The sequence below is a fragment of the Eretmochelys imbricata genome, chromosome 6 (genome assembly GCF_965152235.1).
Source record: "Eretmochelys imbricata isolate rEreImb1 chromosome 6, rEreImb1.hap1, whole genome shotgun sequence".
Classification (NCBI taxonomy): domain Eukaryota; kingdom Metazoa; phylum Chordata; order Testudines; family Cheloniidae; genus Eretmochelys; species Eretmochelys imbricata.
In genome coordinates this window covers 89,238,078-89,382,256 of record NC_135577.1, presented here as the reverse complement: position 1 = coordinate 89,382,256, position 144,179 = coordinate 89,238,078, and the positions used below count along the sequence as shown (strand labels likewise).

The following is a 144,179-nucleotide window of genomic DNA, read 5'->3' as shown; positions in this document are numbered from 1 at the left end:
TTCTGATAAGCCCAGAGCCCAGACAAGCTGTAGTGAACCCCATTGTTCAAGCTCTGTCTCTCAGTCTGACCTCCAGTCCTTGGTCAGACTCCAGGTGAAAGCCTGGACTCCTTTCCCCAACCAACTCTTCTCCCACACCTCACACCACTCCAGTTCTTTGTTATCAGGCTGGGGATTGTTGCTCCGCTTCCCGGGACCTTGAGGCGAAGCAGGGAAATCCATATCCTTCTGGGTCGTTGGTTGCTAGGTGTCAATGTCTTGGTGATTGTATTTGCCATTATCTTCTCAGCTACTCCATTGATATGTGAAACTAAGACTGATGTCTACACTATGAAATTAGGTCAAATTTATAGGTCAGTTTTTTATAAATTGTTTTTATATAGTTGATTGTGTGTGTCCCCACACAAAATGCTCTAAGTGCATTAAGTGCATTAACTCAGTAGAGTGCTTCCACAGTACCGAGGCGAGCATCGACTCCTAGTGTAGACCAGGGCTGAGACAGCTAGGTGACATCCACACCTACTCTGAGAGCAGACTGTCCTTTTCCCCCACTAGGTAACAATGCAGCATGTAGGGGAAACTGAGGCACACATAGACTTCATACAAATATTACAGAAAATTCCCACATTGTCACAAATGCACACTAAGCCAAGGCTCTGACTCAGTTCTGAGCCCAAGCCTGCCCTCCATCCACACACAAATCAGTCTGACTCAGGTCAGCAAGCACTCAGGACCCAGGTCCTAACCTGAGTCCCACTGAGACTCAGGTCCAAGCCCTGTCATTTTGCAATGTGGCTGCAGCTCAAGACACAGACCCGAGGCAGAAGATCTGCATTGTGCAGTGTAGAAGTTTAGTATGGCTGCAAGGCCCAGGTCCAGTGCTTGTAAGCCCAGGTTTACAATGCAATTTGGATGTTCAAATGCAGTCTTAGAAACACTAATTCCAAATGTCTAAGTCCCACAGAGCTGGGTTTACAATATAGTGTCGACGTATCCTGAGAGGGTAAAATATAAACCCGGAAGACTAAAAACCTACATTCTCTGGCTCACATGTTACATACTGATATATAGTATTAAAGTGACCTCCTGTCCTGTGTTTTAAGGGAGATCCCTTGTATGGTGCCTAACAACCGAAATCCAGCAAGCCAGAGGCTGCTTTCAAGCAATAATCATACAAAGGCTCACACCCTGTGTTACAAATGTATGATTTTGTACCATCAATACCTCATGAGTACCTTCCCCATAGTGGTTCCCATGAAAAATAAACTGTCTCGCATTTTTATATAGCTCTCCTGTATTTCCTTAGCCATTAGTGCATATTCCATCACAATGACACCACATGGCAAGAGTATCTAACAGTTTGCAAACCACAATCATCAACACTGGAAAAACACACATAAAAACAGTGACAGGAAAACTCCAAGGATTCAGGATTTAGGACTAGTTCTGACAAGCCTTCTATGGATGTCATTCAGCAACTATTGAGGCCCCCAACAGGTTTCAGACCCTCCCTCATGCCTCCCCTAAACAAATCCTATTTCCCCACAACCTGTTTGTTATCTTCTTAGGATGCTGCTATCCCAATGTGTTGTGTCTGGGAGCCAGGGCAGTTAGCAGGTGTGCTTCCCCTCTACTGTGTCCTGGAGCATCTTTGTAAGGCCTCTCTACCATTTTTCAACCTCACTGCTGTCAAGGTCTGCCCCAGTCTCCCTTCTGTGGTGTCACCCTTCCTTTCCACCTGCACCTTGTTTGGTAACCCCAGTCTCTCTCCCCTCTCCATACTGTCCCCAGTCCATAGTGTTCCTCCCTAGCCTGACAGTGTCCACATCCATTTCCCTCCCTAGTGCCCCTACCTTCCTCTCAACAGTCCCCCAAGGTGTGCCCCCCTCTTTGCTCTCCACCACAAGGTATGCATACTACTTTCCCCTTGCCTTGCTATCTCTTATCTCTCACCAGTACCTGCCATTGTTTTGAGGGTGACAGAGTTAAGGTGAGCGACACAGACAATGCTAATGGCTGCTGCCTTCTGCCCTCCCTAGCTTCCCCAGTTTTGTTGCAGGCAGAAGCACAGAGCAGTGAATGGGGGGGCATCTGGCAGTTAGAGCAGTGAGACTAGATCTAGAACAGACAGATGCAGACTCTAGTGACAGGAGGAGAAAACTGCAGCCAGTTTTTGTTTTCACTCCCCACAGGCAACGCAACGGGTCAAAGGAAGAGACCTTAGAACATATCTGTTTACAACAGGAAACTCAAAATCTCTCAGCTGATCCCCCCTCCTTCACTAAATTCTCTCCCCTCCCTAGTGCAACAGTTTCTCTCTGCCATTTAGGAAATGGGGAATGGCATATAAAGCATTTCAATTTAAAAAAATCAGGAAGATAATATTCCTGACTTTAATTATTATTATTTGTATTGTGGATCAAAATGCCTAGGCCCACATGCAAAAGAAGACAGAATATCTGTCCCAAAGAGATTTAAATCTGGATAACAGTGGGACTCTTGAACTGTCCACTTTCCAGCTTCTCTTTTCCTCTATTCTGTGGTATGCCTAAGTCCTAACATGGAACAGAGGGTAGAAACTAATTACTGGCCTGGGAAAATTGGAGTTTTATTCCCAAGTACAGTATGCAATTGCTATGCTTAAAAATGGTAAATCCAAGCACCTTAGCCTCAAATTAGCTCAACTGTGTAGTTGTATGAAGAAGCCAAATAATGAAATCCAAGCTTAGATCTCTAGACCATGTTACTTTAAAAATTTGTTAAACTTTATCTGAAAATGGTTGATTTATGCTTCATACCAATAGGAAGCTATTGAGTCCAAAGCATGTCTAAACCAGTTCCAGAGTCAGTGTGTGACTCTTCTAATGGATGTGTTAAAAGGGTTTAACTAAACATGGCTATTCAAATTATGCTATCTGCAGTTTTCTAAAGTTTTCTGTTTGGCGTTTACTGTGGACTTTGATAGACTGCAAAAATATCTAGTGAGTCTCCACAGGTAAAACATGGGCTTTCTTTTGTGACTCTAGGTGATATATATGGGATTTTACAGTAGCTATTGTTTAAAAAAAAGACCAGGTGCATAATTTTCAAGCCTTCTGGGTGGAACAAGAATGTCGCGACCAGAGACATACATGACAAGAGTTTATGATCCTATTATCCACTTTTTAGATTTGAAGCTGTTAAAGGCTGTTTGGAAGCACCCTGATCCCCCTTCTGTATGGATTATTTTTTGTTGTGTGATTTCAATAATGAATCAAATTTAGATTAATTATTCTCTTTTCCTGTTTATAATTTTAAGTCCCAGACCCGTAGTCTTTATGAAGACATAATTCTCAGTTATCTTTGAACTAAGCTCAAAGGTAATTGTTAATGGAGTTTATCATAACAGGCTTCCAAAGGACAAAGTTGAAAACTTTTAGCAGATATAAAATGTGCTGTATATTTTACTTCCACTTTGCAAGTTAAAGACCAGACACATTCTTGCAGTAATTAAGCATGGACTGTGTTAGTGTACATGCAAAGATACAGGAATATTAATGAAAACATAGGAAATGTAGATTGACCGACCTATTTATAGAAATGTTCAATATGCAAACCTGAGAAGCATGCTCACAAATCTCAAAACTTTATAAGATTTGTGCATCTTTCTGCCATGTGACATACAGAAATATATATACTTATGGCTTAATTTTAACAAGACGTTAAACAATAAAGATTTCTTGTACATAGGTTGACATTTTGAGTGCTATTAGCTGCACATATTAAATACATTATATAGAAAACAAAAAAGTTACTGAATTTTGTTATTTTTCATAGTTGCCCATTACGTGGTGGACAATGTTGTTGTATCTGTGTCTGTCCCAGGATATTATCGAGACAAGGTGGATGAGGTAATATCTCTTATTGGAACAACTTCTGTTGGTGATACAGACAAGCTATCAAGCCACACAGAGCTCGTCTTCCTCAAACCCCTGGGTTATGCTAGTAGCATTAAGCATTTATGTTGAAGAATTTAAAGATTATCAAGCATAAAACAACTAATATTTAAATATAAGACCAGAAATAAAATTAGAGAAAAATAATTTTAATTAAGCACAATTATTTGCCAAACTACCAACACAACCTGACAAGGGACAAGAAACTGCTGGTTATTAACTGTCACTCATTTTACTTCAATTATTTTTGCTTTACATAGTACATGGTTTCAGAGTGGTAGCCGTGTTAGTCTGTATCAGCAAAAACAACAAGGAGTCCTTGTGGCACCTTAGAGACTAACAAATTTATTTGGGCATAAGCTTTCGTGGGCTAAAACCCACTTCATCAGTTGCTGATAGTTGACCATAGGGCCCTGTGGGAAAACATATTACAGAAAATTTGAACAGCCCACCAACACATCCTGCCAAGCAGTCATTTTGGTCTGTGCACCCCCGGCTACCAGAGCCAGCAATATGAAGGAGGCAACTTTTGAAGAACTTCTCTTGCTTGCGCTTTCACTCCTGGGTCAAGAGAGAGGCAGAGCTTTTGTGAGATGCTGGTGGATATTTTGGCAGCATTTTCTGATCCACCAAAGGCACCTGATGGAGCTTATGATGGAGCAGGACGACAAGGACACAGACAGGGCAGACTGGAACTTGCTGATGCTCCTCATGACACTTGGTATACCCTCTGATGCCCCCTTGTGGACTGGTGCTTCTGAAGCAGGGCCCAAGCACTGACCTGGTGGGACCACATCATCATGCAGACCTGGGCTTACCAGCAGTGGGTCCAGAACTTTTGCATGACGAAAGCTGCATTGCTGGAGCTTTGTGAGCAGTTTGCCCCAGCCCTCCATCATAAAGACATTTGCATGAGAGCAGCCTCACCAGTACAGAAGTGGGTTGCTATACCCCAGACTGCTACAGATCCGTTGCCAACCAGTCTGGTGTTGGAAAGTTGACTATGGATAAAGTGGTGGTGGAGTTTCTGAGGCAATCAGGCATGTGGCTTATCCCAAGGTGGTGAGCACAAACAATATTGCTGAAGTAATTGCTGGCTTTGAGAGAATGGGGTTTCCAAACTGCACCAGGGTCATTGATCGAACTCATGGTCCCCGTAGTTTGCCCTCCTCAAGGAGCACGAGTACATAAACCACAAAGGATACTACTCCATTGTTATGCAGGCTCGCAGACACAAAAGTCGATTTATGAATGTCAACGTGGGATGCACAGGAAAAGTTCATGATGTCTGGATTTTTTGCCAATTGGAAGTCTACATTCATGGGCAGGCTGGGATACTATTCCCACCAAATGACATTGTCATAAATGGAGTTACTGTCTCCACCGTTATTCTGGGAGACACTATGTATCCCCTTTGTCTTGCCTTATGAATCCATACCCTGATTTTAGAGGCCCTTCAAAAGATGGTTTAATTACACTCTCAGCAGGTATAGAATGGTTGTTGAATGTCAGTGGACATGCTACAAAAAGCTTTTTCTATCATTTCAGGCCTTCCATATTTTGGAGGACATAACACTTCTTTTGGTCCCTCAATGGGAAAGGGAGGTGTTATTCCAAGCTGCCAGGGGGAAACCTGCAGTGTATGCAACCAAAGTATTCTACTGTACAGTGACTGACAAGCACATCTCGGAGTGCAGTGGGCTGGTCAGCTACCCAGGTAGCCCTGGAAAATACGACCTTCCCCGACATATGACCTTCCCTGCTGGCCTATTATGACTGCATGTAAACACATCACAGCCATTCTCCTAGCCTCTCCCACCCCACAGCACTTAACTGGACAAAATTTCAAACGCTAGTCAACTGAAATGGACTAGATTTGTGAATGGAACACATTTTCCCCTCCCCACCACAGTTCACTGTTTCCAGCAGGTTTATTATGATATTGAGCAGTTACAGAGCAGCGTACTTACAGACATGGCAATACAAGGTTATTATTTGTAAGAAACAGGAATGCACTAGCAAAAATCTGCACCTTTCTAGTAAAAATTCACTTTCAAGGAGTTTTTACTGTTTGCATTTCCAGGTTGCCATTTTGAACTCCATGTATGGGGGGGAAAGAGGGAGGGAGCCAAGCTGTTGGCATACAATTCACCATTAGTGGCTACACACAACTAGCTGGGGCTTTTAATAACTTTTGCATTGGTTCATAGAATGGAAATGCCTTCCACTCCTACATTAATAAACATTAAAATGGAGCCAGAAACTTACCAGGCTCTGGGGCAGCTTCTGTCCTTTCTAGATCTCCTGCAGGCTCTGTAGTGGGCTGTTCCTCAAGAGGGGCATCGAAAGGCTCCTCCAAGAAAGGCCCCAGGACATGCTGCTGCTGCTCCTACAGTAAAGTCTCCTCTGGGACTGGTTTCAGAAACACAGTCACTGCGCTGGCCTTACTTGGCACCTTCTGCTGGCTCCGATCAGTTTCCATTCTAGACTCTGGGGCCAGCCAGTCACCATCCTGGTTGACAAGGGACCATCATGCACCACAGTTAGCTCCGTGTTTGATGCAGTATTCAGCACCCAGTCAAACTCCTCATAAAACAGGCATGATGTCAACAAGTAGTCCAAAGTGTGGTTCTGGTCCCTGATTTTCTGGTACTCATTCTTGAGAAATGTAATCTGGTCCCTGTGTTGGTCACTAGTCCGGTAAATTTGCAACACTGCCAGTTTCTTCATTATTTGTTGGTATGCATGGTCATTCCTGGTACTCTTACTAAAGTCCACTGTTTTGCTGGCTTGCACCAGAGATCTACCCAAATCTGGCTGTGCTCCCGTGACCATGAAGCAGCATGCTCTGTAAAAGACTTCTTCTGTTCAGTCTCCATTGGAAACACAGAAAGCTTTGTGATAGTGTGTTTGCAGCTTGGTGGTCAGAAGACAATGGAAAGGTTAAACACTGACTCACTAAGCTCCTGCACTACACCAAGGTGGGTTGCTTCTGTGTCCCTTGAGTCAACTGGTGATTCTTGGACTAGAGAAGACAAAGGAAGTTGGCCCATGGGATTGTGGGATACTTTTGGTGGACTCCCAGGATCCAAGTCTAGGGGACTGCATCAACACTGCAAAACAATAGGGCTCTAACCCTGGGTCCTGGCTAGACTCAAGCTCGAACCCTCCACCCCTGCAGGGTACTAGGAGCCTAGGTCTGAGCCTGAGACATGTGTGTGTAGACGGAAGGGAGGTTTGGACTGTAGACTGAGTATGAGCCTAGGCTTACACTGCAGTGTAAACATGCCCTAAGTAATTTGCCCACAGTCACACATGACAGTTGTAGTAGAATCAAGAATTGGGCCCAGATCTCTGAATTCTAACCCAATGCTTTAACCCTAACACTATCCTTTTTCCTCTTTACATGTGTAGAAATCACTTGATGGCCAGTTGAAAATCTGAAGAAGTGGGGTTTTTTACCCATGAAAGCTTATGCCCAAATAAAACTGTTAGTCTTTAAGGGGTCACCAGACTCCTCGTTGTTTTAATTGAAAATACGTTAGTCTGAGAATGGAATTTTGCTCTGTGTGGTTTTCTACAGTTCAATGATTTTTATTTTGTAAACATTTACTTCCAATTTCCTTTAAAGATATGCAGTTTTAAGAGTTAATGGCAAAGACGTTAGCTTATGTAAATAACAGGGATTTTTCTGAGTGATGTAGCATTAGTGCACATTTGCTGCATTTCATCTATGTAGCTCTATACATCATTCGTGAACAATCTACCTGCAGACTTTTGGTTTTAGCACAAAAGGACTCAGCTACTTTGGATCATCAGATTAGAAGATGGAGGGTGTTAGACACCAGATTTAAAAAAAAAGTTTAGTTCAGTTTATATTTCCTGTTACTATTTGATTAATGGGTGCTGATCAATATGCAGGGCCAATGGATAATTATATCCTGGGATGGTTGTGGGGCTTCACTTTATGACAAAATACAGAAAAAACAACCCATCCTGTCATCTATTAATCTTAGGCCATGTCTACACTAGCAACTATGTCAGCAAAACTGTTGTTGCTCAGGGATATGAAAAAAACACCCTTCTGGGTGACGTAAATTTAGCCAGCATAAGTGGTAGTCTGCACAGCACTATGTCCACTGGTCATTGGGGGTAATTTAATTATGTTGACACGAGAGCTTTCTCCCATCGGCATAGAGCGCCTACGTGAGAGATCTTACAGTGGTGCAGTTGCGCAGCTGTAAGCTCTCTAGTGTAGACACGGCCTTAGTCATAACATTATTACCCTGGTGAAATATCCAACGCCATGACACTATGTATGGAGTAAACTGCATGGTAAGCATTGTTTACTTTTTAGAGAACAGGAATGTAAGCAAGTAGCAGCTAGACCTACTTTGATGGAAATAGAAAATTATGTACATTCTCTAGGTAATAAATGACATCCTGAGCCTGTACAGCTGACATGGCAATGAAGAAAGACTCTCAAATTCATTCCTCTAATTGCTGAATAAAAACTTGGCAAAGTTTAGAGGGAAGTCAGGTCCCAGAGACTGTATTCAGCTTTTCTGTCTGCCAAGCCTTGCTTTGATTTGCCACACCCAATAAGGCACAAATTTTTAACAGTGAGACTAATTCTCTATTGGAACAATTTACAAGGGGTCATCGTAGAGTCATCACATGCAATTTTTAAATCAAAATTGGATTTTTTCCCCTAAAAGATATGCTCTCTTTCAAACAGGAATTACTTCAGGGAAGTCTTATGGCCTATGTTATGCAGATCAGACTAGCGGATCACAATGGTCTCTTCTAACTTTATAATCTATGAATGCCAACACAACGTAAATACCATTTTTTGTTTAAATAAAACCTTAACTTCTGTCAGACTGTTTGTATACCTTGGCAGCAGTCTCTCGTAGACTGATCATGAATGTCAGGTACCTCAGATTTCCCTAAAAGAGGATTTTCTAGTCATAATTTTAAGGCCAGAATGGACCATCATAATCATCTAGTCTGATCACCTGGAAAACACAAACAATATACTTACTACGGTGATCAGTACTTAAAAGGTTAAGTGTTTTAGTCTCATTGCCAAATTATTCAAACAGCTGTTGAGACTGGAAAGAGAATGGGACCTTTCCCTGTCTCTAATCCTCATCTCCAGACAGGAAATTGGACTCTTCCTATGCCTGCTGAGAGCAGCTGCCTAATGACTCCATGCACTCTATTTCTGGAGACCTAGCAATCACTATGGAAATATTCAATTTAAGATGCTATTTTCAATACCGGTTGAAGCAAGTGATTGCTTTTCCCTATCTTTAAAAAATAAATAAATAAATAAATCCTGAATAGACATCTCACAGCTACATGGTCCAGAATATGTTATGCAGGGAGGACGGGACTTCAACATTTAGAGAAGTTACTGAAAAGACTACAAAACAACTTACTACTGCTGACAAACGTGGCTCTGTTTTAGTTTTGTTTGCAAGCATCTTGCTTTTGGGAAATTTAGTTTTTCTGACCATATCATACATAAATGTCTGGGTCCAAATAGACAGGACGATTTTAGTAAGGCTGGCTGTGAACAGTGCAGCAACGTGAGCTTACTGTATTTATATAGTGGCCATTAATATCATGACAAAATCTCTTGCATCTGAAGTATTAAGCTATCACATACACCATCTACACTATTACTCTGCAAAACTAGAACCAATTAACCAAGCACCTCTCTAATTTACATTCAAACCAGGTCAGAAATAAACTTTTTTTTCCCTTTTGTCAAAATTTACTGCTGCCTGAAATAGGACCTAAACCTAAAATAAGAATTAAATTTAATCAATCCACTGTCTAATTGACTAACTAGGATCCACTGCATTGCTACTGTAGGTTGAACTAGTGCATTCCTTCAGACCTATGTACTGTGGTGTCTGGTTAGCACAGCTCACTTCTTGTCCAGGACTCTACTATTACTCAACACTTCCTGGACAATTAAGCAAACCGCTCAACTGTGTTGACAGAATAAAGGGCAGCTTTTTAAGAAGCTGGACACTATTTTGCAACTTATGGTTAAAATGGCAAAAAAGTTAAAATGGCTTCTAAAAATGGAATCTGAAATAGGCAGTTAACTAAATTATGGAAGCTAAGGACATGCTTGCTAATAGCTTCCCTGTAAACAACAGAATTGCTGATAAATTTAAAATGTAGCATTTTCCAACTGAGACAGGGACAGCTGAATTTGTCTCCCCTACATCTAATTATAATCTGCAAGACAGAGTCCCCAATGCAGATTATGTACAAATTCTTCTGCAGGTATTAGATTAATCCACCTCAGCTCTGACCCATTGTTTAAAAAAAAAAACAGAAGGGGAAATGAGTTTGCACTGACAGGCAAGAAGAAAAAGCAGCAATTCCAGAGAAGCAAAGCAAAAGCAGCAAGCACACAGAAGGGAAGTATGATGGAAGATCCCGATTGAAAGGAATGCTAGCTGATTAGTGCAAGGCAGAAACTTCAGCAGCATCACCCTTGCATAACATCCACTCTCAGCACTTAATTTCGTTCTTGGGTAGTCAAGTATTCTTTAAGCAAAAGAGTCCACTGTTCTACACTACTATGAAATGATGGGTCAGGCTGAATGATTTGAAGTGGATCTGCAGAATTAAACTGAAAGATGAATTAAGCACAAGGGGAATTTGGCACAAGCACGGCAGTTGATTGTATCTCCCTTCTGAAATGGTTCTAGGATTTCCTGAAGATATGAGTGAATCATTCTCAGATTCATTTTACCAAGCCCATTCCACCCTCACTTCCTGGGACACGCAGCACAAATGTGTTTTGTTCAGTTTTTAACTTGTACAGTAGTTTTGCCATTCACCTTGTTTTGGATAGAACTTTACAGGTTGTAAAGGGAACAGGCACCTTCAAATACCATGTATACTGCACGCAGATGTTAGCTCTTTTGTTTGCGGTATTGTTGTAGCCATGGTACTTCCAGCATATAAAAGACAACACTGATGATGTAATATCTTTCAACTAGACCAACTTCTGTTGGTAGAGGACAAGCTATGGAGCCCAAGACAGGTGCTCTTCAAGTCTAGAGAAGGTAACCAGAGTGCCCAAGCTAAACACAAGGTAGAACAGATTGTTAAACATAAGGGGTTCACACATGCTGGAAGAAACCACTTATAACGAAGTGACCAATTAACACTTCAGCAGTGGTAGGAGAATGAGGGGCTAATAGGCAGCAGAATGTTTTATAAATTGTTGTAACGGCCATAAAACCATAGTATCTGTTAAGTCAATGGTTTTTAGTGTTCTGCAGTTATGAATTTAAGTTCCCAGGCTTGTCTTCTGAAGATGGTGTACCAGTTTCTTTTGAGGGTGAGGACAGAGGTCAGATATGAAGTGAACGCTTTGTAAAAAGTGTTCACCCACAGGTGTGAGTCTTATTTTTCAGTGCAATTTTGATGCATAGTGATTACGTGGGTGAAACGAGACAGGAGTAAGGGCATATAATGCAGTGGATGAGGTATACCACATTGTGATATGCCTGTATAGGACTCATGGAAACCTGCACAACACCTTCAAAAGGCAAGCCTGGGAATTTAAATTAATAATTCTGCTGGACAGTAAAAACCATTAACTTAACAGAGACTCTGATTTTATGGTCCATTACAACAATCTGTATTACACCTGGCTCCCTCCATTTTCCTGGAACTGCCGAGGTGTTAATTGCCCACTTCATTTTAAGAGGTCTCCTACACCATGTGAAGACCTTATGCTTCATCTTTCCCACCTTGTACTTAATTTGGACACTCTGGTTACCTTCTCCAGACCTGAAGTGAAGCTCTGTGAAGCCAGAAAGCTTGTTCTCTTCACCAAACAGAAGTTGGTCTAATACAAGATACTACTTCTCTCACCTTGTGTCTCTCAATGTTAGCCTTCACAGATTAGTATGAGCAGAAACAGAAACAGTCTTAAGCATCCATTCAGTAGTCTAATAAGCCACATTTATTTGCACATTTACAGAACAGGCCAACAGGTATGTCATTGTTTCAATCAAAATTATAAAAACAAAGTCACCTTGATACACCATACTGCTTTATTTGGAACTTACACACTTCCCTATCAAATACATTCAAAAAGTATCCTTGAACACAAAACATTGGTATTAGTCCCAGATAACTCCAACATAATATTCATAGTGGCATACAGGGATCAACGTTTCATCAGTGGTGAACAAATATAAGATCCTAGTTAAAAATGACCAGAGGTCTTGGCCTTTCCCACCACTGGCCAACAAAGCAGGGAGCATCACTAAACAGACATTGTTTTCAGAACATAGTTGTAAACATAACCTGAGCACCTGCAGAGGACAGAGTAGCATTCCAGACTCTGTCTTGGTCTACATTAGCATTTTTATTTAACTACTGCTCATATGTGGGTTGGAGAAACATTTGTAAAATGGGGAAATAAATCAAGCTAGAATTGGTTAGGGTGGGGAAGAAAGTAAAGGAGTGAAAACAGATTGTTCACTTCCCCCTCTCTGTCCTGCTTTGGGAAGTTGAGGCTATCTTTAGGGGGACTATGAATTCCAATTCTTGCCAGGGATGGAGGAGAGAAGGTAGAATGGTAATTATTCTAGGCAACAATGTTATAAAAGCTCCTAAAATATGTAGATGGAAAGTTAAGTGTCAACAGGACATCTCAAACCATTTATTTAAAATGCACATTTATTTCTACAAAAAAGATGTATGATACAGAAGTAGAAGTGATCACACCAATTTAAAGATTTACCTATTAAAATATACAGAGATTCTTAATGAGTACAGGATATTTAAAAAAGATGCAAAGGGGGGGGGTTAATTCTTTTATTTTTACAGTTTTCTGGAACTTCACATAATTTTGATAAGTAACCTTTTACAAAATTATGTAAAAAGTACAAGATGCCTGGTAAACTGTCTGCATTTTTCCAAAAGACTTTTTACAGCATGCATTTGTTAAGGCAGCCTTCTCCTCCTCATAAGGAATCCTTTTACTCATCAAGTAATCTTCTGCTGCAAAGATTAGGCTAAGGAAGTTTAGTCTCTTCTGTTAACGCCTTTTGTCTTTCCTGTCTGATTTACGGTCTCTTTCACTCCGTGAAGTTCTTTTGCCTGACCGACTATTTTCTGACACAGACCTCTTTCTGTCAGACCTTGAGCTTTTATCCTTTGATCCTTTTGTATCTCTGCTACTACCTTTCGAAGACTTGTGACTTCTGTCTACTCCTGAAGCATCCCTTCGCTTCCTATCCAAGCTCCTCCTGTGCTTTCTATCCCTATTATGACCCCGTCCTCTGCTTCGACTTCTGCTCTCACTGCTGCTAGTGCTACTGCTGCTACTGTCTCTGCTACTACTTCCACTCGTGCTACTGCTGCTGCTGGAACTACTCCGACTACTGCTGCTGCCACTGCTGGAACTGCTGCCGCTGCTACTGCTGGTTGAGCTACTACTACTAGTACTAGTGCTGCTGCTACGACTTCGACTCTTGCTAGTCTTGTTCCTTGTCCTACCCCTGCTTCTACTCCTAGTTTTACTCTTAATTTCTACGCTCGTCGCCTGGATCTGATCAGATTGCAACTCACCCAGCTTTACAGACACCGCAGCGATTTCCTCCTGGTCTGCCCGAGGCTCTTGATCTTGAATGGACTGAGACAATGGTGGAGGCTGTGGCAGTGGCACAGACTCTGGCTGGGGCTGTATCTCTGCCTCAGGCTCTGGCTGGGCTTGAGGCTCCTTTTCCTGTTTCTCTTCAGGTTCAGCTTCAATTTCTGGTTTGTTAGCTGTCTCCTTTTTAGGAGAATCAGCGTTAAGCTCTTTGGCTGGCTGAGCTTCACACTCAGCTTCTGGTGCCACTTCCTTGCTATTTTCACTTTCTAATGGTTCTACACTATCAGCCTCATTCATCTCCATCATATCCTGCTCGTTATCCACTGGCTGAGAACTCTCACCTTCCTCTCTTACAGCCATGACCTCTTCATGCTGACTATCCTGCTGCCTGTCATTCTCCTTCACCTCACCTCTCTCTTCTACCTTATCCTCAATTTCATGTTTCTGCTCCTCCTCCTCCTCCTGTTCTCTCTCTGCATCACTATGACCTGCCCCTATTTTCACCTTTTCCTCCCCTGCCTCCTCCATTTCTATATCATTGTTCTGGTTACCTGTCTCCATCTCTTCCACCTGCTGAGCCACCTTACCCTCTTCCTGCTCCTTGTTCTGCTCTTCTTTCTTTTCTTCATTATGCACCTCCTGCTGTTCTTTTTCCTTTACAGACTGTCTTCTGGGCCTGGCCTCCATTTTGTTAATTTGTTCTGCAAACTCATTGCGTCTATTTTCAAATATTGCTGGAGAACAAGAGGCAAACATGAAAGAGTAAATTTCAGAATAACTTGTCAAAGTTAAGACTGAAATCTTACTTTATTCCCAAATATGTGTTTATGAATTGTAAAATACTATGGTCCTGTTATCTTTTCAAAGTGTTGTGCCATTCAAGTGTAATGCAAAAGATGACAATAGTTTACCAAGAAAGTGAAAGGGGACAGAGGTAGGTAAATTTAAGCCCAAATTTTAGATTTTATGAAAAGCTATCCAAAAAGATTGGTCAACAGATGTTCAACATTTCTAGAATTCCAGTGAAGAATTCTGACTGATTTAAACATTAATAGATTTAAAAACTAAACATCAGAATATAGGTTTCCTTGGGCGTAATTTTAAAGCCTGATCCAAACCGAACTAGACCATAGCCAATCCAAAGCCAACCTGAGCATGTTGGGTTGTTTTCAAACAAGATAAAAACCACTTGTATTCCGGTCAGATTGCAAGGGTCTAGCCACTGACCTGGACTCCATTTTCTTTACTTTGTTTCCTCCATGGAGCCACCCGGGCTAATTACCACTGACCCCTCATGCCACCTCAACCTAGTGCCCCACAAATGAAGAGTGTCTGCTTCTCCCTGGGTTGCTGTTCTGAACCTGTGCTCAGTGCTGACACCCATCCTTGGGGCCCAGCTCCTGCTGGGCTCCTCACTGCACAGTGCAGCGAGGTGAAGGTGGCCGACAGGAAAAGGGCATGCAACTGCTGTCGTGCCGACCCAATGAGCAAGAAGAGGTGATCAGAGACTACCTGACCTGACCTAAGCCCAGGAGTGTCAGGCTGTTTTCAACTCAACCCTAATGCTTGTAGATGGATCTGGTCAAGCTTGGACTGGTTTACGAGACTAACACCAGAGCATTTTCACTTAGGTACTCATACTATTGGCACTGACTAGGTTCCAGTGTCTAAACTGGATGAAATGAAAGTAGTAAGAGCCTAAATGGCAAAAAGTAAATTAGATGTTTAAAAAACTCAATTTTATTAATAAGGTATTTGTACACGTGAACTAGTTTTAAACGAGAATGTAACTTGACAGCATTCCTTTCAGCTAGGAAGGTCAGTCAGAATGATATAATCCCAATATAGAAAAAAGGCTTTGAGGGAGCGAGATCTCATGTTTAAGAAGATTCAAGGAAAATACTACAATTGATAAATTCTCAACTGAATTATCCCCTTTCAAAAAACCCATAAGATGCTCAGTATCACACATACTGATCTATTCCTGAAAGAAAACTTAGATAGTTATTCTGAGGAAAAGGGTGCACACACACACACATATATATATTTTTAAGATCAATACTTTTAAAAAATTGTTTAAGCTATCACAGAAGAGCTAATTTGTTCTGTTCCTCAGAACACACAAGTTGCTGACTCCTTGGTAACACTTACATTTTCACACATGCTTGCTCCATGGAATGTGCCTCCTTACCTTCTTGCCTCATTAGCATTTACAGGTGAGACATGGCTACGGGCGATAACATGAAGCAAAGAATACAACACACACACCTTTAAAAGACTATATGCATACACCACTTCTCAATTAATTTTGCACTAGATAATGACTTCTTTAAAAAAAGGCGTTAAGTGACAAACACTTCTCCCACTTCTCCATCAACCACTGTTTAGAAATGTAAAATTTGTTCTGGTAAAGGAATTAAGATATTGAAATTCAAAAAGTTAAAGAAAATACATATCTTGCTTGAGGGAGGGGAGTACGCTCACACTCCCTTTTCCTCCATATACCACCTACCATTCATTTTTTTTTGCGAATCATCTATTAGCTTTTGCGTAGCGGGACACATCCTGCCAGGTATGTAGAAGAGATGGGGCCTTGTCCTGGTTCTTATATATTTAATTATTTTGGCATTATGTTCATTCCATTCTTCTTGCTGAGAAACAAAGGAAAAAAATGTAAGATACACAAGAGTATCCTTTACATAAAAGAAGTACTGAGAGTAAAAACGTGAGAATACTCACCAGTTGAGCAAGTTCAACCTTTTGTTCCAATAGACGCAGTTCTGTCTGTTTAGCACGCCTTTCTTCAAACAATTCCCGCCTCTCATTTTCAACCTGCTTTCTCTCCTCCTCTGCCTGCACTTCAAGCTTTTGTTCAATTTCTTGACGTCTCTTTTGCTGAAGGTAAATAAGGTATTGTTTTAGCATTTTCTTCTAGTGTTGAAAAGGTACTCTTGATCAGTTTTGTAAGTATAAAGAGTTACATAAATGTTACACGCAGTTATACTATGGAGTGAAATATATATATTCTTCCTTTAAACACAAGTTAAGATAGAATTCAGAAGCTAGCTAGCAACCTGTAGAAAAATTCTGACCTCGGTTTAAGACCAAACAGTTGTCTCAATAGGAAAGAATTCAGAACTGCAACTTATCAATAATTGTTAAATAGCGAATTTTACCTAAGCAATTATTCTTTTTTTTAAAAAAAATCCTATCATCCATTTGGGATCAGGCTGACCAATCACCAAAAATGCTTTTCTAGTTTAAATGCTTATCTAGTAATAAGTTACAGCTCTACTAACAATGGCTTTATCAATACCACAGGAGACTCACACATCTATTTACTGAAAATGGGAAGGCTTACAATACATGTTATAGAAAAATCATTGACTTGTGCACATAAGTGGCACAGCACAATTACATTCTTATGCACTTTTGGCACAGTTGCCTATGGTTTACAAAATCAGAACACAGAAATAGAATCACTGCATCTTAAGTCAATGATTATCTTTAACAACTGTTTCATTTTGTATTAACAGTAATAGACCACTTGTTTGAGGGTTAGATATCACAGACAGCCTTTTAGTTGGCTACAAGTGCCATTCACTTTGAAATTACTCCACGTACTCAATACCAAGAGAAAAATGTTATCCTTTTCCGGCTCTGCATGTTTTAGAACATGATGCTTTCTTAAAATTTCCTATGAGCATATACTATTTATCACTTGTGTCATGACAACTGGGGACAAAGCTCAGAGTTTCGCAGCACTTTGAAATCCTAAAAGAAAGAAAAGTCCCTACCTAGTTTTTATAGCTTTTCAGTTCAAAGCAGCTTTAAAAGCTTCTTAAAGACTCTTGGGCCCCTGGGGTCAGGATGTCTCACTATAAGCAATGCATGCATCATGGGAATTTTTCACTCCATGCACTGAAGTAGTAACTGCCTAATTTTGCCTCACTTGCTTTAGTTGTGTCAGATTATAGCATATAATATTAAGAGAAACAAGTACCCTCTCAGTAGCAACTGTGGATTCTTGTTTAAATTTCTGAAGAGTGCCCATCAACAAGCCAAATATACGTCGATTCCTGAATAAAAGATAAAACACTTTTTGAGTCTCAGTTTAAAACAGAGGGTTTTTGCTTGCATGAACACTGACGGAAATTATTGTACATTCGTGACACCTATTTCTATAGGGTCACTAACATTCCAAGGCCACAAGAAAGAGGTATGGACTGTGCCAACAGTGTAGAACATAATTAATAATGTATACTTTGACGTAAGTGTACACTTTGCTTTACCAAATAGGCTAAGACATGATCTATGCCCACAAAACCTCACGCTTACAGTTCAGGTAACAGTGTGGAAAAATAACTACTAAAGAATTCATTGTAAAATACATACATGGAAAAAGTGGATTTTAAGGAAGGATTTAGAAAAGGGCACAAAAAAATTAAAAGCAAAAGACTGTTCCAAGTGCAGGGAATAAGAGAAAGACGAAAGCTGAACTGACTGTTTAGTCTAGTAGGGGGATCCATGGACTGGAAGAGTCTGGGTTCTGTCATTGGACTATTGTGTGAACTTAGGAAAGTCATTTCACTTCTCTGTGCCTCCATTTCCCCAGCCATCTTATGTCTATCAGTCGAGGAAAGGACCACCTATCACTATGTGTTTCCGCAAAACCTTATACAATGGAGTGTCACACATTCAGTGGTAGGGGCTGACTCTCTCTCTCTCTCACTTGACTCTAGAGGCTGGGAATAAAAGTTCACTGACAACAGCCTAGTTGCGATCTTGTCCAATTGCAGAATGTGCTTGACAATTATAAGGCTTGTTTAAAGTAAATACATTTACTTCCTTCCCCTATCCATAAACTCACTCCTCCATGCCTCCCATTATTGCCTTTTTCTGAATATTCTTCTTCCCTACCCAATTCCTGTTTTCCCTGCCTTTAGGATTTTCCCCCTTGTCCCTTACTTTTAGGAACTATGCCCCTCCCCTTTAAGGGATACTGCCTCTCCCAACAAAAAATTTCTCCCCCTCACTCTTTTTGGGTGAGGAGATAGGATACCAGAAGCAATTACTCCTCTTAGCATGGAGCCACAGGGCTCACCCTGAGCAGCAAAAGCCAGGCAGGAAGAAAGAAGACAACACGAACAGAGTCCCGAAGTCTTTCTAGGGAGGGGAGAGGCATGTGAGAACTGAGGACAAAGCATTCTCTATCACGTAATCCATTTTAAGAAGTGTACCTAGGCTACGTTTACTTTCAAGGTAGTCCTTCAAAGTCACCTGTCATGTATAAATATTGCCTTCAGGAACCATATGAAAAATTTTTAAAAAGTCATACCATGTTCCATGTTAGGAGACAGAACATATGAAGGTGCCACATAAGCATAAGGAAAATAGATTTGTACCTTTGTTTTCCCTTCTCATCCATAGTTTGATCCTGAATTAGGTCTCGACGTGTTCGCTCTTTGGAGGTAGCAACAACAGAAGATTGCAACGCCGGCTACAAGAACAACAAAACAATTAGTTTGTGTTCCATCTACGCACTTGTGTGCCAAATGCCCACTCTCTCTACTGTTACCTTTTTAACATCTTCATCCTCTGCGTCGCTTTCATGGCGTGATTCTCTCCTTGTCCGACGTTCCCCACCCAGCCTGAGGAGAAAATACAAGAGTCAAACATCATTATTTGAGATTGAAACAAGAATAAAGGAAAGTTTACATCCCAATAGAAACGGCACTTTTCAAGACTGCTGCAGCCACGTGCACCAAGATTTCCAATAAATTCTCATCGTCCAGAAGTTTAGAAGATAGCCAATAAATAGTGCTCAGGCTACAGATTTGCATATGGGACTCCCGTGTCAGAGAACACAAGTATTACAGTTTACAAACAGTACCTTAAATTGCTTTAAACTGTATCTAGTAAAGTAAAAGACAGGACTGCCTGTTTAGGTATTTATTGTACACATAATACATTACTATCCTCGGTTTTATTCCCAGTTTATAACCTCTCTGTGCTTAAGTTTAGTAAGTATTTACATACTGCACTTCAGGGTGGAGTTCAAAGGCTTCAGAATTTGTAAATGGTTTTGAAATTTCAGGAGAAAATGTTCCTTAAGTTATCTAAAATGGATGAAATCCTCACAATAAATTAATCCGTGAAACACTGCAATTTTCCAGATAATGTGATCAATATTTCAGAGTAAGCATTTTTTGCAGAATTAAGTGTTAACTTTATAACAGATTTTAACCCAGAACAATTATTCTCCAAAGTTAAAACCCTAAAAGGTGGTCTTAGAAGAAGCAGACTAGTACAGTACCGCAATATGATTTTTTTTAGTGAAAATGATTGATGATCAAGCAGTAAAATGCTTTAAAACGAAGTAATTTCTAACTACTTTTGAGAGACATATGGCACCAATTCAGAAAAGCACTTACCGGTAAGTACATGTGTAAGTGCTTTGCTGAATCCAGGTCTTAATAAAGAACAACAAACCTACAAATTAACAACAGAGCTATTCCCAATTTTTATCTTCTGGTATTTCTGTATCACAAGGCCAACCTAAAGTATGAACTCTTCATACTTCAAGACAGACTGCATACATATGTGCGATGTTTTAAGATACTTTTGAAACAAATACAGATCTTGTTTTTCTAAAAGAGTACACAATGAACACAACTACGGAACTCCTTTAAAATTCCACGAACAAAACCAAATGATGAGACCTTATTGCTGAACTGCAGCCAAACAGAAAGTGTTTCTGATTAAAGAGAATCAGTTACACAAGAATAAACTTGAGCAAAGCAAAACAAAATTTTATGAGATTCTATTCCTGTGTGTTGGTTGTGTTTATTTAAGATATCTCCTTCACAACCCGGTTTCTTTGAGCCTTCTATAAAGTCAAACCTAGGTAAAATTGTTGCTACAGAATGTTGCAGTGTTGCAAGTTCTACACCATATCTGCACTGTATGATCACGCAGAAAAGATTTCAAGAGGAGAAAGTCCTTATCAACAGCCATGAATTCAGCAGCAAGCTCCTCAAACATACTCACACACATTGAATTTGGCAGTGATACATACTAAATCCTGGGGCAAGAAAGTCTGTTGAATTGACTAAGAAATAAGATCACTGCTGTGTTCCTTATGTTATTAAAGGTGACCTACAAAGAAAAAAATAGAGGACATGCTCACCTATAACTGAAGTGTTTTGAAATGGACTCTACACATTCACTCTCTTGGGTTGCACTATGGTGCAGTTCCAGTGGTTGAATGGTTCATTGCAGTGTCACCCAAGTGTCCTAATATCCCCTCCTTCTCTGTTCCTGAATGTTCTGAGGGTAAAGCTATAAAAGTGGGCGTGGTGTTCTGGCCAGCTCAGTTCCTTTCACCACCTTCTCAGGTCTGTGACTGTAATGAAGACTTCACAGACAATGGGTAGGGAGTGTGAATGTGTAAAGTCCATCTTGAAGAACTCCAGTGACAGGCAAGTAACCTCTATTTCTTCTTCGAGTGGCATCTATACACGCCCACTCTTGGGACAGTCTGATGAGTGGTACAGTGAAATGAGGAAAGTGGGACACTTAACACTGACTGAAGTACAGCTCTGCTGAACTGTGCAGCACACCCAGATGATGAATTAAGGGAGTAATGTTTAGAGAATGTGTGTACAGAGCTCCAAGTTCCAGCTCTGCAGTTTTCAACAAGCACACAGTCAAAGAGGCTGCCTTAGTCTAATTAAATGTGTCTTTTAATGTTGCAGGAAGAGGGACAGAAGGTAGTTTGTAGTTCTCTAATACAGAGCCTAACCCAGGGGTCTCAAACACGTGGCCCGCGGGGTTATTTCCTGCAGCCCGCCAAGCTCCCTCCCTGAGTTATTTTGTGCGGCCCACCAAGCTCCCCGCCCTCCCACACCGCATCCCCGCTCCTCTGCCTACCTCCAGGCACTTAGCGCTTACCAGGAGGGAGGGGAGAGGAGCCACAAGCTCGGGGAGGAGGCGGAGATTTGGGGAAGGGATTGGAATAGGGTCAGGGAGGGGGCGGAGTTGGGGTGGGGACTTTGAAGAAGGGGTTGGAATGGGAGCGAGGAATGGGTGGGAAGAGGCAGGGCAGGGGTGGGGCCTGTCAGTGATGCGGCCCTTGGGCCAATGTACTAGTTCTCATGTGGCACGCCTGGTGATTAGAGTTTGAGATCCCTGGCCTAACCCATTTAGACAAGCATTTAAAATAATCTGACCTTTACTATTCACTTTCAAGGCTATGGACAGATTAGGTGATTTAAATCCGGGGTCTTAAAGAAGCATGCAGCCCATGGGGTTATTTTCTGTGGCCCGCCAGCTCCCCACAGCGTTTACCTAGAGTGGCTCCGGCCCGGCGCGCACTGGGGGCAGGGAAGGCTCCCTGCCTGCCTGCCCTGCCCCCGCGCTGCTCCGGGAAGCGGCCGCAACCTGGGGGGGGAGGGGTCACAGGGGCTGGGAACGGGGAACCGCGGCCAATAGGAGCTTCGGTGGAGATACCTGGAGGCGCGGCCAGGGCAACACACAGACCCCTGTGCCCCTGCCCCAGGTCTTGGCCGCTTCCTGGAGTGGCGTGGGGGCAGGGCAGGCAGGCAGGGAGCCTGTCCTGTCCCCGGTGCGCACCGGGCCGGACCCAAACCCCACACCCCTCCTGCACCCTGACCCCTGCCGCACCCTGGACCCCAACCCCCTGCCCTGAGCCCCCTGCTGCACCCTGACCCCCTGCCGCACCCCAACCCCCTGCCCTGAGCCCCCTGCACCCCTCCTGTACCCCCTGGGGGCAGGGAGGGGCAGAGTTGGGATGGGGGCATGGAAGGGGTGGGAAGAGGTGGGGCCTCACGGAAGGGGTGGAGTGAGGCAGGGGCAGGGCAGTGGTCAGTGGTGCAGCCCTCCGGCAAATGTACTAGTCCTCATGTGGACCTTGTCATTTGAGTTTGAAACCCCTGATTTAAATAAAATGTCAGTGCTCTTTTATCAACTGTGTGGAGTTTTGATTCTCCCAGGTGTGCATGAGATGTGGAAAAGAACACTAGTAGAATAAGTGACTGGTCAAAATGTAAGTCAATGAGGGGAGGAGCAGCAGGCAGCACAAGAGCACTCCAACTGCTATGAAGTTTCACTGTCAGAGTTGCAATCAAGAATGGTACACGTAAAGGCCACTCAAAGACATAGTAACAGGTCTGTGACCCTATGCTGTGTCTATATATAGGCTTGAATTGGTTTAACTTAATTAGTTTAAAATCAATTTGGTTAAAGCAGGGGTGGCCAACCTGTGGCTCCGGAGCCACATGCAGCTCTTGAGAAGTGAATATGCGGCTCCTTGTATAAGCACCGACTCCGGGGCTGGAGCTACAGGCGCCAACTTTCTTATGTACTGGAGGGTGCTCACTAGTCAACCCCTGGCTCTGCCACAGGCCCTGTCCCCACTCCACCCCTTCCCGTCCCCTCCCCTGAGCCCTTCCGTGCCCTCACTCCTCCCCACCACCCCTGAGCCTCCTGCACGCCACAAAACAGCTGATTGGGAGGTGCGGGGAGGGAGAGGCTGATTGGCGGGGCTGCCAGTGGGTGGGAGGCGCTGGGAGCTGATGTATTACTGTAGCTCTTTGGCAATGTACATTGGTAAATTCTGGCTCCTTCTCAGGCTGGCCACCCCAGGTTAAACCATTACAATTTTGATGTGTAAAAGAAGCCGTAGTTCTCTGCCCCAGCAAACAGATACTCAAACTGCCTGCACTGTCAAACTTCTACCACTGTATTCAATGAGAAAAATATTAGCAAAAACATTCAGTTAGTATGTTCAGCAGTTAATGTTGACAATTAAGCATCTTAGATTTCAGTGTTCACACCCCATTGAGCTGGGGGGAGGGGGAGGCAGTTTACACCCATATATTACTTCAGAACCATTAAAGGATGCGTATATAAGTTACCACTCAAATTCTACATCTGATTGCACTCCTTCACAATTATAGAACATACCTGTAGTAGAACCAGAGGCTTAAAATGGAAAGCAAATACTAACCTTATAGTCCATTGTATTGCATTTTATAGTGAGGAAAATGAGACAAGATTTCGTCAAAGGTGAGACGGACATGTTAATACACAGACAGGAAATCATACCCTTACTGGTGCAACAGTGTTCTTCCAAAAACATTAGTGACGACAGTGTCTTAATTTTGGAATGGTTAATCTTTAAACAGGTAATTGTAAAGCCACCAAGCTAACAATTTCCAGTTCTGAGAATTTAAATTTGCTAAATCATAATGACCATTTACCCGAGTAAAGTTTTTATGTCGACCTCTGTACCTACCTACTGGTTGCCCCTTCAAGATCCCTCTGTTTGGCTGGGGGTCCTCCACTATCCGAGAATCCACGCCTAAAAAAAATACAAGACTTAAGACAGGAAGTAGTAGTCTGAGCAGAGACCTGGAAGCTGGAGCTCCGGAGTTCCCAATGCATGTCTGTCACTGATTCAATTGCGACCCTAGGTAAGTCAAACCTCCTGTCTGTGTGGTTAATGCTTGCCTACCTCGCAGGAAATAACAAGCATAATAATTCACTATATTTTGGTAACAGCCAAATTATATAGCACTCTCCAAACACTAAGTAAATGCCCTATATTAGTGGCATTAAGTACACAATAACCCTGTAATTTTGACCCTCCAACACCTGATATTCTACTATGGGAAAGTATCATTTAGCCAGGGCTGACAGTTGGCCACAAAATAAATAAGCGTCTCATGTAGTCACAGCTAAAGCTAACATGTACACAAACATGTAGTAACTTTTATTTTACCTAATTCTGAAGTTTCTTACCTTAGCAATATGCTACCACGCCCTCTACCTCCACCAGGGCCTGTGATGGTCAATAATCTACCTTGAGCGGGCCTGGAAGAAATGTACTATGTGTTAAAACTTGACCAAGGTAAATAAATACATGCTCTCTCTGGCCACCTGCACAGCCTCACACACCAGACAAGGTCTGTGACAGAACCTTGCTTGGAAAAACCTTGCCCGGGGGGAGCAGCAGCACAAACCTTGGGGAGATGCACAGGGACGTGACTGCCACTTGGCGTCGCCAGCATTGTATTTAAAATAAAAAAGGGGGACTGTTTTCGCACCTTACCCCTCCTCTCAATATCATTAATTAATAATAATAATAATAAGCAGCAGCGCTCACCTACATTCATGAAAAAAATAAGGAACTTTTGTGTGTCCCTTAGACACGTTACCGACCCTGCGGGCAAATCACACGCACCGGGTCCCTACAATCACGAGGTGGTGAGAGTCGATCCAACGCCCTGCCCAGCAAGCCCACAGGAGCAGCAAGGAAAGCGGCGGGGAGCCCCCGTCTGCACGCTAGAGGGAGGCCGCAGCGCAGGCCAGGGCGCTCCGTGTGTGTGTGTGAGGGGGGGGGGTCGTCTCCCGCGCTCACGGGTCGGAACCTGGCGCCCGAAGCAAGAAGGGGCGTCGGGCTGTGGCCTGGGGAACCCCCAAACGCGCGAACAGTCGGCGGGGTTTGCTGCCAGGGTCGGACATGCGCGGCCCCATCGCTCCCCAAGAAAAGGAGCCGGCAAAGCTCGCGCTGACCGCTAGGGCCCGGCCCAGCCGCCGCCCCCGCCCGCAGCCTCGGGGCGCGCGCCCACCCAGCCCCGGCCTCGCCTCACCTCACATCGTTGGGGTCCCGGCCCGTGAGTTTACGGATATTCTCATCCACGTGCTTGAGGCTCTCCTTGGCCTTCTCCAGCTGCTCCTGCAGCGCGCGCACCGCCACCGCCATCCCGCCAGCAGCGCGGCCTAGCCAGGGGCCTAGCGCAAAGCACCGCTGGGTAACGGGGAGAGACGCTCCGCCTACAGGCAACTCGTCCCGCTCTGTAACTCGCCAATCACAGAGCTCAAAGCCAGAGTGACACCAAGAGCCAACCACCGACCATCCGCGCCCGCCAATCACCAAACCCTGACGAAGAACGACACCTCCCAGCGCCAAGAATCGCCCGACTCATCTGCCAATTAAAGAGCCCCATGACGGAGTGACACCCCCACAGCCCATCACCAGTCGCCTTTGCCTACCATATCTGCGAATCACCAAACGGACGAACAAAATGACACCGCTAGAAGCCAACCAGCACAGTTTCCTTCCTTCAGGTCAACCAATCAGAAGCGGAGTAATACTGTCCATCTCCACCCACTCCGAACTAATCCCAACTTTCCCACCGAGGCGCCCCAAAGGCAAGAGGCAGAACTAACAGGTCTGGGCAGTAGCCAATCAGCTCCTACTTTGTTATAAGTGAACCAATAACAAGGCATTTTATTTGGAAACAAGAAAAGAAGAGCGATCGTCTGCCCCCTTGGCCTGGGGTGTAGCCAGTCAGCGCGCGCGCTGTTTGCTTCTTTCCCTTGGAGTCGCCCCCTCGTGAGCTGCCTCGCCCATGGGGCGAACTGGCTGCGGAGGAGCCGAGAGCCGCCCGGGCTGCTAGTCTCGCGGAGCAAGGCGAGCCGCCTGCTTGGCGCTGTTGTCCTGTCCTTCCCAGCCACTTCAGAGACTTCAGAGCGCCGCCTGCCCTGCTCCGGTGTGCGCCCGCCACCCTGCACCGCCACGGCCCCTCGCCCGGTGGTTGCAACGTGATTGGCAGGGGGCAGGTCGTCCCCGGCACAGTTCTGCAGGCCGTGCAGAGAGCTCCCTACTCAAGCCTCCTGCTCATTGCCCAGGGTTTTGTAGCGCGCAATGAGCTGGGTAGCCAAGTGTCTCTGATCTGGCTGTAAAATTCCTTATTTGCTAATCTAGGTTCCCGCTGTTTAGGTTCTTTTACTGCATCCAGCTCTGCGGCATGCTCACAGAATTAGCATGAAATGAAAATCTCTCTCTCTTGCTCCGTATCCCGTAGGGACTTGATGGATTTGGCTTTGTGGTGGTGTGCGAAGTTTAGGTGAACGAAATGGGCCAATTTCCCATCTGAAGTCAACAAGCAAGGGACCATGAATGAAAGATGGGTCATTGTGCTGGTGCTGGGTGGTGCTGATGGCCTGGTCTAGATGATCTGGTCTGGCCTTAAATCTATGACTAAAATAGTGTGGATGAGGTGATAAGATAAATGTGAAGAAAGAGAAGTAAAAAGAACAGGAGGACTTGTGGCACCTTAGAGACTAACATTTATTAGAGCACAAGCTTTCGTGGGCTACAGCCCACTTCATCGGAAAAGTAAGTTTCTACTGCGCCTCTAACATCATCCTTAGTTTAATCCCAGCTGTATCTGCAGAGGTAGAGGGTGCCATTATAAATTTACATCCAGCTTGTATCATTCCCCAACCCACACACACCCTAGAGCTGCCAAGATTTTTCTCCTGTAGACTGCGATTTGTCCCCTTTATAATGAGTATCTGCCACAAAGAGAACTCTGTTACTGGCATTAGTTTGAAAAAAAAGGTAAAATGCCATTGACCAAACGATATGGGCAGAATGTCTATAACAGCTTTCAGAGCCGGTAGAGCTACTCATGTGCCAGTTTAAAACATGAGTGAGACCACGGGCTGGGCATGGGTGTAAAGGGGAGCCATTATACCTAGGCTATAGGGAGAAAAGGGACCTCAATATTTTAGAATATCTGACGTTAAAGTAGTCCACAAGTTTCACACCCAGCATCCTCTCCCTCCTGGGACTACATCCCCCCATTTTAACTTTGCAACCCGGGGTCTGGCCTGGCCTGGCCTGGCCTGGCCCCGCCCCGCCCCGCCTCGCCTCGCCCTCGCCCTCGCCCTCCCCCTCCCCCTCCTTTGCCCCGCCTTGCGCAGCGTGCTCCCCCTGCCCTCTTACGCTTTTCTCCCGGGGGGCGGGGCCCTTGGAGTCTGACAGCGGGAAGCCCCGCCCCTGCCCGGAAGCCGCCCGTTGCCTTGGCAGTGAGGCCGCGCTGCTTCCCGGAGCGGCCGGGGCCCGGTCTGGGAAGGAAGGAGCCGGGGAGGCAGCGCGAGGCCGGGCCCTGTCCTCCAGCCCCCGTCATGACTAGGCCGGAGATGGCGGACGAGACGCTGTTCCTGCTGCTGCACAACGAGATGGTGTCTGGGCTGTACCGGGCCGCGGAGCACGGCGAGGGGGTGAGGCGGGGACTGCCGGCGGGGCGGAGACCGCGATTCACGGGCACTCGCACGCCTTGGCCTGCGGGCGGTCTCCCGCGGGTTCCTTATCCAGCTGGTCCCTACGCTCCTGCTTGGCACGATGCCTGTGCCCGGAGCAAACCCCACTCCCACCAGGGCCTCTGGGTGCCGGGAGTACCATGGGGCAAAGCCCAGCCTGGCGCTGTCCTGGCCGAAGCCAGAGAAAGAAAGACATGAACAAGTTTATTTCCTGAACTCAAAATATCTGATTCTTTTGTAAAATCTTTCAGGAGAGCCGGCTGGCCAGATTTTACTGTTAGCATGTGTTTGCAGGGGAGGAGCATGAGCTGAAATAGCATATCGTAGTCTATAGCTTGAAGCCATTTGGGATGGATGTGTTCTTATTTTCCCTATACACCCGTGCTACAAAACTGGCTTTAACAGAATATGAAAATTTAACTTTTGTATCTTCTAGGAAAATGGACGATGCATCACTAAACTGGAAAATATGGGGTTTAGAGTAGGACAAGGATTAATTGAAAGGTAAGAATGTCTCACTTTGCTGTCCCCCCCCCCGTCCCGTCCCCCCCGCAACTCTTTCCCCAGATATACTGTGTGGACTGGAGCCCTCCATGAATTTTTGGTATTGAAGTAAGGTTTACAGGATTGTACTTTATAGCATCACTTCTAGTGCTTTTTTAAAAAGAGAGACAATGTCTGCTCACCTTCAGGCCTTTGGTACAGTATCTTCAGGCCTTTGGCACCTTCAGACCTTTGGTACCTTCAGACCTTTGGTTAGAGTAGCTGACTTTAATGGATGATTGAATACTTTTGTTAGCAGTCCATCTACTTCAACTTAAAATCATCCATAATTCTTGGATGAATGCAATGTAGTACAGGTGATTTATAGTTCTTTAATTGTCACTTGTTCTAGCACCTTCTCTTTCGACGCCTCATTCTCTTATGGGTCATATTTATTACCTGAAGATAGGATGCGGTGGAGATAAGTATATGGTAAAGACTGAGGCAAACACATTACATAGTTACTCTAATGTCGTTTTCCTCATGAATTGTGCCTTTTAGGCTTTGTCTACACTACAGAGTTTTGTCGACGCAAGTTACGCTGACATACAGCCATTGCTGTAGTTAAACTGCTGTGGCATGTCCACACTACACTCTTTGTGTCAGTTGAGAGCATCCACAATAGCAGCTTTTGCATCTGCATCGATACAGAGAGCAGGGCACTGTGGGTAGCTATTCCACTGTGCAGCTGGCTGCAGGGTGCTTTGGGAAGGGTTTGCAATGCCTCATGGGGACAAATACAGCATCACATGATGAAAGTTTGTCAATCCCATTGTTTAGTGGGCATCCTACTAGATTGCTAACCGCTTTTCAACTTCCTTGGTAACGTGGAACCTAGTCATCTCTGTCAGAAAGCATGGCTCCTGCATTGCTGTTCACTATTGTGCTGTGTGTTCTGAACACAAGGCTATTTGGAGGAGCCCAGTGGGGGGCTATTTGGCTGGGGGATGCCTTGAAGGAGCATATTAACACGGATCCACAGTAATGTGTGTTGCTGTAGTGTGCTGAGCCTGGCATTGTTTGTTTGCACCTTTCTATGAACCATCTAATGATTGCAGTGTGTGCCCAAAGAATAACACATTTTAAATCACTTTTTAAAGTAGCACTCGGCAATATGACCAAACTGATATTGCTAAACACTAACACAAACCCACAGAAGTGTATATGTGTGTGTGGCAGGGAGTGTGTGTATGAGAGAGAGACAGAGTATGTGTTGGGGGTGTGTGCATGTGAGAGAGAGACCGAGTGTGTGTTGCGGGAGAGTGAGTGTTGGCATGCTGTCTCCTTAAGTTCAGACAGCAGCCGGAAGCATCCAATCCTGAGGCAGAAGCTGGTGGTGCACAGATAGCTGGTGTCTCCTTATACCCCCAGCTCAGCAGAGACCAGTACACTAACAAGGGGAAAGGGACACCCTGACATCAGCCCCCCGTCTCACTCCCTGGCTCAGTACAGCACAAGTCTCTTCCCCCACACCCCCAGTAGCAGCAGCCCGCCCTGCCTGCCTGCTGCTGTGGTCCTAGTGCCAGGGAGAGCAGGATTCCGCATTAAAGTTTTGATTCAGTGATTCCCTCTGAATTCTCTCACAGCCTCCTCTCCCCACAGACCAAGGAGATCCACCTCCTTCCCTGTAGTCCAGGCAGGTGTGCATTTGCTGCCAGAAACTAGCATGTTCAGCTGGGCAGTAGCTATGGGAGTTCTCTAGCTGAGCAGTTTCAAAACTTCCTGGGGTTTTAAAGGGGAGGGGTGCATACCTGTGTAGCTGGATGCAGGGCAGCAGAGTTCAAAACAGTGAGCAGAGTGGTCATGGTGGCCATTGTGGGATACTTCTTGGAGGACAGTTACGGTGACATCTACACTGATGCTTTTTTGATCTAACTTTGCCGCAAAAAACTCTACACCTCTCATTGAGGTGGTTTTATTTTGTCAGCAAAGCAGGAGAGTTTTGTCGGCAGGAGGAACATTTTAGTGTGTATACCTCCACTATTTTTGTCGACAAAAGCTGCCTTTTGCTGACAAAACTGTGTAGTGTAGACAAGGCCTTACTCCCTTATAGCCCACCAGACTTACTGCGTCTCTGACAGGCTTACCACTTTTGATATACTTCATTAATTTCTTGTTTTTTCTGGTATTTGTTTTTCAAAATCCCTTTTAGCCTCCTAATTTACATCATACATTTTATCTGCCACAGGTTATGCTCCTTGCTCTTGGTTGCAGTAGGGTCAAATTTCCCATTTCTTAAGGATGCCTCTTTGACCCTCCTGAACCTTGCCATTTAACCATTCTGTATTGTTTTTCTTGTCTTCCTGTTTTTTTTTTTCTTTTAGGAATGTGATTCACTTATAGTTTACTCAAGTGAACTCCATGCTGAATCTAAAGATTTTAGTTTCCTCACTTTTTGGGTTTCATTGATGGTTTGGTTTTTTTTTTGTTTGTTTTTTTTTATAAATCCCCTTTCCTAAACATATAGGGGTGTGTGTGTGTGTATGTGTGTGTGTATATATATATATATGTATATGTATATGAACAAATAATGCTAGTGAGGGGCAGCTGGAGGTAAACTATATAGAGGGATGGAAAAACAATGATTAAAAATAAGTGCCCTCAGAATCACTCTTTTTAGGAAGGTGCGGCAAGTGAAAGGGTATGTATTTGTCTCTAGGGACTAGTTCTTTTGCCATATTTGATGGAATTTTTGTTTTGAAAATAATAGTGAGCATCCAATAGTATACCATGTGTGAGCAGTATGTTGTCTTCTGACAATTATTTTAACACAGTTGCTGGTGCATACATCTGAAGCATCACGTGCAAACAACATTAACTTTGCTTGTCTGCTCTACCTTAATACTCAGTGCTTTGAATCCTTCCTGCATCCCGGTCAGCCATTCTTTCCCCAGGATTAAAGTTAGTGAATTCAAAGATATTGGTCCCACCATAATTTTGCCACATCATGCATAGGTATTAAGATAACATAAAAGCAATACACAATACTATGCGTATATGAGTGACAGTGGTCAAGGGAGTCTAATATTTGAATTTTCTGACTGTGTTATATACTTAAATCTCAACCAATGTTGCATATAGCTTTTTTTGGTCATTTACTTGACGTGGTCAATTGAGAAAGTCACTGAACACCTGCGTTTACTTGAACAAAATCAACCTAACCATTTCTGCTCTCTTCTTAGGTTTACCAAAGACACTGCCAGATTCAAGGATGAGTTAGATATTATGAAGTTCATCTGCAAAGATTTTTGGACTACTGTATTCAAAAAGCAAATTGATAATTTAAGGACCAATCATCAGGTATTGATACTGTAGCATAAGAGTTAATTTGTGAAGCTTGTTATAAACATTTTATTATTTTGAAGGAATAATAATATTGCTTTAGTTTGTCTTGGTCTGAAATTAATCATACACATTTTCCATCAGGGATAACCTTTTTCTTTATATGGTCTTAGTTTAAAAAGTAGCTGTCCTTAGTTAAAAATAAATGTTTTAGATACTACTTTCAATGCAGACTTGACTATAATAAATATTGGAGTGGTGTTATAATGCAGACTTGGCTGTAATAAAAGCTTAGAGTGATGTTATAGTCTTTTGCCATTTTAAAAGACTAATGCCCAGATCATCAAAGGAATTTAGGCTTCTAACTTTCATTAAAATCAATAGCTGCTTAAATACCTTTGAGGATCTGAGCCTAAATGCCTGCAGTCCCCTAAACATTCTTTGTAGTACCGCTGCACCAACAGACCCAATGCAAGTACACAGTCCAAAAATGGAGCTGGCAATTGTGATTGAATTTTGTTGTTGTACAACACATTTTTACATACCTGATGAATCATTTAATAGAAATCAATTGTCAGACATGCTATCTCAAATTGCCTGCATAATATTTCTCTAGAATGAGTTCCTTGAACCATTTTTACTTTGAAGTCATTATTGTATGCTTTTGAATGTTGCCATTTGAAATACTTCCACCCGGCTAAACACATTTTGTATGAAACAGTTGACAAACTTTCACTGCAAATTGGCATCCCACTGATATGGCTCTGTATCCATGTCCCTTCCTCTGTGGAGCTAGCCAGTTCTCAGAGCTATAGCAGAATCATGTAAACAGCTGCTTTCATCGTTAGAGCCTCAAATCTCTGTTTTTTCTTTCCAATAATCCATGATATGGCACATTTCTCATGATAAAATTAGGGATGGGAGACTTGTATGAGGAAGAAATGGCTGCAAAAGGTAAACTCTGTAAAGTATTTAACTTCCAGTGGGTATTTTATCACCAATACAATTTAACAAGGAATGCTTGCAGATTAGAAACTGTATACTCAAATTTAATAATTTGTTCTTTGTTCTAATAGTTATTATATTCCAAAAATATTTGAGATCTGTAATAGCAGAGCCTTAAACAATGTCAGTTTTATATATACCTTTAAATTCATTTTAAGTAATGTTAGGTTATAAATTGATAGAATCGTCCTTATCTCTTACAGCCAGAAATTAAACTTGGAGACATTTTCATTGCATGCTTAGATCAGCCTGTGCTCTTTTTTCATACTTTCTGTTACATAAAGTTATGTGGGCACCTTTTTAATATGTGCAGAGATGAATTATTAGAATCCTCTTTTATGCTGTTCATATCAGGGAGTAACTCATGTCCATATCCTCTCCAATGACTTTTTATTCTTAAATTATTTTGGGGGAAAGTAGTGGAGAAAAAATTTACAGTTTCTTAAGTATTAAAATGAACAAATATTAAAATATTAACAACAAACAAAATTTAATACATCAGAGCTGCTGTTAAAATTATTCTACAGCACTGGAAAGACTTCTCCCAGTTACATGCAAGTCATCAGGCAAATCCCAGCTTCACAACTTTAACCCTTGAAAGATTTGTGCCAAAACTAAGTTAGGTATGCAGATACCACAACAATGAATGTGCTTTGCGAACCTGGGTACATTACAGGATTCTAAATACAAAGAAAGTATCTTAAGAAAACATTATACACTTCTTATCAGCAAATTGATAATATGTATTAATGTAATATTGTGGTTTTGTATAAACTTGCAATTTGAAGTATCTTTTCTATGGCTCGTTTTTAAATTTTATTTTATAAAACTTAAAGAAACAATTCAGTTTAAACTTTCTGCTCTTTATTCTTTATATATAGTGTAGATCCAGTTTTCTGTTTCAATCTGAAAACATTTCTCTGTATTTGTAAATATGTCTTACAAAAAGATGAACTGATACTCTCCAAAAACCTTGATTACAATATGTTGCTAAATATCCTGCTAAAGGAAAAATTTCTTTTCCAATAGGGTATTTATGTACTTCAGGACAACAAATTTCGTCTCTTGACTCAGATGTCTACAGGAAAACAGTATTTAGAATATGCACCTAAGGTATTCTTCAGCTGTAGCCTAGAAAATTAGCAGTTTGAGATCTGTATTATCTTGATTCAATTGTACAAATTCTTATGACTGGAGTTGTGTGGCTAGAAAAGGTACAAAAATGTGTTTGAAGTATTTTCTTTGTAAGTGTTAAGTGTTAGACTAGATATCAGTAATGTTTTCTATTATATTTAGGTACAGTGAATGTGACTGGTGGGTCAGGAAATAATCATGGTCATTTTGAAGTTTAGCTGTGTTAGATTTGAGTGGCTTGTCTGACAGAACTAGGTCTACACAGGGGTCTCTTCTGCTCTGCCTGTGAGTGGAACATCAACAAACAACACACCTTGCTCTATGGGGAATACTGAAATGGGAGTGACCATTAGCCTCTCAAAACTTTTTTCTTTTCCTTTAGTAGAAAGCATGTATTATCAGGAACCTTCCTGTCTTTCTCTTCCATTCCTTTTCTCCTAATTCCCAAGAGATGGTGAGATTATACTAAAGTGATGCTCAAAACAAGCTTTCAAAGATATTACATTTTTATAAGAAATATCTTCCATCAGATTTTTATAAATAGCTCTTAGTTGTATTAATTTAAATACTGTATCTAACATAATAGGTTAGATAAGTTACATCAGTGCCTCAGCAGAGACTCTGCTGCTCTGAAATGGTTTTGGTCAGAGTGGATGTCAGAAATAGTATGCTCTATTCAATTATAATATACTATAAATAGCTCTTAGATGATAGCTTTTGATCTCTTAACCTAAGCCATGACTATGGATCTTTATAATACTGGTTAGAGTCTTGGGAGATTAGCCTCTTTCTGTCTAGTCTGCTTGAGATACTGTTTTCTATTTTATACATTTTTCTGTAAAAATATTTGGAGATATCTTTAAGTTCATAACATTTACCCATTTTCTCAGGATAAGCTAAGCTCTGATTTGCCAGCAGGTGTCTCGAGTTTAAAATCACTCCCTGCGTATTCTGGTATGAAGTTTATATACCCTCTGGCCAAATATCTTGCAAAATGTTAGCATGTGCTCAAATGTTGGAACAAAACTAGAACTACCACATAGGCTGTTTTTATGCATTTGTAGTTAGATTGTGATACAATGCTAGTATACTTTTATTGTAAACTTCATTTTCAATGATGCTGACATAAAATAAAATGTAATTTTATGTTTAGTATCTGGCATTCACTTGTGGACTAATCAGAGGTGGCTTATCAAATCTGGGAATAAAGAGTATTGTGACAGCTGAAGTTTCAGCAATGCCTGCATGTGAGTACATCTCAGATTAGACAACTGTTGTAAGATCATTTAATAGGTTTCTTTATCTACTTCATCACTGTTCAAGTGTTCAGTGTAGGACTAGAATTTAAAGCTGTACTAAGTGTGGATGTCAGGAAATGGCTTATTTTGAGTATTATTGAAGGTTGTTCTATTGAAAGAGCAGAGAAGGCTAGCACAAAGAAAAAACATAATTATAAAATGAAAAGCAAAACCAAGAAAAATACATAGAAAAGAAAGACTGGGGAAAATGAGAAGCAGCAATCAAGCCACAATGTGGCAGTAGGGGAAAGAAGGGGAAGATTCCAACCAAATGAGGTTGAGAATTGCTGTTTGAATATCTTCTACCTCTAGAAAATGACTACTAATTTTGTAGAATTCCAGGTGCCAATGGGATTTAACTTTTTTAGTTTTCAGAGTAACAGCCGTGTTAGTCTGTATTCGCAAAAAGTTAAGCGAAAAAGTTAAGCACCTTAGAGACTAACCAATTTATTTGAGCATAAGCTTTCGTGAGCTACATAAGCTTTCGTGAGCTGTAGCTCACGAAAGCTTATGCTCAAATAAATTGGTTAGTCTCTAAGGTGCCACAAGTACTCCTTAACTTTTTTAGTGGTTCTCAAACTTTTTTTTACTGGTGACCCCCTCACATAGCTAGTCTCTGAGTGTGACCCCCCTTATTAATTAAAAACAAGTTTTTATATATTTAACACCATTATAAATGCTGGAGGCAAAGCGGGGTTTGGGGTAGAGGCTGACCGCTTGTGACCCCCCCCCATGTAATAGCCTTGTGACCCCCTGAGAGGTCCCGACCCCCAGTTTGAGAACCTGTTTTAGTACAACTTGGATTATTGCTTGCAAAATGAACATGGTATAAGTAGTTACTGACAAACTACCCAGTCTCCACTCCTCTTCAATATCTACATGAAACCACTAGAAGGGGTGGTGACATAATAGGCTTTAAGTGTGTTCCCACAGGGCTTTGCACTAGTTTAAATTGTTTTTGTTTTTAACAGATTTAAAATGAAATGGATGCACCTTTGAACACAGACAAACTTGTAAAAATACTTTTAACTGGGTTTAACAAATGTAGTAGAATGGCTAAATTTGTTTTACTGGGAAGAAGAGGACTGCACTGTCTCCTTCTAGCTCTTTTGAACAAAGCAAGTATGAGAAGTTGCTGCCATTGGAAGGATTTACAGATAATACTGATATTTTGTAACTTGATTCTGCTTTTCTTTGCAGGTAAATTTCAGGTGATGATACAGAAGATGTAGAACATGTTCAGATCTGTGTATCTGCCCTTTTTAAAAAACCCTGTGTACACTAAAGATGTCTTGATTCATTTAGCTTCACCTGTATACCTTATAAATTATAGTAGCATGCAGCAAAATTCCTGCATTATGTAAAGTAAATATTAACTTAATAAAAATAGCTTAACACGATATTAGTATCTTGGTATGTACTAAGACATTGGGGGAGGGATAGCTCAGTGGTTTGAGCATTGGCCTGCTAAACCCAGGGTTGTGAGTTCAGTCCTTGAGGGGGCCATTTAGGGATGTCGGCCAAAAAAAAAAAATTGGGGATTAGTCCTGCTTTGAGCAGGGGGTTGGACTAGATGACCTCCTGAGGTCCCTTCCAACCCTGATATTCTATGATTCTATATCCACTACAATACACATTCAATTGATTAAATAACTTTAACAGAAATACATGCATTTCAGTTACTAGATTGCTGTATGATGAAGATTGCAGGCAGATGTTGTTAAGGTTCCTTCCCCACTCTGAACTCTAGGGTAAAGATGTGGGGACCTGCATGAAAGACCCCCTAAGCTTATTCTTACCAGTTTAGGTTAAAAACTTCCCCAAGGTACAAGCTTTGCCTTGTCCTTGAACAGTATGCTGCCACCACCAAGCGTTTTAAATAAAGAACAGGAAAAGAGCCCACTTGGAGACGTCTTCCCCCAAAATATCCCCCCCAAGCCCTTCACACTCTCTCCTGGGGAAGGCTTGATAATAATTCTTACCAATTGGTACAGGTGAACACAGACCTAAACCCTTGGATCTTAAGAACAATGAAAAATTAATCAGGTTCTTAAAAGAAGAATTTTAACTAAAGAAAAGGTAAAAGAATCACCTTTGTAAAATCAGGGTGGTAAATACCTTACAGGGTAATCAGATTCAAAACATAGAGGATCCCTCTACGCAAAACCTTAAGTTACAAAAAGACACAAAAACAGCACAGCTTATTTTACAAGCCATTAAACAAAAGAAAATCTAACGCATTTTCTAGCTAGATTATTTACTAACTTTATAGAAGTTGTAAGGCTTGCATTCCTGATCTGTTCCTGGCAAAAGCATCACACAGACAGACCAAACCCTTCCCCCCCCGTCCAGATTTGAAAGAATCTTGTCCCCTCGTTGGCCATTTTGGGTCAGGTGTCAGTGGGGTTACCTTAGCTTCTTAATCCTTTACAGGTGAAAGAGTTTTGCCTGTGGCCAGGAGGGATTTTATAGCACTGTATACAGAAAGGTGGTTACCCTTTCCTTTATATTTACGACACGCCCCCCCAAATCACAGATAGGGGGAAACACTGGCTGTGATTTCTTCCTGGAGCTTGAGGAGAAAACAAGAGTTAATAAGACACATGCATCTCTAAATATACTACTAACTGTATAAAGACTAACAATATTTTCCACATCTTAAGGACAATTTGAACCAGTTGATTCTGGGAAACTTTCACAGGAGAGTACATCAGCCACTTTGTTAGAAGCTCCTGAAATGTGTTGTATGTTGAAATCAAAATTTGGAGAGCTAAACGCCACCGAACAAGTTTTTTATTTCCCTTGGTGATATGAAGCCACTGTAGCGCAGCATGGTTGGTTTGCAGGTGGAAACGCTGTCCCCAAACGTATGGGTGTAGCTTTTCCAGAGCGTAGACAATGGCGTAACATTCCTTTTCACTGATTGACCAGTGGCTTTTCCTCTCAGACAGCTTTTTGCTGAGAAACACGACAGGATGGAACTCTTGATTCAGTCCTTCCTGCATTAAGATTGCTCCCACACCACGCTCGGACGCATCTGTGGTTACTGGGAACGGTTTGTCAAAGTCTGGGGCCCTTAGCACAGGGTCAGACATGAGTGTCACTTTAAGCTGGTTAAAGGCCTTCCGACACTCTTCAGTCCCTTGAACTGCATTTGGCTGTTTCTTTTTGGTTAGGTCTGTTAGTGGAGCGGCAATTTGGCTGTAGTACGGTACAAATCGCCTGTAATATCCGGCCAAGCCTAAGAAGGATTGAACCTGTTTTTTTTACTTTGGGACAGGCCACTTTTGGATAACATCCACTTTGGCCTGTAGGGGGTTGATAGTTCCTTGACCCACCTGGTTTCCAAGGTAAGTCACTCTGTTTAGGCCTATTTGACACTTCTTAGCCTTAACAGTTAGTCCTGCCTCCCTTATGCGCTCAAAGACTTTTTGTAGATGTAACAGGTGTTCTGCCCAGGAATCTGAAAATATGGCCACATGGTCAAGGTAGGCGACTGCATATTTTCCCAATCCCGCTAGGAGACCATCTACAAGTTTTTGGAAGGTGGCGGGTGCATTTCGCAGCCCGAAAGGCAGCACATTAAATTCATACAGCCCGACATGTGTGAGGAAGGCTGACCTTTCCTTGGCGGATTGATCTAGTGGTACCTGCCAGTACCCCTTGGTTAACTCCAAGGTAGAGATGAACTGGGCCCATCCCAGTTTTTTTAATAGTTCATTTGTGCATGGCATTGGATAGTTGTCTGGGCGAGATACAGCATTTAGCTTACGGTAGTCCATGCAAAATCATATCTTCCCCATCTGGTTTGGGAACTAGAACCACTGGAGATGCCCATGCACTGCCAGAAGGGCGGATTACATCCATCTGTAGCGTAACCTGGATCTCCCGTTTTATAGCAGTTTTGTAAAATCAGGATGGTAAATACCTTACAGGGTAATCAGATTCAAAACATAGAGAATCCCTCTAGGCAAAACCTTAAGTTACAAAAAGACACAAAAACAGGAATACACATTCCCTCCAGCACAGCTTATTTTACAAGCCATTAAACAAAGAAAATCTAACGCATTTTCTAGCTAGATTACTTACTAACTTTACAGGAGTTGTAAGGCTGCATTCCTGATCTGTTCCTGGCAAAAGCATCACACAGACAGACCAAACCCTTTGTCGTCCCCCCCCCCACTCCAGATTTGAAAGACTCTTGTCCCCTCATTGGCCATTTTGGGTCAGGTGCCAGCGGGGTTACTTTAGCTTCTCAACCCTTTACAGGTGAAAGGATTTTGCCTCTGGCCAGGAGGGATTTTATAGCACTGTACACAGAAAGGTGGTTACCCTTTCCTTTATATTTATGACAGATGTATTTTAAAAATCTTTAAAGTTGGAGTTGAAAACCTGAAGTATGGTAGAGTGGGCAACTTTTCCCCTCCCTTTTTGTTCTTTAATAGTGTTAGCTAGAATCCTGTGGGTGAGAGTGAATGGATTGTAAAAGGAGGTGAAGAGCTTGTACATTTCAGCAACTGCAGAGGTTGACAGAATAATGGTATGTTTGTTTATGGGATGCATGAGTTTTGCTCAATTCAGCATTTTGAAAGGTGATGACGTACTACCAAGCAACCTTAACTCTGTATTAACATAGGAATTGTTTGCCATTAAATTTCCTAGTTTTTTGAATGGGAAAAGTTATGTTGTTAGTAGCCATTTAGGCTGTTGTAGATCTGTCTCACAATTTGCATACTGAGACATTCAAAACTCCCCCCAATCAGCTGGGCTTCACCAGCCATGAACCTGACTCCTCCTCTGGTGGCAGGCCCCCCATCACTGCAGCTGAGAACAGATGTCCCCGAAGCCTTCACTACTTGCTATACAAACTCTTCTGTTGCTGTTACTTCCCCCCCCGTCATACAATCCACCTTGAGTGAAGGACAATTATGTTACAGTGGAATGTTGTTTCTCATTATGTTTTGGAATGCTTGGAGAGTGGAGTTTGTGGCAGGGTCAGTGAGAGAAATCAGACAGTGTCTGTTCTAATACTACCAGTTTTTATGTTTGGGCTAGAGAGGGAATGATTCTGTTCTGGTGGTTATGGCAGCCATGTGGGAAATCTCAGATCCAGTCCTGCCTTTCTCATCACTTTTTCATTATTTATCCACAATAGAACAGCTTCAGCAGAAGGTGAGGACATCTCTCATCAGAATATTGGATAGATCAGTGGTTGAAACACTCAGAGGTGGAAGACCCCTGTTCAAATCCTTTCTCCCCCTCAGGCACAGTGGGGGGAATTGAATTTGAATCTCTCACATTCCAGGCAAATGCTCTAACCACTCAGCTAAAAGTTGTAAGGCGGGAACTATCATTGCTGGCACCACATATTTTGTGTGGCTGAAGCACCTAACTCATCCCCTCAAGGAATAGCATAGGCACCTAAGCCACCTGCCTCCAGGTGTTGAGTGATACCTTTCATGAATTGCTAAACAGAGATAGGCACAGCCTGGATTTAGGCACCTATTTCAGAGAGAGGCAGAGTTTAGCACACATCCGTGTCATCAACATCTCCCATTGGCTATCTTAGGTGGCTCCCGATCTATTATGCTGGCTTCTGTGAATCACACTCTTAGCTGCTTAATCTCTCTCCCCATTCATTGTATAAGGAACCTAAGCACCTAACTCAGGCTGTGTGGATCAATGGTGTCCCTGTGATTGTCTAGGTACCTAAAAATTAGGCACTGTGACACTCAGCATTGAAATGTTTAAGTCCGTTTGTAGATCTCACCTTTTGTTCATCAAAAGGAGAGTGTTTAGAAGCAGTTAATGGCTGTATTACAGAAGCTATGTTCAGTCTGCTATGGTGTAGTAAGAACCGGACACAATGGAAATTTTGTTCCTACATTTAAATATTGTGAAAATGACATAGTATAGTAACCTGCCATTTATTTGAAAAGTAAGTATTTTTTCTTGTATATACCCAGACTTGACTACAAGTGCCAATACTGATAGCAGTTAAAGCAAGAGAGAAACTAAGAGCATAGAGAAACTAATTTCATTTTGAAGTGGTTAAATGTACAAAAAGCATACCCGATCAGTGTATGAGACTAGTCTTATACATCCAGTAAAGTTAACAGGATTAAGGTTACAATATTTCTGTCTAGATTACATTAAAGCCAGGTCAAATAGTTGTACAAGCTTGTTCACACTAATAAATATTCATTATGCTCTTGTGAGTAAATGTGTAATTATTTTACTGCTAAAATTAGTATAAACTAGTTTTATTGCACTAGCATCCAACATTTTCAGATCCTTTGTTTTATCTCATGAATACGGAGCTAATTGTTAAATATATTAGAGTCCCTAACTAATAAGGAATATAGTTTTGTAGTACTATTTAAATTCAGTACCTGAATTGAGACCATAAAAAAACCCCTCACTCCATGTATATCTAACATGACCACCAATTCTGAAAAGTGCAGTTTATAAATAGCAAAAATAGATGCCAAGAAGCAATTTTTAGAAACATTCTAGCAAGACACACACACTGAGCAGTTTTGAAAATTTTATTGTAAAGTTTTACAAAACCCTTTAATATCTGACTCTTTATCCTGGTTCAGGAAAGAGCTTTCTCACTGCCTCAAACTTTCATTTGTAAAAAGCTTGGGGCGCAGTCTTGCAAATCTTTATTCACATGAGTAATTCAATTTCAACAAAAGGGCTTACTCTCCAGAAGTAATTTTTCAGGATAAACTACCCTTGGGTGCTTACAACAGCTCAAGTTGCATACTGCTTTAAAGACCACTTGTTTTTGCAGAGAAACAGGTTTATAGAGAGTGGGTAGACACTTCGCTGCTGACCCTTTTCAGGTCATGGATTATTCAGTGAAACCAGCAGTCTTTTGCTCAACACCATTCAAGCTCACTACTAAGAAGGTACATTTTGAGCTGCATTGCACCTGGCTGTTTAACACTGATGCTGGTGTTGGTTTTATAGCGACGCGAGACATTTAAATATCCCCAATCTGGAATCAGGAGGGCTCATCAGCCAGATCACGTTGATCAAAATACCTATCAGAGAAACGTAATTTGAATATATGGAGAACAAAGTTAGTCTGAGAAAGTGTTAAGACATTGTCTCCCCCCCATTAAGTAATTGACAGTGTATTTGCTGTATATTTTACCACTAGTTTTTATTCCCAGAATGTTTTTGGCTTCATATAAGTAATTTTAGATTTGTTCAAAAGGTTCATTGTTTATCACCTGCTTCAGATTAGTTTTTATTTTATTTTACTTACCTCTCCTTGAGGAAATCAGTATATGCTTAGTTTTCTCCTGGTTTTAAAAGTAAGTCATTTTAACTGAGCAAATGTGTACCACAGTATATAAGGTCTTTACAAAAACATTGTCATAGCCAAAATTCCTTAAAAGCTGATCCTAAAGCCAAGATTTCTGTGCTTGCTGTGTACATAAATTACTCCAAATTCTACTTAATAAAAATGAAGCTTGCAATACCTGCTAACTAAACAGATTAACAAATTCAGAGCAGACACTTTCTCTTCATTCTTGTTCTCCTGCAACAAAGGAATATGAAGTCTTAGGTCATATGTCTAATATTACTTGGCTGCAGAAAAGAACTGCCATTCTTAAGCAATTTGTTGGGTTCCCATAAAAATCCAGTAGTTCATTCTCCATACTTTGCTTTTTCATTCACTTGAGTCTACTATATACATATACATACACACACACTATTAAATCGAATAACTTGGATAAAAGCAAACTAAGAATTTTATTTCTCAACAATACTGTCAAGTCATCCCCCACACTACGCTGAATTGTAAGAGTTTTCCCATATTAAATTGTTACTTACCTCTAATACTCTGACTTCAGAGCATCGTCTTGCCAATTGCCGAATCAGGGAGTGAGCTTCAGGCAACAAAGGCTTTTCAAGACATGCCAACAAAGCATAAAGCCATCTGCCCTAAGTGGATTTAAATAGAAGTAGTACAGCTTGGTATTTTCCAAATCAATTTTTACCGTAATTAATTGGTAACACACCAACTGTACTGAATGCTAGTAGAGACCAATATCTAGTTCAAGAAAATACATGCATTAATAAATATTGTCATGATAGAGGGGAGATAGGGAAAAAGGTTTCAAAGTTTGTTTTAACACCAAGTGTGTGCTCCCTAGGGCAGACCTACAGGCAAGGGAGACAAGTTATCATTGCTATGAAAATAAATTTGAGTTTCTTGATATTTGAAATATACAACTCTTCACTGAGTTAGTTTATAGGTAGATAGAATAAATTAAAATTACCAGTTCTGGAGTAAACGCTTTCTCTCCAAACCAGTTTATCAGATATTCCAGGACGCTAGTTACTGTTGCCTTTTAAAAGAGGAAAAGAAAAAAACACCTGAAAAGAAGAATGACTACATATAACGGTCATTGCACCAATTTTTGATTATAGTTTATAAAGAACTATATCAAAAGCAAACAGAAGCGTGACTTCACTTTTCATAGTGAAATGACACTTGTTTATATATCCACTCTATGGTGCATCTAGACAGGCATTTATTTCAGTCTGAAACTAGATATAAAGGAGAAAGGAAATTTCAGGACAGATGCTGCTGAAATTGAAAAGGACTTGAATATATAGTAAGAAGAGAAATGATGCCCAAAGTGGACCACAATACTTGAAAGTCTTTCTGTACCTCTGATTTTAGTTTTATGGCAGACACAGAAAAAATTCAGACTGTTTAGAGATGACTAACAGGACATAATAGTACGAGGGGTAGTATTAGTATGAGGGGCTTCCACGATGTTCAGAATGCCACAAGACATTCCACATGCTGTTCTCCGGGTGGCTTGCAACATCCGGGATAAAATTCCATCAACTGAGGTGTGGAGGCAGCCTACAGGCAGACACCCTATTACATGGGTTCATGAAGTCTGTTCCAACGTCGGACTTTCTGCTAGGGTGATCAGACAGCAAATGTGAAAAATTGGGATGGGCGTGGGGGGGTTAATAGGAGCCTATATAAGAAAAAGACCAAAAAATCAGTACTGTCCCTATAAAATCGGGACATCTGGTCATCCTACTTTTTGCCCATCAAGGCTTTGCAGCCACACAGGAATGGACCGAATGGTGAACAGTCACTACAGCCGACCGTTTGGTTAAGCGCTGAAGTAGCAGTAGCAGTGGTGCAGTAAGCAATGTGAATAAACATCACATCTGTCCTGTGTTTGTTCTCTCCTCCTCTCCTCAGGAGGAGAAGCATGTGCAGTGGAGTGTATTGTTCTGGTAGGGTTTTTATTATTATTATTTAAGCCACAAGCATGTGAATGTGTCCTCAGTACCAGCAACAATAATCAAAAGTAATTCACATGAACAAAAAAATATTTCTATTTAAACACTAAGTATCAATCAGAAAAGGGTAGAGGTTTGATGTGTTAGTTTTACCAAGTAAGACTCTAGTGGCAGATTGCGATAATGCCTCAAACAAGTTTTATGGTATAAATTATTGTTTCCTTTAATACAATGACACTCAATAGATGGGATATCCATGGAATTAATAGGAAAACTATAGAAAAAGTAAATATTTTTGGTGAGAAATATTTTATTCTCATAAGTAGAAACATAGACTTACCTGATTCATTCTGCTAACAATACTTAAAAAAGGGGGAAAACCAATCTGAAAAGAAAAATCATGGTGGAACTGTAATATATGAAGTAAACTTCCCAAGAAATGCCCTTGTATTTTAAGATTTAAATTAGAACAGAGTTTGAACGTGAGGACATAAATCCACTTCATATTTTTCATTGTAATGGGTTTTCAAAGCATACGAAATTCTAATTTTGAAAATGCCAGTTACAATTAATAAAGTGAAGAGCAATAAATACTCCTGGGGGAATTCTGTACCAAAATATTAACAATTCTGTGCACATTATAAAATTCTGCATATTTTGTGAAAACAACACTATATAATCACGCCAATTTCCATTATTTTGGTAATTATTTCAAAATATCTGTCAGTAATTATGTCTGTAACAATACAGACAAAAAATTCTCCCAAGCGCAGAGAGTTAAAGAAACCTCTATGACAACCCAGTTCCTGTTTCTCTTCCCCCTATTCCCCAGAGCCCAGCTGGGGGGCCAGATACCCATAACCTCTTCCCCTCCCAGAGCCCAGCTGCGGGGCACCCCCCAGCCCAGTCACTTGCATGCACCCCTACCCTCCCAGACCCCAGGGATCCAGAGGGAGAAACAGCATGATGCTGGATCCTGGGCTTGTTTGGAGTTTCCTGCACGCCAAGTCCTTCCTTCAGGACGTGCTGGGAAATGTAGCTGCCAGAAACCCTCCAGCTCCTCCTCCCCCTCCCTTCAGCAGTGTCTTCTATTTGTGAGCTGGGCTCTGCCAGGTCCAGTGCCACGTAGTGGCGGCAGGCAGCTCTGTAGCCCATTTCTGTTTGTGGGGGTGGGGGGGAATTCTGAGCAGAACATTAATTTCTGCACCAATTTTGCATTGTTCAGTGGCACAGAATTCCCCCAGGAGTAAACAAAGCAAACATAAGCAGTAAAAAATAGCTATTCATCTAAATGTTACCAAATACTGGGAGAGGCAACAGATTTTAAAAGGATACAACTTGAATTTCTTTGGACTTCAATTTTTTTTAAAAAGTTATTGTTTGGGTCATAGGCTCTTTAAATAGGTCCTGAATTTTTATAAGTGTTTTCTGGCTCTCTGATGTTTACTAAGGGCCTTTCCGGCACGTCTAAGAGGAACAACGAACATGCCTGAGTCCACGTCTCCACCTACCTCTCTGTATACACACATGCTCACCCAAACTCCTTCCTCTCTGTACACATCCATGCCTGATGCCTTTGTGGCTTCAGCTTTGCTGCTACCACTACTAGTAAGCCCACTCTTAAAAGGCTTAGGGAATAGCATATATGAGAGTTCCCTGGAGAGTGGTCTGCACAGGAGACAAACTGCAACTGACCATCAACAAAAAATGGAGACTATGCAGAAAATGCTGTTAAACATACAGAATAAAACATTGTCTCTAACATGTTTCAGTTAATAGTAATCCTAAGACTAGCTTATAGTAGTAGATATATTTCCATCTGAAAATTAAGTAAGATCAGATTCTCTGCTTCACCAAGATTCCACTTAACATAGCAGGCAGGTGTGCAGCATGTTCATCAGAGCCTGTTTTGCATTCAGATTGGATCTGCACTGAGCCCAACACATCAGGACAATTTCTAGAAGCTGCTAACGAGACATAACTGCCAAGAACCAAGAAGGAGCTTGAGTACTCTTATTAAAAGTGATACCTACCTTTATGTAATCAATTCCTAGGTTTTCATTACCAGACACTGCAATAGCTGTTTCCGAATATAACTTTTCACCCAGACAAAACAGTTTCCAGCCTTCTTCATCCTCAGATTTTGGCTGAAAAAGGTAAATAAGAGTGGGCTACTTTTCATATGATGTTATGATTTGTATTTTCATTACATAAATTATATATTTTCAAATAATATATAACTCTGGTAATCCTGATTTGCAGTTAAACACAATTACTAATGCACCACCATTATAAGCATAACACAATTTAACAGTAAAATAAAGAGGTTCACAAAATTTGTTATAAAATTCACTCACCATTGTAACATTGCTGTCCAAATGTTGTGCCTTCCAATGATTTCTGTGTTTGTTCAAACTCTGTAGGATTAAAATAATTAAGCTTGATTATGGTTCATAATGTAATGATTTTATTCTAGCCAAAATAGCTTTTCATCTCCAAATTGCTTTAATTGGGCCTTCATAACCATAAACAAACCAATTCAATACCATTATAATGGTTATTTCTTTTAGAAAAAGTAGATTGCATGTTGCTGTAAAACTATGGTAAATAACTGATCAAATTATTCATGTATTTCTTTTAATATAACAACGTGTTGCAAGTTGTAAGACAGAATTTACTATTTTATAACCTGTAAAGAGAGATGAAATATGAAGAAAATGTGTTGCTTGGTTAGTCTACTCCTTAAAATGTTACTTTAAATGCTTCTTCATTTATATAGCTTTGACAATCTCTAGAACCATAATTTTAGCACTATTAATCCTTTAAAATGTTTACTTAAGGTAAGCAATCTTAAGAAAAACAGTTTTCAATTCTTGAAACACTGCCCTTGCTTCTGTTTTGAGATGTATGTTTAAATGGGGAGCTTTCACCTTCATAAGCCAGCTTTCTCCTTCTTCTGGATCTGGCAGAGTTAGCATGTGTTTGATAATCTTGCCCTAGAAATAAGCCTCAACAAGTACTGCAGTATCCTAAATGAGAGGAAAACTGGCTGAAAGGAACCAAAACCTTGTTTCAACACGAACGCTAAAAGAGATTAGATGTATTCAGATTCTCAGTCCAGTATGGGTCAAGGACCTTCATACCATAAAAATACCTTTTTGAAAGGAGATATGTAGAGTTTGTCCAAACCCAAAATGGCCTGCTTTGACAGTATTCTGGAGATTGAAGTTTAAACCTTTGGAATTCAAGGTATGTTTTCCAACCAGTGACGGTTATTGCAGCAAAGTTTTTGTTGTTGTTTTTTAAGCAGGCACCATGAGACCAGAAATCTGTGCTAAAAATCAGAAGAGCTGACAGATTTTATACAAACATAATGTTAGCACAGAGGGCTAGCCTTCTGATTCTTCTTCACTGCTACTCTTGCATGTTTTCATGGATACTAACACCAATGCTTTTCCTTCCCCTCCACGCTAATTCTGTCAGAGGTAAAAGAGGTCGGCATTTAACATGTTGCAATAGGAATGCTATATGTTTTAAGTCACTTAAGATCTTAGAGTATTAAAACTTCGTGGTAAAAGTCCAGTTTACTATTTGTTTACCTTTTGCAATTTACTCAGCTTGGATTGGGGGTGGGGGGGGGTGGGAAGGGGGAGAGGCTATTCAGTTTCCCTTTCTAGTTCTCATACAATGGGGCAACTTGCAAGCACTGTATGGAAAATTTAAGATACGGCCATCAGATCTGTGCAGATGGACCTTTCTACCTAGATGGAATCCTGCTGAACTCAATGGGTTCCTGTATGGGTGCAAGGTACTGTCCATGAGCCCCATTACTGGACTGGGACCCAAATGTTTTTATTTCGATCTTAGTAGTTCATTAAAACATTCCTATTAATACTACATTTTGTAATATTTTTTGTTAGCTACAAAAAACCCCTAAGCTTTGTCCTCAACTACTTGACAGAGACTCTTAATACACAGATATCATCATTTACAAGACTGTTCTCAGCCAGCTAAATGTATGATTGCCTGTTTTCTCCAAGAACCTCTTTGGTGCTGGAGTGTCATGATAAATTAGGTTTACCAAAAAACCCATACAAAAAAAAACAAAACAAGTTTTCCAAAGACAGAGCAGTCATCTACTTTATTTACTATTTTCTACCATAAAATGTTACGTCCTATATCTTTCCCCAGAATGCAGTAAAGTTCACCCTTCCACCCCAAAAAACACCACCACACTAGATGCCATCATATCCACACTGCACTAGTTTGTGAACACTCTGTTCTTTACCTGACGAACTGCTGAAAAGTGAGACACTTGCTGCTGCTGCCATTTGAGAGTTGGAGAATATCCCTCAGGGGCAGGATGGCATCCTGTGAGCTAAGAAAGCATAGGTAGGATTTTTTTTTATAACAACAAGTAATCAACAAACAGAACCCTAAACTAATTAAGTCTAAAACTAAGAATTTCAACTTAAAGTACATGTGAAACTAGGAAGACAAGACAAGAGATAATTCTACTTTGAGAAAGAAAATAAAACCAGCCCCAATTCTCACATTTTACAAAAGAAATGTCATGTTTTGACTGGTGATATGCTGAAGATATCCAAATGACAGATGTACCCCACTCTCTTACTATTAATGGGGAAGTATTGTTTTCTCATAATGATAGGGGAAATTCTCTAAAATAGAACAAATGGTCATTATTTTTCTTTTTCTGAGTGTAGATTTAAATAGTTTATTTTGCACAAAGTACAAATGCAAGTTTTACAGAAATCTCAATCAGATATATTGACTGTCTTACTTCATATCACAAGCAAGTGGATAGCCTGTTTTGCACAGAATAAAAGACTGATCTATAAAAATACATTGTTTTAGGGCCCTAAACAGATCTACCACTTCAATTAAGATGGGGCAACTGCCAGCCATATAAGACATCAGTGCAGAATCAGAAGAATTACCGTTCCAGATCTCCACATTAAACCCATGAATTGGTAATAAAAATCTAGGAGGTAGAGATAAAAATTTTTAAATGCTTGTAGTTAAGTGCCTTTTAGAAGAAGGGATAATGAAAAACCTCTAATGACTTCTTGCAGGTGGGATGCTGAAAATTTAGCAAGAATATAGGATATATCTCTAGATTAAAAGTGAACCCCAAAACTCACACTAATCCACTACTTTTACAGTTCAGTATTGAGCCAAGTCCCTATTTTATTGCATTGAACAAGCTCTGAATGATTAACTGGAAGAGACACACAAGCAGGAAATTCCACTATTATTTCTACAAGATACAATGAGTTAAAGAAAAGTTAATCTGAACTGTAATGTATATTAAAAAAATTTAATTAAAATAGTTTCAAGTACCACATTTTGCCTGACCACATCCCAATTTGATTTTACAAACACTTAGGCTTGGTCTGCACTACAAAGTTAGGTCCACGCAAAACAGCTTATGTTGACCAAGTTTGTGCATATGTCTATGCTTAAATTGGTCTCCCTCTGATGTAAGTGCCTCATTATGCTGACACACTAATACCATCTCTCCAAGCGGCGCAGAGCCACAGTCCATGTACTTAGGTCAACACAGGGCAAATGTAGACACTGCATTACTATAGCAATCCTAACTGTCGTCCAGCAGCTGTCCTATAATGCCCCATACTGATCACTCTGGTCACCATTGTGAACTTCACTTCCCAGGGGTCACATAAACCAGAAACCCCTCCTCCCATTTAAAGCCCTGAAAATTTTTGAAATTCCATTTCCTGATTGCCTGATACAGTGTTCACACCTAGCAGCTTTCCATTGTTGAGTGCAATTGCCCAGCGGACCACGCTGGCTATATACTCCAGATGCGCACTCCTGCCTGGAGCAGACAGGAGATATTGGATCTCCTGGGCCTGTGCGGAGAAGAGGATGTGCAGGCCCAGTTTCAAACCAGCTGTAAATGTCGATATCTACCAGCACATTGCTCAGGGGATGCAAGAGAAGGGGCCAGCAGCAGTGCCGCACAAAAGCCAGGAAGCTGTGGCAGGCATACCACAATGCCAGGAAGACCAACAATCAATCTGATACCAAGCCGCAGACCTGTCCCCTTTACAAAGAGATGCACGCCATACCTGGCAGAGATACCCCTCCCGACGCCAGCACAGTGGATACCTCTGAGAAGCCAAAGACATAAACCCCTGGTGTGAACAGTGAGGAGGAAGAAGAGTTGGTGGTGGAGGATGAGGAAGAGGAGTATGGGACAGGTAAACAGGGGATCCAGCTGCCCAGCAAGCCAGGACCTGTTTCTGACTCCACTGCAGTCCAGCCAATCAAGCACAGGTGAGTCTGATGCAGGGGAAGGAACCCTGGGTAAGTGTTTAGATAAATTTTCAATTACAGGGATGGCACTCCCAAAGTGTCAAAAGATGTGTTCTGCTTTTTCATTAATTTACTCACGATAGAAGAGCTAGTGGTATAACCAAGAGATGTAGAATTGCTATCCGTTTTTCATTCCACTCTAAAATGGGAGGGGGGGGGGGGAGGAGAAGAGAAGGAGAATATGATCATGTGGAGCAGTTTATGTATGTACACAGGGATGTTCCTTGAATCCTCCTGAGAGATCTGTATGAAATTTTCATGGAGGTACTCTGCAATCCTCTGCCAAAAGTTTCTAGGGAGGGCTGCCTCATTCCTCTGCCATAGGACACTATTCCACAACACTCAGCAACAACTTCAGCAGGCACCATTGCAATACACAGGCTAGTATCATAAAGGCCCAGACAGCTTCAGGACACCAGTAGCAACTGTCCTCTCTCTACCTTTGTTACCCTCAGGATTGAGATATCAACTAAAATCACCCCAGTCCCCAGTGGGCCACTCTCACCATGGCTGGCGCTGTGACTGACACTGTCCACAAGCAATCCCAAGCAGAAGTGAGAACGTAGTGCTTAAAACTTTAGGAAAGCAAGGAGAGTGAGTTCAGCATCCAGGTCCGCTTTCTTAGTGAATATGCTGATAATGTTACCCCATGTGTTTTGTCTTAAAACAACTGCCATTACAGCCTTCAGGATCTCCCCTTGCACACCTGCAGAATGCCTGAACCAGATGAGGAGAAAGAGGACTCGGGATGACATGTTCAATGGAATCCTGCAAGCCAGAGCTGCATTGTATCATGAGCACAAGGCATGGAGGATGAATACTATGGACATCCCACAGAAGGAAAGAGTGGAGAGGGGAAAGGCCCAAGAGTTCCAGCAGGAAAAAGGAGAGAGAGATGCATTAGGACATAATACGGATTTTCAGGCAGCAAACACAGATGTTGCAGGCTCTGGTGGACCTGCAGGTTCAACTATCCCGAGCTCACCTCCCTCTACAATCCATTGAGAGCTCAGTATCAGGAACATCCTATATCCCCCACATAACATTCCATGTGTCATCATTCCCCATACCACTCCACCCCAAGGGACATTAAAGACAATCACAGTTTCTCATACACTGACTTGTAAAAAAGCCATGGTTGGTGTATGTGTAGCTGAAATCAATATGAACATTTTTTCCCCTTCATAATAAATTAAGAGATCAGAACTTATGTTTTTATTGTATTTGTTTTAAATTGCACAAGTTGTTTTTTTAAACTACTTTTGTTACAGAATAAAATTATATTATTTGGAAAATAATTCATCTTTATTAGGTCACAACATATGCTGCCAAGTGCTCAGCAGTTCTGAAAGCAACCAATTACCTGTTACTGCATGACGACACACAAATCATAGGCTCATTCACAAACAAAATTAACAGGTGAAATGACAATGTTATATTCCTACACGTAATTGCCACAAAAGAGCAGAACCTGGACAACACCACACACTACTCTGGCTCGCTGTTAAACTGGTCTTTGAAAGTCTCCCTGAGCTGTATACCTCCTTGTTAAGCTCTTCTAATACCCCTTGCATCTGGCTGTTCAAATTCAGCAGACATCTGCTCCACTTCCACCCTTGTGGAAACTTTTCTCCCTTTGCTTCACATATATTATGCAGGACACAGCAAGGAGCTATAACCATTGGGATATTTTTCTCACTGAGGTCCAACCTTGTGAGTAAACAACGCCAGTGACCCTTCAAATGACCAAACGCACATTCAACTGTCATTTGGCACTTGCTGAGCCAGTAGCTGAATCATTCCTTGCTGCTGTCGATGTGGCCGGTGTACGGCTTCATGAGTTGGGGGAGTAAAAGGAAGATTGGGTCACCCAAGATCACTATTGGCATTTCAACATTCCCACTGGTAATCGACTGGTCGGGAAAGGAAGTCCCTCCTTGTAGCTTCCTGAATAGTCCTGTGCTCTTACAGACGTGAGTGCCATGTACCTTCCCTGACCAGTCCACACTGATGTTGGTGAAGAACCCCTGGTGATCCACCAATGCTTGCATAACCATAGAAAAGTAGCCCTTTCCGCAGATATTCTCAGTGGCAAGGTGGTCTGGAGCCAAAATAGGGATATGCATGCCATCTAGCACTCCACCACAATTGGGAACCCCATTGCTGCAAATCCATCCACTGTGTCCTGCACATTGCCAGGAGTCACAGTCCTGCTTAGCAGAAGGCGATGAATGGCTCTGCATGCTTGCATGAGAACGGCCCCCGCTGTGGATTTCCCAAATCCAAATTGATTCCAGACTGACCGGTAGCAATCTGGCGTTGCAAGTTTCCACAGTTCCACTCACTTCTCCCTGTCAGTGCTGTTCTCATTTTGGTGTCCCTGGGCTGAAGGGCTGGGGCGAGCTCAGTGCACAAATCCAGGAATGTGGCTTTGTGGATCTGAAAGTTATGCAGCCAGTTTGTCACCCCAAACTTGCAACATGATGCAACCCACCAGGTCAGTGCTAGTTTCTTGGGCCCAGAAGTGGCAATCCACCATCTGGAGCTGCTCTGTGAATGCCACCAACAACCGTGAATCTGTTCTCCAAGGAATCATCATGGTCCCCACTCATTCGGTTCTTCTTGAGGCTCTGCAAATACTCCAGGATTGTGCGCTCTGTGCTTGCAACGTTCATGACAATAGTGCAGAGCTGTGCAAGCTCCATGGTTCTGTCAGAGATAGCAGACAGCGAGGAGAGCCATGTGGGTTTGTGGAATTTTGAAAAAGAGGTGCAAAAGTTATGGATACATATAACATTATCGGATGGAAACAGTAGCAAACTGGGAAGTTGACCCCATGCTCCCAGCTACCCCTGCATGACTCATTTCAGTCCCATCATGCACTGCCAAAGCTTCCCAAAAGACAGTGAACATGAGAGTGGCGAGTTGCACAGTGGGATACCTATACATTGTGCACAGCACTCTGCATTGATACAAGCACTCCTGATGAGTATGTTTCTCACCGAACCAAGGAGCCAAGTATGCAGGCGCACAAGCGACATACTAACTTTGGCAGCTGTATGCCAACGTAACTTGAGTAAACATAAGTTTGTAGTGTAGACGTGCCCTTAAACAAAAATATTTATCTCCCCCTGTTGTGTGATCAATAGAAACAAAAGGGAAACCTGTCAAAGCAAATAAACTAAGATGACACACTTTCTCCTCTACCATCTCTTAAAGATCGTAGTCTGATCTGCCTCAGTTCTCCATCTACAAAATGGGGATAATATCTCACTGGGGTGTTACGAAGATAAAAATCTATTAATGATTGTGACGTGGTCAAATAATAAGGTGAGTAAGTCTATATAAGCATCTAAATAGATTTTAGTAATATTAGATTTTAAAAATAATTTATGTTAGAATATTAAATAGATGGTGTCCCCTCTAGAAAGTAAAACAAAATACTATCATTCTAAGGGCCTGATCTATCTCCTATCATCAAAGTTAACTGAAGGATTAGTAACTTCATTGGGAGGTAGTCAATTTTATGGCTTATCATAAGAAGAGAATACAATATCTTTCTATATGTACTTGAAAACCCCTCCTTCAAATATTCTCTCCTTTCTTGATAGAGTTGAAGTGAAAGAGGAAAGTGTCCCAGGTTGTTCAACTGGGAATCATGAAGTAAAATTGAGCAAATGAAAATTTTATGCCAATCTCACGGAATGTTTTCCAACCGTGAAATATCAGAATAGAGTTTCCAAAAGAGAAATTGTAGAAGCTCCATTATTTGAACCATTTCAAAGGGGACAGGGCAAAGCCCTAGGACACATACAGTAGGGAATAATCCTGTTTGGCTGACCAGAATGGATGGACTAGGGTGATTTAAAAAAAAAAAAAAAAAATCTGAGAAACTAGCAACAGTAAAAGAATAAGAACATACTCTGTATTGATATCCTTGTATCTTTCAACTGTAGGAAAGTTTTATGACAAACTTTGTTATAAATCTTTAAATACAAAATTCTTTCAGTTGCTTCTGCAGTGAGAAAATATGATCAATTATTTTTGCTGTAGATACAAGACAATATTTTGTGTGAATGTTATAAGTTAGATTAGTTGAGTTTTAATGAGACTTCAGTTATCCAGTAATTCACAGTCTGAATCTGCAAGACTAGATTCCATTTACTTCTGCAGATTACTTAAAATTCAGGTACTCCACGACATGTTTGATGCTTATACCATGCATCCAAAAATTTTAGTATGAAACCAAAACCTTTTATTCTCATTTAACTGTCTAGTCTGTTTTTCTAAAAAAATATTTTAAAAATATATACACAAATATATACACAATACTTACTGAAATATTCACTGTCTGCTTCTTTCTCAACTTTCTGGGGTCTATCTGTGCCACAACAACATCTGGGCATCGTGCTGCTTCAATCCTTCAAACAGAAATAAAAGGCTATGTTTTAAATCCCTCAGCTGCGTCCCTTAGAACCAGAAACGGTCACAGGTTTGGGTTTGCATGAGGAGGTACCTGATCAAATACAAAATACTTGCACAATTCTTAAGTTATGGATTAGAATCTATTAAAGAAAAAAAAGTTAAAAAAAATATTTCTTACGGAAGGGTATGGGCTGAGAGTTTTAAAAAGATTTATGAGTTTACAATATAAGCTATGAATGGTAGATAAGTGCCCCCATGTGAGCCAGTCTGTGGCACAGCCAGGAACAGAATTCAGGACTTGTGATTTCTCGTTCTGTGCTTCAGCCACAAGACATCTTTCCATCATAAATATCAGTAAAGATCATTGCTATTAACAGCTGTAGCAAGTAAAATACCATTGTATTCCTTCTGTGAAAAACAGACTACAGTCAAGAGTAAGAACTTTCTCCTATTATTTGATTATGCCATAATCTGCCTGTCAAAAACATGTGATGATGGATCAGAGAGTGCAGTGGAATTTTAGAAAGTGTTAAAGACAATATGCTTGCTGTCTGAAATGAGAAACTTATGAATATCAAAACCTGAACAACCTAGAGCGACAGAGTCAGGTAATTTTAGGCTTACATTTTTAGTATTGTTAAAAATAGCCTTGTTATGAATATTGACATTAATTTAAATTCTCAGTAAGTTATGTAATTAAGTAACATTTGCACCTTGAACACTGTGTTACCTTGTAAGATTTACAAAGTTTAATTAACAATAGTATTATTCAGACATCAAACTTTGTAATTACTTGTATTATGGTAGCACCTAGAGGAACCAAATGAATTCATAGCACTTTTGTGATGGGTGCTTTCCAAACACATAAGAGATAGTTCATGTTCCAGAGAGTTTATAGTTGAAGGCCCCAATCTTGCAACCATGTACAGCATAAACAGGGCAGTTTGTCTCTGCACTTAGAAATTGCTGGACCAGGACCTAAGAGACAAGACAGCTAAAGGGTTTGGTAAATGGGTTAGGTATAGCGTCAGGGACAGGACCTGGATCTCTTAATTTCCAGTGCAGTGCCTAAACAACACTTATTTCTTAAGAGTATTGTTGGAGACCCCAGGGTATGGCCACTAGTTCAGTTGAGGGGATGGGAGGCCATAAGGGTCGAGGAAGTCTCCCTGCTGAAGGCCTAAGGGCTTCTTCTCAACCCCCCTTAATAGAATTCAGGCCTGGCTAGTTTGAGTAAGCTCTTTTGCTCTTAGAACAATGTTGCAGCCGCATATAATGCCTCATAGTGTAAGGTTTGCTGATGCCAAGTTAAAATAGTAGGAGATAGTTACAAGGCCAGACAGAATGTGCTGGTTGTTTAAGTTGCTAGGAATGCTTGTTAGAGGTTGCAGGAAATAAACATTGTTGTAACCCATATAAGGAAGGCAGAGTATTTGTGTAAAGTTTTGATTGGCTAATGTGTAGTGCAGTAGCATTAAGGAATATAAAAGTGTGTGTAATGACCTGCTCTGATGTGCAGGATTTGAGATTCTATTCTCCCTGTACCTTGTTTGCAGCTGCAAATAAACTTTTCTGCTTCTCTACCCCGTTGTGATTATTGAGTGAAACACACCGGGTAATGAACCTCTGCTGTTGTTTTGCCTCTGGGCACTGGGAGCCCGGCAACAGCATGCTTAGGGAGGTTGTGAAATCTCCACCATTAGAGATGTTTAAGAGCAGGTTAGACAAACACCCGTCAGGAACGGTCTAGAGATAATATAGTCCTGCCACGAGCGCAGGGAACTGGACTTCATTAGATGACCTCTGGAGGTCCCTTCCAGTCCTGTGATTCTACACTGCACTGTAAACCTGGGCTCAGACTCAGGGTGAACTTAGTGAACTCACAGGACCCAGGTTCTCGGACCCAGTGGTCCGAGCGTGAGTCCTGCTGTGATTCAGGTCCAAGCCCTGTCATTTTACAGCGTGGATACAGCTCAACCCTGGATCTCCAGAGGTCTGACCTGAGGCTGCACCCAGGCCCAGCAAATACAAGCCCAGGTTCAGACCGCAGCGCGGAGTCGCGGACCCACAAGCGGAAGCTTGGAAACAGGGGTCGGCAGACGGGGAGACCCGGGTTGACAATGCAATGTAGGGGGTGGGGCGGCCCCCACGCAGGCTGAGCACTGGGTCCAAGGGGGGCTGGAACCAGCCCCGCAACTCGCAGGGCGCGCGAGAGCGACACGGGTCAGGGCACAACTCCCTGCGCCCCCGGCCCCTTCACAGACGGGAGGGGGGGGAGGCGCCCAACGCCCCCCCCCCAACGGGCTCCCAGGCCAGGCGTGCTCTGGAGAGGCGACCCGGCAGCCGCCGCCCCTCACCAAGGGGAAGCGAGGCCCGGCCCAGCCCCCGCTCGGCTCCCTCACGGGGCCAGAAGGCAGCGGCGCAGCCCCCCCAGCCAACCCCTCCCCCACTTACTGGACCCGCTTTAAATACTCCGAGGGCGTCCGCGGGGGCATGGTGGGGTCGAAATCCTCCGCGAGGTCACAGTCCCCTACAGGCAGGAGCCGGGGCATCAGCTCCTCCACCGCGGACTCCATCACCGCGCCACGGCCGCTGCCACCGGGGCGGAGGGAGAGAATCGTAGGGCGCAGGCGCATTGAGCGACGCCGCTTACTCCAGGGACCGCCTCGGCTGTGGGTCGAGGACACAACGCGTGCGCACTGCGTGACCTTCCGTACTGGGGAGACCGCCCCGTCCGACGCCTGCCGGAGAGCGGTGCAAGCGGCGCAGCGCGCTGCCTTTCCCAGGGCTCAGTGGAGGTTGGGACCCCCTCTAGTGGTGCGGCCAAGCTCCCGATCTCATCTCCTTCGACCGCGTCCCGATGCTTCTGGGACCACCGGTCTGGGAGCTTCTACCCCACTGGTCTGGACTGAAGCCTTCCTGGACCCAGTGCCTTTTGAGCCTGCAAACACCAACCCATTGCACCGTGTGGTTCTTGTTCCAGGCAGTATAAGACACACTGTCTCCTATTGTAATAATAATTGTGCACAGGACCATCTGCTGCCAATACAGACAGTGTATAATTTAGTACCGTAAACAAAACACTACAGGGTGTATTCCCTTTTAAATAACACTATGCCTTATTTTCCATACAGTTCCATACCCTCGTGTGACAAAAGGAGGGCATTGTTATGCAATAGGTGCCCAACAAACCACTGCCATGTTGGAATGTGACCTGCCAAAATAACATTGCAATGTGACCATTGTTATGCACAAACTCAGAAACACTGAAACCTTAGCACAAGCTTGGTACGTAGCTCTCAGCTAGGAAACAGAATGGGAGTAATATTGTGCACAGACAGACAGGTCTACAGAGAACTGCCATGTACTAAGTTTATAATTCAGGGGCACACTTGCCCACTTCTTTACTGACCACAGGTCATCTCTTGACATAATTTCTGGACCCAGAAACACACTAAGCCAACTTTGCCACTGCACTTCAACCTAGGACCAGGTGTACCACAGCTTTCCCTTCATTTTAACAGCCCTGAATCAGACACCTTTTCACACTTTAGTACACTTGTGTACAGATCTACAGAATGGGTTTACTGTCACTATGGCCACAAATTAATGGCAGAATGAAATGTAACAGTTGGCCAAGAGATTTATGTCTCATCATTGCCTTTTGGGGGCTGATGTATCACAGTGGAATGATGGATTGGGATTGAAGATAGAGAGGAGGAAGTTTCTACACGATCCCTATGAGAAAACCTCTTGAAGGGCTAACCTTTGGCTTAACACACAGAAATACCAAGCAATCCTGTATATACCAAGCACACATGTGCCCAAATAGTTCTCTGATGTTAATCCACAAATTATAAAGCAATTAAATCTCCAAAATGCCATTGAATCTATTTAGCTCTTTAATAACCATTTTTAAAGGACCAAAGCAGCGTTCTAACGTAAATTTCAGCATTAGCAAGTGTTTCTTTCAGCACCAGTGCTTAAGATTCAATCTTTCTCCATTTAAGTCAATGGAAGTTTTGCCATTAGTAAATTATTTCTTAATTTCAAAATTTGTCTCATCTGGCAGCTCCCCTTGCTTTCTGTAAAAACAGAAGAAAAGATCAGTGTAATTAGGACGTTGACGGAACTGGACTTTTATATACAGGGATCCATTGCTTGTCTTTTGCCCCATGTCTCAGAGAAATAAACTAACCTTCTTTGGTAAATCTTAAGACCAGCTCTTTCATTTCAGGCTGACACCTCCATCAAGTGAGTACACATTTCAGCCAAAAGATGACACATACACACACACAAGTCATCTTAAATGAAGGCAAAGGGACATTTAAAACACAAACAACAATGTACATTATAGAGAACATAAAACTTTCTCAATTCTCTGTGTCAAATGAGAATAATGATACTTCCCTTCTCTGTAAAACAATTTGAGATCTATGGATAAAAAGCACTATAAGATATAGATATTAATTAATAATAATAATATAATTAATAATAACATACAGTGCCTGCTCTAGGCAATGATACAAATATTTTATCAGTGAAAGGATTTTTAAATTTTACTGCATACACTGCATTTATTGTATTTTTTTAAAAAAAACTATTTGAAAGGCACTTTTGGTTGTTTCTTCTATATTTGAGCAGTTCTGAACAAGCAACGACGTTCAACTTCCCTCTCCATTTTTATTTGCTTTTAAGGTGTGTCTCATAACCATTTACGTGTAACAGGCAGCTTTACTCTGAAATCAGGATGTAACTTCCTGTTAGTGCAAGTGACAAGTGTGAACATCACTTGAAATAAGACCTGCTTAATCAAAACTACGTTGGCATTTCAGGAGAGTTTGACACAGTGCTAAAGGTAAAATCTTAACTTTGTCAATATATAAATGGATTTCTTGAAAATATTCAGATTTTAGGATCTATGATTTTATCTGGTGTGAAGAGAAGAATTATAAAAAGAGAGAATCAGGGATTTTGATGCAGCAAGTTTAAATGTACATTACTTTTTAATTATCTAGATGATTTTTTTCCTGAACATTTCTAATGCTGCTTTTTGAAGCTGAATAACATACTTTGAACTAATTACTTACTTTTAAATTGACTGTTACAGGAAAAACTGATGGTTTTCCTAGGGCTATCAAGAACCAAGACTTAACAATGGAATTCCTGCAATATCTGGCAGAGCTAAATATGATTCAGAGGATGAAGAAGAGAAAACAGTCAGAGCTGAATATTCTTTCTCCTTATCAACTGCCTAGGAGTTACAAAGGAGTAATTTCTTGAAGAAGAGGTGAGTTGCCACCTGTTGATCTGAACTGATGATTCAAAATCTAACACACTAATCTGTAACATATTGCAATAAGGTAAAAAAATAAAGTAGAATTACCATATATTGTAACACCAGGGGATAACAGAAAAGAGATTTTCTGATTACGGTGATTGCTTGTTTTTTGACCTGTTTATCCATTCCATATATGTATCTATGTGTCCATCCAGGTACTTTTGCTTCCCATTGAGGTCCCCGCCACCACAAAATTTGTGCACCTTCCTGAAGGGCTCTTTGGGGCACAAGAAATGTGGGACTGGGCCTTTATAAAATTAAATATTTATTCTTACAATGATTGGTAACAAAAATATTTTATACCTCTTATCCTCACTGGGCTTTCACTATATTGTACGCTCCTGATTTTCTTTCTTTCTTTCTTTCTTTCTTTCTTTCTTTCTTTCTTTCTTTCTTTCTTTCTTTCTTTCTTTCTTTCTTTCTTTCTTCACAGTTAGCTCTCTGCTGCTGTCTACAGGGGTACTCCAGGGCTCTGTCCTTGACCCTCATTTCTTTTCCCTTTAAATCCTTTCTTTGGGCACCATAATATTGAGGGAGTTTTTCCATCTGCTTTAACAGCACCTGCTAAGGGACTATTTGGGGCTCCAGCCTTTTTTTTGGAGGATAGAGAGTCTGGATACCCTCAACTCACAGTTCAATATTTTCTCCAACTGACAGTGTGATCAGAGTGTGTGTAGTGTAACTCAGAATCTCTCCATTCAAGCAGTGTGGGACCCTGCTTTTGTCTGCAAGCCCCTTAAGTCATGAAGCCAGCCTGGTCATTCAGAACATAAGATGACTGGTGAATAGCAGTGAAGATAGTAATTGTGTAGAATTCACCATAACCACAGTTAAAATACAAATAATGGATGTAATGATGTTATAGTCACTCATAATTGATTCACTGATACTAGTTGGTTATTACCATGTGACATATATTTTCAGATTCTGTGAGAAAAAGTGCAAGAGAGATGATAAGTGTTTAGCTCCCCACAATCAATAAGATTCCTCAGAAAAGACTACAGTTACTGCTTTGTCCAGGACATTTTAATCCTCTTTCTCGGAGTTGTTGGTTAAAATCGTTCTGGCATGGTAACATTGCTTTGCAAACTGAATTACCGTAAGAATTTTGTTTTCGAAGAAAACAAAAACTGATACAGTAGCTTGTAGCCTAAACAAAAACTCTGATACATTGAGGGCTAAATGTTATTGTTACTTGCGAAAGTATTTTGGAAAATTTGCATTTAAACAAATTCATTTGGGAACATAATCAGGGACAGTCATATGAAGAAATGAAAAGTGTAATAATATCCTGCTTTATTAGGTATCTCCTTGAATATAATGGTTACTCCTTAAATACTTAGGTGACCACTTCTGATGTCCCCTCCATAGGCGCTGACTCCATGGGTGCTCCGGGGCCCAGCCAATCAGCTCCTCCTCCCCAGCACCTCCTGCCCGTCAAGGATCAGATGTTCAGTGGAGGGCAGGAGGTGCTGGGGGCGGGAGGGGGAGGACTGGGAGCAGAAAGAAGCAGAGCGAGAGTGGGGTGCGTTCAGGGGAGGGGGCAGAAAGGGCCAGAAGAGGCAGAGTGGGGGTAGAGTGGGGGTGGGAAGAAGCGGGGCAGGGATGGGGCCTTAGGGGAAGGGGTGGAGTGGGAGTGGGGCCTGGGGTGGAGTTGGGGGTTGAGCATCCCCCAGGAAATCAGAAAGTCAGCACCTTTGGTCCCCTCTACTATTTCATTATTATTCTATAGGGTTACCAGATAGCAACTATGAAAAAACGGGACAGGGGGTGAGGGATAATAGGCGCCTATATAAGAAAAAGTCCCAAAAAAGTGACTGTCCCTTTAAAATGGGACATCTGGTCACCCTATTATTATATATGATTATTAACATACACTTCCATTCCTATATACAAATATTTTAAATTGTTAAACATTGTATGTTTCAAATAAACTAAAGTAATTCATAGGGTAAAATTAACAAATGCACAACACAGAAGTTTCATTAAAATATATATACAAGCTATCTGGTATAATTACTCTGAAATAAGTAAGAGATTTGAAGTGTTTGCTTGTCTCTTCCACCAAAAGAAGTTGGTCCAATAAAAGATATTACCTCACCCATCTTGTTCCTCTCATAACTAAGGGGTGACAGTTAGATTTATGAAATAAAATAATCTATTGAACTATAGCACATACAAGCTTATGCAAAGTTTAGTTATGAAAACTAAAATAATACAGTCTTGCCAATTTAAAATAACAACTAGGTATTCTGTTTTAAATTTATTTTGGTAAACTGTAACAAGAAAAAATAATTGTGCCTGGAAGAAATAAAGCAGATTATTTTTGGGAACTAAGCACTGATATTTGGAACATGGATTAATTATTGATCTAAATGGGGAAACTCTGTATTCTTTCTTTACATAATTTATTATACTTTTAGACATAACAAAAGGAATATTGCTTTTACACAACAGACAAGCAGCCTAAACAAATCATAAAGAGAGTAATTTTGAAATCAGTGACAAAAAGCAATTCTGAGAAAACATTCATACTACCTTACAGAATAAAAAGCACCCAAAACACCTATTAAGTACAAATCCTAAAAGATAGGCAACATGAAAAGTGAATTTGTGGAACCTGGGAATGTTCTAGCTGTCTTCTCTGTACAAAGAGTTTACTTGAAATGGACCATAGAGTAGAAAAAACAGGACTGAGAACAAAAATGTATACAAATACATATATGTACACACACACCATGTGTGTATGTATATAAAAATAAATAAAGGGTGATGTAATGGTTTCACAATACCATCTAACCATATAAATATAATCAAATCTGTGGTAGAAATATTACAATAGAACATCATAGTTAGCTAAGTTGAAAAAGTAAAGAAAGGTAAAAGCTCCCTCTGGTGGTTGTTGATCAAAAAATAATTTTCAACTATTCTGAGAGTGATACCAACATTGTACACAAAGATTTAGAATTAGAAATTCTAAAACAATAAGAAAACCCCAAAAACATACAACAAATAAAGTTGGGAAAATAATTAGAAATGACTAATTATGAAGAGCTTCCAGATATTACAAGCGATAAAAGTCTACAAAAGGTGGATTCCAGCCAAGCAATTGACAAACTTCCTCCTCCCTGAAAAAAAAAAATAAAAAAAATCTAACATTAATAGTGTATTCAGCACAATTAAGAGATTTAATTTCTTAAATATATATATTTTTCTCACAGAAACTCTGCCTCATGCAGTGTGCAACAAAGCCCTTCCTGAACCAGCGAAGCCTTTAAGCATATATTTGGGTATGTGAGACTACTCACATGCTCAGCTAGGCTTGTGCTAAAGTGTTTTCATGGACTGGGGCCTGAATGAGTCAGCAGTATGTCCTGAATGGGACAAGGGTCCTGAGAATCTGTCCTTAATTTCTGGCCAAATTCTATTTGTAATTACAGGGTAAATCTTCAGTAAACCCAAATTTACACAAGTGCAAATGACAGCACATTTGGGCCCTTCCTAGACAGAATGGACATTGTGTAATGAATAATACAGCAGGGGTTCAGAGGATTTGTGACTCACTTAGGTCCTGATCCAAAGCTCATTTAAATCAATGGCAGTGCCACATCAGAACCTTGGTGTGTAGCAGAAGGATGGCAGATGCCATGTACGTGGGAGAAACACTAGAGAACCTTTGTATATAGCAGAATGATGGCAGAGAGTCCCTGCACCCTAGTTGTCTGTAGGTTGGAGTGTGGTGCAAGGGGTCCCCCTCACCCAGTTGTCTGTGAGGTATGGGTGAGGGGAGTCCCCCTTGCCCAGTTGTCTGTGGGTCAGGGGTGTGGGTGCAGGGACTCCCCCATGCACTCCTGTCTGTGGGTTGGGGATTTTGGTGTAGGGAGTCCCCCACACCCAGTTGTTTTTGGGTTGGGGGTGTGGATGCAGGGAGTCCCCCATGCCCAGTTGTGTGGGGGTTAGGGGTGTGGATGCAGGGAGTCCCTCATGCCCGGTTGTGGCAAAACCCCAGAGCAGGATGTCAGAAGCCCTGTGCTAGGCGGCAGCACCCGCGGCAGGACAGGGTGGTTCGGCTGCTGCCTCGGGGCTCCCCTGAGGTTTAGCCAGACACATTCGCACACCACGGAAGTCAATTTTGCCCCAGCTGCCCCGGGCCGCTCTGCCTGCAGCGCGGGGGCGGATCGGCAGGGGGAGCCATGGGCGGGGGTGCCTGCTCTCCTCCCCCCGGAGACCCCACGGCGGGGCGGGCGCAGCCCCGGCCCCGACCGCGCTCTCTGCCCCTTGACGTGGCACGGACTCTCCCATCAGCCATGTTGTCGCGTCGGCAGCGCGGAGCTGCTGGGTTCAGTGAGTGAGTGAGTCAGGCTGGGGCTGGGACGCTGGCAGGTGAGTGGGGCTGGGGCTGAGGCCCGGCAGCTGAATAACAACTCTGCGCGGAGGGGGGGGAGCTGGGCAGCAAGGTGACGTGGGAGCCCAGCACCCCAGTTTGGGGGTGCAGGGCGCTAGAATCCCCCAGCGCCCCTGCCCTGGGGCTGTGTGTGTTGCAGGGAGCCCTCCCCTGCTGCCTGTGGATGGGGCGGGGGGTCTTCAGGGAGAACCCCGGTGCCCGCGGCTTGTGTGTGGTGCAGGGAGTCCCCAGTCCCAGTTGTCTGTACGTCCCCCACCCCAGTTGTCTGTGGGTTGAGGAGTGTCTGTGGGGTGGTGGTGTAGAGAGCCCCCCACCCTAGTTGTCTGTGGGTTGAGGAGTGTCTGTGGGGTGGTGGTGCAGGGAGCCCCCCACCTCAGTTGTCTGTGGGTTGGAGGGTGGGTACAGTTGTCTCTGGGTTGAGGGGAGTGGTGCAGGGAGCTCTCCCCAACTTGTTAGTGGATGGGGGGGGGATGTGAGGAGTCCACCCCCAGTGCCTGAGGTTTGGGAGGTGTAGGGAGTTAAAGTCCTGTCACCCCTATCCTATGGGCTGGGGTATGCGTGTAGGGAGCCCATCGCAAGATCCCCTCCCCCCAAGTGCCTGTGCTTCAGGCTCAGCGGTGTCAGAGCCCCCTCCTGTGGCTGTGAGGCTGGAATTTGGGATACTAGCCAGTCAAGAACAGCAGTCTGCCAGTTTGCTAATATGTTATACTCTGGCCTGCTCTGCAGGACTGGGTGGGATCAGCGGTATAAGAGGAGATGCTCAGTTATATTGAGGAGGAGAGCTGTCTTACTGACACAGCAAAGAATAGTTAAAGTGGTACAAACCTCTAGTGTAGATGTGATAATATTAACTAGTATAAAGGTGCTTATATTGGTATAAGAGTAACAGCCATGTTAGTCTGTATTCGCAATAAGAAAAGGAGTACTTGTGGCACCTTAGAGACTAACCAATTTATTTGAGCATGAGCTTTCGTGAGCTACAGCTCACTTCATCGGATGCATACCGTGGAAACTGCAGCAGACATTATATACACACAGAGATCATGAAACAATACCTCCTCCCACCCCACTGTCCTGCTGGTAATAGCTTATCTAAAGTGATCAACCTAGATTTGTGCTGGAAATGGCCCACCTTGATTATCATGCACATTGTGAAGAGAGTTGTCACTTTAGATGGGCTATTACCAGCAGGAGAGTGAGTTTGTGTGGGGGGGGATGGAGGTTGAGAAAACCTGGATTTGTGCTGGAAATGGCCCAACTTGATGATCACTTTAGATAAGCTATTACCAGCAGGACAGTGTGGTGGGAGGAGGTATTGTTTCATGATCTCTGTGTGTATATAATGTCTGCTGCAGTTTCCACGGTATGTATCCGATGAAGTGAGCTGTAGCTCACGAAAGCTCATGCTCAAATAAATTGGTTAGTCTCTAAGGTGCCACAAGTACTCCTTTTCTATATTGGTATAGCTCGGTGGTTCTCAACCTATTTACTATTGTGGGCCACATTCAGCACTACCTGTATGGCCCTGAAGATATCACATGGGCCGCAAGCAGCCTATGAGCCGTAGATTGAGAACCACTGGTATAGCTTATATCCGTAATTTTTCAGAAATCAGATATAAGCACCCTTTATTGGTATTACTGTGCCCACACTAGGGGATTGGAGGGACCATAGCAGCTCCTAAATAGCTAGAGTCACAGCAGTACAAAAACTGCTTGTAGGTAAGCCCATATGCAGCAAAAGTCTTCCCCTCCTGAGATGGCATATAACTTACTCTGCTCTTAAAATCAGTCCTTAATGGAGGGGACTTGGGAAGCAGGTCTGGAGTACAGCTGTGTTCAAGAAGAAAGTCACAGAAAAGTGAGGAATTAATGAAGCTGCTGCTGATCATTTATTACTGTCTGGTTAAATTCTGTCATTTTGACAATTTACAGTTAATTCTGATCTGTGCCAACTGTTTCCCCTAATTTAAACATTTTGGAATTGGAACACATTTGTCTGATTTTTTTCTTTTGGTGTAAAAATTAGAAAGAAAATAACCAAATCAGAAATAAAGTTAATAATGACCTAATAAGCTGATTAAAGCGTGATTACTACAGTTTCATGCTTACCAGTTTAATTTTATTTTAGAATGAGTATGTACTACATTATATTGTTTTTATGGTATTGAAATATGACTGCTGCCCCACTGGGACCCTTAGAAAAACAAGATGTTTATCTCTAGGGTATCGGTGGTGTTCAGATGTTCTACATCAGCTGAGTAGGTTTTATTTTGAAATAAATTAAAGAGGTTTAGAAATATTTAAAGGTATTTGTAAGTGCTGTAATAAAGGAGGGGATATTAAAAGAATGAATCTGTGTTGAAAAAAACATATCATTGCTTGTTTTGCATCAATCAGCAAACTAACAGCTGTTTCCAGAATGATTACTTAACAGCATATATTTTAAAACTGTACAATTATGGGATATCTTTGTAAAGTATAACAAACATATTTGGTACATACTAAGGGCAAGATCCTAGAAAGTGCTAAGTGTCCTCAAATCCCAATGAGATTACTTACATGGGCAAGGGTAATTCACATGAGCAAAGGTTTACCGAATTAAGCCCTCCAAGTCTAGCAGAATGTCTTTGTTTTAGTGAGAAAGTTGTATGTATAACTGCAAAACCCATATCTTAACAAGCTGTATCCTATTTTGGTAACTTAAACTGTGATACATAAACCAAGTCAGGTCTTGGAAGAAAAGGATGGAAAGAAAGGGGGGAAAATTTAGCATGAAAATGTTTCCTAAATCTAAACAAGAAGCATATGTTATCTTAGAAATGCAACTGCATTTAACTCGTTGCACATTATGGGGCTTTGTATGCATGCATGCTCTTCATTTTTATGAGTCACCATACAGAGTTTGCATACCTTGCCCTCTGTAGAGCACATAACCAAGTAATAAGGGGATAAAAATAAGACTATATGGAGCTACTGTACTTCAAAGTAGGGGAAAAATGAAGGGGAAATAAGACTTTAAAAGATACCATACAGAAAAAGGGAGTTAGCTTTGAAATACTTTCTCTTAATTTCTGATTTTTACTTGTGTCTTGAGTAGAGTTGGAGTTGGTGGGCTATTTTTACATTAGAACACACGAATGGCCATACTGGTCAGACCAGTGGTCCTTCTAGCCCAGTATCCTGCCTTCCGACAATGGCCAATGTCAAATGTTTCAGAGGGAATGAACAGAACAGGGCAATTATTGAGTGATCCACCTCTGTTGTCAAGTCCAAGCATCTGGCAGTAAGAGGCTCAGGGACATCCAGAGTATGTGGTTGTGTCCCTGACCATCTTGGCTAATAGCCATTGATGAACATATTCTCCATTAACTTATCTAATTCTTTTCTGAACCCCAGTTATAGTTTTGGCCTTCACAACATCCCCTAGCAATGAGTGCCACAGGTTGTGCATTGTCTGAAGAAGTACTTCCTTTTGTTTTGAACCTACTGCCTATTAACTTCATCAGGTGACCTCTGGGTCTTATGTAACATGAAAGGGTAAATACCACTTCTCTATTCACTTTCTCCACCCCATTCATGATTAAGGCTACATTTTAGTCACAGGTATTTTAGTAAAAGTCATGGACATGTCATGGGCAATAAACAAAAAGTCAGGGCCCAGAGATCTGTCTGTGATTTTTACTAAAAATACCTGTGACTAAATCTTACGTGCTGGGAGGAGGGCGCTCCTGAAGACTGCTGCTGGGGTGGGGGCAGCACGGGGTGACGCTTCTGCTGGGGTGGGGGCAGCATGAGGTGACGCTTTTGCTGAGGTGGCAGCCTGGGGCACCCCTGCAGCTGGGGGTGGCCCAGGGCCTCCTGTCTTTGGGGTGGGGAGGGAGCAGCCTGGGTCTCCCTGCTGTTGGAGAGGGTGGGGGCAGCCTGGGGCCCCCTGTAACTTCTGGGCGAGGGAGCGGCCCGTGGCCCTACTGCCGCTCTGGGTGGGGGGCGGCCAGGGCCCCCCTGCTGCTGCCGCTGGTCTGGGTGTGTGAGGGGGGCGGTGCGGGGCCCCACTGCTGCTCCGGGTGGGGAGCGGCCAGGGCCCTACCGCCACCACCACGGGTCCCAGACTGCTGCTCCAGGGCAGCGCCGGGACCAGCAGCCTGGGCCTGCCAGAGTAGTGGCCGGTGTGGCTGGCCCCTGGGCTTGCCCAGCTGTTGGGGTGGTCCTGGGGTCAGCTGTACCAGTGCTGCAAAATTCACGGAGGTTGCGGAAAGTCACGGAAGCTGTGACCTCTGTGAATGATTCGCAGCCTTATTCATGATTTTACAGACCTCTATCATATCCCCCCCCCAGTCATCTCTTTTCCAAACTGAACAATCCCAGTCTTTTAAATCTCTCCTCAGATGGAAGCTGTTCCATACCTCTAATTTTTGTTGCCCTTTTCTGTACCTTTTCCAGTTCTAATGTATCTTTTTTGAGATGGGACTGCACACAACCAGAACTGCACACACTATTCAAGGTTTCAGAGTAACAGCCGTGTTAGTCTGTATTCGCAAAAAGAAATGGAGTACTTGTGGCACCTTAGAGACTAACCAATTTATTTGAGCATGAGCTTTCGTGAGGTGAGCTGTAGCTCACGAAAGCTCATGCTCAAATAAATTCGTTAGTCTCTAAGGTGCCACAAGTACTCCATTTCTTTTTACTATTCAAGGTGTGGGTGTCCCATGGATTTATATAGTGTATTATGATCTATTCCTTTCCTAATGGTTCTTAACATTTTGTTATCTTTTTGACTGTTGCTACACAATGAACGTATGTTTTCAGAGAATTATCCACAATGACTCCAAAGTCTCTTTCTTGAGTGGAAACAGCTACTTTAGACCCCATCATTTTACATGTATAGTTGGGATTACATTTTCCATTGTGCATTATTTTGCATTTATCAGCATTGAATTCCATCTGCCGTTTTGTTGTTCAGTCTCCAGTTTTGTGAGGTCCCTTTGGACTTAACTGTCTTGAGTAATTTTGTATCATCTGCAAACTTTGCCATCTCGCTATTTACCCCTTTTTTTGTTTAAAACTTCATGTATAGTGTCTGAAATAGTGCTCCTCTCGTAATGAGTTGCCATTTCCTATCTCTGTTCAGTAAATCATTTTAACAAAAGAAACTGTTCCCTTCAAATTTGATTCCGCTATGCCAGATATCGTTGTTTCTTCATGCACATTGCCTATTATTTTATTTTTCATTGGGGTAACATTCTCTCTCTCTCACTCTCACCTATGCCCACCTATCTATTTCCCAACATTACAGTGCTGGATCCTGAAATATTAGGGGAGAAGTCTTTTAATTTTAGTTTCTTTTAAGTACCAGCCTATCCCTCACTCCTTAACTGACTAAATATTTCTCCTCTCTCTGTTCTTTCCTCCACGTACATCCCAGTTTTTGTGTGTTCTCCCCTACCCCCCCCAGTCTACACTTTCCCTCTCTACCAAATGGCCATGTCTACATTAGGCTACTTTTCTTAAATTTTCCCACCCTGACTACTGCTGATGTACCTCTACTATTAGCAATGAAGGGAGTGCTAGTGTGGACAGAGTTCCTGGCAGCTCCCTGCATTTTAATTATCATGTTCTGTAGACCTGCTCATAGTAGGATTATATGATATGGTTGTTAAAACACTGGCAGCTAGTCTGTACTAGTGCTCCCACCATTGAACTAGAACAGTGTTTGGGGGTAGCAACTGTGGAAGAGTTTAAGGAAAAGGATCCAGTCTGTAGACATTGACAATTAGTCTATACCAATCCTATTCAACTTATTCATAAATATCTGGAGAAAGGGGTAAACAGTGAGGTTGCAAAGTTTGCAGACGATACTAAACTGCTCAAGATAGTTAAGACCAAAGCAGACTCTGAAGAACTTCAAAAAGATCTCACAAAACGAAGTCATTGGGCAACAAAATGGCAAATGAAATTTAATGTGGATAAATGTAAAGTAATGCACATTGGAAAAAATAACCCCAACCATACATGCAATATGATGGGGGCAAATTTAGCTAGAACTAATCAGGAGAAAGATCTTGGAGTCGTCATGGATAGTTCTCTGAAGACGTCCACACAGTGCGCAGCGGCGGTCAAAACGAACAGGAAGTTAGGAATCATTAAAAAGGGATAGAGAATAATACGGAGAATATCTTATTGCCCTTATATAAATCCACAGTACACCCACATCTTGAATACTGCATACAGATGTGGTCTCCTCATCTCAAAAAAGATATACTGGTATTAGAAAAGGTTCAGATAGGGGCAACTAAAATGATTAGGGGTTTGGATTGGGTCCCATATGAGGAGAGATTAAAGAGGCTAGGACTTTTCAGCTTGGAAAAAAGGAGACTAAAGGAGGATATGATAGAGGTATATAAAATCACGAGTGGTGTGGAGAAAGTGAATAAGGAAAAGTTATTTACTTGTTCCCGTAATATAAGAACTAGGGGCCACCAAATGAAATTAATGGGCAGCAGTTTTAAAACAAATAAAAGGAAGTTCTTCTTCACACAGTGCACAGTCAACCAGTGGAACTCCTTCCTGAGGAGGTTGTGAAGGCTAGGACTATAACAGGGTTTAAAAGAGAACTAGATAAATTCATGGAGGTTAAGTCCATTAATGGCTATTAGCCAGGATGGGTAAGGAATGGTGTCCCTAGCCTCTGTTTGTCAGAGGGTGGAGATGAATGGCAGGAGAGAGATCACTTGATCATTACCTGTTAGGTTCACTCCCTCTGGGGCATCTGGCATTGGCCACTGTCGGCAGACAGGATACTGGGCTGGATGGACCTTTGGTCTGACCCATTCTGGTCATTCTTATGTTATTATCTCCATTTTATTGTGCTGTACACAGTCAGTTTTGGGAATGGTTACTGTGGGCCATTTTCAAATTGTCCATTTGCATTGGCAGTTGTTTATTAAGTTTCCCAATAATGGAATAATAGCACTTTACAAAGAAACAAAAATCTAGATACTACATTTACCTTCTGGATAATTTTCACCGCTGATATTTTAGAACTAAAAAACTTGATGTCCATTTAAGGATTATCTGAACTCCTACATCAACACTGTAAACTAGTGGTATATGCCATATCTGAAATATTAAAACTTTTCTAAATGAGAGCCAGATCCCTGGCAATGGGAAGTTTGCCAGGAGACATACTCAGAGTTGCACACTGCTTTCAAGCACCCACTAAAGCATAGGTATGAAATGTGCTGATTTAAGCCCCAGTTCAGCAAGGTACCTAAGTAAGTGCATAGCTTTAATCACGTGGGTAGTCCCACTGAAATCTATGGGACAACTTGTGTTCTTAAAACTGCAGATTTACTTAAGCATCTTGCTGAATTGGATTCTTATAGTATCTTCCGAGGCAACCTCTGCTTAGATGGTTGGTATTGATCGTATTTTAAAGTTTCACCCTGTTTCAGAACCCCTACTCCTTCTGTGTACCATTGCCTGCCCTCTATCAAGGCAAATCTTTCCTGTGCAGCTGTGCTCATGGGGATGATTCTGACCCTTAGTATTTTTATAACTTAGAAAGTAAGCAATTGCTTAGCCACTCGAGTGATAAGTAAAGTATATGAAACTATGGGCCTATCCACACTATGGCTCCAGTCCTGCATTTGGATCCATGTGGACTGATCCTGGACTTTGTTTGTTTGTTTTCTTTTTGCATATATTCAGTTCTAACTGTATTAGGCTTGTCTACGTTGAGACCTTCTGCTGTTGAGTCTAACATTGTGCAGCCTCACTGCTATCAGTGGTGGCAGTGCTAGAGTAGACTGGTCCACTGGCATTTTAACCACAATAGGGAATGTGATCAAGTGGTTGCTGACCTTTTGCCTGTGTCCCTTCAACTGCTCCCTGGCCCCTCCCCTGCTGCTGTTCCTGGACCTCTGCCCATTCCATCCCCACTGGCTAACTTCTGCTCTGTTGCCCACTGCGCCTTCCCCCCCACCCCCCATTCATTCCCATGGTTCCCTGCCCCTGCTTCTGTCCTCATCAATTTTTTGGCTACTGCCCGTCATCCTTCCTTCTGAATGCTATCCTTTGTCTCCCTGAGCTCCTTTTCCTATCCTCCCAACCCCCTCTTGTATCCTCTCCTCCTATTCCTTACCATTCTGCATTAGAATCAGGTTGTGTCCTTTTCATTGCCTAGGTGCAAGCAAGGGGAGCATTGAGAACACAGAAGAGAGTGTCCTTGCTCTCAGTTCTGGTGTGTGGTGCCACAGTGGTGCCCACCCAGCAGTAGCAATTGCAGGGAATTTCAGTGCTGGGTCAGCATGCAGGTGCTCTGTTGGGATGGAGAAGACTCAGTGCAGAAGAGCTCTCCGAGAATTTAGCTGCTGTACTCTAACAAGTCTTTACTGAGCATATGTGAACTGAGATTTTGTGGAGGCTCATAACTTGGCCAAATTTGGACAGATATTCACAGGAACAGCTAACTGCACATCCCTAGTACTGGGGTGATCATCCTGTGCCAAATTTCAAGTTCTTGATGCTAAGCTTGGAGGCACCAAAGTTTCTGGTGAATGAAACAGTTGTAAGAATATTTTAACATGCATAAAACAACATATTTTCCCCAAGCCTTGTTTTCTGAAACAAACCATTTTAGCTGAAACAAAAAATTCAACCTGAAGCAAACACCTGACAGGAGAAACGGTTCGGGTTGAATTTAAGTTTGGCAAAGTTACAAGCAACCGAAAACCAGGTCTGGTAATGGAAAGATTTGGGCAACCTTAAGTATAAGGTGGTACTAAATGTACCACCTGTAATGCTGTTCCCCAACAAGCGTATAGAACCCTTATTGTCCCAGAACGTGCACTTCCCTAACCATGGTAGAACACTGCATTGCCACACATTTATATTTGTGGATGGGCCCAGTAGTGTGCTTTATTTAAAAAAAAAAATGTTGGTGTGTTATGTCTCTAAATATTGCTTGTGCTCTTAGCACATTCCTATAAACTTTTCTATCAAAACAGAAAATGTAAACCACGAGTTTAAAATGATCTCTCTTGAATTAGCTAATGGAAAGTGACAGATTAAATAATTACAGTAAAAGTGGAATGAATAATTAAATCACAGGGAGTGTCATTAGGGGAGATGCCTAGAGTGGTCTACAAAACAGAGATGATATTTTTTTTAAACAAGCCTCACATCTTTTAAAATATGTTTAAAATACTTACTTTACATTGCTCTGCCTCCCACTTTCCCCTCATGAATCTTTGCTTTAATTGTAACACTGCTGGATTGAATTTATGTTCCTCAACCAAGACGAATTTGCAACATGGCATGTTTCAGTGCGGTACGTTTATTTTAACTTTGCAAACATTTAGCACTTTTCATGATGTTGCTGCATTCCGAGAGTTTTATTTTCTTCATTTTTTCTTGGAATTCTGTACAATGCATTTGGAATTAGATGTTTTAGAGAATTTCTGAAAGCTCCTTTTTAACTGAATACATAACATTTTAGTATGTGGCATTTTGTCATGTGTTTAACCAGACAGTATTGGTTGTAATTAAAGCTTTTGTTCCTGATTGTGATTCTTTTCTTTTAATATATATAATCCACATATATCCTGTTAATTTATACCTTTTTATTTCAGAAATAAGAAAAGAAGTTAACAATGACAACCTTCCTGGAATTCATCCAGCAGAATGAAGACAGAGATGGAGTTAGATTCAGCTGGAATGTTTGGCCTTCAAGTCGCCTTGAAGCCACAAGAATGGTAGTCCCAGTGGCTTCTCTCTTTACACCACTGAAAGAGCGTCCTGATTTGCCTCCCATTCAGTATGAGCCAGTTCTGTGCAGTAGGACCACCTGTCGTGCAGTTCTGAATCCCTTATGGTAATCATAATACATAATTTAGATAATACTTTAATATATACAAAATACTTAAATTTTTTATTCAAAAACTTTTCTTCATAATGCTGGTTTGAAAATACTGCATCTCATGCATAAATTGTTATTTATAAAATTTTGCATATTCTAGGCACAAATGTAGGGCCCAAACCTGTGACCACTAAGGATTTCAGGATCCAGCTCATAGTTGTTTTGAAGGAAGACATTCACAAAAAATTATCCAGTTAATTAAATTGATTTATGTTAACTTTAGTTTGAATCAGGTTATAAGAGTCTGAAGTTTTCAGTAACTGCAAGTCACATGGGATAGTAGATACAGTTTTAAATTTTTTTATCTCTAGAAAATAAATATGAAGAGGGGAAAAGAAAAGGAGTACTTGTGGCACCTTAGAGACTAACCAATTTATTTGAGCATAAGCTTTCGTGAGCTACAGCTCACTTCATCGGACATGAAGTGAGCTGTAGCTCACGAAAGCTTATGCTCAAATAAATTGGTTAGTCTCTAAGGTGCCACAAGTACTCCTTTTCTTTTTGTGAATACAGACTAACACGGCTGTTACTCTGAAACCTGTCATGAAGAGGTGAGTTAGTGTAACAGCTTTTCATCTTTTGTATAGTTGGATTGTATGTGACTTATGTTCCTTATAAAATAAATTCATTATTGTCAGCTAGTCCTTACTGTACTAGATGTTTGCGCACATCACAAAATCAGTTAGCTCAATTTTCTGTAATTCAGTGTCCCCAGCTTGGGAGACAAAGGATGGACTTTAACAGGTGTAAAGTGGTGTGTCAGGATAGAGGTCTCAGTGTTATGTTTTGAAGCTGGAACAGTAGTTGCTTATAGATGAAGTCAGGTCTAGTGTAAGCTTATCCTTATCAGAAGCATTAAATTTCACTCAAGGTTTTTTTACATGTAAAATTAAAAGTATGGCTAAACAAAATTTGTAAACGAAGGGTCAGATCCTCAGATAGTATGAATTGTCCATCTCTTGATGTCTTCACATAAAGACTGGATGCCTTTTTGGAAGAGACGCGTAGTCAAATATAAATGATTGGGCTTAGTACAGGGATAATGTTGTAACACTCTGTGGCCTGTGTTACACAGGAGGTCAGACGAGATGATCTGCTCATCCCTTCTGGCGTTAAAATGTATGAATTGGCACAGTTTCATTCATCATAGAGCTAGGCCTATTTACAGCAGCTGAGGATCTGATCCAAAGACTTTAGTGGTCATCTTTCATTAACTGTTCTGCCCTATTACTGCTGCTGTCAGGAGAAGACAAGAATAAGGTTAAAAAAATACTAGGAAACACATACTACTTATTTGTCTAAAGATAGTGGGTGGGATTTTCAAAAGCGCCTACGTGACTTGGCACAAGTTCCATTGACTTTTATTATTATTGTTATGGGGTAATAATAATTACTGACCTCTGTAATTTTATATCCTCAGATGAAAGGTGCTATATACTTAAAAAAACCCCACATGGTGAACTGTATCTAAAATTTTTGGATTTTGGACATCCTGAATATATGACATAGCTGTCTTAGGGTGCGTCTCTATTAAAGAAATTTGTTGTGTTTAAACTCAGTTAATTATTTTTTATCATGTCTAAGTGGAAGCTATTGCATTAATATCCTGTTTGCAAAAAGAAGGCTGAGAAAATAATACCTCTGAAGATCAGCTGGCTTGGGATGTGGTAGACAGAGTTGGCATGTACCTTTTCTGTTTGCACAGTCTAACATGGTTTACGTTACTGCAAATAGTAGTGTTGGTGCAATTTGAAATGCATGTATCTATTTTAATTTTTAGGAGGACTTAAGAAATTATAGGTATTTGGTTTATCTTCAGTTAGGGACTTTTGCTCTTGGGTATACTTGGAAAACCAGAACATTTATATAAAAACAGTGTATTAACCCTCTCCACCACCCGTTATTACTGAAGGAATCTTTTTGAGTAGGAGTTTTCCTTTTATCATGCTAACTTCTCCTTTTGTCTGGACCAGTAGTGAACCCATTATTATTATTATTATTATTTGTATTACAAGTAACATCAATGGGCCTGAACCCATTGTTCTAGGCACTGTACATACATATAGTAAGAGAGAGTCTCTGAACCCAAGAGCGTGCATCTAACCAGACAAGATAGATGGAAGGTAAGAGAAAGGAAGTATTACTTTCCCCATTTTACAGGTCGAGAACTGAGACAGAGAGACATAGAGTGACTTGCCTAAAACCGCACAGGAAGTCTGTGTAAGAGCTGGGACTGAACCTGGCCTCCTACATCCTAGTCCAATGCCTTAATTATCATCCTTCCTTTCTAATAGCCTTGATACTGTGTTAATTACAGCAACTCTTCACTTAAAGTCGTCCCAGTTAATGTTGTTACATTGCTGATCAGTTAGGGAACATACTCGTTTAAAGTTGCGCAGTGCTCCCTTATAACGTTGTTCCGCAGCTGCCTGCTTTCTCCACTGCTTGCAGAAAGAGCAGCCATTTGGAGCGAGCTGGTGGGGGCTTGGAACCAGGGTGGACCGGCAGCCCCCATCATCTGCCTGCTCCCCTAAGTTCCCTGTGCCACAGTGGCCCAGCAGGCTATCAATTGCCAGCAGTTCAGCTGTCCCTCCCCCCACTGCCCTTTGCTGCTCTTGCCCTCTGCCTTGGAGCTGCTCCCAGGAGCCTCCTGCTTGCTGTGCGGGTGGAGGAGGGGGGAAGAGGGAGGCTAATGTCAGGGTGTCCCCCACCCACCTGCTCCTGCCCTTGCCCTCTGCTTACCCCCTCTCTATAGAGCCGGGGCGGGGTGCGGGGGGGAGACAGGGCTCAGGATGGAGGGAGCTTGCTGGCAGCAGCTGCTGTCTCAACTTGCTGATCTACTTAAAAAGGCAATGTACTTAGAGTGGGGTTAGCGTACTTAAAGGGGCAATGCGCATCTCTCTCTCTCTCTCACGCAGGTTGTGTGTCTCTGTCTGCCATGCTGTCTCCCCTCCCTCCATTTGTGCTGCCTTGTAGAGTGTGATACTACATTAACAACAATGTGTTAACCCTTGAGGGCTCAGCCAAGTGCTAGTTCATCATTTAGCAGTAAGGCATTCCCTGGGAAGTATCCCACCCTCTTCCACCCTCTGACTTAAACACCTCAATCAAGCTTCACAATCATCATTGCTGTGTACAGTATTAAATTGTTTAAAACTTTTATACTGTGTGTGTGTGTGTATATATATATATATATATAAATATATATATAAAATATAATATTTTGTCTGGTGAAATTTTTTCCCCCTGGAACCTAACCCCCCCTATTTACGTTAATTCTTATGGGGAAATTGGATTCCCTTAACATCGTTTTGCTTAAAGTCGTATTTTTCAGGAATATAACTACAACGTTAAGTGAGGAGTTACTGTATATCAGTCTTCTGCTACTGAAATAATTACGAAGTTATACATTCTTTATTGTGAATTTACAGCAGGATCATTAAGGAGAAGATGCATTGTGAGGGGGGAAATTCTTGTTTGAAGCGCACACATCTTTGACAATTAGGAAAAAGGGCATGATAAACAGATAAAGGGTGAATCCATGTCATATGTACACACAACATATGTATTTAGTGTCAAAGCTCCTTGGTAATGTAAAACAAACTATTACTAATACTTTTCTAATTTTATTTTTATAGCCAAGTGGATTATCGAGCAAAACTTTGGGCTTGCAATTTTTGTTATCAAAGAAATCAGGTAAGAAAATAAAGTATTCAGACTATAGTTGCATCCGATGAAGTGAGCTGTAGCTCACGAAAGCTTATGCTCAAATAAATTTGTTAGTCTCTAAGGTGCCACAAGTACTCCTTTTCTTTTTGAGACTATAGAATGACCCTTTTAGGAATGGTGCATTTAATTTTCCTCCTATAAATTATACATGTGAATTGGAATTGCCAACAGGACGCTAAACATGCGGATGTCTGCCCATTTTGAGACAGAAGCAAATAATATATGCAGATGTTTATTTTTCAGTGTTTTTCTGTAACTTGTAATTTTGAAATGTGTACTTAATGGTTTTTTTTTTTTTTTTTTTTGCTTTTGCAGTTTCCTCCTACTTACGCTGGTATATCAGAGATGAACCAGCCTGCAGAACTTTTACCTCAGTTTTCTAGTATTGAATATGTAGTACAGGTAAAAAAAAAACAAATAAAATCTTTGACATTAAATTGCATTGAAGCTAGCTATGTAGAGTATGGCTTATTTTACTTTTGTTTTGATTTAGTAGTGATTAAAATGCAGTGAATAATCTACACGTTTTCAGTTGTAGACCTTTGACCGGTATCATCCATTGGAAATGGAGAGTACTATTTTTGATTATAGTGACTATAATAAAATTATAGGAACATTATCTGATTATAAAGGGCAATACAAGAGAGGGAAGCTCTATATGTTGTAGAGATTTAAGCTTCTGTTGGGATGTGTTTCTTCATGAGGAGTTCAGTTCTCTTGTGCTTGTTTTGGAGAAACCATTTTATTGCTGCTTGCCAACATAACTTAGATCAAGTTTTAGTGAATAGTTGGTCTTTGAAGTGAAGATTATATCTGAATAATCATGGATTGATATTGGAACCAATTTATTTCTAGGAGAAGGTGAGTAGTGAACTGGTTAAGTTTACAGATAACTATTTTTTGGCCAATCAGTTAATATAATTTGGATTTTCTTATTTAATTGTAATACCGACAGACCCTGGTAGGTGGGATTGAATTTGGGACCTCTGAATCTTAGTGTATGAGCCTCTACTGCATGAGTTAAAAGCTATGTGGCCCTTAGCCAACACTGTAGCAGACTCATCAGTCTCAAGCTGGGCTAGGTGCCGCTAGTGGGGGACACAGTGCCACACCAAGCAGGCATAGCTAACATAATTTATCTGTCTCCATTTCATCATGGTAGGGCATGGGAGTGTCTTAGTAGAGATTAGTAGAGGAAAAAAGCCATGCAACAAGAAACTGCGAAAAATAAAATTAATTAGACTGGAAAAGGAAGGAGTTAGGAGGGGACTGCAGTGAGGCATTCAAATTAAGAAAGGTAAAGTTAAAATTTGTCAGCCACTCCTTTTGGCTAGCTTTGTAATACTAGATAGAAGGGAACACTTGCTGAAATTACAGGGGAATGATTTTAGAATGAGGGGAACTGCTAATGTATCAAGTCAAACTATGGAATGAAATGTCACAGAAAATCTAATACTGTTTCTGTTTTTTTTTTTCTAAGTTTTGATAAATTTAATGACCACTAGCAGCACTTTGAGTAATACTTTGTTTTTCATCTTGTAAGGTTAATAACATTATCTCATGATTCAAAATTATCTGGTGAGGCCTGGAAGGAATTTGTTCTTCTATATTGAACATGGCACTTTTGGATAGAGTTAATTATGGTACCGAGTTCACACTCCTGTGCAGCATTAGGTATTGGCCACTGCCTCGGGTGGGTTACCAAATTGGATTGAACATTGGTCTGAGCTAGTGTGGCAAATTCTATATTTACTAAAATTAATATAACTTGAACAAAGTTTATTTTTGCAATTTGATTATTTTCTGTACAATATATACTGCCCAATGTGCTTTTTCACTTAGTTATTATTATTTCTTAAAGCGTGGTCCTCAGATGCCTTTGATATTTCTTTACGTTGTGGACACATGCATGGAAGATGAAGATTTGCAAGCCCTGAAGGAATCCATGCAAATGTCATTAAGTCTCTTACCACCAACTGCTTTGGTAGGTCTTATTACATTTGGGAGAATGGTGCAGGTCCATGAGCTTGGTTGTGAAGGAATTTCAAAAAGCTATGTCTTCAGAGGCACAAAGGACCTATCCGCAAAACAACTTCAGGTAACAGACAAAAAACAATTAAAAACCCCTCAAACGCTGAAAATGATCATAATGGTGAATTTCAAGATGCTCTGTAATCAAATTATATATATATAGTTACTTTTTTTACAGGAAATGTTGGGGCTTACTAAAGTATCTGTTTCACAAGTAGGCCGGGGTCCTCAAGTACAGCAGCCACCACCTTCTAACAGGTATTATTTAAAAAAATAAAATAAAAAAAAAATCATTGCTAAATTGCTTTACCAGGAAACTTTACCTCATGATTTTTTTTCTGGTGTGATTGATACAACTAGAGGGTCACACATTTTGTTGCTTTAGTAGGTTGAGTGTTGTGTGTTATCCTACATTTTTTAATGCAAATGGCTTTTTAGGTTTAAGGATCATACGAGAAGGTTTCTGGAGAGCAGAATCTTAGCTTGGCTGTCCTTAGAGACTGTGAATGTAGTTTTGGAAGCTGAGGCTGGAAGAGTTGTGACAGTAATGAATTTCCCATTAGAAAAGAATGGGGAAAGTCTATCCCAGATAACAGACTCCCCCTCTTACCATACATACTGGTCATTCTAAGGGGGACTCTAATAGTCAAATTGCTTTAACCATTTCAAGGGATAACTAGAACATCTAACATGGTAACATTTGTAGCGTAGATGGAAGCTTAGGCTGTAAAGGTGGTATAGGAAAAGAAGCCCTTGAGGAATTCCACCACGATTTCAACAATTTCCATCCCACCATCAACCTCAGCCTGGACCAGTCCACACAAGAGATCCACTTCCTGGACGCTACGGTGCTAATAAGCGATGGTCACATAAAGACCACCTTATACCAGAAACCTACTATCCTCTATTCCTACCTACATGCCTCCAGCTTTCATCCGGACCACACCACATGATCCATTGTTTACAGCCAAGCTCTACGAAACAACTGCATTTGCTCCAACCCCTCAGACAGAGACAAACAGCTACAAGATCTCTATCAAGCATTCTTACAACTACAATACCCACCTGCTGAAGTGAAGAAACAGATTGACAGAGCCAGAAGAGTACTCAGAAGTCACCTACTACAGGACAGGCCCAACAAAGAAAATAACAGAACGCCACTAGCCATCACCTTCAGCCCCCAACTAAAACCTCTCCAACGCATCATCAGGGATCTACAACCTATCCTGAAGGAATACCCATCACTCTCTTAGATTTTGGGAGACAGGCCAGTCCTTGCTTACAGACAGCCCCCCAACCTGAAGCAAATACTCACCAGCAACCACACACCACACAACAGAACCATTAACCCAGGAACCTAGCCTTGCAACAAAGTCCGTTGCCAACTGTGTCCACATATCTATTCAGGGGACACCATCACAGGGCCTAATCACATCAGCCACACTATCTAGAGGCTTGTTCACCTGCACGTCTACCAATGTGATATATGCCATCATGTGCCAGCAATGCCCCTCTGCCATGTACATTGGTAAACTGGACAGTCTCTACGTAAAAGAATAAATGGACACAAATCAGACGTCAAGAATTATAACATTCAAAAACCAGTTGGAGAACACTTCAGTCTCTCTGGTCACTCGATTACAGATCTAAAAGTGGCAATACTTTAACAAAAAACCTTCAAGAACAGACTCCAACGAGACTGCTGAATTGGAATTAATTTGCAAACTGGATACAATTAACTTAGGCTTGAATAGAGACTGGGAGTGGATGGGTCATTACACAAAGTAAAACTATTTCCCCTTGTTTATTCTGCCGCCGCGCCCCCCGCCCCCCTCCCCCCCCCGTTCCTCAGATGTTCTTGTCAACTGCTGGAAATGGCCCACCTTGATTATCACTACAAAAGGTCTCCCCCCCCACCCCCCCCCGGCTCTCCTGCTGGTAATAGCTCACCTTAAGTGATCACTCTGGTTTCAGTGCGTATGGTAACACGCATTGTTTCATGTTCTCTATGTATATAAATCTCCCCACTGTATTTTCCACTGAGTGCATCCAGTGAAGTGAGTTATAGCTCACGAAAGCTTATGCTCAAATAAATTTGTTAGTCTCTAAGGTGCCACAAGTACTCCTTTTCTTTTTGCGAATACAGACTAACACGGCTGCTACTCTGAAACCTGTCAGTTTAAGGAGAAGGGATTCCACATCTAAGAATGCATTTGATTCACCCTTCAAAAAGATTTTACTAAAAGATCCCTGTCTACAAGGGTAGTTTGCTTGCAGACATCAGTATTTGTGGCCTTTCTGCTATTTCCATTGTTTCTGACATGTTTTTCATGACTTCTTCTGAAGATGTATTTTAACAAACTTACTGTGTCTCAGCACATTTGAGAATATATAGAGGTGCTGTTTCTGTCTTCCTATGTGTATGAATATATCCAACATTTTAAAATATATCAACAGAAGTATTTATCAATATATATTTCGATCTTTCATTCTCTTAGATATGATGATAGGCAAAAAAGGCTATTTGCTAAATAATCCATTGGGATTTAGATTCCTAGACAATTCTGAAAATTTTACCCCTTAACATTTTCATTTTGTCTTCCCTCCAAGATTATCCTCTTTCCTTTAGTCTCTGTCTCAAATTCCCATGGTGACCTGATGTGTTTTTGTCTGCATGTAGTTCCTTCTGGACCCTGGTTGCCTTGCTACAGTGCTCCATGTGGAGCTTCCTGTCTCCTTAGGCTGAGCATGCCGTGTATGTAGTGCTTCCAGACCTTGCCAGCCTGTTGAGCAAGAGACTGTGCTCTGAACCCAGATTTGGATCTTTGGCATTGCAATCTAACACGTTGCCAATGAATTACTAGTCCTGATTATTTTTTAAAAGTTATGTAGCCAAAAGAATCCTAAAGCTAACATAATGCCATTTATCTATATTTAGATTCCTACAGCCAGTGCAGAAAATTGATATGAATCTTACTGATCTTTTGGGTGAATTACAACGGGATCCTTGGCCTGTTCCACAAGGGAAGAGACCTTTGCGTTCCTCTGGAGTGGCTCTTTCTATAGCTGTAGGACTCCTTGAGGTAATAGTTCGACCTAAAATTGTTTTTAAATGTCACTAGATCACTGTCCTACATAAAACCTATGGCAGATGCTGCAATCAACACATAACAATAACAATCTCTGTAATTCATGTATATTAGTCTTGTGTTCAGATTCAGACAAACATGACATTTACTGAATTTTCCTCTATTTAATCTGAGTAAATGCATGCATCTCATTCTATTTTTATATTCCACACAATTATGTTACTACCTTATGCTTGTTTAGTTGGTGACTTTTTGTCTTTTAGTTTAGATTAAAGGAAGTCCACCAGTCTTTTATTACTATATTAACTTCATATTTATATTCCCAAAAGTGTGCGGGGCACTCTATGAAGCAAGAGTACTGTCCTGGTCAAAGAGTTAAGAATCTATATTGAAAGTGTATTGAGCAAAGAGGGAGAAGGAAATGGGATGCAGCCCAAGATTTTTAAAAATACATTTTTTCTTAGTTCTTGACTAATTTATCCATTTATTTTTATTACCCTTTGTCTTTTAGTTGTTTAAATCATGCCTGTTTGCTTTGACTGTGTTTGTTACAAATCTTTTTTTATACCTATTTTTGTTCGATTCTTCATTGTAATTTCTTAGCCTTTTCCTTAATTTCTATTTTTGTTGTTTTTATTCCCTTCCTATTTTAACTCTTTCCCATTTTGATTTTTGTGACTTTTGTTTATAACTCTTTACTATTTAACACTATTTTCTACAGTTTTTAACCCTTAGTCAGTAGTCTGTTCTTCCTATTCCCTTCCCTTTAAGAATTGTCTCTTTGCTTTGGATACTGAAAGCCAATGGTATTGTGGCAGCATACTTGTCTGGGCTCCTTCCTTCAAGTCTCTAAACAGCGCAGCCTCCTCTACCTGTAATGTTACTTTGCAGCCTTTGTAGTCATATATTTGGGTGATGATACCTGTTAAAGTAGTGAGGGCAGCTTGTCAAGATGCTCATGGTCACTGCTGGGCTTGTGAAATCTTGCCTGTGTTCTCCCCTACCCTTGTGGACCTTCTGTGTTAATGGGATTTAATTTACATAAGTTTACTTACCTTTAAAGGTTGTATTTCCTCACAGGAATAACCTAGAAGGTTTCTTTATGATGTGGTTTTTTTTTTTTTTTCCTCCCCAACTAATCAGTACAGCATGGGAAGGGTCTCACTTTGGTTGAGTTTAACTGAGATGTTTCATGTGCCTGCACATGTTCTATGGGTTTTTTTAAAAAGACCATAGCAGAAAGTTGAGTGACTGTTTTATATCCCAGAAAAACTGAAAAAGACTGGGGGAACGGTTATGTTTTTTTCTGATTTAAAATCCATTTTTGAGATTAGTCTCTTTTGGCACCTCTCAGGCCGAGAGTCCTTTTAACTTCTATTGTTCCTCTTTATGTCATTAAAGATGTATTGACACCAAGGGGAACAAACTTTAATTTAAAGAAGTGAATTCAGTCCTAGTGAAAATTGTCAGGTTGGTTGCTCTGGTGACAAAAATCCTGTTTAACTATAGAAGAGGTTGAGTTTGGGCAACAAACTGCAAGCTTCCCCTTGCTTTTATGCTGCTTCCAGAAGGATCCACCTCTAAGGAGGAGAAACTAGTTCAGCCTCCATACCCGTTCAGTTCTCTGCTGAGACTGCCAGTTGTGTGGTGGACACCTCTTGAGCAGAAACTAGCTTCTTGTTTTCTAGGCACTAGTTTCACAGAGGCACAAAAGTCAACTGAAAAAAACATTCTATTTAGAACAATTCTGCTAATATCTAATATTTGCCCCTCTCTGATATTTTTATCTCTCAAGACACTCACATGGAAACAAGATGTTTTGTACGAAGGTTCCATTTGTTTCTGCAGTTTATTTTCCATATTACGTCATTTTGTGATGACAACCATTTCAGTAACAAGTTGATGTAATGGCACTAAGAGGAGGGTTGTGATTTCAGAATATGGAAGCAGATAAAATTTTGAACGTAAAGATAGTCTCCCCTCCCCCCCATTCAGCTATTCCTAGTAATAATTAATAGGGAAAGAGAAATACCCAAAATACCATGGACCAGATCCTCAATTTGTGTAAATTATCTTAGCTCAGTTGAAATCAGTAGAGTGGTGACTAGCAGAGGATCCGACCTCAGATATATGCAGAACTGTCTTAAAAGTGAAAAATACTAGTTTTAGTGAGGCAAGAATGGTATTTTAAGTTAAACTACTACTCAGAATTTTGAGATATTCTAATTGTTTACTTTAGTCTAAGCAATACAACAGATACAAATTCATAGTTGTTTCCTCTATTAATATTATGTACTAACTGTTATTATAGCAAAAAGAGTTGCTCTCTGAGATTTTCTTTTGTCTTACAGTGTACTTTCCCTAATACTGGTGCACATATTTTGATGTTCATTGGAGGACCAGGCACTCAAGGACCTGGGATGGTTGTAGGGGATGAACTGAAGTTACCTATAAGATCATGGCACGACATTGAAAAAGACAATGCTAATTATGTTAAAAAGGCTACTAAGGTAAGACTTACCAATAGATGGGGAAGAGAGATGTAAATTTTTTTTATTTGACAGATAATTAGAATAAGACATTTGATATTAGAATATGTATAAAGTGATATAGAACTTAGACATTTTTGTTGTTGTTGAACTTTCCTTGAATAACTACATATCTTCCAAAATTTCATAAGGATTTTCAGTACATTGAGTGAGAACCTGATTCAACTCCAATTTAAGTGACTGGGAGTGTTTCCACTGACTTAGTAGGAGTTGAATCAGGGCCTTAATGCACAGTGATCAAGAACGGTAGCATTGATTTTTAAGTAGAATGCCACCTTGATCAATCTACCACAAATTATCTTTTAAGCTGGCTGGGAAAAGTAGGGAATAGTCAAAAAAAAAGTTCTAGACCTTTCTCACTTAGTTTTTACTTCTCAAAAAAAGATCTTTTAGCCAATGTTAGAGTATAATATGGATACAATTTAATTTAGCTGTTGTACAATAATTCTGAGAGCTTATGTTTTAACGTTAAAGTGTGGCAAGTTCAGTTTGCATATTGTTATAAATGCATTTTAATCTTGTATTTAGCATTTTGAATCTCTGGCTAATCGTGCTGCTACAACTGGTCATGTTATTGACATATATGCATGTGCACTAGATCAGACTGGTCTTCTGGAGATGAAGTGCTGTCCCAACTATACTGGGTATGTGACTAATTTGTTTAAAGTAGTTTATGAAGGTGCACTTTAAAAAGAAAGTATTTAAAATAGAGTGGTCATTACCTAACAAAAAATACTAATGACTTTGTTTTAGTTCCAAATGATAGAAGGAAAAATCACTACTCCATGTCTGTGTACTGTGATCATGGATAGCTTGCATATAGACCTAAATTGTTGTGAACCTGGGAAGAATTTGTCACCATAATTTTGGGTTTAATTATGAGGGCATATACTCTCATTAATTTTAACATTAAATATTTGGGGCTTAGATAGTGTAAATGTCCTTTTAAAATATTTAGCCTGTGTACTGTTGCCAAATAATCTATTTTTCCTTTCCATATATGTATCTTGGGCTTCAGTAATGCTCAGGCACACACCTTTTTCACAGTGATCTTTTATTTCTTTTACATTTTTGTTCTTCCTTTTGTCCTTTGATTGAGGGGGAAATCTTTCTTCTCTAGATGTCATTTTTTGAGTGTCTTGAATTTCTTCATTCATGATGTACTGTGTATAGTGTGTTCTTGACCTCCCTGAAAACATTCTCTTTACTATTGAGTTGGGTAATAAACTAAGTTTTTTCAGAACAATGTGTTAGATCTTTTATTGTCTCTAGTCTGACTTCCTCTCATTTCACTCTGCTGAAACTACTTTAATCAAGGATTCAAACAGCCCTCTTCTTGGCCACATCTTCAGTTCTTTACGCCTTCCTTATCATCCTTGACCACTCTACTGCCTTGCACTGTGAGCCATACTCTACTTGAGTGTCTTGCTTCCTTCACCTTTCATATTACTGCTCTCTCCTGATTCTTCTCCTTCTCTGGCTGTTCTGAGTGGTTTTTGGGGGGAGGATGGAGAAGGAGTGGGCTGTTGTCTTCCTTCTCTTTCCCACTGCCCATGGGGATATCACAGCGATCTGTCCTTGGAGCCTTCATCTTCTTGCTTACCCTTTCTCTGGACATTCTGATTCACTCATGCAGTTTCAACTATAGTCTCTGTGTTGATGACTCTCAAATTCTTCACTCCTGACTTATCTCCATTCATTCAGTCATGTCTCTGACATCTCCTGGATGGCATCACCAGTAAAGCTTACCATGGTCAAAACAAATACTGATCTTTCCAGTGAAACTCTCTGCTCTCCCCCAGTCTGTCTCACTATTGACACCACCCTCATCCTTTATGTCACTCAAGGCCATGGCATGGGGTTAATCTTTGACTCCTCTGTCTGCACTGCCCCTTACATGTCCAAATCCTGCCACTTCTTGCTGTACAATTTTTCTAAGTTCCACCCTTTCAGTCCCGACAGCTAAAATTCCCTCAGGCTTTCATAATTTCCCATATTGATTACTGTAACCTCTTGCTTTGTGGCCTTCTGGGCTCTCATGTTACCTACCCCTCTTGCTTTGTGGCTTCCTGGACTCTCATGTTACCTACCCCTCTACAGTTAGTACAAAATTCTGTCGCTAAGATTATTTTCAATGCCTGTAATGTGATCATGTCAACCCCTCTTAGAATCCCACTACTAGCTCTTGTTCCTCTGTCACATCAAGTTCAAGCTTCTTGTACTTCAAGTCAAGATGCTATGTAATTCTGCCCCTTCCTCTGTCTCTTTCTGCAATGCCCCAGCCCATTCTGGCCCCTCCAACAATACCAGCCTTGACATCCTGTTTGTCTACTTCTCTCACTGTCTGTTGCTATGTTGCCTGCTAGACATAGGGTTGTTCTTTCTGAGTTGGTTCCCCATAGTTGTTGTTTTCTCCATATTTAAATAACTCTTGAAGACGCACTTCTACTGTGTTGAGTACCAGAATCTAGTCAATTTATAAAGGGAAAGTTGGAGGGCAGAACTTAACACAAAACTTATCAACCATATTATTAAAAACATGGATGCCTTATATTTGTACACTGTGAGCACTACTGGGGATACACACTAATCATGTCTTATGCTCATTCCTTAAATGCTAATCAGATAGATTTAAAAATACTTAACTGCTCAATATGAGTAGTTACAGATTGCAGTGCAGTCAAAGTAATTTCATCTTCAATGAGCACTGCTGAGCTCACACACAAAATGTGTTTTATGAGAATAGATTCAGGTTTGAAATAATTACTTATCTGAGAGAGGCAAAACGATATGGGAAAGTATCAGAATATTAGGATAAGTTAATCAACGGATGCATTTCCGCAAGGCAGGGTTAAAAACTAGCTGTAATGATAAAGTCCAGTGCAATGTTTTCTCCAGTTGAAGCTTTTTTGAATTAAGAGCCTGATGACTTTGACATGCTGATCTTGTAAGAAACCTAATTACAAAGTTCCCCATTAGAAACCTGTTTACAAAGTTCCCCATTAAGCTTTATGATGAGATAATTGAAAGTAGCTCCTGTTAAGGTGATTTTGAAAAAAATGTTTCAGAATATTTCATAGTGAACTGTTTTTACTTTAAACTCTGAGGGTATATCTACACTGCAGTTAGACACCCGCAGCAGGCCCGTGCCTGCTGGCTCAGGCTGTGGGGCTGTTTAATTACAGTGTGGACTTCCCAGCTCAGGCTGGAGCCCAGGCTCTGGGACCCTTAGGGAAGTCTACAGTGCGATTAAACAGCCCCGCAACCCAAGTCCTGTGAGCCCAAGTCAGCTGGCAGAGGCCAGCCGTGGGTGTCTAATTGTATTGTAGATATATTCTTTGATAGCTCTTTGAGAGCTAAGTTAAGTATATCCTGTTTGCTAAATTAATGCATAATAAGTCGTCCAGATGCTTTCTAGTTGTGTTTCTGTGTTTTATCTTGGTATTTTTTTGGTCTTTCATCCAGAGGCTACATGGTAATGGGAGACTCTTTCAATACATCCTTATTCAAACAAACCTTTCAGAGAGTATTTACCAAAGATATGCAAGGGCAATTTAAAATGGGATTTGGTGGCACTTTAGAAATAAAGGTAAGAGTCAAAACTTAATATGAATATTATTAGGGTCTGATGTTGTATTCCCTCCTTCCACTTCCCTTAGGTACCACTGCAGATGTGGTCAGACTTAAACTCATGCACATGTTAGAAATTCAGAAGTTCTAACAAATCAAGTCTAGTGATGTATTTGCATTGCTTATAGTAGCGGTTCAGTAACCTTTCATTTTAAACCTTTATTTTTAGGGATTTATTACTTTACCATAAAAATAGGGTCTTGAGGCAAGAGTGCTTGGGATCCTGTTTCTCTAATTTAGGCAAAACAATCCTTAATCCAACATACATGCTCGTCAGCTGAGACTATGCATATCCAGCGCAACATGCCTTGGGGGCTACAGTGTGTGGGCAGGCATGGTAGTTAACCCTTCTAGCACATTTTGAGCATTAAGAAGAGATCCTTTTCTGTTGCCAGCACCGGGATAAGAGGCTTTCTATATTCTTTCTTCCCAACCTTCTTCCCACCATTGCACCTGTACAGTAGAGGCTCAGATCCAATGGAAAGTACAGTCTGTATCCGAAATTCAGATATATACATTGATAAATGTCCTGAGAGATTTTGTTATGTATCAGAAGAAACAAAATAATATACTAGGTACGCCAATGTGAGGAAGCATGAAGCAAATTTTAAGTAATGTGAAAACTAATCTGGTCTGCTGTAATGGGAATTCAAAAGGCCAGATGATCATTTGGTACCTTTCAGTGCTTGTTTGTCCCCTCCTGCATGTATGGCTCAGAAACCTGGGAGCAACTGTGACTAGGGAGAGTTTCTGGTAGCATGTCTTCCTTGGAGGTGTCCTGCCAGGGCCCAGAGTTGGTGTGGAGGTGCAAGGGCCATCATTGTAGCTGCACACTGGCCTCCCACAAATCCTCGAGGATCAGGTGTGGGGTCCCAGGACTTTCTCTATGCGGGGAACCTGCCCCCATCAGGAAAATGGCCCTACCCATGAGAACCCTACCAATCAGAGTGGGGGCCAGGAGGGCCATTTGGCCTGGGCTTCAAGCTTAAAGGGGGCCTCAAATTTAGACACGTGTTAATTTTTTGGCGTTTGATAAGTTTTGCAACTTGTTTTTATGCACATCCATATTGGACCAAAATGAGAGAGACACTCTCAGCTTAAAGCTGCAAATTTAAGCAAATAAGAGAAGTGATTTGTTAAAAGACATAATTTTTTTGTTAACTGATATAGATTTTGTCATATTAAGGAGTTAAAAATGTTCATAAATATTAATAAAAATATATTGGTTCTGATGACACAAGATTAGACTGTGATGAACGTGTCCTCTCAGATCAGCTGATTATATAAACAAACCACGACTAGGCTGGTGCTGGATCAAGTGCGCGTTGAAGGTAGAGAATTGTTACTTTTAGTGTCTTTATAGTTTTAGGTATAGTTGACTAAGGAATTATTTATGTGTGAGAATTCCTCATTCTTATTTTCATATGGTAGCTAAAAGAGGTGACTGGTTGGTTGGTTGAGCCCTTGCTTGGCCATCATCGTAGGCTTTTGTAGTCTATAGGCCCAAATTCAAGAAGGAGATGTGCCAACAGTAACAGATGCAGAAGAAGATCCTGTGTATGATCAAGAAACTCAACAGCAACAGGAAGATGTAAATATTACTCAGCAAGAGCAATTCATGAGTACTACAGGTTTGACTGTGGCTGACATTGGAATTATTGACAAGAACAGTGCTGCTCAACTGGAATCTTTCCTTCAAATTAGTTGTTTTGAAATTCCAAGTAACATTCCACAAGATGCTGATAATCGTGCTTTCCCTACTTGTCTGCTTACAAAACTCTTCCAAATGGTGAGACATGCACAAGAGACTGGTTATGCTGGAGTACGGAAAAACAATCTCTGTACTGTGCACCCTGCTTCATATTGAACAAAAGTGATGCAAATGCATCAGTTCTCTTTGATCAGTCAGGATGGAGCATCAACAGAGGTTGGAGGAAGTTGAAAGACTGAATACCATCATATGAGAGTTGAACGTCACACAAAGAAAACTCTGTTACATGGAAATCAGCCAGTAGGGCAGCATCAGCTGAAAGTTCAGTTGAGAATTTACTCTTGACTGAACTCTGTACAGAAACTAATAACTGGAAAAAACTTCTTGAGTGCATCCTGAATGTTATCTTCTTTCTTTCTGAGCAGGGACTGGCTTTCTTTGGTTCCAGTCAACGTATTGGTGATCATGCAAATGGAAACTTTCTAGGCATAGTTGAGCTCCTCAGCAAATATGACCCACTTTTATGAGAGCATGTAAAATGTGTTCGAGAGTTGCAAGAGAGTCAAAAGCACATGCAAGTCCATTATCTCTCCACACGCATACAGAACGAGTTTATTGAGCTATGTGGGTCATTCGTACAAACAACAATTCTTGATGAGATTCGAAATGCCAAGTATTTTTAAATCATTGTTGATGCCACTCCAGATTGTTCTCACAAGGAACAGACTACTATGGTTAAGATGTTAAGATTGTAGATAGGTTTATTTTGTTTGTTAATTCCACGAGAAAAACTGGAAAAGAAATTGCTACTTGAGTTCTTGCAATTCTAGAAGGTTTTAAGTTAGATTTTCAAGTCTGCATTGGTCAAGCCTATGACAATGGATCTAATATGGCTGGGAAGTGCAAAGGAGTACAAGCAGTTCTGCTTGAGCATAATTCAAACAATAACTGTATTTTCTTCAGTTGTGGAAACCACACACTAAACCTTGTAGGTGTTGACTATACTGAATCATGCAAGGAGGCAATTACTTACTTTGGAACTGTTCAGCAAATGTACAATCTCTCCAGTAGCAGTCCACAAGGGTGGGAAATTCTGAAGCAATATCTTCCTGTTTCACTGCATGGGATGTCCAAAACTAGATGGTCTGCATGGATTGATGGTGTTCAACTAGTTATGCAGCATTTAATTCAGTGAGAAAGGCTTAAATGAGCTTGAATCTCTCAATCTCACTGCTCGGGCTTGAACTGAACTTCAGTCTATTCAGAAGCACATGTCCAAATTTGAATGCGTTCTGATGTCATCTTTGTGGATGAAGCTACTTACAATGATCCACCAAACTAATCTGGTAATTGAAGCACGCAATGCTACACTTGATGGTGAGAGGGATAACACTGAAAGTTTTATCAATTACATTCAACAGATTTGTGAACAATGGGATGCGATCCTGACCGAGTCCAAATTAGTAGCGCAGAATATTGGCATTTCATCTGAGTTCTCCACCAATCGCAATTTACCGACTGAATCTGATGCCGAGCATCATTATAGGGTCAATGTCTTCCTTGTCATCATTGACTCTATTCAGTCAGGTCTTACACGTCGATTTGAGTCACAGCGACTAATTTGTACCCTTTTTGAGTTTCTTTGGCAGTTCAACAGACTGAATAATGAAGATCTACTTTCTGCAGCTGAACAATTTCAGCAACAGTACAACAAAGAAATCTCAAAAGATCTCAGTGACAAGGTCATCTTCCTCAAACGAATATATTCCACAAACTTTAAATTGGATTGCAAGCCAAAGGAATTGCTTCAAGAAATACTCGAACTTGGACTCTCTGGGATGTTTCCTAATATCACAATTGCATTGCGTATTTTTGTCAGTTTGCCTGCATCAGTGGCTTCAGGTGAACACCCCTTCAACGTGTTGAAGCAAGTAAAGAACAATCACCGTTCAACTATGGGACAAGAGCATTTGAATGGGCTCACTATGCTTAATATCAACTGTGACATTGCATGAAAGCTAAATATTTCCTCAATAATAAGTGCATTTGCACAGAAAAAGGCTAGAAAAGCATTTGTTAAATAAAAAGATATTCAAATTATGTCTCACTCTTTTTTGGTGCCTCATTTTGTTTTCATGTGACATCATTTTTTATTTTTATTATGGCTAGGGGCCTCAAAAGCTGGAAGTGGCCCAGGTCTCTCTGGACCTCTGAGAGGGCCTGCTCTTGGGTATTTCCTTTCCCAAAGCCCCCTCAGGAGGATTTTATTACTGGAAGTAATGATCTGGTCTTCTTGTTTTGTATGTACATAGCTATGAAATTGGTTGAAGAAATTGGCAAGGGTAAATAGGGAAACCCAACTCTTTCAGGACACCATTGTACGGTACAGCTGTATTAGAATAATTTAAGTTATTAGATGTTGATTTTACCAAAGCATGTTTAGGAGATACAGAATATTAATTTAATATGATATTTGTACAATCGTATGGCCCATCCCACAGCCCCTCATCTGAGCCTTATCTCATGAATATTTTAATGATTGTATCTTCAGTAGAAAATGCCTTTAGTTATGTGATGTAGACATCACCTATAATATGCTTTCTGGGGCACTCAGAGGTCTAAGTAGTAGTAGGTGTTCTTTATATGCTATAATTCATAAACAATACAATTTCAGACTTAGAAAACTACGTAGCAGAGTTCACTTTTTAGATTTGCATGTTTGCAACAGCAGTTGGCTTTGTTTGCTGAAAGAATTATAAATATACTGAACATCCTATGTATTTATAACCTCTTCTAAAGGTGTGGATGAAACACTGAACACCCGCCAGAAGGGTTAAAAGAAAAATAAATGTTATTTTATCAGTATTGAATGTATACGTAAGCATAGCTCAATATGTGACCTGTTTTTCTTTTAAATATAAAGACCTCAAGAGAAATCAAGATTTCAGGAGCTATTGGACCCTGTGTCTCTCTCAATTCCAAAGGACCTTGTGTGTCAGAAAATGTAAGTTACTTTTGTTGTAAGTGGGTGCAATTTTGAATTGCTAGAAAATAAAACCTAGGTTTTCTCGATTTGTAGAGGAATGTACTGGTACTACTTAATTATTGGATCAAAACCCCTGTCTAAATCATTATCAGCATTTCAAAATTTGTTCATGAACGGTTTTTCAGATATGCCCCTGACTCACGCCTCAAGGCCCTCAGTCATCAGAGGGCTATATACAGAGTCTGGTGAATTTAGGTGGTTAGGTTTTTTAAAATATATTGGATATATTTTAATTCTCTGTTTTTGGATGGACACCAACGGTGAAGTAGTTTTTTCACTGTGTTCTCTGCTCTCTTATAAGACCACAGTTCCATGAAGTCCTACATCCTGTGGCCCATTTATGTTGTATCATGACGTTGCATCAATACGTAATATTCTATCAATATGATATAATGTAAAAACACACAAAAACATGCACAGCCTAACTACAAATATAGCAAAAATAAGTATTAAACCAGTGACGGGGAACTAAACATTTAGGGAGTTTGATAAGTATCCAGTATGTAGGAATTTATTTGACCAGTGGAAGCATCTATCTAGCCCCAAGAACCGCTCTTGCACAATCACCATCTCTCTCCTAAGCCAACCTTGTGCCCATATAGTTATACCTCTGGCCACTTTCTTAGAGGACGTTTAGTAGCCTGTTACCTCCATCTGACTTTCCTGCTGCCACCTTTGTGATGGAGGAATACCACCTTCTCTTCCCCTTTCCATTCCCTTCCTGTGATGTCTGTCCTTCCATATGCTTTCTGTGCCATCTTGGGAGTGCCCCTTATTGCCTTCCCTATGGAGTTCTTTTGCTTTCTTCTGCCCCCAATTGGTGCCTGTTCTTCTGCTCTTTCTGAGGGAACTGGCCTGCAGCTGTTGCTCATGTTGGCAGCCTCTCTGCCTCTAGAAGCCAGTAGAGGGAGCCTTGAGGATCCATAACAGAGAGGAAATAGTGGAAACAGTGGCCTGTAGTGATCAGATGCAAGAAGTGCATCATTTTTTTTATCACTCTTTATGTATATTAGTGAACAACAACAAAATATTCCTGTTTTAAAAATCATTCTATATGATTTATTGACAGGAGATAGGAACTGGAGGTACATGTCAATGGAAGATCTGTGGCCTTAATCCCAATACAACCCTTGCGCTGTATTTTGAGGTGGTCAATCAGGTAAGAGAAGTTTCACTCCACTTGTAATAAACTCAAAACACAGTAGTTTGATTTTTATGTAAATCTTGAATACTGTATTTTATTTTTACTACTCCCTCAACCATTCCCACAGTCTATTACCATCCTCAGTCAAGTTTTTAAATTGATTTGTATCCACCCAATGTGATGAGTTGACTGTTTATAAATGTTACATTACGTACACTAGCAGCGATCCATTTATTGAATGACAGATATCAGAAGATAGAATAACAAATGAGTGTTTATTAGCTGTAAAATGTTTACTTTTTAATACATAAAAAAAACCTAGATAATTGTAAATTCTGCCATTTAAGCTTCAATAAGCAGATAATCTAGTGATAAGAGAGGAATTGGTATAGTGTAGTTGAGAAAAAATTGGAGAGTTACATTGTACATTGCTTTTAACCAGATATATAAATATGCGGCTTTACATTGTTGTGCATTTTTCTTCAAATTAGTAAAAAACAAAAAAAAAACAAAATAAAACACCAAAACCAACCAACCAAATCTCTGATCTTTATAAATATTTTAGCAAGTTTTCAGACTGTTGTAAACACTCTTTAATATGCATTGTTGGATTGAATTCAGCAGTTCCAGGTTTTGATTTTGCAGTAAACTGAATATTAACATGTTTCTTCATGTGAGAACAGAAGCCAGAGTGGTACTTTGAATGTTGATATTTTAGGTTTAAGTCTCTCTCTGTAGGTGAAGGCAAAGGATTCTGTTCCAGATGAATAAAGACTTATTTCAATTTGCAGATACATCTATTCTGTACCGCCTGAGAAGAGAGAGGAAAAAATAATTCCTTATTTCTTTTAATAGGCAAAACTACAATGTTCTCTTTAAAATCCTCAGTAATATTGACTCAAAATACCCATATGTAACAAACAGCAATTGTAATAGCTCTGCATTACCAAATAGATGTTGAGAGTTTGGAAAATAATGTAGTACTTTAGTAGTAACTGAATGTATTTTTCTGTACTGTATTTCTGTTTTGAAATATGGATTGTTTTGATTGTCAAATTGAATGTTACAGATCAGACCTTAAATCTTAGGCACCTGCAATTGTGCACATCCATTTGTACGTGCCTAACATAAACCAATACTTGATGTATGCATATAAATCAGGGATTTATGAACATACTTGGCCAATTACTTGCTATCAGCATGAGCAAACATCTGATTTACATGTGTAAATTAGATGTACACAAATGGCTGCCCCCATGTAACTTTGAAAATGTCGTCCTGTGTATGAAATTCTAGGCTACTATCAAATTGTTGGTTATTCTTTGTCTAGATAGGGGTTTTGAAAATCTACATTTGTTATTCCTGAAGCATATTTAAATTGCTAATTATTAGAAGTGTTATGGATTAATTAGAAATGCTTGAAACTTGAAGAAAACATAAGTTTTATTCTGTTCACCTCCAAAGAGGGAGGAGGTTGTTTTCTCAAGCCATTGTGGCAAAGATTTCAAACATGACAATCTGTATCTTGCACCCAGATATAGTAGGAGAGAACAGAGATGCAAAATAAGTTCTGAGCAAGACTTGTAGCAATCCTTGTTTTTAAAACTACGATTAATTCAAGTGAGAAGGTATGAAAATCTTTTAGATTCAGTAAATGGTTATAAGCATTGGAAAAATAGATATGACAGTCAGCTTTTGTAAAATAAAAATTGAAGAGAGACCTGCTCAGTGATTGATGATTTACATTTACTTTAGATTTACTTATTAAAATTCCTGTAGAGCTAAATTTTTTTTACACTCTTGCAAAAAGTGCCAATGTCCTACATAATTATTAGAATAACTACATTCTACCCACTTATTCTCTCTGCATTTGCAATTGGATACATTATTTTTCACTTCTTGTCTGAAACTGTTGTGTAATATTGCTTTTCCTATTGAACAGCTTCATCATTACACCTCATTTTTTGCTGCATTTCAGTAGTAGGTGAAATGATTCATGTATAGTTGGTAAAGCACTCCGGGGATCCTTCAACATGAAAGGTGTCACGTAAATATAATGTTAAGCCTCTGTTTTTAAAATTAAGATGATATCTGCCTTCATTAAGATGAATTAGATATAATTTGCCTTCCTCTTTGTGAATTTTCACTAGACAGCCACCCCCAAGAAATTTATAGTATGTTAGAGGTGTATCGTAGCTCAAAAATTTCCAGATAAGATTGCATTAATTATGCTTCACTTAAATTTAACAAGGTAGTCTTCTATTTATGGTTACTTCTATTTCTGTTAGGTTTGTACTGCAGTATATTTGAGACATCCTAGTTTGTAGAAAAAGGCAAAATGTTTGCTATTTTTTCCCCTTCAGTTGCAGAATATGATGTTTTCAGTGTATTTCCCCCATTTCAGCCACAACTGAATTTAATTTTAATGTTCTGTTGTTTAATCTGTATAAATTAATATCTGGTATGCTATGTTCTTTTGTACAGTTGAGTTGAAACATAGATTTAACCCAGATGTTTGCAGCACCGGTCGTATTGCATTCCTTTTCTACTGAAATATGATTGTCACAAAAAGTTTCACAGAAACAATAAGGAGTTCAGCATACCAGAAGATACTGTGAAATGGGGAAAAGTGAACATAAAATCAGCATTAGCCAGTAAACATTATTTATGTGTGTGTATATAATTTTTTGTAAATCGTATCTATTGTTTTGCGATTTAACAATCGCTAACATAGTTTTAAAAGTCAGCCTTACACAGAAAAGTGTATAAAATGGCGATTTAATAAACTAACGCTTCTCAGCATCCACTTATTGTCAGGCATATTTTGAAAACTAAAGTAGTGGATACTTGTTTCAAAGGTATAAGAGTCACACTTAACCAGTTACATGCAGTGTTGTTGTTGCTGTGCTGGTCCCAGGATATTAGAGAGACAAAGTGGGAGAGGTAATATCTTTTATTGGATCAACTTCTGTTGGTGAGAGAGACAAGCTTTCGAGCTTTCAGAAATCTGTATATCACTCAGTTATATACCGTACTGTGACGACTGACCTGGGCTTTGAAATTTCAGTTTGCATCAGTATTCCAGTTCCTATGACACTGTGCTGTGAATTATTGTTCAGCATTTTCACTACTTCTGGTTTAAGGGACAATGACAGATATTTGTACATTGTTTGTTATTTTATTATCAGTTGTTTTTAATCCTTAAAAATAGAATTGCTTTAACTCTTTTAAAGCATTAAACCCTTAACATAGAGAATACAGTACCATTAAGAAATTACTCATATCAGACATTGATTCACCATATTGTGCTTTACAATGGTAACATTTATAAGCAACACTAAAGATACTTCCTTATATCTTTCAGGAATGCAAATGTTTGGGTAGTTTAACTAGTTTCAAAATAATATTGAATTTATATATTTTACAATAGTTTCCTCTCAGGAAACTAAGGAGGAAGTCTTCAGTATTGCCAACTCCAAATGTTAAAAATCAAAATTATGAGCCATATCCCCCAAAATCATGAGATTAGCTAAAAATCATGAATTAAAAAGTGTTTTGGGTTCTTTGAGTTTGGTATTTGAGCTTTTACGGAGCAATTGGGTCACATTTTTTAAGCATTTCACAGTACACATGAGGTTTAGAAACTTTTTTTTTAATGATAGCTGAGATTTTCGTGTAATCACACAAACCTGGAACCTGTGACTTTAAGTAAAACCACCCAGTACTGTGACACTTGCAATAAAATCATGAGTTGACAACACATCCTCTTTCCAGATCTTCTCTCCGCTCCCACTTAACTTATGTGAAGTGAACTAATCATATCACTATACACCAAAAGCTATCAAGTATACAAAATGAACAAAAAGGAAAAAAAGCCTATTGCTTTTTCTCTAACGTCTTTCCATTGTAGTAATCTTGGGTGTTATTGGTAGGTTAAAAAACAATTATACAGAAATTAGATTTTTCAAATCAACAGTCTCGCTTTAAAACCTTGCTGCTGGCATGATGATTTTTTGTAATGTAGGACTTTCTCCATTAGATTACTGCAATTTTAAAGTTAGACAAATTTAGGACTTAAATCTATAGCTCAAGATTGACAGTGAGTTTACTGGCTTATATTTTTTATCCACTAGACATTTGCTGAGCATATTAGATTTATTAAAGTAGCTTCTTTCGTATAATTTCTAATTTCAGAATGGATTTTGGCAGTGATAGGAATCCTAATATGATGATTATATTACTGAATCTTGGTGAGATTTTGTTAATTTTTTTTTTAACACAGCACAATGCTCCAATTCCTCAAGGTGGACGTGGTGCAATCCAGTTTGTGACTCAGTACCAGCATTCAAGTGGACAGAGACGTATCAAAGTAACCACAGTTGCCAGAAAGTAAGCTTTAATTGTGATGAATTAATTTAGCAATAGTGTGATACACATCTGTTGCATTTCAAATAGAATTATTCAGTTATTTAACCTATTGAGTGCTTTTGGATGTACAGTGCACATGGCAAGGATGGGATTGTGCCTCATACACTATGTATGTCTTCTGGATGAAGAGCTATAAGGCATCCGATTTCTAAGAAGCTGCAGGGCTGAATGGAAATGCCCTGAAATGCCCCAAATCCTTGTAGATAAAACAAGAATCTCTGGGTGAAATTCTATGGCTTGTGTTTTGCAGGTGGTCAGACTAGATGATCATAATGGTCCCTTCTGATCTAAAAATCTATGAATATTAGGTCTATCCAGAAGGTCATTATATACAATTGCTCCTCCACCACCAAAACCCTCACCTGCAGTTTCATGGGTTCAATTAGCATTGCAATTAGCTTGCTTAGAAAACAGGTTAGACATTAAGAAGGCAGTTCGCAACACTGAGTGATGTTTTTTTTAGTACTGGGCAGACTATTGCATGCTTAATTGGTGGTAGATTTCCCCTTATTAAAAGAGGTGTGGGCAATCACTGTTAGCATGAGTCCCAGGTTGACTTACACTTATTACATTATATTTAATTAAAATCTTCTCAGTACTCAACGGAACTGACATTGTATACATACAGTACACTCATTCCTCACAATCTGCAAGGGCCCAAAATTAGGGCACAGAATGACACAAAGACCTAGAAGAGGGGCACAAGGAAATTATTATTGCAGGAATCAGAATGTGAGATTAATTTTCAGTTTAACATTTTTCTGTATCCTTCCTTTCATAATTCAGCATTTTTGATATAAATGACTTGTAATAATAGTGACATTACATTATGTTTTTGTGGGTGGAGCTGCATTTTGATTCAAAATTAGGAGATTTCTGAAAAGAGAAGGGGCAATTGGGAAGTAAAGAGTCCACCCTAACTAAGATCTTGGAATTCCAACATGGGCTTGTCTGTTATGAAATTGCTACAGCTATGCTACTGCCTTAATTTTAATAGAATATCCTGAGTCTGGATGTTTTTCCTTTAGATGTGGTAAAAATTATTGCTTTATTTTACAGCTGGGCAGATGCTCAGACACAGATCCAAAACATTGCTGCTTCTTTTGACCAAGAGGCAGCTGCCATTCTTATGGCCAGATTGGCAGTTTATAGGGCAGAGACAGAAGAAGGACCTGATGTACTTAGGTGGCTGGACAGACAGCTGATACGACTGGTAAGAAGACATACTTTTTCTCTCCAACTTTACATTGTTAAATAATTCAGATGTCCAGTGGTAATCTGTAAATACTATATACAGAGAGACTGAATACTTCACCACCACCACCACCATGAATGCATCGCTAACCAAGATTTCCTATTTTACTAACTAAAATCATAACTACTTGAATTATTTTAGTATAGTTAGATTTTAGATAGTATGTGTTCAACTCTCAGCACAGAGTCACTGCTCTGAAGGAGCCAAGTATCAAGAAGTTTAAAATAAGATTAAAGATCTGGCTCTGGGGAGTAGAAATTTAAAGCAGGGTGGGGGGTGGAGAGAAAGAAGAAAAGTATGCATTTCAACCTAATTTTGCAACCAAGAAAGTTGAAGTGTAGCTTTCCACAGTTAAGATGGACACATAAGACATGAAAAGAAATGTATCACACTTGGGGAAGGACAGACCCATATATTGAGAAGTGTATATGATTAAATGGCTGTAGATACAGCCATCTGGAATTCCTCCTTTTTTGCCCCCTCACTGGTTTCTTATGGATTGTCTAAATGCCTGTATACTAGTTAAACTACATCTAGATAGTTGCAACAAGCTATTTCTAGCTTCACTAACTCCTTATGCAAGCACCAAATAAATGCATCCTTAGAGAAGTCCTTTGCCAAAGTTAAAATTTGTGATAATTTTCTAAGCTGTCTCTGTTAGTAATGTCAGTCTTACTGTACTGTGACTGGAGGTGGATGAAATTTTTTCAGCTAGTACTTTATTCAGTGTAGTGTTAAATTTGCCTCCCACATGTAAGTGATATTTATTTACAACTTTAACTGTCATAATGATTTTTGTCTGGGAACATTTAATTTTGTAATTCCTCTTTGGGGATTTAAAACACCAACTCCACAACCCGATATGGAAGGAAATTATTACTTGCCGAGAAGAGCATTTGTATCAAGTTTCATCCTGGACTACATTTGTACAGTAAAGGAAACTTGGGGAAGGAAAAAAATATTGATTATAAAATAGATAAAATGAAATGAAATATTTGAAAATACAATAGTGGCATAAACAAAGCTGCCATACAAATTTAGATTCATTTTTCTTTTCTTTCAGTGTCAGAAATTTGGAGAATATCACAAAGATGATCCAAGCTCCTTCAGATTTTCAGAAACCTTCTCACTTTATCCACAGGTGAGTAGAAAGAAAGTGTTAAAAGTAAAGAGTAAATGATTAGGGGAAAAGCATGGATTTAGGAGGCAGTGGAGGGGATAGGACATTGGATTGGGACTCAGAATCAGAAGACCTGGGTTCTCTTCCAAGCTCAGCCACTAACCTGCTGTGTGACCTTGGGCAAGTCACTCTACCTTTCTGTGCCTCTCTTTCCCTTCCACCCTCTTTCTTCTTGTCAGTTTAGGGCTCTTCAGGGCAGGGACTGTTTCTTACAATGTGTTTATACAGTGCCTAGCATAATGGAGGACTGTTCTTAGCTGAGGCCTCTATGTACTATCGTAATACAAATAATAATATTAAATAGATGTTGGGGACAGCTATTAAAAAAAGAAATTCACAAATATTTTAAATTTCATGCTATACAGGATTGCTCTGGTGATGTCTTTCATGTACTACTTAAAAATGTTAAATTGATGAGGAAACACTTCACTGATGTTTTGTTAGTTTAATGCAGCTGAGCTTAAAAGGAATTGTGCATTTAGTAAATAACCATTTCCAGAGCACTATTAAACCCTGTTGAATCTGGACTTTCCATTGAACTCAAAGCACCTCCAGTGTAAACTGGCTGCAGTGTAGAAACATTGGTCCAGCAATAAAGGGTTTGGGCTTTCCATTTTGAACTGAAAGGTCCAAATTTGCAGTTGATAATAATTGTATTCCTTCTCATAGTAAAACTGCTCTTTGCCCAGTTTCTGTGTTTAAAACATAGTACACTAACTCCTAAAAACTGTACAGTTAATTTACACATGCTATTTTAGTAAAGATTATAACAGTATAGAATATTCTGTTTTAGGTATAAATATAGGGGAGTGAAGAGATGTTAAACTCTCCTTTTTGTGCCTACCCATTTTGAGAATAACCTTACTTTATTTTCATAGAAAAGTGCAATGTTAAATTATTTGAGATGCAGTTTTGTGGGTGGTACATTTGTAATGTTGCACTGCCTAGTAGTTTGTTAATTTTATTGGAAACATATTTTTTCCACTTTATTTGTTCAACCCTGTAGGACTTTTTGTTTTGCAGTTTATGTTTCACTTAAGGAGGTCCCCTTTCTTGCAAGTCTTTAACAACAGCCCTGATGAGAGTTCATACTATCGTCATCATTTCATGCGTCAAGATCTAACCCAGTCACTTATCATGATTCAACCAATCCTCTATGCCTACTCTTTCAGTGGACCTCCAGAGGTATGACAATGTTTAATTCAACTATAGGGCAAAAGTGCACTAGATGTGGAATTTTGTATTCATGGCTGTGTTGCAGATATTTATGTAAGTATTAAAACAACCTTATGCATCATCGCCTGTGAAAGTGTGTGTGTGTAATGTATTTTATATAAAACAGAAAATTGTGAGCAAGGCAGCTATGTGAACAATGAAATCTGATTATTGCACAATAGCCTCAAGAGCATAACTCGCTTTTTTGTATGATGGCATTCCAAACCAAGACACATGGGATGAAATTCTGGACCCTTTCAAGTCAAATGGGAGTTTTGCCTTTGATTTCAATGACATCAGGATTTTCCCCGTGGTATAGACCTATTTTTAACCCTAGGTTTTACTTTTTAGTAGGTGTGATGGATTTTACACAATTACTAGGAAAAACAAAATTTCAAGGCTGTTTATGAAAGGTGATGTCATAGTCCTACCATATATCTCACCCAGAACTGACCCCCTGCATTTTCATACAGTTGACTATAGTTAATTAGCGTATTGCAGTCCTATTAGTTACACTGCAGCCAATTTTGCAAACCCAAGAATTCTGGCTAGTTTAGATATAATGTAGGCGAGTTTCCAAAGCTTTAGTACTTATTAGCCCCAAACTATTAGATCCCATATCCTGAGTACCCTGCATTCCATTTTGAAATGGATTTACCAGAAGCTACAGTAATAGTCAAGTGAAACAAATACCTTTCTGCAAACATTTTAAAACAACTTTTGTACATAGAGAATAATACTTGGATGATTTTACACACACACACTAAATAATTTATTATTTGGAACAGATAAGATACAAGACAGTCTCTGCTCGAGCAAGCTAGTAATCTAGAAAAATTCTGAGTCAAATTCAATCTTAGTGTGTGAAGCAATTCCACTGAAGTCAATGAAGTTGCACCCAGGTATGCCAGTGAATTTGGCCCTGTCTTTTCATTGAAGTTATAATGGCTTCATGCTTTCTCATGTGGTTAGATCTCCACACTACAAAATAAAAACAATGAGGAGTCTTTGTGGCACCTTAGAGACTAACAAATTTATTTGGGCATAAGCTTTCGTGGGCTAGAACCCACTTCATCAGATGCATGGAGTGGAAAATACAGGAGCAGATATAAATAAATGAAAAGATGGTTGTTGCCTTACCAAGTGTGAGGTCAGTCTAATGAGATAAATCAATTAACAGCAGGATACCAAGGGAGGAAAAATAACTTTTGTAGTGTTAGTGAGAGTGGCCCATTTCAGGCAGTTGACAAGAAGGTGTAAGTAACAGTAGGGGGAAATTAGTATTGGGGAAATTAGGTTTAGGTTTTGTAATGACCCAGCCACTTCCAGTCTTTATTCAGGCCTAATCTGATGGTGTCCAGTTTGCAAATTAATTTCAGTTCTGCAGTTTCACATTGGAGTCTGTTTTTGAAGTTTTTTTGTTGAAAAATTGCCATCCGATGAAGTGAGCTGTAGCTCACGAAAGCTTATGCTCACATAAATTTGTTAGTCTCTAAGGTGCCACAAGTCCTCCTTTTCTTTTTGCAGATACAGACTAACACGGCTGCTACTCTGAAACTTTTAGGTCTGTTATTGAGAGACCAGAGAGCTTAAAGTGTTCTCCTACTGGTTTTTCAATGTTATGATTCCTGATGTCAGATTTGTGTCCATTTATTCTTTTGCATAGAGACTGTCTGGTTTGGCCAATGTACATGGCAGAGGGGCATTGCTGGCACATGATGGCATGTATCACATGGGTAGATGTGCAGGTGAATGAGCCTCTGATAGTGTGGCTGATGGTGTCCCCTGAATAGATATGTAGACACAGTTGGCAACGGGCTTTGTTGCAAGGCTAGGTTCCTGGGTTAGTGGTTCTGTTGTGTGGTGTGTGGTTGCTGGTGAGTATTTGCTTCAGGTTGGGGGGCTGTCTGTAAGCAAGGACTGGCCTGTCTCCCAAGATCTGTGAGAGTGAGGGATCGTCCTTCAGGATAGGTTGTAGATCCTTGATGATGCACTGGAAGCTGTAGGTGAAGTAACATCAGTCTAGTCACAATTTTCTTTGTCCGTTTTTTTGTACAATCAATACTTTGAGGTATCTCTATCATGATATATCCTGTTGCCTCACATGACATCAACACATAGTGGCAACATTAAAAGCCTTCCAGTTGCCTTTTTAAGTAATAATACCTCAGAATTCATATATGCCTAGGTATTCAATATACAGAATATAGAGCAACATAGACAATACTATAGTACTATTATCTAATTGCAAAAGTAAGGCTGTAAGGAAAATATGTTCCAGGATGAAAACTGTTTCTTTACACACTGAAGCATCTTTAAAGTAGTGACATGCGGGCCCGCTTGCGGGGGGCAGTTGCCCAGGAGCATAGGCAATTTAAAAGGGCTTGGGATCCCTGGTCTCTTTTAAATCACCTGGACAGGACACAGGGCTCCTAGGCGCGCACGGGGTAGTACCGGCAGTGGCGAAAAGTGCAGGCGCAGCACCGCCTAAATGTCAGGCAGACTGCGTCCGCGGCTTCTACATGTGTGTACCAGTCGCCGCATGTGATAGCTCCACGCCCACGTGGCGGCACCACGCCTGGCCAGCAGCAACGTGGGGCCCGGCTCCAACGTACCCTGCACGAATCAAACCTCAGCCATCCCTTTCTAGGGGGCTCATTGACTGTTCTGCTCTGAGGCCCGGAATTGCTGTGGGTGGGCCTGGTGACATGGTATTGATAAAATGGAGGTGTTTGAAAGACAAAGCAAAGGCACAGTGATGAAATAATTCTCCCAACTCTCGACTTCTGTATTTACTTTTTTACATTACATGTTCATGAAATATTGTGTATTTGGAATCAAGCAGTCTAATTTTAAAATGAAATTATGAGGGTTGTAGATATGTAATTTTGAGAAGTAACGATGCAGAACTAGTAGTAATTTTAAAGAAAAGCATTTCCTAAAATTTGGTGATCTGTTCAAAAAGGCTTGTAAAATACTTAGTTTACTCTGTTCTGCATATTCAACTGAATTTTTTCCCCTTTATCTTAGCCTGTTCTTCTTGATAGCAGCAGCATTTTGCCAGATCGCATTCTTCTTATGGACACCTTTTTCCAGATCCTTATTTATCATGGAGAGGTAAGATCCAGTCATTCTTATGTATACATCCTGCTCATCGTAGAAATATTCTGTTACCAAACTAAGGCCCTAATTTTGCAAGCATTTACTACAGTACTTGACTGTGTTTACCTGAGTAGAACCCGATAGAGCTACTTGCATGCATAAAATTAAACATGTATATAAATGTTTGGAGGATTATGGCCTAATATGGTTTAATATAGTGGCACCTGGTATTACTTGCTATTTCCGTTATAAATCTTGTTTTTCAAGGGGGTTAAGGTTCATTTTCTTCCGCACACCTCAAGCTAAAACTTGTCCTACATGGTATCAGCATGCTAAATTTTTATGTAGAACAGCAAAAGGTTTTTTTTTTTGTACTTTTGGACACATTATTCCTATTATTATTTATTTATTCTGTGCCTTAGGTGTGCATGACATTTTACAGGAAATAAGATTGGTCCCTGACCTGACAAGTTTACAGTTTAGCACAGCTAAGCCTGACAAACAAAGGTGGGCAAAAGTATGGGCAAGGGCAATGGCTACAAAAATAAAAGTTTATAGTACCTGCTTTTGTTACATACACGTTTTGTTAGATTTTGTGTTTAGAGAGTCAGTTTTATAAGTTAATAGGTATTAATAGTTGGAGGGAGCAAAGTCTAGCAAGAGGGCAGGAATGGTAGAGTAGAGGTGAGCATTGGAACATTCCCCTCTGAAAGTCCTATTTATATCAACTGTATTGTGAAAATGGATGACTGTCTTTTTGTTCTGTGTTTGTACAGCACCTTGCACAATAGTGTCCTGGTCCATGATTGGGGATCCCAGGTACTATGATAGTAATACAAATGATAATAATAATGAGTGCTTTTTAAATTTTTTATTCTCTAGACCATAGCTCAGTGGCGCAAGTCAGGCTACCAAGACATGCCAGAATATGAAAATTTTCGCCATCTGTTACAAGCTCCAATAGATGATGCCCAGGAAATTCTCCATTCCAGATTCCCAATGCCCCGGTACATTGATACAGAGCATGGAGGAAGCCAGGTACAGTGAATTGTGTACATTTAAGAAATGAGGTGTCATTAGTGTCTAAATTAAAGATACTATAAATGTTCATTTAATTATTAAAATAAATTTAGTGGATAGATATATAAATGGTGACTTAGCAATTAGGAGGTTGAAATTCTGACAGAAATAAGTATGTAGAAGTAACTTGTTTAATGCTTGATTCCCTTTTTTAGACACTATTATTCTTCCATTCATTTTTGGATTTTGAAACATTTCTTAGTATTCTATTATTTACATTTATTTTACTAGGTTTTTCTTTAAAAAAATTAAATTTTCCACAACTTTGAAAAGTTGTCAACATCTCAAATTATTTGTGTGATGTAGCTATGGAATCCAGGGATCTTTACGTTTTGGTTCACATTCACTGTCACTTAGAGCATACTCACTTTTCCCTACAAAAACTTAACTTTACCAAAAAGAAAATACTAAGAAAATGACAACCCTGCATGCTTTGCTTCAGATAATCAAGGTAAAATTCTGTAGCTACAAGATTTATTTTGTTTTAAATTTAGTGATTTATTTCCTCTTTGGTTTATGTTTTCAAAGGCCCGCTTCCTGCTTTCTAAAGTCAATCCCTCTCAGACTCACAACAACATGTATGCCTGGGGACAGGTAAGCATACAAAACATTGTGCTAAGCTTATCTCAGTGGTGAATATGCTTGAGGGAATTTTTTTTTTCTATGTTCAGAGTTTCCCAGCTTTAGACACAGTGAAATATTAGTTGCATACAGGCAGTAATGTCCACAGTTAAAACGAAATGAGAAAAAAATACAGTATTCTTGGCCGCCACTTAGAACTACCAAGATTAAAGCGAAGATGCATCATTGCTACTTTATTCCCCTGAAAAAATTGGTCCAGTTTACTGCTTGGAAACTTCTCTTAGGCTTGAGTTGAGATGTCTTCCCAAATCAGACACTATCTTCAAATTCTTTACAGTGAAAAGAATGCTGATGAGAGGGCACTAATCCTTGGGCAAAGAATTTTTTGCATCCAGAAAAATCTGTTATTCATCTCAGCAATATAGTTCAGGAATTGATCACCAAAAAGTGCCAGAAAACTGTCCTACAAACTGATAGACTCTGAGATTAAGGTTTAACAAGGGTGGGGCAGTGGACCAGTATTTTATTGATACTTGATTTTATTGATAATTTGTTAGTCTCTAAGGTGCCACAAGTACTCGTTTTCTTTTTGTGAATACAGACTAACATGGCTGCTACTCTGAAACCTACCATTGATACTTGGGTTTCCCATGGTCCAGGCTGCCATTGAGTAACCAGGAAAATTAACTTTTCAAGTCCTAGCTCCAGGAAGAAAGCTTATTAAATATACAGAAATTCAGGAAGTAGGGCTACCTACAGCAATTCACTTTCCTGACTCTGTTGCAGCCATAACAGCTCTGCACCCCAATCCCCTACCCTCCCTTCCAGCTTTGAACTTTGTAACAGGAAAAGAAATATAACTATGGGTAAATGCTAAGTTAGTGGCATTGTCAAACAAAAATGTACTGACATTAGGTATGTACACGCTTCTGTTGTTGACCAAAACAGCAGAAGCTCTTGCCAAGTAGTCTGATAAAGGGCATATTCAGTCCGAAACATTAACGAGATGTCAAAGTATTTCTCCAAATTTATAATGTAACCAAAACCAAACTTTGACCCAATTTGAAAACTAAGTAACTGTATTTGAGGCCAATGTTATTGACATAGACTCAGCTGCAAAGTAAAAATAGAATTTTTCACATTTCCATTGACACTGTATTATATAATTTCTGCATGAACTCCTGCAAGGTTAGCTTTCAGTTACTTGTGCAAACAGACTTCAGCCGAATAAACTAGTCCGTTTATCACATGATACATGCCATTTTTTTCAATTTTAAACTTAATTAATTTTGCTTTTAACCTTTCCCTGAGTTATGTGGGTTGTTTCTTGTAATTCTGGCTGATGTCTGAATTGGTGAAAATCACCAATAAAATTTGATACTCCACGTTGCCCTGAAGAGGGCACCTGCACACCATTGAAACCGTGTTTCAGGAGGCAATGAGTCATATAGTTTACACTTTAATATCTAATTGGAAGTGAAGATTTTTCAGACTTTGGCCCTGTATGTGCATTTACTGTATTTAAAACATATTCAGAAAAAATAACTTAAAATTTCAGTAGAGAGTTCCATTGTATTTACTTGAAAGTACATCTTCAAATTACTCTTTAAGCAATTGTAATAGTTTAATTTGAACTGGTACAAGATAATATCTAGCTGTGCTTGTCACTGCTTTCAACTGTACTCTTTCTTTAGTGGTGACTGGGCATTTTACAGTTTTTAAGAGAAAAAGCTGCATACAATTTCTTAAGTCTCTACTAATGCCAAACTTCTTGGCATCAATATATCTGCCTGTGTTAAATTTAAATTTTGTATATATTTGCATGCCGCAGTGCTGGGTTTTTAAATGAATAGAAATTATATATTCAGTCTGTGCAAAAACAAAGCTAATTTTCATGTACTTCTCAGTTTCATACAATGAAACCTTGCTAGTTTTCTCACTGGTAAACTATAGAGCCCAGAATTCTCAGTAGACAAAGTGTTCGATTTGTTGTTTACTGAGCTACTCTCTAGATGGTCTTCAGCTACATTAGTGTTGGATTATTAGGTGATGTCGAGCTCTCTTCCAATTTAAAAATTGTGGAGTGGTGAGTCACACTCTCACTCCTTGATGACAGTCTATTTGTAATCCTGTTGCTGCTCCTTGCACAAGGAGTTCAGACTAAACTACTAAACCCGACTCTGCCACTGATCACTTTGGGGCTTCGGCCAGTTCTAAAAAAATGTCTACTAATTTTGAGTGCCCTAATTTAGACACCTGTTTCCTGATCATGAAAAGTGTCACAAACACTCATTCAGTTCACTGACTTTCGTTGGAGTTATGAGTGTTCAGTGTCTCTGAAATGAAATCTTAGTTGTGTCAAGGTAGGCATGCAAAGACAGGTACCCCAAAATAGTGAGCATTTTTGAAAATGTGGCCTTAACCTCTGTGGTCTGTCTGTTTTCTTCATCTGTATTATTATTTGCATTTTTATAGTGCCTAGAAGCCACAGCCTTGGACTAGGACCCCACTGTGCTAGGCACTGTGCAAACACAGAACAAAAAGATGGTCTCTGCTTCAAATAGCTTACAGTTTGTAAGAAAAAATATCATAGATGGACAAATAGACAGATAGATGGGGGAGTACATGAAGACAGTATAGGTCAGCATAAGAGGCAGTGGCCTCAGCACAACCACAGCCTAATTATTCTCAGGTTTTTTGTAGTCATCACAGCAAAGGAGGGTTTTAAGGAGGGATTTGAGGGAGGACAATGAGGCAGCTTTGCTGGTGTTTATGGGGTGCTCCTCCTGCTCCTCTGTAAAATGGGTATAATGAGACTGAGCTTCTTAAAAGAGGTCTTGTGAGCTTTAATGTTTTCAGAGCTGCCAGGTCTGTTGTTTTTCTTTATGTACTACAGGTTTTGGCCTTTTTACATGGAAACTTGAGCAATTTGCCAATTTTTTTCTAATGCTCGGCTCATTGCTTAGTATAGGCAGATCTGATATGAAATCAGAGAACCACTTGTATGTGTTTTAAAAATAGTGCTCACTAAAATGTTGAAAATTTACTGTCTGTTTCCTTGACTTCTTAGCTCTCTAAGGCTTTCTCCCAAGTGAGTCCAAGCAAATATGTCTCTTCAATATCCACACTCAGTTTTTTCATTTCATCCTCTGAAAGCTTGTATTTTGCCATGAGCACTTCACAGTGAACTTCTTGGAATTCTTCAAATTGTTCCCTGAGGTCAGAGAGCAAAGAAAAGAAAAATGGGGAGACTGCATCTTTTTGATCCCTGACTCTGCAGTGTGTATGACCTTTAGATATCATTACCAGTTTTAAGAATCGCAGAATGGAACGGCTGTTTAGCTCTGAGCCAGCATCCATTGAAGTCTATGGAAAGACTTCTCCATTTGGGTATGTCTATAGTGCAATCCTGGGGTGTAATTACAGCTTATGTTGATGTTCCCGAGCTGGCTTGGGTACTGGAGCAATGGACTATACTAGCACGCCTGGAATGTATTACTCATTTGGAAGCTTGTGCTGCCCGGCTTCACTGCTTCTGTACTCAAGCTAGCTAGATCTATACATGGGAGCGACATGAACGTCAATGTGTAGACATACCCCTTGACTTCAGTGGGCATTGGATCAGGCCCTGGGCAGCTTGCTGTCTTGTTTCCCATTGATATTTTGGGTGTGTGTGTTAAATCATAGTTAATTTAGTGGTGGTAGTAACAGGCATTCCTCTGTCTTTCTATTTTTTCTTATTTGGTGCACTAAGATAGGAACAAGAAAAGGAGTACTTGTGGCACCTTAGAGACTAACCAATTTATAGGAACAGTGTCGGACATATGGCATGACTTTTTAATTTTCTCTATAAAATGTATATTCAATATTTGTCAGCTATCTAAAACTTTAGGCTTCCCACAAATACATTTAATTATCTCCCCACATTATGTCTTGTTGCAGAATCTGTTTAAAATGGGAAGGAATATAGTTGTGATGGTTTATACTTGAATTTATGCAAATATATTAAATGTATGTAAACCTACAATCTCTAGCATTTTTGTCAAAATGATGTTTGTAAAGCCCTTTAAAAATATTAAATGATTATTTTACAGAACATACTGTGCATTAAAAATTGTTTTTTCCAACTACACTTGCTTCATAATTAATATAATCTAATGAATTCTCCTTGTTTTTACTTTCTCTTGGAGGAGTCTGGAGCACCCATTCTGACTGATGATGTCAGCTTGCAAGTCTTTATGGATCATCTGAAGAAACTTGCCGTCTCTAGTGCTGCCTAAAAATGATGCAACACATTACAGACACTGACAAGCTGAACTATATTTCGGCTTTCTTTTTCCTTTTCATTGTGTCTGCAAACAGAATGCTGTGATATGCACAAGCTGCCTAACTAGATTTCAAAGTGGTGTAGTTTTCAAGAAAGCATTTGTTAACAGCAAATGTCTTAATGGAATATAATTAGAGGAAAAAGAACAAAGTCTTTTTGGTTACCATGATGATTTATATATATATTATTTTTAGACCATTGAGGATAACTTTGAAATGTGATATTTTTTTAAATGGTTGAGAATGTGACTCTGCCTTGCACTACAAAGACATGTTAAACATTACAAAGGAAGTCTATAGTGGCACTGGGCTTTCTAGATTGCCTTGTGACTACTTCTCTTTACTAATTTTGAACAAAAAGCAAACAAAGATACAGAAAAAGCATATAAAATAAACTCACTCTTTCTGACTTAGTCTACAGAACGTTTAATTTCTTCAATAATCAGTTATGTTTGTGTGGTGATTATTTAGGAAAAAAATATTCTTTCAAGTATTGACTTCATGTTTATTTTTTACCTTTGCTTTTTTGGTAACAGATTGTTTCCTTCCTTTCCTCATTTAAAGAATTTGAGCACAATTTAAAAAAATCAGTTCTTGTCCAAAGCGTAAACCTGACAATCCACGTTATATCTCTGCCAGTAATTCTACGCTATTACAGTTAGTACTGTCAAACACTACCATACATGAATATACTTAAGGCAAAGGAGAATAATATCAATGCATTTTAGATTGTTCTAAGAAAAACCCTACACTACAGTTGTGAAGTGATTAGAAATGTAGTCTTGATTTGTCTTAGCCAGAAAATTTACTTTTTCCCTAGGATACATAGATTTTTTTTGTTATAGTCTTATAATAATATTTACTCTGATGTGTGGCACTACACATATGCTTTTTTGTTTCTGCTTCCTTTTTGTTATAAATTCAGTAGGCTGCAAATTTTTGTTGAAACAGTATTATGCATTATATGCCATAATTGTAATAAATTTAGTGATACTCTGTTCTTGATTTTTTTTTGTAAATTAATGTGTTCACATTTACTGTTTAAAGTTTACATATGGAACAGATGTTTACATTGCTGATGCTATTTTGACAAGCAAAAATATAAAATTTGGTAGTGGATAAGAACATGTTATACAATGACTGAAGGAAGAGAGATAATTTTGACCTAGAAATCCAGTTATATGCTCATGAGATAGGCATGAGTTTTCTCCTGTTTGTCTGTAAATTCTGTAAAACTTGATGAAATCAATAGCTCTTAGTTTTATTTCCTTAATTTTCTTTTATCTAAATGAGATTATATCCAGGCCAAAAGAAGCTCAAATAAAGCATACCTTTTCTCTCACTGTTTTGGTATTTACTTAACTGTTGGTAGAGTATATTTACATCTGATAAACTTTTGTCTAAAAGCAGATGTGGTACTAAAGTTGGAGATAATGAAAGTCATAACAACGTCACATATTTTGTATATTTACAGAATTGTATAATTTTGCTGCTGTAGCCATCAAACTTTCAGCTTAGTTTCTAGAAATACAGAAAGGGCCCAAATCACTGACAATTTAGGTAGCATGAATTGTGACAGTTCTTGGGGTACCCAGGACTGTGTGAGTTTATTATTCCTGCCTCCAGTGAAAGGGTGTCTTCCTTGTGGTATCTGGGTGTCAGCTTCCTGACACTGCCTGCTCTTCAGCCACTCAAGCACTCTCCTCTGGGCTAGGCAAGCCCTTCCTTTGCCTTGCAGGTTAACGATAAGTGCACCCCAATCCTCGAATCTCTTTGAATCATTCCCCTGTGATATCCAGCCCCTGACACCAATTACTCACAGAATTTCTAGATCCTTTGCACCCAAACGTTCAGCTTGCCACAGTTTACCATTTTTACCTTAAACCAATGCTTTTGTCAACCATGCAGCACTTGTAAGCATTAAATACAAAAATTTTATTTAGAAAAGGATAAAGATTTAACAAGGAACAAGAGAGAATGGTGGAAACAAGTGTTTACAATAAAAAACAAAATCATAAAATGCAAATCTGGTCCACACTTATCAATAGTTACCTCTCCTATCTAAGAACATAGATTTCCCTCTCAAAGTTCAGTCTTGCAGAGGTGGCTGTCTTCTCAAGAACCAGGATCCAAATGTTCGTGAAAGCACCCCCTTTTGCCAGGGGTTTTCCTCAGTGAATGGATCCAGAGTACCTTTCCCCACACTTTGTTATATTGAAAACAGCCTTTTATTTCTATTCACAGTCAGGGCAAACCCCTCCGTCATTGTTCAGTTTCTTTTCTATCTTGGGTCATCTCTAAGACACTGTCAAGGGTGATTCCCCACTCTGGCACTTTGAGTGCAGAAGGTGGGGGCCTACAAGGATTCTAAAAATTAATACTGGTCATTCCAGGCTTGTATTAAACTCCCGAGGTTGCAGCTTCTCTCTGACCTTGGATGGGTAGATGCTGCCACCACCCAAATGCAAAATGCCTAGGAACCCAGGAATGCGCACTTGAGAATTCCTTCCTGTGGGGTACCCTAAAGCCCTTTCACCCTCCCTCCAGGGAAGAGCTGAGAAAGAAAACAGCTGGAAATTAGCTGTTGCCCCCAGCTAATTAAACAACATATGCACAAACCTCTTAGGACACCAAAAATCCAATCCTGTTCTTAAAAAAGGTAAATGTTATTAAAAACAAAAAGAAAATACATCTGGAACTTAGGCTTTTGCAAGATTTTAAAAAAACCCACTTACAAAAATTAAACATCAAGAATAACCTTCTTGAGGCCCAGCTAAAGGTTACAAGCAAAACAAAAGCATTTGGGGTTAGCACAGAGGAGTCCATAAGCCAATAAGAAATAAAAATAAACCTAATTGCATCTTTCTAGACATTTTCTGATTTATGAGTAGGTTTTAGGTATGATCTGATGATTTCCATACCTGCCAAAAAGCTTTTTACAGCATAGTCCCAGCCCTGTCTCTGCTCTGTCCCCTCTCTCTGGAGAACAACAACAGAACAAACGAAGGGAAGTTTTCCCCAACTTTAAAAAGCCTTCCCATTGGCTCTTTTGGTCAGGTGCCCATTCCTTTCCTGTTACCTGTGGACTTTTTAACCCTTTACAGGTAAAGCAAGTAGAGAACAGCTACTAAGACAGATTTTATAGCTAACTGGCTGGCTGGGTGTCCATAAAACGGATCTACCCCCCACTTCATTTATCACAGACACATTACCATCGGATGCCTAATTTCTACTCCAAGTCCATAAAACATACTTTCAATAGAAATACATTATTCCTTAAATATTATCTGTACATATATGTTGCAGTGATTGAATCTTGACAAAGTTAGGAGCTATAGATACTTTACATGTTACTCTTTATGGAAAAATATCCTGCAAGACATGTTTGGTTTAATGAGTTTGTCAGGTCTTAGGTGAGAGCTGTTGTAAAGAACAGGGGACCCTTTGCCAAGAAGGCTCTTTGTCACGTACCAATTCAGAAGCACTTCAGACTGTTTGCTTTTTAATACTTCAGCTCTTAACATTATATGGGTCTGTTTCGCTTGGCACACTTTTTTTAAAATGGAAGCACTGTTTAATAAATGAATATATTTACATAGGTTACTGCCAGAACAGGTTAATAAGTAATTTTTTTATAATTCAGAAGTGTCAAAAATGTGCTAGGTGCTTTCCAGGTATGAAGGAAGGGGACTGTCCTTGCCTTAAAGTGCATATAACTTAAAAAGGCTTGTGAACTTGTGCCTCACTACAGAACCTAATACCATACTAATATGGAGAACTAGAAGAATTCTTTTGCCAACTCCACCCCAAAGAAGTCTTTCATAACAAAGACACCAACATCCACAATTACCACATTGTAAGACTGGGGCCATCACCTCGGTGATATGTCCAACTAACCACTACAACCATGGCATTAGCATTGTCTCACACTGAAGCAGAGCATAATCTGATATCGCAGTCACCACAGCCATACACTTTCTTCTGTCTCCACACTTAGGTGTGAGGTCCCTTGCCTGGCCAGAAATCAAATGTCATAGAACCATAGGGTTAGAAGGGACCTCAAGGATCATCTAGTCTAACCCCCTGCAAAAAGATGCAGGATGCGTCATGCCTCTTCTCAGCTGCCACAACATAGCTTCCCCAGCTGAATGATACTTCCCACACTGGTATTATACAAACAAGCCATGCTGCTATGATTCTTCACCTTTAAAAGGGCATAATCACAATTTGCTTGGCAGGATTCAGCAGGAGAAATGATCAGGTATAAACCAACCATAATATTGTACCAGGAAGCAAACAATAATTAGTACTCTTCTTAGAAAAATAAAATCACAATGCAAAAGGTAAAAACCAGAAATCCTACAGCCTCCTCTCCCACCCCCCACAAATTGCTTGTCTCCCTCATATAAAGGCCAGAGAAAGGGTGGCTTCTGCTTATACAGTGCCAGAGGCTATGTTGGTAATTCAATTGCTAGATAATCCACCTCCGTGGTAATTTCATTCTTTGTTTACTCTTGAGTCCCTTTTATTCTATGAGGTCGCTGTTTATTTTAGCCACAGTCTCACTGTGGGGTGATGGAAAAACCACCCGAATCCCTTTTTTATAAACAGTTATGCATTTTTTGTCTTTCTGAATATGTTTCACGCTATTAAGTCATTGCAGTATATATATGTTATAACTATTTTCATTCCATGTTTTTTTCAGTACTTATCAATGAGTTTACTTAAAGGTTATATAAGAGGATACTTCCTCTTAGCGTATGCGCAACGATTCATCACCGAATTTGGTCTGCTAGTTGGATCATTAACTTCCCCAGCCCGGGATGAGTACTGACAGGGAGTGCAATGTGAATGGTGATCCACGCCCCCAGGAGGGATGATAAAAGATTGTGTGAAAATTAATGTGGCACCTAACAGAATCATACGGTAGCTTTTATTGTCTATGTACTGTACCAATATGAAAAAATAAATACATTATAATTACTTTATAATATCCTAACTAATATCATCTAAAAAGCCTGGGAGGGGGTGCAAATATGCTTTCTTGCCCAGGATGCTAAAATGCCTAGTTACAGCTCTGCCAAATACACGCAGCCTAGATTCCAAGTTGCTGTCACATAGGTCCTGCCATTCCAACGCGGCAGCTGAATCTGCTCTCTCTGGCAAACTCTCTACAGGATGGGGTGGAAGTCTGCTTGAAAGTTACTTCTTTTAACCTTTTACTTCCCAGCCCCATTGCTGGGGGAGCAGGACAAAAATACAAGGGAATTAGCTAGTTGCAGCACTTCTCCCTCTCAAGCCAGGCTGTCTGGGGAGGATAGAAATGAAGCAGCTGCGTGTGTGTGGGTAGGAATTCTGTGGGGATGGCCTGTGAGTTCCTTGTAGATCTACTCTCCTCATAGCCCACATTCCTTTCCCCCTCCTTGCAGCCATTGTCAATTCCACCTTGAGGAGAAGCTATCACTTTAACTCCATGCACCTGATTCTTCTCATACTTTCACTAGAGTAACAGAGTTACGCTGGCACCAAATTAGTGTGTGAGATCAGAGTCAGGTCCTGTGAGTTCAAACTTGCAGAGTTTTGGACCCTCAGCACAGGATAGCATGTAGCCCACTCTTCCCTCTCTACATGCACTAGCTAGTTCAAACTCAGTTCTAATTTAATGTGAACATTTTAAGCACCTACTGTCCATGACCTTATGAATATGCCACCCTACTGAGAGAGTGAACTTTATTTGCTGCATGCATCAGCATTGGAGGCATGTGTGGAAGAGAGTGAAAGGTTAATTGAAGTATGTGGAAGGTTTTAAGGAGTTGTTGATTGCAAGCTAGTCTCATTCACCAGGCTGCCATACCTGGCTAATGATGTAGCCTGTTTAAGTGTAATGTAACACTATTGATATTTAACAGCAATAAAATAGCTCTGGGATGAAATAATGCAAATATATAAAAGGGCTCACATTGAACCCTTTCCAGAAAACAGATGACAAGTTGAAAGATAGTCAAAACATTACTTCCTGCATAACACAAAGCTAAAAGAACAGTGAATAACCCTTAAATCTATTTTGTTGCGGGAACAAGCTTATCGTCGGTGTGGGAACGCAGTGGGTGAATTCAATTCTGCTTGTCCAAAAGAAAAGTGAATGTGAAAACTAAGGAAGGTAGGGAAGGATAGTCACTTGTGGAAATCCACCATTTTGGCAGTCAGAGGGTCACGTGGAGTGATTACTTAAATCCCAGAGGAGCTCACAATTTCAAGCAATATGGTCAACCTAGTTAGGATCAAAATTTGACATATTTTAAACATGTTTATAATCTGCCTTCCCATTTTTCAAGATCTGTATACAATGTTTAAAAAATAATCCAAGCTAACCCAGCAGTCTTGTGTCACAATTTAAGTCAAGCCAAATACCCTCTGGTATCCAACCATGTGATAAAGTGGGCTATCATGGAAAGGCTGTCTTAAATGTACATTTTCTGCACAAACACTCCACTGTACTTTCTTCCCTTTCCTTTGGGAACAGCTGAATTGCTTTTAATTGTACTCATCACCTGCATCATTCATATTTTGTCAACAGGATGCTGTGGAGTGGGGATGCAGGAGCTTTGGGAGCTTCTGCAGCCTCACAGTTGAAGCAGTGGTGACAAGGCTATGTCTACATTGCACAGTTAACCTGAGTGATAGGCATTCAGGTGTGAGCATTCCCACAGCAAAACCCCACCTTCTTTACTGTGTCATCCCTGTTTCTGCACCTGCTTGTATGTGTCTGGGGTGTATCTCAGGCTACTTTGTGCTGAGCTACTCCAGGATTCTTTCCCTGTCAGTTACTGTATTCCCAACCTCAAGAGATCAAAAATAATAGAGTCAGATCCTAAAAAAATCACGGGCCCTATAAAACATTATCAAATCATAGCTTTTTAGTCTCTTCTGACTTTTTAACTCCCCTCTACTTTTCTGGCAAGATGTGTGTGATAATTTCGGGTTGAAAAGTCAACCTTTAATGCACACATGCCTCTCTTTGGCTGCTCAAATAGAGACTCAGTGTATGCTGAAGGTACACAAACATATTTAAGGAGAATTTGAATGGAGAAGATACAAAATGGTAAATGTTTGTTTTATTTGGGCTCATCCTAAATAGCAAGCCACTCACTTTCATATAATTGTAATGCTTCTGTTAATGGTGTCTCATTAATAGGAAGGATATCCCCTCAAAAGTATTCCTTCAAAAACGGAGATGGAATGAAAGGAAGGCATCCATGCTGGTGGGAAAAAGGGGTATGTGATGAGATGCGTACCCCACATAGGCCCTGAGAGGGTTAATGTGGGCCTGAGAGCCCGGTTGTTGTCTGGCTACACCTGGAGGTAGAGCCAGGCTTAACTGATCATGCAGCCCAGCTGGGCAGAAGCAGGCTGGTAAGTATAAAGAAAGTAAGCTTGCCCTAGAAGGGGACTGTAGGGAGAAAGTCTATAGTTGTGCTCTAGGAACAGAGATGTGATGAGGAAGAAACTGGGAGAGTGGAAATGATAAGCCCAGGATCCTAGCCCTAAAAGAAGAGTCAACCTAGAGAAGCTCTGGGAAAGAAGCTCCTGAGAGAGACTGGGTATGAAAACTAGTGGGACTGTGTTGGTTGTAGAGTTCTGGACTAGACCCCAATGTAGTAGGAGTGCGTAGGTTCCCATACCAGCTACTGGCAAAATGGCATAAGCCTGGAGTTGGGGCTAAAGACCTTCTGTGAGGACATTAGACTATCTTATATTGGGCTTTCTGTTACCCTGGAAGGGGAGGAATAAATCATGACCTAGCCAGGAGGCCAAGTTATGCGATGAAGGACCACCACAGAAATGGAGTTGTTGGTAGGGGGATTCTAGGGGAGAGAGATGCTATGCTATGCCTGGCTATCAGGAGGTGTTCCTGTGGTGAGCTGACACCTTTCAGAGGGTACTACTTCATTTTTTGTATACGTACTCTGTGGAGAGCTCTATGGTATGGTAAAGTTTAAAATATGATGGAAAAACATAAGTCACACATTTAGAAATATATCATATAAGGGCTATAAAATGGAGCTGGAAAATGAACATCCAAGGAACCCAAAGTGCACTCTCTATCAAACTTTCCATTTATTTTTCAGTAAAGATGTATGTGAGCTGCAAATATTTTACATGCAAGAATATTGTTAAAAGATCAACCAGCTTTTAGGGTTTTATATATTTCAGTTCTTTAATATTTATAATTCTGAAATATTTCTAAAATCCATTCAGTCACACTGAAAATACTTCAGAAATAATATAAAATCTTTCTTTGTATAAATTTGATAATTAAATTATATACATTATCTAGTAATTACAATAAATTATTTTAGTTTCTTTTTATAAAAACCTCAAATTGTCCAAATAGCTAAAAATTTATTTTATTATAGTTTATTCTTCCCTCCTGTTGCCTTCAGGGCCTCTCTCCTTCCTTGAGCCCTGCAGCACTTCTCATTCCCCCCATCATCATTTCAGGCCCCCCCACTCCCAGCCTTACCTTCTGCTCCTTGTAGGGTCATCCTCTCCTGCGGCTGCAGCAGGTCCACTTTTCTCTCCCCTTTTCCATGCTGAGGGGGTTGTTTCTGGGGCTCTCCACCCCCCTGTCTGCCCTTCCCCTGCAGGGTGGAGTGGGGAGGAGCAGAGGTGCCATCCTGTCTGTTTTTCTCACAGGAGGAAGCAAAGCCTCGCAGGGCTTTTTGCAACCTCCTCCCCTCCTGTAAGAATGGCAAGTGGAGGGGAGAGACTCTGCCAGCTTCTGGCTGAACTTCACAAGAGAGCTGGAACTTCTTGCATAGTCATGAGACGGGGTCCAAAACCCTGTCACTTGCGATAAAATCGTGAAAAGTGGCAATACTGCAATTGCCAAAGAACTTATGTCCTTTGGGGGGAAAGACATTGGAGGGCTATCAGCACTCAGGTGATTTAGCCTGCAGCCTCAGGGCTGGTTCCAGACTGAATTAAAGCTGAGTTTGGTTCTATCCCTGCCGCTCCAGACTGTTCAGCTAGCCTGGGCTTACCGTACCTCCAAACCTGGGAAAAAGGTCTTTCTGTGTGGATGGTAGGGACGTTAAGGCTAAAATGTGGGTAAGGTCTCTAGTTAATTGTGAGTGAAGACACACTCAAAGTGGCTTTGATGCCTCTCTGGGGACCGGGGGTGGGGGTAGAAGGGAGAGAGGTTGCCAGTACATGGAAATGATTAACATGGATACAGATATACATTTTAATAACTACAGTAGATCTGAAGAGAGAGTCTTTTAAGGTTCTCAAAGTCTCATTAGCTCATCCACTACTTTCAACCCTTTTTTTGCAAGATATTTCATTACCAAGCAGAGGTACCCCTTGCAAAGGCTAACTGTTATACAGCACAACTGTAGGCCTGATCCAAATCCCACTGAAGTCAATGGAAAGACTCTCATAGACAGCAATGGACTCTGAATTAGATCTTCTTGATGCAAGAGATTTTTTCAGCTGCTCTGCCTTTGTAAGAAATACAGCACTGAGCGCACTACGCTGTCACCACTAGCTGAAGCAGAGAGAGATTGAAATTAAACTTGTTTAAAATAATAAAAAATAGAGTGGTGACAGTGAATCCTAGAGTTAGGGTATTCTTCGCTATGGACAGTTTATTAATTATAAAGGTTTATTAATTAAGATAGTTTTAGGGGGTTATGGTCAGCGATAACAAGCTGGCAGTTGCAAGCAGTCACAGTCAGAGAAATCCAAAATGGAGGTCTAGGAGAAATTCAGCCAAGAGCAGGCAGGCAGGCGGAGGTGAGACAAAGGTCACTCCAAAACCTAAAGGGAGGGGTCAGATAAGCATATCGGAGGTCTTCAATCAGGTCTGGCTTCTAAGGTGCAGGTCTTCAATCAGGTCCGTCTTTGACAGATAGAGGGCTTAAACCTGATAGGTGGCAATGTTTAGGATTGTAAAAATAACCAATCAGAATAGGCCAAAATCTGTATATAAGGCAGAGAGCTGACAGGCTTGAGTCAGAATGAGGGGAAGGTGCCAGAGTGAATGATGTGCTGTGTGTGTTTTGTTTTCATAATATTATGTTTTAGAGTTATTGTACTAGGAAATATTGTGTTAAATAAAGATTATTTTTGTTTTCAAAGAATTACTGCCTGAGTGTCAATCCTTTGAGCGGAAGGCTGTATCCGTGTCCTCTCCAGGGTTAACAGAAATCTGTTCTGGGGAGTTCTCCACAGATTGCAGGGAACCTCCCTGGTAAAACTAATTCTTAGGGCAGGCCACCCCATTTTACCTACCAAAACCAGACAAATTGAGGATCAAGTTATGAATATAAGCAGGCCAATATAGGGATACCTGGAGGCTGATTTTTGGGGGTAACACTCTGAGCCCAATCATGAGGTGCTGAGGCCCTACTGCGGGGTGCTGCTGCATGTCCTCAACTCCCATTTCAAATCTATGACTTTGTGTGTGAAGAGTTTTTTGTTTTGTTTTAATTATTACTTTTAACAACATTAATTCTGGGAGATACACTACACCTTTTCAGTAAAGAAAAGGGAAAGATTTTCACAGGCACAAAAAGGAGTTAGGTGCCTATCTCCCACTGAAAGGCCATATCATTCTCAAGCTCAGTCTAGCTGTGACTTCCACAGTTGCTGCCTGGTCAACAGAAAAACCTCTGCTCCCAGTGCTTGATAGTCTAGTGCATCAGTCTATCCAACTACATTGTCACTATGAAGTGAAGTTGTCTTTAGGGCTCATAGAGGGTAAGGTGGTCTCTGGGGTAACTTGATCTCTGTCTGTAAGTACATGAGAGCCAGGAAGTGAAAAGTCCTATAAATATGCCAGTCTACCTTCACCATTGTAGGTGAATGAAATATACATACTAATTAAATAGCATAACAGGTATTGGTAAATAGACTTTGGATATAATTTTTATAAACTGATGTAATTACTGATAAGGGAAAAATACCTCAGCATATGACTCTTGTCCGCTTCCCTTTATAGACCACATGACTTCCCTTTAGGTAGAACTGGAAGTAACTTGGAATAGCAGACCTGAGTAAAATTAATCTGGTGCTCTTATGTTGTCCGATTCCTACTTTGTTATCCCTAGACACCATTGTTCTGACTTGATTATATTTTTTTAGCAGAATGGTTAGCATTGGAAAGGCAGTGCACCTCAACAGGGGGAGGGATAGCTCTGTGATCTGAGCATTGGCCTGCTAAACCCAGAGTAGTGAGTTCAATCCTTGAGGGGGCCATTCAGGGATCTGGGGCAAAAATTGGGGATTGGTCCTGCTTTGAGCAAGGGGGGTGGACTAACTGAGCTCCCTTCCAACCCTGATATCCTAAGATTCTATGCACAGTTTATCAACATATGACTTTTGAGAGGAATAGACTTGGACTCTAATCCTGCAAAGACCATACACTTGCTTAATTTTACTTGCTGTAAGTAGTCCCACAGAAATCCATGGGAGTATTCATGGTACATAAAGTACTTCATTGTAGGAGTGATTTAGACTCTTCTTAAAGTGCAAAGACAAGCATTGCAACACTTGATCAGTGGGAATATTTCAATTGGGGACACTATCATTGGTAAACCTCGAGGGCAGTAGCTGCGTAATAGACTCAGGTCTGATTTTGATCTTAGTTACTCAGGGGACTGGTGTAATTATTGAAGTCGTTGCATTTATCCCTGACTTACACTGGTGTAAGCAAGATCTGAATCAAGCCCTATGGTATTTGAGTACAATTCATTTTCATTTAGAAAACACAGCTATTTCCCCCCCTCCATTTTCCTTACTGGCTGTTATGCCATTAATGATTAGAAACAAGTATGATTACCATTTAAAGTAACTCACCTTCTGTCTGTTGGAGAAATTCCATAGCTACATTCTTGGTGCGCCATGAAATGAACTGACAAGAGCAACCATAGAGAAAAATATAATTCTCTTCTTTTAACAGACTAAACAGAAAAACTGACTTAAATGTAAACAGCCATCATTTTAAAAATAAGTCCCAAACTTTCCATGAATTAGTGGGTGCCCAAATAAACACAGTTGTGAAAATTAAATATTTTTGCCCTTTTAACCCCATCATAAAAACAGTATACAAAATAAAGTCTATGCATAATGACAGATTTGTGCGTAAATGCATAGCACTAGGATGGTATCATTTTTTCTATAAAAGGAGAAAATCAAAGGATGGATGGCTATCTCTAAGTCTGAACTTATGTATTAGTATCTTTACTGAATTTAACAAAGATTCCCCAGAAACATAATCAAATTGGGACTAATAGTGTCAGAAAAATATTATCTCTCAAGAGATAGAAAACTTTAGCTCAGAATAAAACTCATAAATTTATGAATGCTAGGTATAGAATAATTTGTTCAGATAATTAGAGAATCATGTAAAAGAAAAAAAATCACAGGATGTACAGGGAATTATTATTTACCTTGTAGCCACTTCCTAGTCTTCTTACTAGGGTGGTATCCTGCTGGGGGAGAGGGATCTGACAGTGTACAGTGAGTGCAGGTAGTGTCAGTCCATTACAGAGAAAAGGCAGAGTGTGAGTATGGGTTTGTGGGGCACTGCTCAAAGAGGGCAGAGTTAAGGCTGTATGGGTGTTCACCGTAACTCTGTATTTCCTGTTTTGTTTTTTTTCCAGAAGCTTGAGTTTTGATGAACTTGACATTCTGGAATGGTACAAGCTATGACTGGACAACCTTAACTCTGCATATGTTTTTTTAACCATTTAATAGTTAGCGGTACAACCCCAGCATGTATGTAGTTATATCAGTTAAAATGTGCCTTTATACCAGTATAGCTTATTTCCCTTCCTATATGGGGGTGCCTATACTGCTATAAATCACCTTTATATGGGTATACTGCATCCTCACTATGGGGCTTGTGCTGCTTTAATTATACTGGTATAGTTAAAGTGGTATGTCTTCTGAGGTTAGACAAGCCCTGTGTATGTGTTTTCTGGATGTGGAATATAGTTGAATAAACTTGTTTTTTGAGAGCGAATGCTCAGCAAACTGGCATACTGTAGATAAATGCGTAGAAGTCTATTTCTTACACTTAGACATAGTTATTTATTCACTGGAGCTGACACTTTACAGGAAATGAAACATTTGTCACCTTGTCATGTTACATTTTGAGAATTAGTTCCTTGGTATAAATGTGTAACAAACCAGGAAAAGTTTCCACACTACCTTAACTGAAGTAATGAGATAAAATAACAATGAATCAAAATTAATGAAATCTCTTGCAGAAGAAAAAGTTAAATCTGACCACGGCAAACGCAGCCTTAATTATATGAAGTCTTAATTTACATCTCAGCTCCCAGACAGGTCATGCAAAATGGCAGCAGAAAAATCAGTTTCAGAATGTAGTAATCATATTCTGACGACAAGGCCATAAATTAAAGGCAGGCTAAATGAAAGCATGGAACGATGAAGTTGAAGGTGTTAGAACTGTTACATTTATTCTTTGAATAACGTGTAAGCACATACAAATATAACTGAGAGCAGCACAAGAACAAATTTTGTGGCAAGAGATCTAGTGCCAGATTCTAATCTTCTTTACAGCAGTGTCAACAGAGTAATTCTGCTGAAGTCAGTGAACTAAGGGCAGTAAAGCTGGTATAAGAAGGTGGAAAATCAGGCACCTAAATTGGGAATGTGACATTGTTTTTTTTATAGCTCAACTTTCTGTGCTGCTCTACTTTAATATTTTTCCAGCTGCAAAAATTGCATTTCAGTTGTAGTGAATGTAATAGTGCACGAAGAATTATCTATATAGCTGTCATTTACTAAGGGCACATCAGGATGCTCCAATGAGCTTTGTTTCATGTTGACTACAAGTCATATCTTTAATTTCTGCAGTCATTTCCTTGTGTGGGATCTTTAGTTTGTTTAATACCGAGCTGTCCCTTTCTTACGTCACATTCAATTAGTAGTCCAACATTAACTAGTTTCACAGCTTCCCATTACCGTTGAAAAGATTTGTAAACCTCATTTTTGAAAAAGAAGTGCAGCAATGTAGACAAGCAGCCTATTGTAAATGTAACATACAAATATAACTTATCTCATACATAACAGCCAGTGACATCCAATATCTGACATGTGATGACAATAGTTGTCACAAGCAACTTCCAAAGTAGTCTCCAAAAAAATTATCTGGCTTATTATGGCAAGGTTGGGGGTATTTGGTGTAATCTATTTCTTACCCCTCTCTCACTGCCAGTTGTTGTTAAAACATTGTGTTACTAATAGAGCTGGATGAAATTTTTTTGACAAACTTTTTGCCAAAAAATGCAGATTTGGCCCAAATGCCACAGTTCATGAATTCATGTTGATCTGGGTTGTTTCGGTTAAAAAAACTGCTTCAGTATTTCCAAAACATTTCAGTTTTTCAGGCTAGCTTCCCAAGGAGACTTAGGGCTTGTCTACACTTGAAACACTGCTGTGGCACAGCTGCAGCTGTGCATCTGTGCGCTTCAGTGTAGACACTACCTGCGCTGACAGGTTCTCCCATTGGCGTAGGTAATCTACCTCACTGGAAGGCAATAGCTAGATCAATCAAAGAATTCTTCTGTTGAACTACTGCTGTCAACTCTGGGCATTAGGTTGGCTTAACTATGTTGCTGGGGGGTGTGGATTGTTCACACCCCTGAGTGACATAGCTGGTTCGACACAGCTTTTTTTGTAGACCAGGCCTTAAGCACCATTTACAAAATGGTGGTGGTGCTGCTGCCCTTATACCTAAAAGCCCAGTGCTTATGGCATTCACCTGTGATGCAGGTTCAAATCACTGCCATGGGGCAGGTACCTGAACCCAGCTCTCCCACCAGCTCTAACCACCGGGCTGTTGGATATTCTAATCTGGGGTGTATTTCAATCTTTCCCACTGAAGCTATTCCACTTTGACCCAGCCACACTATTTAATTATACAAAGGAAGTTGCTCTCACAGGAATTGTCTCCAAATATAGAGAATGAAACAAAGAGCAATCTGTCTACCACAGCTTCTCTCAAAGGACTACTGGGTAAGAAAACTAACACCAATGCACCATTTCTTCAAAGATTTGATTGCATGCTATGAAAAAAACTTGTCAGTGAAACATTGCACATATAACCTTATGCATTTGCCTAATAAACTCCAATTCATGCTGGTAAAAAACACCTCAGTGGGGATATGTGAATGAGATAAGGCAAACATTTCAAAATACAACACAGGAGCACACCAAGGCATGAACCAATGTGTCACACCTAAATCCTTCAGAGTTAACACTGGAATCTTTCTATATCCATTTCATTCACTGCTCAATCAGTCTACTGTCATCAAAAGAAACTAGAGGGCTTCCATCAACATTTATGAATTTATCCTCATATCCCTGTTGTAAGGTACGGAATTATTATTATCTCTATTTCTCAGATAGGGGAACGGAGATGTTACCCTACTTGCCCATAATCATACACAAAGTCATAGTAGTGTCAGAAATTGAGCTCACATCGCCTGAATCCTAGCCTAGAGCCTTAATCACACACTCATCCTTCCTTTCTGAAAGTGATCTTACAGAAAGACTGAAATACTAGTACATATATGCTGTACAGTAGAGAGGTTATAAGGCTGTTTTGTTTGATACTGAACGTCAGTTCCCTATAGAGTAAAAATAATTACAATTAGGCAACATTTTAGTTCAGTGCCTCAACTTAATTCTGTAACACCATAAAATCTCTTGTTCTGTTCAGTTCATGGATAGCACTAATAATGAATGTAACTTCTCTGTTACTTTAATTTTCTGGAAAATGATCTTTTGTTAATATGCTGAAACATCTTGTTTAAAACATTTTCATGTCAGTATTTGCTTTCCTGTCACTCAGTGATCTCATTTATAAGTATTTTTTCCTAATCATTGCTTTTTGAATCCTACTTTCCTGGCCACAAGATGTCTGAAGCAAAAAGCCTTTAAAAATGCAACATCTGTTTGTTCTTTTTAGAGAAAAGATGCTGAATGTCTTTGAAGTCAATAGAAGTTGAGGATACTCAGCACCTTGTAAGAAACACTATGATTTGGGTAATAAGTCTGCCCATGTTAGCCAGAGGCCTTAATATTAGTAATAATTGTGGTCCAAGTACTATTATATTACGGCACGATCAGATATCCATTTAAAAAATAGGTGGACATTTGTAAGCATATAATAAACTGACTGAAATGATGGGGGTAGAAAATTAACACCTTGAAAAGCTCTAAATGAAGCACACCTAGCTCACAACCATCAGAGGTATACATGTGACTAGTCCCTTAATTCTCTCCTCTTTGCTCACATTATGTAAATATTAGTTTGGGGGTGATTTCTCAGGTTGAACCTATTATTCGTTTATAGTGTACTTGGTGTTCAACTTCTGTACCCCTTTCATCTCTTCTATATGCAAGGACTCACTGTAGATTTCTCTAGAGATTAGTGATTGTACAGGCTGAGCCGAAGCCATGTATGCTGCAGCAGCTGCCAACTTTCCTCTAAGTCATCAAATATTACTCATCAGAAAAAGTAAATGAACCACGAAAAGTAAGCAGCAGCAGACAAGTAACTGGCTCCTCTATAGGGCACTTTGTTCATACAGGTGAATAACTTTCATGACTGAAGATTGTTGGTGTAAGAAAGCTTCTTGGTGGCAATTGATGTGTTTTCATCATAAGAACATATGAGTGGCCATTCTGGGTCAAATCAATGGTCTATCTAGCCCGCTATCCTGTCTTCCAAAAGGAGCTGGGGCCAGATGTTTCAGAGGGAATGAACAGAACAGGACAACTATTCAGTGATCGATCTCCTGTCATGCAGTCAGACATTTAGGGACACCCAGAGCATGCAACTGTATCCTTGACGATCTTGGCTAATAGCCATTGTTGGACCTATCCTCCATGAACTTATCTAATTCTTTGTTGAACCCAGTTATAGTTTTGGCCTTCAACAACCCTAGCAACTGGTTCCACAGGCTGATTGTGTTGTGTGAAGTACTTCCTTATGTATGTTTTAAACCGGCTGCCTATTAATTTCATTGGGTGAACCCCGGTTTTTGTGTTATGTGAAGGGGTAACTAACACTTCCCTATTCACTTTTTCCACACCATTCTTGATTTTATAGACCTCTATCAAAACTCTTTGTCTCAGTTGTCTCTTCTCAAAACTGAATAGTCCCAGTCTTTTTAATCCTCATATGGAAGCAGTTCCATAACCCTAATCATCTTTGCCATTATTTTTCCAGTTCTAATATCTTTTTTGAGATGGGGTGACCTGAACTGCACACAATATTCAACATGTGGGTGTACCATGGATTTATATAGTGGTATTATATTTTCACCATTCTTTTTAGGTGATAAATCTGAGGAACTGTCCCAGACTGAGGTGTCATTAGAGGAGCTTTTGGAACAAATTGATAAATGAAACAGCAATAAGTCACCAGGACCAGATGGTATTCACCCAAGAATTCTGAGGAACTCAAATGTGAAATTGTAGAACTACTAACTATGGTATGTAACCTATCATTTAAATCAGCTTTTGTACCAGATGACTGGAGGATAGCTAACGTGACTCCAATTTTTAAAAAAAACTCCACAGGTGATCCTGGCAATTACAGGCTAACTTCAGTACCAGGCAAACTGATTGAAACTATGGTAAAGAACAAAGTTGTCAGGCACATAGATGAACATAATTTGTGGGGGAAGAGTCAACATGTGGGGGAGGTTTAGGTTGGATATTAGGAAAAACTTTTTCACTAGGAGGCGTGAAGCACTGGAATGTGTTATGTAGGGAGGTGGTGGAATCTCCTTCCTTGGAAGTTTTTAAGGTTAGGTTTGACAAAGCCCTGGCTGGGATGATTTAGTTGGGGATTGGTCCTGCTTTGAGCAGGGGGTTGGACTAGATGACCTCCTGAGGTCCCTTCCAACCCTGATATTCTATGATTCTGTTTTTTGTAAAGGGAAATCATACCTCTCCAATCTACTAGAATTCTTTGAGGGGGTCAACAAGCATGTGGCCAAGGGTGATCAAGTGAACATAATATACGTAGATTTTCAGAAAGCCTTTGATAAGGTCCCTCACCAAAGGCTCTTAAGTAAAGTAAGCTGTCATAGGAAGCTTAATCACAAGAAACTGGATAAGAAGGAAGGTCCTCTACTGGATCAGTAACTGGTTAAAAGATAGGAAACAAAGGGTAGGAATAAATGGTCAGTTTTCAAAATGGAGAGAGGTAAATAGTGGTGTTTCCCAGGGGTCTGTACTGGGACGAGTACTATTCAACATATTTATAAATGATCTGGGAAAAGAGGTAAACAGTGATGTAGCAAAATTTGCAGATGATACTGCTTTTCAGTCCAAAGCATACTGCAAAGAGTTACAAAGGGATCTCATAAAATTGGGTGACTGGCCAACAAAGTGGCAGATGAAATTCAATGTTGATAAATGCAAAGTAATGCACATTGGAAAGCATAATCCCAACTATACATATACAATGATGGGGTCTAAATTAGCTGATACCACTCAAGAAAGAGATCTTGGAGTGATTATGGATAGATCTCTGAAAACATCCACTCAATGTGAAGTGGCAGTCAAATTTACCCTCTTTTCCAGGTCATTTTTGAATATGTTGAACAGCACTGGTTCCAGTACAGATCCTTGGGGGGACCCCACTATTTTATCTCTCTCCATTGTGAAAACTGACTATTTATACCTACCTTTTGTTTCCTATCTTTTAACTGGTTACTGATTCATGAGAGGACCTTCCCTCTCATCCCATGAAAGCTTATTTTGCTTAAGAGCCTTTGGTGAAGGACCTTATCAAAGGCTTTCTGAAAGTGCAAGTGCTACTAGATCCCTTTTGTTCGCATGCTTTTTGACTCCCTCAAAGAATTCTAATAGATTGCTGAGGCATGATTTCCCTTTACAAAAATTGCGTTGACTCTTCTCCCAATATATTGTGTTTATATATGTGTCTGATAATTCCATTCTTTATTGTGGTGTCAATCAATTTCCCTGGTACTGAAGTTCGGCTTACCATCCTGCAATTACTAGGATAACCTCTGAAGTCGTTTAAAAACTGTCTTACATTACCTATCCTCCAGTCATCAGACTTCTTAACCTGGTCTCTTGTTAAAACAAAGAAAAGACTGCAAAACAGTCTTGCATGTTTTGATGGCTTGATAATTTTGTTAATGTATTTGATTTGCCTTGAAGGAGGAGTAATCAGACTAGAGAAGAACATACTTCAGTAAATTGCAAATCTAGTTGAACTACCTAAGGGATTTGCAATTTAATCACTCAGTGATCCTTTTGAAAAGCGCTGCCACATCTCTGATAGCAATAAGAATCCAAAATGTGCATCGAGGGCCAAATATTGTGCCCCACTAACATCTGTGAGACTCTTTTTATCTGGGAGTCTTAATCTTGCCTCAAAGTCTCCTCATACTAGCTCAAGGCCTAAACAGTAGAATGGAATCTCCACATTCCTGGGCTACCCATTGGCTAGTTCAAGGAGGGTGAGGGAGCCAACTAGCTCCCACAGACCCCCTCTGCCACCCTACGTCTTGTGGTTAAGCATTCCCATCCACAGAAACAGTCATTTCTGCTGTTGAAAGCTGCCATCTCCACCTATCCTATAAGTGATACTTGTCAGAGCTGGGTATTGGAGGCTTGCTGGGGGCTGAGCAGATCATCTTTTGTGTTCAAGAAGAATTTTTCCCTCTGAAGAAAAATTGGCAAAGAGGTGGGGCATGTGTGTAGGTGTGTACACTTCCTCACAGCATTCTAGATGTCTGGTAGCTGAGGATAATAAGAGTAAGGGATGGTGTTTTTTAAAAAAAACCAGGAGGGGGTTTGTAATAAATATCAATGTTGTTGCAACTTGCAGCCGGTATCCAGCGCACATGGGACTCTTCAAGGGGTAAATATAGGACCCAGGAAGGACTGATAACCTGCAGGAGGAGTGGAGGTCTTTATTTCATGTGCCATGTATGGGTAATAATATTTCTAAAACACAACTGGCTCCTTATTAAGAGAATTACTTACAGGTGCTGCAGCTAGCATTCCAGCCATGTGCACATAGACTGGCTTCTTGGTGCCTCCTCCAAACTCTTCCCTCCTGCAACTTGTGCTCCTTCCTCAAAGTTCATGCAGGTTGCTACATCTCTCCTTTTAACCTTTTTTGGGGTATCTTTTGTGCAAGCATTTGCTGACTTGTTGGGGGCCAGAGGTTACTTGTACATAGTCCATCCTATATGACAACTTGGAGAACCTATGTACAATTTATGAGTTCTGACTGATGTTATAAATTTATGAAAATTGTTATTGTATCAGGAAATGCCTTTATGTGGATGTGGAATCCACCATCCGCTGATAGGGCTATAGAACCATCCTTTGCAGATCAGATAAAATGGAGTCATTTAAGGTGAATGACTGTGCTCTGGACTGAACAGTTAGTTGCCTGAAGATGGGAGAAACTAGTTCTTCCAATATCTTTGCAGGGAGGGGTGAATAGAAAAGTCCCAAACAAGACAAAGAGTCAGAGGTGACAAAACTTGGGCTTAGAAAGGACTTGCAGAAGGAATTAAGGGGGAAAGCTTTTTGGGGGCACAGGAAGGTTGGGGGCAGAAGTTGGAAAGAGATGGGTATGTTTTTATAGCAGAGTGATCCAATTTAACTGCAGGACCAACCAAGATCAAGGAAAGCTAGCTGGGCTCGAGACACTCCATGATTTGGCAGAGTAGTCATGAGCTGCAGGGAAAGGATCCTGGCCGTCCAAAGGGATGTATCCACGTCCACTGAACTGGAAATTGAGGCAGGGAAATGAGTATCGGTGTCTATTTTGTATAGATCTATGTATTTCTTGTGCTCCTAAGTAAAGAGTGTTTAGAATCCAGTGCAGTCTGTCTGTCTGGCTTTCATTGTTGCATGCCCCTGAAGAGGTCACACCTTTTGGTGGGATTCTGGGGAATGTGCAAGTGCTGCTGGGAGGCTTTGGGGAGATGGCACTAATTTCAGGCTCCCAGGCTCCCCTCCCATTGGTAGTCAGGGGTTGCGGTCATGACCACTAGGCCACACTCCCCAACCAGACCCTGAGTGAAGACCATTACACAGGGACAGTGCCTAAATTCTGCCTAGGAATTTCCTAGGAAGCTAAAGGCATGTGGGATTCAGTGTTTGAATCCCCTTAGCAGTCTGAGTGTCCATCAGTGAGCTCACTATCAGATATGTGATGCATGACTTTTACCAACAGCCCATTGCAGCCTGTTAGGCTCATACTCTAAGTCTACAGTCTTCAGACAAGTCTCCGACTTCCAGTTTATGTTATTGCTGTTGATGCGGGACTTGCTTCCACCTTATTTGTTGCCTTCAATCTGTTGGATGGCATCTTATTGGTCCTCTGTGTTGCCCAGATACTTTCTGTTCTGACTGTTCTGTCAGGCTTGCTGATGGTCGAGGCTTGTTCTAAGTTCTCCTGGTCCTGGTCTTGGCTTTGTCTGTCTGGATTTGTTGGCTCTCTGCTGCTATTCTATCTGCATCTCCACCAGTGACCCGAGTCTGTAGTGACCTCATACATTCTGTGTCCCACTGCAGCTTGGACTGTTGTTGCTGGCTGTTTGCCGTTGCTTTCAGTGACTATTTGGTTGGACACAGACCTGCTCACTTGTGTGTAGGGCCCTCAGATCCATTGCTCCTTTGGAGAGGGCTGCCTGCCTAGCTTGGCGTTCTGTTTGCTGCTTCGTACCGCCTGTAATACCTTTGTTGGGCTGCAGCAGGCGACCCCTCATGGGACTCACTCTTGGTTCTCCAGCCCGTTAGTCCTTGTGCTGGGCTGCTACCTAATCACTGGAAGGGTGTATTGCGATGGTCCGACACTGCCAGTAGGATCCATTACTGTCCGTTTTGCCTCTGCCATCGGTCTCTTGCCTGCCTCTACCTTCTTGTGGCTTTGTGAGTATCTAGAGGAAGATGTCTTGTGTTGAGATTTCCATTTGGTGCTGAATTGTTTGAATTCTGCTGCAGTGTACTGTGGCCCAAGTGAGCTATAGCTCACGAAAGCTCATGCTCAAATAAATTGGTTAGTCTCTAAGGTGCCACAAGTCCTCCTGTTCTGTCTGAGCATAGCATGTCAGATATGCAACACCTTGCAAAATGTGCCTGTAGTTTCCTGATCATAGTTCTTGCCTGAGTGCCCTCCAGATAGTCTAGCGCACAGAAATTGGACCAGTAATCTATTATGACCATGCAGAAAAATGAACAAGTCTGTTACAACCTTTTCTCAGGCCCCGGTTGGGATTTAATGAACTTATAGTCTTCTGTTGGTCACTTACTCTTTGCCCACTTCCTGCTGTTCCACGTATGCTCTCAATTTACTCCTGGGGGAATTCTGCACCAAAAAAAAAAAAATTCTACTCACAATATTTTAAAATTCTGCATATTTTATTTGTCAAAATAACACAATATAATCACATCAGTTTCAATTATTTTGGTAATTTATTTCAAAATACCTGTCAGCAAGTATGTCTGTAACAATACAGACAGCAAAACAGATTCAGGAAATGTTTTTTGACAAATAGTTCCTTACTAGGCATATTAATACAGAACTCGGAGTAATTTATTATTATTATTACATCAATACAGAACCGTATTTCCTGCACCCCTCAGAAACGGTGCAAAGACTTGGAGGAGTCAGGGGGTAATAGAAGAGCTGTGGGAGAGGAAAGTAATTGCTGGGAAGGAGCCTGGTTGTGAACTTGGAGGGTTGTTGGGTGTGGGTGGAAGAAGTATGGAGCAGTGTGGTGGTGGTTTTTTGAGACGGGGAGGGTTTGTTAGGGGGCCTCCCCTATACTGACCCCCTAGCCCCAAGCCTTTCCCATTTAGTCAGGCACCTCTGCCCCTAGTCCATGTGTCCTTGCACCTCCACTCAGTCATCCCTCCTCCCTATCTCCATGTGGCCAGCCTCTTCTCTTCCCTGTCTGCAGCTGGGGCTGGCCTGGGAGTGGCTGCTCTCTGTTCTGGTGCCACAGCAGCCCCTGGTGGGTGAAAGGCATAATTATAGCACCTTTCCAGCAGAATGTATTTTCTGCAGAGAAAGGCACATGAATTCTGCATGTGTGCAGTGGCACAGAATTCCCCCAGGAGTATCAACTGGACATTCATTCTTAGCCAATGTCTTACTTGCTTCTCTTCCTTTTCCCCAATGAAATAGTTAAAAAAAATGTACGCTAATTTTCTCATCTTTATTCCCCATGGTCAGCTCTGTTTACAAGCTCAGTTCTTGTGTCCATGCTTGTGCAAGATTTCTTTTGTCTGGCAATTCACCATTCCCCATGATCAGAGTGAATGAGCAACATTGTGGGACTCAGTTTCTAGGTGCTGCTTTATCTGCCTGTTAATCATAGTCTCTTCCTTTCTGTGGGTCTTGCTAGACTTACCACTGCAACCATATTTGATGAACCATGTGCTGGGTAATTACTTGACACAGCTTCAGTGTTAGAATCAGAGTGCTTTTCTGGAAACCGTTTTAAATATAAGATCAGCAACAAATTGCCTCTGGTATCTTTATAGTTAATAACTTTGGAGGTGTAGGTTAGCTGAAAAGGGAAGTGATCTAGGACTGAGATGAAAAAGATCAGCTCACTTTATTAGCTGAGGAGTCTGTGTAGGGGAGTTGGTGGACAGAGAATGAGCTCACTTCCCACAAATTTTATGTACAAGAAAACTTATTGACTCCTCAAAGACCCAAACCATTACTGTTTTTTTCACAGCCTAGACTTCACTTGTCTTTTTGGCTCGGACTCAGTGCTCCACAAAGCCCTTTAGGCCCAGCAGTTGTAATACATTTTATACAACACTAGTTACCATACTTCAACTTCAGTTTCTAACACTGGAGCTCCAGAGACTGCTGAGGTTCAGCTGAGTTAAGCTTTTCTAACTTTTTCCCAGTTTCCCCTGCTTAAAGTGATCTCCTGGCATCTCATTTCCTGAGAGCTCTGCCCTTTGAATCTTTCTCTGCCTTCTAGTGCAAATGTGGAGGTAAATTTTTTTTACCTCATACCTGTTTTGTCCCACTAAACTACCTGTCTCATCTTTCCCATTGCAGTTTCTAATCTGATTTTTTTTTTGGGGGGGGGGGAGGAAATAATCTTCTTGGGACAAGACTTAAAGAGCAGAAATAGTCTGGTCACATGTTCAGACAAGTCTCATGTAGATGTTTTCTCCTGCAATTTTCTTTCCTGGGCGTTTTCATTACTGTTCATGGAATATAAATCTATTTAAGGTAATGAGGGAATGGATGAAATACACAGTGAGATTATGGATGTAGATGTCAACCTGTAAGGTGAATCCATGGTTGAGAAAAATAGTTGGAGAAATTGTAGAACCCTAATGGATAGGGCCCTACCAAATTCACGGTCCATTTTGGTCAATTTCATGGTCATAGCATTTTAAAAATAATAAATTTAATGATTTCAGATATTTATATCTGAAATTTCATGGTGGTGTAACTGTAGGGTCCTGATTCAAAAGGAGGTTGTGAAGTGTGTGTGTGGTTGTCGCAGAATTGCCACCCTTACTTCTGCACTGCTGCTGGCGGCAGTGCTGCCTTCAGAGCTGGGTGGCTGGAGAGCGGCGGCTGCTGGCTGGGAGCCCAGCTCTGAAGGCAGCACTGCCGCCAGCAGCAGTGCAAAAGTAAGAATGGCATGGTATGGTATTGCCAGCCCTTTCTTCTGTGCTGTTGCCTTCAGAGCTGGGTCCTTGGCCAGCAGCTGCCACTCTCTGGCTGCCCCGCTGTGAAGTCAGCAGCACAGAAGAAAGGAGTGGCATGGCATGGCATTGCCACCCTTACTTCTGTGCTGCTGCTGGCAGGGCACTGCCTTCAGAGTTGGCTGCCTCGCCAGACACCGCTGCTTTCTGGCCATCCAGCTCTGAAGGCAGTGTAGAAGTAAGAGTGGTAATACTGTGACCCTCCTACAATAACCTTCCAACACCCCTTTTGGGGGTCCTGACCCAATTTGAGAAACGCTGGTCTCTCCCATGAAATCTATATAGTATAGGTAAAAGTACACAAAAGATCAAATTTCATGGGGAGACCAAATGTCATGGTCTGTGATGCATTCTTCATGGCCGTGAATTTGGTAGGACCCTACTAATGGATTAGGAATGAGACTGCCTAAGCCTCATCAGCATTTTGCCCTCATGGAGGGAGGAAAACAGTGCTTAGTTCCTTGTTTCTTGGTGTTAAACTTCACAGATGAGGTCAATCTCCTCCTCTGTTTTGTGAACTGACGTGTACATTGAGAGAAGGGTAGAATGTGCATTCTTTCTACAAGTTACATTTTTTGCTTCCCATTGGACGGTACTGTAGAATATTAACAAGTCCTCCAGCTCCCACATATAACTCTAATGGTAAACATTGACATATCTATTCTCACTCAACTAAAATGACTTATACATGTGCTTATAGGGATGACATGCCTTAATGTGAGCTTTTTGTCAGGTATCCTAATTTTATACTTACACATTCTGTACAACATTAGTGCAATATCCAGACCAAGCTTTGACTGCTTTTCTGATTAATTAGTAAATGAGCAGATTTTTTTGATTCTACAAAGACATTGACACCAATCACCAAATAGTAATATCTAAATAATGACAGCCTGACTCTGTAATGATACTGCCATTCGTAATGATACTGCCATTCGTTAAATCTGCAGCTCTCTCTCGGGCTGTAAGTGGAAAGTAACTATTAACAGTGCATCAAACTTGTCACCATCAATATTGTAAGGCTCTATCCCTAGCTTTGACTCTGTTGCTGGCACAGAGTGCCCGAGGCAAGCAACAGTTGGGTTCGTTGCCCGGTGTGCGTCGCGCCAATGACCACAATGGGGTGGAGAAGCAGAGAGTTTTATTTGAAGCTTCAGATAGGGCTCAGGGAGACTGAACTGTCTCAAATCCTGCAGCCCCAAATGCAGATTACAGTATACAATTTATACCTTTGCCTATTTCACTACACAAGCTTATACAACCAATTACCTGTTGCCCCGCACAATACCATAGCCAATCAGCTAAAGCAGCCAGTTATGTTTTTCCTCAGTAGCATTGCCCGAGCCTTGCCTTATTTGGTTCTATTTGTTACTCATTTTTGCTAAACATTTCTGGCTTATCTATAAATTTCCCAGGCCGAAGCTGGTTTGGCTGGCGAGCCGTGTGCAAACCTGTCTGTTTGTGTGTTAGCTTCCTCATAGTTTTGCAGGGTCACAGAAAATTCAAGGAACGGAGGGGCTTCAGTTTGCCTGGGCCTAGAGCAAGAGGGCTTCATCGACACTCGTGGTCTTCCACCCTCCCGAGTTACCTAGAGTAGTGCCCAGTGTCACCAACAACTCTATTTTTAAACAAAGTTCTTCACTGGGTCTTGATTAGTCATCAGCCTTTTCATAGAATTTCCATTCAGATCAATAGAATGCTCTGGTGAGGAACAGTTATTACATCTAGGTAGTAAATCTGGTAGCATGGAAAGGGTTAAAGACCTTTTCACAAGTCAGGTCTGCTTTTTGTGTCTTTTGGAATGTGGAGTATGCTATTTTGCATTATTCTGAGAGATTCATTGATAGGTTTCCCAGACTGTTGAAAATGGTTGGGATTGTCAAAAGCACCTGAGTGAATTAGGCTATGTCTATACTACAGAGTTTTGTCAACAAAAGTTATGCCGACGTACAACACCGCTTTAATTAAACCGCTGTTGCATGTCGACACTATGCTGCTTGTGTCGGCAGAGTGAATCCACACTAGCCGTTCTTAGATTGACACAGAGCAGTGCACTGTGAGTAGCTATCCCACTGTGCAGCTGGCCACAGGGTGCTTTGGGAAGGGTTTGCAATGCTTCATGGGAGCAGATACAGCATCACATGATGCAGGTTTCTCAATCCCATTATTCCATGGGCATCCTACTAGATTACACACTTTAGTTGAAAAGCAGTTGGCGGGGGGGGGGAGGGGGAAAGTGTGTGTGGGGGGAGTGAGTGTATTGCATGCTGTGCGTTAAGTTCAGACAGCAGCTGGAACCAACCAATCCTGAGACAATGGGAGGGGGATCCCCCCACATCAGCTCCTGCCTCCCTCCCTGGCTTTGCACAGCAGTCTCTCTCTCTCTCTCCCCCACACCCTGCTCTGCCTACTGCTACGTTCCTAGTGCCAGGGAGAGCAGGATTCCACATTAATGGTTCTGAGTTCTCCAACGTCTTCCTCAGCCCACAGACCAATGATCCATCCCAGCCCGTCCCTTTACTCCAGGCAGGAGAGCATGTTGCTGTTTTCCTGCCAGCATGCTCAGCATATGATCTCTCCACGCTGAGGAATGTCAAAGCTTTCCGGAGCTTTGAAAGGCAAGGGGGCACATGCCTGCAGGGCAGCAGAGCTCAAAACAGTGAGCAGAGTGGCTCGGCAAGCATTGTGGGATATTGGGGGAGGCCAGTTACATGGACATAACAAATGGCAGCGTTTACACTGACGCTTTGTTGTTTTATCTTTGCCGCTAAAGCTCTATCGAGATGGTTTTATTTGTTGCAGAAAGTAGCATTGTGGTGTGTACACCTCCATAGTTTTGTTGGCAAAAGCTGCCTTTTGCCAACAAAACAGTATAGTGTAGATAAGGCCTTAGGAACACAAATCTCTTTGTGTTTTGGTCCTTTAACCAGACCATTTAAAAAAAAGCATCTGAATGGCTTTATAATTAAGAGAAAAACCAAAAACTTGTACTGTAATCTTTATTCAAACTTTCTATGGGAGCAAGTTTTCAGATCTGTCTAGATGGAAATTGTCTGTAAAATTTAGTGTTACATTGCTAGCAATATTGAGTGAAATGTCTGGGCTTGTCTATGTAGTCTGTTAGTGCACAACAAGCCAGGGTGTAAAACTACAGCACTCTATCTTGCCCTGCAATAACTGGCCATGTGGACACTGCTAGTGCACACTGAAAGTTCTGTAGTGAGCTTTGATGGACTGCTGTTTCAAAGCATCGTATGTCAAAGCATACTCCGCTTGGCCACTTAGTGAGCAGTAGGCTAGAGTGCTGTAGATTTACACCTTTGACAGTGTCAACAAGGCTTTAGTCTTTCAAGGGAGATTTTCAAAGGCACCAATGACTCTCAAGGGGAGTTGGGTGCCTAATTGTCACTTTTTGGAAAATATTTTAGTCTACAAGTTACACTGCATCTCGGAACAAAGAAGAAAACCAAAAAAATTCCATTGTGTAAAACTGCTTTGTTAGCAAGACAGCAATTGATACCCTAGATTTTCAAGTCTGAATTTTCAGAATGCATGTTAGGGACCAATTTACACTGAACCAAGTGCAGACAAAGTGAGCTTTGGAATATATTATGTACTTGATAGACTCTCATTTTAAAAGACACAAATGTTTATTTTGTACCTCTATGAATTTAAGACTCAGTTCAACAGAAAAGCCAGCTAAGTAGGTAGAATACGAACAGTCAAACGCATTGCCTCCAGGGGTGCTGGAACAATTTGTATAGTGGGGGTGCTGAAAGCCATTCAGCCAAACTGTAAACCCTGTTTATGGTGGAAAACCACTTCAGACCAGGGGGTATGGCAGCACCCTTTGTTCCAGCACCTATGATTGCTTCTACCACTTCAGCTGTTCTGGATAGGGGGCCATTACATTGTTCAACATACTGTATTTCCCAACCACAGGTCAAGCTGATTTCTTTAGGGTCCCATTATCCATGTGAAGGAATGCTCTTTTATGCCATTGTTATTTGTTCTGAGGTAGCACCTACGATTCCCAGTCATGCCAATCAGTGTGAGTTTATGGAAAATGGGTCCTGTCGAACTAACTTGATATCTTTATTTTGATGAAATTAAAAGTTTGGTTGATAAAAAAAATAGTGTCCTAATATACTTACACTTTTGTAAGGTATTTGACTAGGTACATTTTGATTAAAAAAATTGAATGACATATAACTAACATGGCACACAGTAAATAGATTAAAAGCTGGCTAACTGATTGGACTCAATGTACCTGTAAATGGGAGTAGTCCTTGAATGGGTGTGTTTGTAGTAGAATCCCTCAGGGGTCTGTTCTTGGCCCAACACTATTTAACATTTTTATTAATAACCTGAAAGAAAACAAAGTAATTACTGATTGTTTGCTTGTGCCTAGTTTATGAAGCAGTCCAGATTTCTCTGTATTAGTGACCTGTCCTCTTCATTATTTACCACTCCAATTTTTGGATCATCTGCAAACTATCTGAATTTTAATATGGCTAAATGTATACATTTAGGGACAAAGAATGCAGGCCATACTTACAGGATGGGGACTCTTGGGAAGCAGTGACTATAAAATAGATTTGGGGGCCATGGTGGATAATCAGCGGAATATGAGCTCCCAATGTGATGCTCTGGCCAAAAGAATTAGTGCTATCCTTGGATGCATAGAATCATAGAATATCAGGGTTGGAAGGGACCTCAGGAGGTCATCTAGTCCAACCCCCTGCTCAAAGCAGGACCAATCCCCAATTAAATCATCCCAGCCAGGGCTTTGTCAAGCCTGACCTTAAAAACTTCTAAGGAAGGAGATTCCGTAGACTAAACATTCCCAGTTCCCTCAGCCTCTCCTCATAACTCATGTGTTCCAGTCCCCTAATAATTTTTGTTGCCCTCCGCTGGACTCTTTCCAATTTTTCCACATCCTTCTTGTAGTGTGGGGCCCCAAACTGGACACAGTACTCCAGATGAGGCCTCACCAGTGTTGAATAGAAGAGAACGATCACGTCCCTCGATCTGCTGGCAATGTCCCTACTTATACATTCCAAAATGCCATTGGCCTTCTTGGCAACAAGGGCACACTGTTGACTCACATCCAGCTTCTCGTCCACTGTAACCCCTAGGTCCTTTTCTGCAGAACTGCTGCCGAGCCATTCGGTCCCTAGTCTGTAGCGGTGCGTGGGATTCTTCCGTCCTAAGTGCAGGACCCTGCACTTGTCCTTGTTGAACCTCATCAGATTTCTTTTGGCCCAGTCCTCCAATTTGTCTAGGTCTCTCTGTATCCTATCCCTACCCTCCAGCATATTTACCTCTCCTCCCAGTTTAGTGTCATCTGCAAACTTGCTGAGGGTGCAATCCACACCATCCTCCAGATCATTTATGAAGATATTGAACAAAACCGGCCCCAGGACCGACCCTTGGGGCACTCCACTTGATACCGGCTGCCAACTAGACATGGAGCCATTGATCACTACTCGTTGAGCCCGACAATCTAGCCAGCTTTCTATCCACCTTATAGTCCATTCATCCAGCCCATACTTCTTTAACTTACTGGCAAGAATACTGTGGGAGACCGTGTCAAAAGCTTTGCTAAAGTCAAGGAACAACATGTCCACCGCTTTCCCCTCATCCACAGAGCCAGTTATCTCGTCATAGAAGGCAATTAGATTAGTCAGGCATGACTTGCCCTTGGTGAATCCATGCTGACTGTTCCTGATCACTTTCCTCTCCTCTAAGTGCTTCAGAATTGATTCCTTGAGGACCTGCTCTATGATTTTTCCAGGGACTGAGGTGAGGCTGACTGGCCTGTAGTTCCCAGGATCCTCCTTCTTCCCTTTTTTAAAGATGGGCACTACATTTGCCTTTTTCCAGTCGTCTGGGACCTCCCCCAATCACCATGAGTTTTCAAAGATAATGGCCAATGGCTCTGCAATCACATCTGCCAACTCCTTTAGCACTCTCGGATGCAACGCATCCGGCCCCATGGACTTGTGCACACCAGCTTTTCTAAATAGTCCTGAACCACTTCTTTCTCCACAGAGGGCTGGTCACCTCCTCCCCATGCTGTGCTGCCCAGTGCAGACGTCTGGGAGCTGACCTTGTTCGTGAAGACAGAGGCAAAAAAGCATTGAGTACATTAGCTTTTTCCACATCCTCTGTCACTAGGTTGCCTCCCTCATTCAGTAAGGGGCCCACACTTTCCTTGACTTTCTTCTTGTTGCTAACATACCTGAAGAAACATACCTTGTTACTCTTAACATCTCTTGCTAGCTGCAACTCCAGGTGTGATTTGGCCTTCCTGATTTCACTCCTGCATGCCCGAGCAATATTTTTATACTCATCCCTGGTCATTTGTCCAATCTTCCACTTCTTGTAAGCTTCTTTTTTGTATTTAAGATCAGCAAGGATTTCACTATTAAGCCAAGCCGGTCGCCTGCCATATTTACTATTCTTTCTACACATCGGGATGGTTTGTCCCTGTAATCTCAATCAGGATTCCTTAAAATAAAGCCAGCTCTCCTGGACTCCTTTCCCCCTCATGTTATTCTCCCAGGGGATC

At 40.7% G+C, this 144,179-nt stretch overlaps 4 protein-coding genes across 4 annotated transcripts; 2 read left to right on the top strand and 2 right to left on the bottom strand.

The window, feature by feature from the left end:
• Positions 1-11,917: 11,917 nt before the first annotated feature.
• Positions 11,918-25,464, bottom strand: PNN (pinin, desmosome associated protein). Its single transcript, XM_077819098.1, has 9 exons — positions 25,257-25,464; positions 24,406-24,477; positions 23,900-23,965; positions 19,160-19,232; positions 18,987-19,081; positions 17,585-17,660; positions 16,321-16,476; positions 16,094-16,232; positions 11,918-14,315 (listed from the first exon to the last, which is right to left on the bottom strand). The coding sequence occupies exons 1-9, from the start codon at positions 25,367-25,369 to the stop codon at positions 13,024-13,026; spliced, it is 2,082 nt and encodes a 693-aa protein (XP_077675224.1). The 5' UTR covers positions 25,370-25,464; the 3' UTR covers positions 11,918-13,023.
• A 1,957-nt stretch (positions 25,465-27,421) lies between these two features.
• Positions 27,422-36,379, top strand: TRAPPC6B (trafficking protein particle complex subunit 6B). Its single transcript, XM_077819097.1, has 6 exons — positions 27,422-27,678; positions 28,154-28,221; positions 31,443-31,560; positions 33,577-33,660; positions 34,835-34,928; positions 36,180-36,379. Exons 1-6 carry the CDS (start codon positions 27,583-27,585, stop codon positions 36,209-36,211), a joined length of 492 nt encoding a protein of 163 aa, XP_077675223.1. The 5' UTR covers positions 27,422-27,582; the 3' UTR covers positions 36,212-36,379.
• Positions 36,380-41,513: 5,134 nt separating this feature from the next.
• Positions 41,514-57,714, bottom strand: GEMIN2 (gem nuclear organelle associated protein 2). Its single transcript, XM_077819096.1, has 10 exons — positions 57,510-57,714; positions 54,967-55,051; positions 48,559-48,648; positions 46,628-46,687; positions 46,304-46,417; positions 44,611-44,655; positions 43,280-43,348; positions 42,831-42,941; positions 42,476-42,534; positions 41,514-42,031 (listed from the first exon to the last, which is right to left on the bottom strand). The coding sequence occupies exons 1-10, from the start codon at positions 57,689-57,691 to the stop codon at positions 41,992-41,994; spliced, it is 855 nt and encodes a 284-aa protein (XP_077675222.1). The 5' UTR covers positions 57,692-57,714; the 3' UTR covers positions 41,514-41,991.
• A 6,919-nt stretch (positions 57,715-64,633) lies between these two features.
• On the top strand, positions 64,634-114,158 carry SEC23A (SEC23 homolog A, COPII component). Its single transcript, XM_077819095.1, has 20 exons — positions 64,634-64,779; positions 74,433-74,674; positions 78,358-78,415; positions 78,764-78,850; positions 80,310-80,546; positions 80,658-80,737; positions 83,418-83,562; positions 85,920-86,078; positions 86,646-86,761; positions 89,583-89,706; positions 94,382-94,462; positions 95,574-95,663; positions 99,931-100,037; positions 101,136-101,289; positions 102,395-102,472; positions 103,535-103,696; positions 106,757-106,843; positions 107,711-107,866; positions 108,437-108,502; positions 112,681-114,158. Exons 2-20 carry the CDS (start codon positions 74,454-74,456, stop codon positions 112,768-112,770), a joined length of 2,298 nt encoding a protein of 765 aa, XP_077675221.1. The 5' UTR covers positions 64,634-64,779; positions 74,433-74,453; the 3' UTR covers positions 112,771-114,158.
• Positions 114,159-144,179: the final 30,021 nt, after the last annotated feature.

Coding starts and splice junctions, on each gene's coding strand:
- PNN (XM_077819098.1), bottom strand. CDS start 25,369: ATGGCGGTGGCGGTGCGCGCGCTGCAGGAGCAGCTGGAGAAGGCCAAG. Junction 23,966..24,405: donor CGTGGTAGCATATTGCTAAG/GTAAGAAACTTC, acceptor TATTTTTTTTAG/GCGTGGATTCTCGGATAGTG. Junction 16,477..17,584: donor CCACAGTTGCTACTGAGAGG/GTACTTGTTTCT, acceptor ATTTACCTTCAG/CAAAAGAGACGTCAAGAAAT.
- GEMIN2 (XM_077819096.1), bottom strand. CDS start 57,691: ATGCGCCTGCGCCCTACGATTCTCTCCCTCCGCCCCGGTGGCAGCGGC. Junction 46,418..46,627: donor TGGACAGCAATGTTACAATG/GTGAGTGAATTT, acceptor TACCTTTTTCAG/CCAAAATCTGAGGATGAAGA. Junction 42,535..42,830: donor CTGAAGTCAGAGTATTAGAG/GTAAGTAACAAT, acceptor CCTTTGTTGCAG/GAGAACAAGAATGAAGAGAA.
- TRAPPC6B (XM_077819097.1), top strand. CDS start 27,583: ATGACTAGGCCGGAGATGGCGGACGAGACGCTGTTCCTGCTGCTGCAC. Junction 27,679..28,153: donor CCGCGGAGCACGGCGAGGGG/GTGAGGCGGGGA, acceptor TGTATCTTCTAG/GAAAATGGACGATGCATCAC. Junction 28,222..31,442: donor GGACAAGGATTAATTGAAAG/GTAAGAATGTCT, acceptor CTCTCTTCTTAG/GTTTACCAAAGACACTGCCA.
- SEC23A (XM_077819095.1), top strand. CDS start 74,454: ATGACAACCTTCCTGGAATTCATCCAGCAGAATGAAGACAGAGATGGA. Junction 100,038..101,135: donor GTAACCACAGTTGCCAGAAA/GTAAGCTTTAAT, acceptor TTTATTTTACAG/CTGGGCAGATGCTCAGACAC. Junction 103,697..106,756: donor CTTTCAGTGGACCTCCAGAG/GTATGACAATGT, acceptor CCTTTATCTTAG/CCTGTTCTTCTTGATAGCAG.